General features: G+C 47.2%; 1 protein-coding gene across 1 annotated transcript; it reads right to left on the reverse strand.

The window, feature by feature from the left end:
- Positions 1-37,495: 37,495 nt before the first annotated feature.
- On the reverse strand, positions 37,496-113,607 carry dctd (dCMP deaminase). Its single transcript, XM_085979267.1, has 6 exons — positions 113,273-113,607; positions 105,154-105,262; positions 94,449-94,584; positions 70,574-70,690; positions 45,136-45,232; positions 37,496-40,471 (listed from the first exon to the last, which is right to left on the reverse strand). The coding sequence occupies exons 1-6, from the start codon at positions 113,356-113,358 to the stop codon at positions 40,366-40,368; spliced, it is 651 nt and encodes a 216-aa protein (XP_085835393.1). The 5' UTR covers positions 113,359-113,607; the 3' UTR covers positions 37,496-40,365.
- Positions 113,608-138,561: the final 24,954 nt, after the last annotated feature.

Raw genomic sequence — 138,561 nt, forward strand, 5'->3', positions numbered from 1 at the left:
GCAGGTGCGGTCATGTTTTGATTGACAGCAGACACCCTGGCGCCGGCCAGCTCTTAAAGGGGGAAGGGTCGACTTGGTCTGCTGCCACGCCCTGGATACTGCAGCCCTCCAGCTAGGCCTAAACACTGCTGCTGGAGAGAAATAGCGCCAGGAAGGATGCAGAGGGCCCGTGAGCGAGCGCAGCGCTTCTCTGCCCATGATTTAAAGGTGCTGGTTAGGGCTTTGGAGAAGAGAAGCCATATCTTGTTCCCGGACAGTGGCAAGAAGCCTCCCAAGAGGCTGTACAGGGGAGCCTGGAGGGAAATCGCCCAGAGGGTCACAGCCAACAGCGATGTCCCCAGGACTGGTGTCCAATGCCGGAAAAAGTTTAACGACCTCACTCGGATTGTCAGGGTGAGTACCCTTTCCAGTGTCCTCCTCATCCTTGCATGTGCACCTCACATTATGGGCAAAGGGACCTCAAAGGCCTAATGGCCAGCCCTCATCCAGCAGCTATGGCACTGGCATGAACATCAATTGCACTTTCTGCACTTTACACACTGGCCAAGCTATTCGACCATGGGAGGCAGTGCACACAACAACAGGGCACCACACTGTACTTAGAGGCCGTCCTTTCTCTTGCAGGCCAAGCTGGCCCAGAATCTGAAGAGCCGGACTGTCACCGGGGGAGGCCGTGCCCAGTTCCAGCAGCTCAGTGACCTGGAGGAGCGCGTGGGTCGAGTCATGGGTGCCCGGGTGATTGGCCCCGTTGCAATTGGAGATGCCGACCCTGTGCTGGGCCCCAATGGTAAGGACATGACCGTTTGGACCTCTCTCGTTCCCCTTGTGCTTCAGATCTACATCCTTTGCCACTGTCCGACCAATGCGCAGAATGCCACCACTCATGCCTCCCTCGCTGACGCCCTGTCCTCACTCTAAAGCTACTCTTGTGCCTTCCTGCTTTCAGCTGATGAGGAGGAGGTCCCTGAAGCTGCGAGTGTCAGTCCCTCGGAAGAGGAGGACGAGGAGGAGCAAGAGGAAGGCGGCACATCGAGGGAACCCTCATCCGCGCCAGGGGATGGCAATGGAGGGGACACGTCTTCCCTGGAGGAGAGCCAGGGGGAAGTGTTGCAGGGGGGTGTAGCTCCTGTGCCCAGTGGCGTCCAGCCACGCAGGAAGGGTCGGGCAGCTCGGCTGCCTTCTCCCCAGAGGGGGGAAGTGTTGCAGGGGAGTGTAGTTGCTGGGCCCAGTGGCGTGCAGCCACGCGGGAAGGGTCGGGCAGCTCGGCGGCCTTCTCCCCAGAGGGAGAGTCCGGCCTCCAGTCCGGAGACGGTCCTCGCCCAGGAGGTGCGCCCCTCCTTGATCAAATGTCCGCGGACTCGGATCGTCGGCACACCGAGTTCATGGGGGTTGTGGCACGGTTGCCTGAGGCCATTGAGTCCCTGGCTCATAGTGTGTCCGATTTCGGGGCCTCACAGGCCAGGGGTTTCGAACAACTCGCGGCAGCACAGGCCAGGGGTCTCGAACAATTCGGGGCATCACAGGACGCGAGTCGGGCACAATTCGGGGCATCACAGGACGCGAGTCGGGCCGAATTCGGGGCATCACAGGACACGAGTCGGGCCGAATTCAGGGCAGCACAGGACGCAAGTCGGGACAACTTCAGGGCAGCACAGGCAGCGAGTGGACAGTTGATCAGTGGTGCCGTGCAGTCACTGGCTGGTCTGATGCGGGCACACACCAGGGCAGTACGGGCACTCACTGCTGTCACACTCGCTGTGTCACGCATGCATCGCCAGGGCACCCGCCGCGCTGCTGCAGCACAGCGGTCTGGCCTTCACCAGATTGCTGCGCTTGCTGCAGTGCCAGCCCGGCCGAGTGCCAGTGTCTCTGGCGACCAGCGAGCGCCTGGCATCAGCCAGCTTGCCCCCATTGCTGCAGCCGCCACTGCCACTCCCCCAGCAAAGCTGCGACGAGCTGCTGGAGAGACTGATGCTGCCCAGCCACAGCTGCAGCAGTCAGCAGCCGGCCCCTCGAGGGCCAGAGCTCGTCTAGGCCGACCCCCAAGGGCATCTGCCGTCACGCATTGTGCCCCTCAGGAGCCTTCCCCCAGCCTTGCAACACCCACAGGGCCCAGGTTGAGGCGGAGCAGCAGGTCGGCCAGGGGCCGGAAAAGGCTGGACAAGGACTCGCCCTCTCGGCACACAAAGTAGAGTGTGTTGGCAAATGTTTTTTTATATGGGGGTGGTTGTGTTGTCTATGGGGGGGGCTCTTTTGGTAAGGCCGAGGATGAAGGCCATTTGGATGGACAAGTTTTGTTATTCCTCCCCAGGTTGTGGGAGTGAGATATGTTTTTGACTGTTTTTTGGGGGTGTTGTCTGTTTTTGGGTTTCATGTGGGAAGGGCCCTGAGTTTGTTCAATAAAGCTTTTTCTTTATTCAGCTTGTCCATGTGTGATGTTTCAAGTGGTTGTTGCGTTAACCGGCTGAGGGCTTGCGGAGCGACTGCATTCATATGCCTTCATTGCCACAAGCCATTCCCTGACAGGGGGCCTAGAAGTGTCGTTCAATAAGCCGCCGACGGACGGCCCTTGGACCTTGTGGCTCCCTCCTGGGCTGGTACTCCTCCTCCTCCTCCTCCTCCTCCTCATGGTCCTCCTGCTCGTCCTCCTGAGGTGGTGGTCCAACGTGAGGTGGCAGTGCCTGAGTCCTGCGGATAGCCAGGTTGTGCAGCATGCAGCAAACGACGACGAACTGGGAGACTCTATCCGGCGAATACTGCAGAGATCCGCCGGAGCGATCCAGGCAGCGGAACCGTTGCTTGAGGACGCCAATCGTTTGCTCTATGATGTTCCTTGTGGCTTGATGGCTTTCGTTGTATGCCTCCTCAGCAGGGGTCCTGGGCGCGCGGAGCGGGGTCATGAGCCATGTACACAAAGGATAGCCTTTGTCCCCGATAAGCCATCCTCTTGGGGGAGGCTGTGCCTGGAACATGTCAGCCACAGTAGTCTGGCGCAGGATAAATGCATCGTGGCTGCTGCCTGGAAAGCGGGCATTGACAGCTAGGATGCGCTGCCTGTGGTCACACACCAGCTGTACATTGAGGGAATGGTAGCCCTTCCGGTTGCGGTAATCCTCGGCATTGTCAATAGGTGCCCGCAAAGCCACATGCGTGCAGTCAATGGCGCCCTGCACCATGGGGAAGTCGGCGATCCTCGCAAATCCGACTGCACGCTGCTCCTGCCTCTCTAGGGTCATGGGGAAGGAGATGAATTGGTGTCTCCTTGTGAAAAGGGCATCGGTGACCTGCCGGATGCAGCGATGCACGGTGAACTGGGAGATGTTAGCTACGTCCCCAGCAGCGGCTTGGAAGGAGCCGCTTGCATAAAAGTTCAGAGCAACCGTGACCTTCACTTCCACCGACAGAGACGTCCTGCACATCAGCTGTGGACGCAGATCTCTGTGAAGCAGCTGGCAGATCTCTGCAACCACCTCCCTTCTGAAGCGCAGCCTCTTAACACACTGCGCGGCAGTCATGGTGAGATAGGACACCTGCTGGCGGTATTCCCTGAGTGGGTAAGGCCTACGTTGCCGATGCCTGATGGCCCCTCTGCGTCTAGACATGGCTGCCCCTCTCACACAGCGTCTGCGAGCCCTTCGCACATAATGCTGGAACTGAGGGTTGGAACCCCATGCCGCCCCCATAATATACTTGCAAACAGTGAAATCACAATGAGTCAAATTTCCAAGCTCTGGCCAGAAGCCAAAAATACCTCTCCTATGTTGGCCCAAATCAGTAAGGTCTCTTCCTTGGTCTCTGTCCAGAAATCCGTTGCACTAAAGTCATTGCAGCAAAATGGCTGGCCTTTATAGTTCAGTCTAAGTGCCCTTTAATTAGCACTCCCTGAGGCCCGCAGGGCCTCTGCTGCGTTCCACTTCACAGTTCTTAACAGCGCCACGCCCACATTGGGCGGGCACCACTGAAGTTCCAGTTTGGGGCGCACAAACGGCGTTGCACGACGAAATGATGTCATAAGTTGCTCACGCAGCTGAGCGCGCGCAAACACTTTGCGCCGGCGCTAAATGTCTACTGAAGTTGGGCGTAGGCGCAGATTGTTCTGCGCCCGGCCGCTAAGTGCCTAGCGCTCGAGATCTACTCCTCTTATGGCGCTAACGGCTGGCGAACGCAACTGAATTTCTAGGCCACTATCTGGTCATTAACACATTGCTGTTTGTGGGAGCTTGCTGTGCCCAAATTGGCTGCTGCGTTTCATACATTACAATGGTGACTACACTTCAAAAGTACTTCATTGGCTGTAAAGCACTTTGGGACGTCCTGAGATTTGAGAGAAATGCAAATCTTTTTTCTTTTTTTCTCATGCAAAGAAACCCAGTTTCCCCAGTCTCTCTTCATAACTAAAGCCTTTCATCCTTAGAATCTGGAGTAGTTAAATCTAAACTGTCTGTTCACCCTCCCTCTTCTGAGCTTCAGCCTGTGGTTATGTCAAAAAGCTTATTCAGTTCAGTTTATCTATGCTGCATATAATAGTGAACATTCTCAATAACGTGTCTCCTGAGCCACCATTCCTAGTTTCCTTAGTCTCTCCTTGTAGCTCAGCAACAGTTAACCACCCTCTGTACTCTCGCCATAGCTAGAATGTCACCACTGTACGACTGAGGCCACAATTGCACATAGTACTTCAGGTGGGGTAGAACTAGTGCTCTGTAAAAGTTTTTTTTAGTCGTTCGTGGGATGTGGGTGTCACTGGCAAGGCCAGCATTTATTGCCCATCCCTAATTGCCCTTGAGGAAGTGATGGTGAGTCGCCTTCTTGAACCGCTGCAGTCCGTGTGGTGAAGGTACTCCCACAGTGCTGTTAGGGAGAGAGTTCCAGGACTTTGACCCAGCGACGATGAAGGAACGGCGATATATTTCCAGGTCAGGATAGCATGTGTCTTACATAGAAGACAGGAGCAGGAGTAGGCCATTCGGCCCTTCGAGCCTGCTCCGCCATTCAATGAGATCATGGCTGATCATCCAAATTCAGTACCCTGTCCCTGCCTTCTCCCCATATCCCTTGATCCCTTTAGCCTTAAGAAATATATCCAACTCTTTTTTGAATATATTTAATGAACTGGCCTCCACTGCCCTCTGTGGCAGAGAATTCCACAGGTTCACCACTCTCTGGGTGAAGAAATTCCTCCTCATTTCAGTCCTAAATGGCTTACCCCTTATCCTTAGACTATGACCCCTGGTTCTGGACTCCCCGGCCATCATAAACATCCTTCCTGCATCTAGTCTGTCCAGGTCTGACAGAATTTTATAGGTTTCGATGAGATCCCCTCTCAATCTTCTAAACTCCAGTGAGTATAATCCCAATCGACACAATCTCTCCTCATACGTCATTCCTGCCATCCCAGGTATCAGCCTGGTGAATCTTCGCTGCACTCCTTCCATGGCAAGAACGTCCTTCCTCAGGTAAGGCGACCAAAACTGCACACAGTACTCAAGGTACGGTCTCACCAAGGCCCTGTACAACTGTAGCAAGACATCCTTGTTCCTGTACGCGAACCCTCTTGCTACGAAGGCCTTCTTAACCACCTGCTGCACCTGCATGCTTACCTTCAGCGACTGGTGCACAAGAACACCCAGGTCTCTTTGCACTTCCCCTTCTCCCAATCTATTGCCATTCAAATAATAATCTGCCTTCCTGTTTTTGCCACCAAAGTGGATAACCTCACACTTATCCACATTATAGTGCATTTGCCATGTTTCTGCCCAATCACCCAATCTGTCCAAATCGTACTGGAGTTTCACGACATCCTCCTCACAGCTTACCCTCCCACCCAGCTTTGTGTCGTCTGCAAATTTGGAGATATTACATCCAATTCCCTCGTCCAGATCATTAATATATATTGTGAACAGCTGGGGTCCTAGGACCGATCCTTGCGGTACCCCACTAGTCACTGCCTGCCACTCAGAAAACGACCCGTTTATTCCAACTCTTTGCTTTCTGTCTGCCAACCAGTTCTCTATCCAAGTCAATACCTTGCCCCCAATCCCATGTGCCTTAATTTTGCACGCTAATCTCTTATGTGGGACCTTATCGAAAGCCTTCTGAAAGTCCAAATACATCACATCCACTGGTTCTCCCTTATCTATTTTACCAGTTACATCCTCAAAAAATTCCAGTAGATTAGTCAAGCATGATTTACCTTTTGTAGATCCATGTTGACTTTGTCCGATCCTGTCACCGCTTACCAAGTGCTCTGCTATTACATCTTTTATAATAGATTCTAGCATTTTCCCCACCACCGATGTCAGTCTTACTGGTCGATAATTCCCCGCTTTTTCTCTACCACCTTTTTTGAATAGTGGGGTAACATTAGCTACCCTCCAATCCATGGGTACTGTTCCAGAGTCTATCGAGTTCTGGAAGATGACCAGCAATGCATCTACTATTTCTAGGGCCACTTCCTTAAGTACCCTGGGATGTAGGGGAACTTGGAGGGGAACTTGCAGGTGGTGGTGTTCCCATGCGCCTGCTGCCCTTGTCCTTCTAGGCGGTCGAAGTTGCGGGTTTGGGAGGTGCTGTCGAAGAAAGTTGGGATACAATGATTGACCTCAGTAACCCGAGAGCTGGAGAGTGGCAAAATAAGTGTGAGTTTCCACTCCAAGTTGCCATCCAGTGACCCGTGTATTGGACATCAAGTGAGGACGTTAGACTCAGCTGCGATATTCTTGATAGTCTGCCAACACTCAGGCCTAGAAATTGAGTGGGCTTAGCGCCCATTTTGCGGCGCTAGAGGGCATTGCGCTGGACTTACAGCCGGTTTTGAAATTGACTAGGGCCCAACATCGGCGTTACACCGGTAGCGCTGCGCCGGCACCGATGACGTCATCGGTGTGCGCAGCGTCCCGGTTGCCGTGGTGACGGGCCCCAGCGCCGAAATTCAGTTGTGGCCGCCTCGCCCGTGGCAGCCGCAACTAAGACTCTGGCAACAGAGTCTTGCACGACATTGCGCCGGCGCATAAAGGTGGAGCGGCGGCCGGCCGCTTTCCCGCCGGCCGCCTGCCTGCACCTCCCTTCCCGGACCCCCCCCCCCCCCGCGGAACAGATGCTTCTCGGCTGCGAGCCCGGCACTTCCCCGAGGTGCCGGGCTCATTTTTGTGAAGATTTTACCGGCCAGCAGGCGGGTGCAGGCAGCTCCTCCTTAACTGAAGGAGGAGGCCTGCACTTCCCGAGCCTGCCGCACCGCATCGGGCGCCGGAATAGCGCCGCAATGCGGCGTGTAGCGCCAGTTTTCAGGCGCAAACAGCCTTCAGTAGCGCCGGCAGCCGTTTGGGCACGGCGCTACTGAATTTTTGGCGCGCACAGCGCGACTTAGCACCGGCGCTAAATTTCCGGCGTTAAGCCCCGGCGCAGCGCAAACTCAATTTCTAGGCCTCACTGTCTTATCACACATGAAGAATGGCCACTTGGGCAACATAGTGGAGGGCTGCCAGCATCTATGGAAGCATACGTGATCCCCTGTTAGGGGAAGAAGGAGAACATTTGGAAAAAAAGGTTACTCTCATCACAGTTAGTATTAAAAAGGAAAAGTTTGTTGTCCCAAGATCAGTGACACAGAGTGCACTCATATATTACTGAAAATAAAAGCTGTGTAAAGCGTGGAACATGTTTTCTTTATTTCTTTCACGATTCTACCATGTGATGCCTCCAGCTTTAGTCCTTCATCTGTCAGCAATCTCAGCCTCACGATCTCCGTGACCTTATATCTCTAATGCAAAAGCTGGCTCCATAGAAGCTCAATTTCTCCTCTCATGCCAAATTCTTCTGTTTCATATGCCAACTCTTCAACTCTTTACAAAGAAAAAGTCAGCCCAAGACTGCTATGAGCTCTTTCAATGACATTTGAGTTATGTCAGGGTGGAAGTGCTGTGTGGGGAGGGCCCCAAGGCTCCATTCTGGGACTACTATTGCTTTTCATTTACATAAATGAGCTGGGATCAGAAACTTGGTGTAAAATGGTCAAATTTGTGGATGACATAAAACTGGGAAAGGCAGTGGAAACTGCAGCAGGATAATAACAGATGACATCTGATGCAGATAAATGCAAAGTGTTCATAGGGATGAAAAGTAAGTGACGCACATATATATATATATGGTGCAGGAACAGCTAAAGATGAAGCCAAAAAGAGATTTAGGAGTCTTAGTAGATTCGACGCTAAAGATGTCCGACCAATGAAGAGCAGGAATCAACAAAGTCAATAGAAAGTTGAACTACGTAACCAAAAACAGTCGGACACAAATCAGAGGAAGACATGATCAAACTGTACAGTGCTCTTCTCTGGACGAGGGAACTAGATGTAATATCTCCAAGTTTGCAGACAACACAAAGCTGGGTGGGCATGTGTGCTGTGCGGAGGATGCCAAGAAACTCCAGTATGATTTGGACAGGTTGGGTGATTGGGCAGAAGCATGGCAGATGCAATATAACGTGGATAAATGCGAGGTTATCCACTTTGATGTCAAAAACAGGAAGGCAGATTATCTGAATGGCAATAGATTGGGAGAAGGGGAAGTGCAACGAGACCTGGGTGTCCTTGTGCACTAGTCGCTGAAGGTAAGCATGCAGGTGCAGCAGGCGGTTAAGAAGGCAAATGGTATGTTGGCCTTCGTAGCGAGAGGGTTTGAGTACAGGAACAAGGATGTCTTGCTGCACTTGTACAGGGCCTTGGTGAGACCACATCTTGAGTATTGTGTGCAGTTTTGGCCGCCTTATCTGAGGAAGGATGTTCTTGCCATGGAGGGAGTGCAGCGAAGATTCACCAGGCTGATACCTGGGATAGCAGGAATGACGTATGAGGAGAGATTGGGTCAATTGGGCTTGTACTCGCTGGAGTTTAGAAGAATGAGAGGGGATCTCATTGAAACTTATAAAATTCTAACAGGACTAGACAGACTAGATGCAGGAAGGATGTTCCCGATGGTCGGTGAGTCCAGAACCAGGGGTCACAGTCTAAGGATAAGGGGTAAGCCATTTAGGGCTGAGATGAGGAGGAATTTCTTCACCCCGTGTTACATTGTTATAGTATAACATCGTTAAATGGAACTACTTTGGTATGGAACTACTTTGGTATGGTGTAGTTATATTGCTATGTGGCACACTGTGTACGGGCAGTGCACAGTGCAGCGTCGGACATCTTGTATCACTCCGCACCATGCAGCAGCACTGTAACAAAAGCAAGAATACAGCTTAGTAAAAGCACTAACTAAAATGAACTAAAAGTATCTGTAATATATAACATGGTGGCAGCGGTATAAGTGAGTACAAATTCTGCTATACGAACTACAAATAAGATGAAAAGTGATTTTATGAGCTGTTTGTGAGTGCCGGTGTCTGCGGTGATTGAAAGTGAATCTAAAATGGCGGCTGCCGCTGCACTGACTGTGCAAATGCAACCCCTCATGAACTGGGAAGCCGACGATATAGTAGAAGCATTCCGCAAGTTCAAACAGAAATGTGAGCTTACATTCAAAAGCTTCCTGAAGGGTACTACCAACGAGGAAAAGGTTAGTTACATTCTGTTGTGGACAGGAGAAAAAGGCCTAGATTTGTATAATAGCTGGAGTTTGACTGAAGAGGAAAAGGAAAACCCAGCGACAATTTTTGATAAATTCAGCAACCATCTAGAGCCTAAATCTAATCACCGTATACACAGATACAAATTCCAGAGTCTAAGACAGGAACCCGGTGAAACAGCTGACAATTTCCTGACAAGGCTGAGAAATGAAGCCAGCAAGTGTAAATTTAAGGAAATGGAGGAAAGGCTTGTGGACCAGCTAATATGGGGGTCAGCGCATGTAGAGGTACAAAAAGCCCTGATAGGAAAAGAAAAGCTCGGAATAACAGAGGCTATAGATACTGCGAGAGCTCATGAAGCCATGAAGCAGCAAATGAAAATGCTGATTTCTCAAACGGCTGACATGCGGACGGCTTCTGAGACGGACAACAGAGTGGATGCAGTGAGAGAAAAGTACAACACACAAAGACATGCACATGACAACGGGGGAAACATGTGCAGAAATTGTGGAAGACCGCACGATTACACAGACAAGAGGAAATGTCCAGCATATGGAACAAGCTGCAATGCATGTGGCAAACTAAACCACTGGGAAAAGAGGTGTAGAACGAAGAAAGGAGGAACATACATCAAAAACAAAGGCGGACAGCAGAACCAGAGAAAGAAACACAATATCCATGCCATGGATGAGCAGGATGATGATGATGATCACGACAATGCACTAAACATCGAAACCATAAAGATACAGCTTCACGAGATGTCCAGAGCGAAAAATACTCCGAGGAGAGAATTGCACACCATCATCCAAATAAAAAAAAAGGTCAAAGGTCGGCCTACAACCATCAACTTAAAGTTGAAGCTGGACACAGGGGCTCAGAGCAACATTCTCCCATTGAGACTGTACCAGCAGATCTTTCCCGAAAACCTGAGAGAAGATGGCTACCCGAAAAGCGGTTGTTTAAAGGCAAGTAATGTCACGCTGACAGCATACGGGGGGAGTGAGATTAAACAACTCGGAATAACCTTTATCAAAGGGACACATAAAAGAAAGAACATCAACTGCATGTTCTATGTCACCGACACTGAGGGGCCAGCGATCCTGGGATTAAACAGCTGCGAGAAGTTGAGATTGATCTCAGTGCATCACGAGCTGACGGAAACATCACTGAGGATAGACAGCAACATCCCGCTGGAGAATCGCCCACAAATCAAGAGTAAAAAAGACTTGATAGACATGTATCCGGAATGTTTCGATGATACAGTGGGATGTTTCGGAGATTTCCAATACCACATCACCATCAACCCAGAGGTAAAGCCCGTTATCCATGCTCCACGAAAAGTACCCATCGAGCTGAAGACAAAGCTTGAAAGAGAGCTAAAGGAGATGGAAGGAAAGGGAGTGATCGTAAAGGTCACTGAACCCACAGACTGGGTAAACTCAATTGTGGTACGAGAAAAGCCAAACGGGCGTCTCAGAATATGTTTGGACCCCAAAGATCTAAACCAGGCGATAAAGAGGGACCACTATCCCACCCCAATGCTAGAGGAGATTACGCCATCACTGGCAGGAGCCAAGGTTTTCTCAAAACTAGATGCCAGAAATGGATATTTGAACGTGAAGTTGGATGAGGAATCAACAACACTGACAACATTCAACACACCATTTGGGCGTTACAAATTCCTGAGGCTACCATTTGGGTTAAAGGTCAGTCAAGATATCTTTCAACAGAAAGTAGACGAGACATACAGAGGCTGTGAAGGAGCTATAGGAATAGCTGATGATATTCAGATCTATGGAGCAGATGAAAGCGACCATGACATGCACCTACATGAGGCCATGGAGCGTACCAGGAAGGCTGGCATCAAGTTAAATGCAGATAAGTGCATAGTTAAAGTCAAGGAATGCCAATTCTTCAGTATGATTTATACACCAGAGGGAGTCAAGCCAAATCCAGAGAAGATTGCGGCGATTGCTGAAATGAAACCACCCAAAGATAAGAAAAAGAGCTGAGGAGTTACCTCGGCTTGGTCCAATACATGAGTTCTTTCATCCCACACATGTTGGAACATACAACAAATCTCAGAGAGCTATTGAAAGAAGACGCTGAATACCAATGGTCTGAATCACACGAAAGGAATTTCAAACAACTTCAAGAACTATTGTGCAAGGAAACAAGTCTGTCATATTATGACAGAAGAAAACCAGTCACTCTGCAAGTAGACGCTTCTACCGGAGGACTAGGGGCAACTCTGGTGCAGGAAGGAAAGCCGATAGCTTTCGCATCAAAGGCCTTGACGTCAGCCGAGACAAGATACGCCAACCTAGAAAGAGAACTATTAGCAGTAGTGTACGGATGCGAGAAATTCCATACATACCTATATGGCAGGCGATTTACAATAGAGAGTGACCAGCGTCCACTAGAACAGATCTATAAGAAGAATCTGTGCAAAGCGCCTGCAAGACTGCAAAGACTACTTCTAAGGATCCAAAGCTATGACTTCACGCTTAAATATAAGCCAGGAAAAGAAATGGTGCCAGCAGATGCGTTGTCTCGATTGTCACCATATGAGAAACATGAGGTGGAGGGCCTAACAGTAAAACTCCACCACCTAGTGAGTGTTACCCCTACAAAGCTCAGTCAAATCAGAGATGAGACTAGCAAAGATGAGGAATTGCAACTACTCACACAAGTAATACAGGGGTGGCCGGAGAGAATCCAGCAGGTACAGGCGACAATTCGTCAATACTGGACGATTAAAGACGATATTGCAGTAGAAGACGGTATTCTCCTTGCTGGATCGAGGATCATCGTGCCAAAGACGATGCAGACACAACTTCTCCACCTCATACATGAAGGCCACATGGGAATGGAGAAATGCAAACTGAGAGCCAGATCAGCTGTATACTGGATAGGCATGTACAAAAATATCGAACAGATGGTCTCTGCATGTGGTATATGCCAGAAATACAGAAATGCACAACAGAAAGAGGAGATGATACCTAGTGAAATACCGTCAAGACCATGGCACACTGTTGGGGCAGATCTCTTCATGTGCAATCAAGAATGGTATCTCATAGTGGCAGATTACTATTCCAAGTTTCCTTTTGTGAGAAGGATGAAAGACTTGAGAGCCACAACTACCACCAGGATTGCAAAGAGCTTTTTTGCTGAACAAGGAATCCTGGAAAAGGTAATCTGTGACAATGGAACCCAGTTCACATCGAGTGAATTCAGAGCTCTGTCAGAAAAGTATGGGTTCAAAATAGTAACCTCATCCCCACATTTCCCAAGGGGACACAGGTTCATCAAAAGACAGATCCAGACTGTCAAGAGAACTCTCATCAAAAGTAGTGAGATGGGGGAAGACCAAGACCTTGCCCTCCTATCACTCAGATCAACACCACCAAAAGCAGACAGGAAATCACCTGCAGAATTGCTGAATGGGAGGAAGTTTAAGACTACACTACCAGCAAAAATACATCCTCCCCAGGACCAGGAGGACTTCAGACAAAAGCTGGCAGAAGCACAAATCGTGGGAAGCAAACATTACGATAAACATGCAACGACGCTACCAGAATTGCTGAATGGACAATCAGTGCATGTGCAAGACCCGGTGTTGAAAACCTGGAATCCAGCCAAGGTCATTGGAAAAGCTGATACTCCAAGATCCTACTTCGTAGAGACTGAACTTGGTAACCAATACAGATGGAACAGACTCCACATCAGACCTTCACCTGAACTGGATAAACAGCAGACAACATCAGCAACATCAGCTACCACAAGCAGTACAACACCAGAAACAAGCGCTACAAATCAAACAACCACGAGCATGCACACTCCAACTCCAAAGGCGACAGCAACAACAACAACAAGAGCGGAACACACCAAAACACCGCAGAGAGGAATGGTCACCACCAAATCCACAAGATGGAGGGACAACATCCAACCACCTGAGCGATATTGCGAATAAAAAAAAACTCACGGTTCTTTGTAGTTGATAATAATAGTTTAGATATAATATTTGTTAATTTAAATTGTTACATTTCATCTTTTCGTTTTTTTGAGAAAGAGGGATGTTACATTGTTATAGTATCACATCGTTAAATGGAACTACTTTGGTATGGAACTACTTTGGCATGGTGTAGATATATTGCTATGTGGCACACTGTGCACGGGCAGTATATCTACACGGGCAGTGCACAGTGCAGCGTCGGACATCTTGTATCACTCCGCACCATGCGGCAGCACTGTAACAAAAGCAAGAATACAGCTCAGTAAAAGCACTAACTAAAATGAACTAAAAGTGTCTGTAATATATATAGTATAAGAACACAAGGAGACACAACACCCAGAGAGTGGTGAACCTGTGGAATTCTCTACCAAAGAAGGCAGTAGAGGCCAATTCATTAAATATATTCAAGAAGGAGTTAGATATATTTCTTAAGGCTAAAGGGATCAAGGGATATGGAGAGAAGGCAGGAACAGGGTACTGAATTTGGATGATCAGCCATGATCGCATTGAATGGCGGAGCAGGCTCGAGGGGCCGAATGGCCTACTCCTGCTCCTATCTTCTATGTTTCTATGTAACACACCGAGTACTGTGCCCAGTTCTAGTCACCAAGTTACAAGGAAGACATTCCAGTGATGGAACCAATGCAGAGGTTAGCGATGAGGCCAATCCCAAGAGTTAGAAGTGAGGAAAGACTGGAGAAACTTGAGCTCTTCAGCCTGGAAAGGAGATATCTGAGGTGATCTTATAGAGATGTATAAGATTGTTAAGGGCATGACAAAGCTAAATCTGGAATATTACTTCAAATTAAGTTGCAAAAACTAGGACAAGGGTGCACTTGTATAAAACTAATATCAGGAAATTCTTCTTCCACAAAGACCAATCGTTACATGAATGGCCTCCCGGATATCGTAGTGGAGGAAAAAACCCTGGCATCGTTTAAGAAGCAAGTTAATGCTTCAATGGCAGAACTGGAAGATACTTTGGGATGATGAATTAAGATGGGTCAAATGGCCTTCCTCAGTTGTAATTATCTTATGATCTTTCTCACACTACTGGACAAGTTACAAGAGAAAGCCAGTCACTCTCTCACTATTGCAACCTTTCTTTATTTCTCTTTATTTTGCCGATACTTATGCCGTCAATAGTCCTTCATCAAGGCTGCACATACACTGTTCCACACTTTCCTTTTTCCTACATCCCTACTCTGCTGAAAGCAAGACTCATCACGCTGTCTCCTACTCTAAATCATTTTCCACTTCAGAACTGGGGCGTTCCTTTAGTGTCAGCTGTGGCTCAGTTGGTAGCATCTTTGCCTCTGAGTCAGATAGTTAAGGGTTCACAGTCCCACTCCAGGGACTTAAGCAAAAAAACTGGAAGTGCTGTCTTTCGGATGAGATGTTAAACCAAGGCCCTGTCTAGTCTCTCAGGTGAATGTAAAAGATCCCATGGTACTATTTTCGATGAAGAGCAGGGGAGTTATCCCCAGTGTACTGGCCAATATTTGTCCCTCAATCAACATCACTAAAATAGATTATCTGGTGATTAACACATTGCTGTTTGTGGGAGCTTGCTGTGTGCAAATTGGCTGCCACGTTTCCTACATTACAACAGTGAATGCACTTCAAAAATACTTCATTGGCTGTAAAGCGCATTGGGACGTCGTGAAAGGCATTGGCCCAGAAATTCGGGTCGGGGGCTTCCCGTGGGTGCAAGCCCCCGACTTGCACTTACCTAGTGCACCGGCCGTTGAGCTGTGGGCCCGCATGGGATTCCGATCCTGGGCCTGCTCCGACTGCCAGCGCGCAGTGCTTGCGTATCCCAGGGGCGCAGTTAGTTTGAAGCGTCCCCTGGGATCACGTGGGCCATGGAGAGCCAATGGTAGCAGGGAATGCTTCATTCATAAATTTGACAGGAAGAGCTGTCAAACCTATAAATACTATAAGCCCCAAAACATAACTAAAACTTCAAATAAATTTTTTAAAAATCACATTTTTAAAATAACTATAAATTACATTAAATAACTATTTTAAACAATAATTTAAATTTTTGAAAAAATTAATTACATTTTCTAACGGGGCTAAAAATAAACTTACCTTTCTTTAAAGTATTTAAAAATAATAAACCTGTGGAAAAAATGTTTTAATTTTAATTAATTCACCACTTACCTTGTTAAAAGGAGGCCTTGCGTAACTGCTGGAGACTTACCCTCCCGGAGAAACCTGCAAAAAAAACGTAAGTTCGATGCGCACGCGCTGCCTCTCCGGCGCACGCGTTCCACCTGTCAACCCCTTCTTTCAAGGGAACGGAAGTTCCGGTTTCCCGTGCAAGCACAAAACCGGCACTTTTGTTGGGTCTACGCGTGAGTACCCAGTGCGTACTCATGTGTTGGGACCCGAATTTCTGGGCCATTATCTATATATATATAAACGGATACTTCTGTCTGTCTGTCCTCACGTGTGCGTCTGTCCGGCTATGCGCTCGAAAGTTATAGAGCGTACCTACGCGCGTGTTACCTCCGAAGAAAGCTTACGGTTCCGGGACGGTCGTAAGCGTATTTACTTTTCGGTCGGATGAAAATTGTTCGCGCCTTATGCAAAAAACCTTCAAAATTAAACTCATTATCTGCTACTTAGCATTGATTGACTGACGTCAAGGTTCGACCAATCCTGTGCCGTCACGATTGACCAATCCTACAGTACAGTCCCCTGATGGTTGGCCAATCGGTGTGTGTGTGTGTGGGCGGGACTAATCGTTTTCATCTCAGGGATGTGGCAGCCATTGCCTCAAGCTAAAAACACCATTTACTTCCAGCTCAAAATCTGCTGATGCAGCTTCCAAAAAGTTAGTATCTCTTATGTTATTTTTAAAAGATTTACCAAAAACGTTTTATAAGTACTTCCACTTTCATCTTTGAAGGTATTAAAAAGTAGAAATGTTGCCCGGCAGCAGATTCACAAAGGGACAGAGAGACAGGGCCCAAAAGCCTGGGACTCGATTTAAAATGTTGCCCGGCAGCAGATTGAGAGAGGGACACAGAGACAGGGCCCAAAAGCCTGGGACTCCGTTTAAATATAAATATATAAGTCTTTCTTTCTTCCCTCCCATGTAGCCTCAGTCTTTCCTTCTTCCTGCAACATTCAGGCTTCAAAAGCTCAAGCCTGGCTTATCATTGGCTCTTGATCTGAATTCTGCTGATGTTATGAGCAACTTGAGATCGGCACTTACAACTTTTGATTTTAGCAGCATCTTTGTGCTTTTGACATGGTGCCCATTTAACTTTCATTTATCAGTTTGTGTGTTCCTACCCTCCCCACCTCACCAGAACAACTTTTAGAAATTGAGTTCAAAATACCATCTATACCTGTTGCCCTCTAGTAGCTAAGCGACATAGGGTGGAGTGCACATCCTCTGAGCAATCGCTTGGTTGAGGCCTTTTGTTGCACAGCGTACTCTGCTGGCTTTTCCAATCTCCATGCAGATCAATCCCTACTACTGTCCATTGGGCCCAATAGCAGCTCAGTAAAATGTTCTTCAAACCCCTCACTCGTCTTTTGAGGAGCGTTAGACTTATCAGTTAGTGGCACTACTTAGCAGGAACCTTTACAACTAAGATTGGCGACAGAGTACAGCTAACGGATAAATTACTTTGAATAATCTTTGCATAATTGGGAGTCCTCACAAATGTATGCAGTCTGCTATTCCTGCTTCATCTTCCTAATGTCCCTCTTAGCCTCACAAGGTGCTACATCACTGTAAGTAATTAAGTGAGTTTGTTAACAAATGAATTAGCTTCAGTTACAAACACAGAGTGATGCAGTCTCTGGCTGTTTGTTACCCATTATCCCAACTGCATGTCGCACATCTTTAGTAAAAGCACTCACAGCGAGAGGGATAAATTAACAATGGAAGATTTATTTCAGCAGAGAAGATAAACACAGTGTAAAATTTCACCAACTGAGAGTTCTTAACTAATTGTAAACAAACTCCAGACAAACCATTTTATAATTCTTCTTTCCAAAGCCGCCAACCTTACCTGTTTCTTGAGCCTTCACTTTCCACGTGTTGAAAAACAACTCTCTCCTCTGCCCATGTAGTTTAAGGGATTTTAAAACTGATTGATCAGCATGTACTATTTCAGAGGTCAAAGGTCACATTTGAACCAGAGATAGCAAAGTAATTGTGCATCTAAAGTTGGCCATTCACTGTAATTGTGGTTTTAGGATTGAATTCCATTTTAATTATTTTTTTCAATTTGTCTCCTCTCCTCTCCTGATTCGTTGAGGGTGTTGGTTCCACAAGGTCCAGCTGTCCTCCAGTACCTCACCTAAGTGACCACTCTTTATTTGTGAAACTGGGCGCTGAGGGTAAATCTGACCAATTCCCACTCCTTGTCAGTAATTCGGACACAGAGGTCAGGGTGTTCTCTCAGCATTGTCCTTCGACTAAAATGAATGGAGGGCAAATGCTGCGGGGCCCGCTGTCCTCTGAGCATGAATTCTCGATAAGTGCTCCCCGTGGTGATCTGTGCTAGGAGCATGAATACAAACAATTTACTCTTGCGGTCAACAGGCTACTTGATTGCGTGGTCATCAAAGCTGAGCCCAATCTTTTCCTCACCCAGTGTCCACATGTGTATGTTCCAACAGGGTCATCGTATAGCAATCAGCGTGACAAACCCTGGCTAATTTTTGTCCTCTCACCAACTCATGGGCACTGGGGCCAATTGAAGTGTCCTTTACCATTGTTCTGTTTGAGATTTTTTTTTTTTTTTTTATTCGCTTATGGGATCTGGGCATTGCTGGCAAGACCAGCATTTATTGCCCATCCCTATTTGCCCTTGAGAAGGTGGTGGTGAGCCGCCTTCTTGAACTGCTGCAGTCCGTGTGGTGAAGGTACTCCTACAGTGCTGTGAGGTAGGGAGTTCCAGGATTTTGACCCAGCGACGATGAAGGATCGGCGATATATTTCTAAGTCAGGATGGTGTGTGACTTGGAGGAGAACTTGGAGGTGGTGGTGTTCCCATGCGCCTGCTGCCCTTGTCCTTCTAGGTGGAAGAGGTCACGGGTTTGGATCAGCGAACTCAGTACAAACTGGGGATCAAACTGTAAGAGTCATTTCAACCTTTAGCGCCAGCCGAGAATATGGGTGATTGCACACCCGCATACCCGTTTTACACCTTGCTCGATTTTTCTTTTCCGCGGTTGCCGATCACGATCACCCGTTTTTTCCGCCTGTCGATTAAAGTTAAAATTGTCTCCATGAATCTTCCGGGTCCATACGGTCCAGTTCTATTCTGTTTGCAGCTGAGCCTTCAGGTAACTTCCAACATGATTCTAAATCTGGATTAAACTGAGTTGGGTGGTTCAGATTTCTTCCTCAATATTTGGTTCAATGCCAATGATTTGTGTGGGTTTTGTTCCTTTTTCTTAAGCAGGAAAGTTGTCACATAAGCAGTGGGCATTTCTCCAGTTACCCCATCTGCACATTAAAGACACCATGCAGCAATGTGACAAATGTTTCTGCGGCTCGATGTTTTGCAGGCTCCCAGTATCTTGATGGGTATGTGGGATTTTTGGTTTTTTTTCCTTTTCCTTTTTCACTTATGTTGATGTGTGCAACCAATCTGTCTGATTTACATAGTGGCCTACTGGCAATGCATCTGTTCCCATGATGGTCTTGTATGCATGTCTCTTCGGTCTATTTCATTAGATGTTGGAAGAGAGTAATTGTCTGAGGAGCCTGTTTCCCTTTTGTGGTCTATGAGAGCTATCTGTCTATCTCAGGCATCCATTTCCCTGACAGCCAAGGCTTTAGATCATCTATATTTCAGGAGGTGTATATATAAAATCCAAATCAGTCTGATAGACCACTTATACTAGAACAACAGGGTTAAGTGGCTCTGGAAGGGCAGGGGAGTAGTGGCTGAAAGATCAGCCACTGATGGGGAAGCGGAGGGGGTAGGAAACAAATGTAATCCAGATCCAGAAGCATGGAGGGTGCAGTCTGGGGGCGAATGGCTGGAGAAGATTTCTTCAGCTAGGGTGGAGTGATGCCAAGGCGAGATTTTAGGACGAGGACAAAGACCTTGAAATGAATCTGCTGGGGCACAGTGAGCAAGTGTGAGATCATGGGGAGAGGTGAACTTTTCCCCGAGAGAGGGGTGCTTACGATTCTCAGGCGTTGAGGGGAAATGAGAATCAGGCACAATGGGTGGCCGATCTGAAATGCCAGTTTTTACACCCAGGCAACAACTTGAAAATTTACCCCGTGAAGCCTTGACGAGGAGAGGCTAGGAAGGACAGTACCTGAGAAATTGGTCTTTGAGAAGACTTGATACGGGCTCCAGCAACCCTGTGGGTGAAGTAGGGGCCGAAGTGGGCACTTCTCTGGAGGTAGAAGAAAACAGTTCACAGAAATCACAGAAACCCCACAGTGCAGATAGAGGCCATTTTGGCCCATCGAGCCTGCACCGACACATATCCCACCCGATCCCTGTAACCCCACGTATTTAATCCCCCTAACACTAAGGGTCAATTTTTATCATAGCCAAATCAACCTAACCCGCACATCTTTGGACTGTGGGAGGAAACCGGAGCACCCGGAGGAAACCCACGCAAACACGGGGAGAATGTGCAAACTCCACACAGACAGTCACCCGAGGCCGGATTCAAACCCGGGTCCCTGGTGCTGTGAGGCAACAGTGCTAACCACTATGCCACCGTGCTTGGTGACAAATCAGATGTGGGGTTCAAAGTTCAACTCAGGCTCAAACAGGGCACCGAAGGAGTGTAGTATAATTTAGTAGACACTGTTCTGACGAAAGGTCATCAACTTGAAACGTTAACTCCTGTTTCTCTCCACAGATGCTGCCTGACCTGCTGAGTGTTGGCCGGCATTTTCTGTTTTTACCATTAGATTTCCAGCATCCACAGTATTTTCTTTTTGTTTTAGTGTGTAATTTGGGTGTGCAGTTGCACAAATTAAACTTGGGCAAGGGCTGTAAAACCACCTTAAGAAGGTAGTCATTGATTAACCTTCACTGCAGTTATACTGGAGCTGCTGCAAAGCCAAGGTTAAAAATGTCCTCGGTGACCCAGTGGACAACCTGGAAATATTTTTAGATTTTATTTTTAATCTTTCTAATTGTAACAATTAGATAGTGTACCGTTACTAATTCCAAATAAGTAATTAATTTTATGAGTTGGAGTGAATGATACACAGAGTAACTGAAGTGTTTTAAAAATAATTTCTACCAATTAAATGTAAATGTGGAAGGAGCTTTCACTTCAGTCTCCAGTGTTGTTGGAATTTTCCCAGTGCCGGATGCGCGGGTTTGGGGGGCGGATCAGCAGTAAATATCGCGGAAATTGCCAGCGCATTGGGAACCTGCCGTCATCCCACCGACTTCCGCATTTAACTCGGGCGCGTTTCCTAGCGCGCCACGGACCCGTGCAGGAGAGGTGTGCGACCTCACTGAAGTACTTAAATACTTGTTGAGGGACCCTTAAGAGGCTTTTTAACATCAGGTTTTGGATTTAGCTTCTTGAGCTTGGGATTCACGCACCTCGGGAACCTTGCCTGTGAAGGGGAGGTGGAAGTTCAGTGGCCACTGTGCGAGTTCATTAAGTGACAGGTGGAAAAAACACATAAATACTCAAAGATGGCTGTAGTTGTTGGAAGTCAATCATCTCAGCCCCAGGACATCACTGCAGGAGTTCGTCAGGGCAGTGTCCTAGGCCCAACTATCTTCAACTGCTTCATCAATGACCTTCCCTCCAACATAAGGTCAGAAGTGAGGATGTTTGCTGATGATTGCATGGTGTTCTGTTCCATTTACAACTCCTCAGATAATGAAGCAGTCCATGCCCGCATGTAACAAGACCTGGATGACATTCAGGCTTGGGCTGATAAGTGGCGGGTAACATTTGCACTACACAAGTGCCAGGCACTGACTATCTCCATCAAGCGAGAGTCTAACCATCGTCCCTTGACATTCAGCGGCATTACCATCGCTGAATCCACCACCATCAACATCCTGGGGGTCACCATTGACCAGAAACTTAACTGAACCAGCCATATAAATGCTGTGGCTACAAGAGCAGGTCAGAGGCTGGGTATTCTGCAGCGAGTGTCTCACCTCCTGACTCCCCAAAGCCTTTCCATCATCTACAAGGCACAAGTAAGGAGTGATGGAATACTCTCCACTTGCCTGGATGAGTGCAGCTCCAACATCACTCAAAAAGCTTGACATCATTTAGGACAAAGCAGCCTGCTTGATTGGCACCCCATCCACCACCTTAAATATTCACTCCCTCCACCACCAGCGCACCGTGGCTGCAGTGTGTACCATCTACAAGATGCACTGCAGCAACTCACCAAGGCTTCTTCGGCAGCAACTCCCAAACCCGCGACCTCTTCCACCTAGAAGGACAAGGGCAGCAGGTGCATGGGAACACCATCACCTGCAAGTTCCCCTCCAAGTCACACACCATCCTGACTTGGAAGTATATCGCCATTCCTTCATCATCGCTGGGTCAAAATCCTGGAACTCCCTCCCCAACAGCCTTCACCACATGGTCTGCAGCGGTTCAAGTAGGCGGCTCACCACCACCTTCTCAAAGGCATTTAGGGATGGGCAATAAATGCTGGCCTTGCCAGCGATGCCCACATCCCAGGAACGAATAAAAAAGAAATTACACTTGCTTCCTTGCCTACTGGAAAGTCTCTTGCTGCAGTGAGTCTTTTTGCAGAGATTTAGCTGTCAGGAGTTTGCAGGTCAATTCTGCAACCTCGGAAGCCACTCTCACCACATTGTAGTTACTATCAGAACATTGAGGGATTGGGCCTCTGCTCTCCACTTTACCTGCCATCTATTAGATCAGCATGGGTGCCGCTTATGCTGTCTCACCTTGGACCTCAGGATCAGAGCAAGGTGAGCCCCAGCACCAACAACACCAGCCACACCAACACCAGCAGCAGCCACAACAGCAGCCTTCTCCTCAACAACCTGATGCTCCACAGAGAGAGGGGGTCAGCACAGGGCTGCACCGTGCCGGAGGCGATACCCCCAACACAGGGTATAAGGCAGAGGATGAGCTTCCTGGACATGACTGAGTAGCAGTGCTTCAGGAGGCGCAGGCTATCGTGCCAGGTCATCGCAGACATTTGTAGCTTGCTGGAACAAGAGCTGCTGCCCAGAGGACCTGGTGTCAAAGTCACCACCGCCCTCAACTTCTTCACCTCAGGTTTCTTCCAGGGATCTGCCGCAGACATTTGCATGATCTCACAGTCGGCCCCTCACCCAGGTGACCGATGCCATGTTTTGCAAGTCAGCCACTTATGTAAACTTTGCCACTGACGCAGCCAGTGTTACTGTGCGGGCGCTCGGCTTTGCGGCTCTGGCTGGCATCCTGCAGGTCATCGGCTGCACACATGTGGCCATTAAGGCACCCTCACATCACCCAGGAGTGATTGAGGGAGTAGAAGCCCTTGTGGTTCACAATGTGCAGCTCGTCTGCAACAATAAAAAGATCATCATGCATGTGTGCGCCAGATGCCCTGGCAGCTGTCATGATGCTTGCATCCTGCGTCCTCCGGCGAGGAGTCGCCACTGCTGTCCCCGTCAACACCATCTGCTCTTTCTCACTTGTGATGTGTGCAACACTAGGTGACAACACTACTCTATCTCGCACAGGACCCACCGAGGTGTGAGTATCTGCGCTGGTGCTGGCTGCGCATGGGTCTACTGACAGTTCACCCTCAGAGAATGGAGCTTCCTCTGAGGAGTCATCTTCCTCCTGTGGTTGGGCAGGGGGGTGGGCGGGGGCAGGGGGTGGGGTGCAGGGGGTGGTACTTGATGGACCTGTGGGAGAGTATAGAGATGAATTAGAAGTGTTATGATAAGAAAGAATAATGTTACCAATATGCACATGATGACATTTCACTGGCTGTTGACATCAGTCACCATATGAGTGACTGGGGTTTGCCATGTGGCTGTATGAGATTTAATTCTGTCACCAGGCTGCTGGGATGTTCCCCTCGCTCCGTCTCCCACCGCCAGCAGCTCTGCAACTCCAGATAATTCGAGGGCATGCTCCTCTGCGGGTGTCAACTTACTGAAGACTGGAGAGCCACCTCTGGTTCTCTGCCTCTCCCTAATGTTGTGCGCTCTCCTCCTGCAAGAGGGAAAGAGGAGAACTTTGAGTGAGAGTGAGAGTGAGAGAATGAGTGTAAGGAATGGATGGGTTACATCTATAGAGGGTGACTAGGAGGGAGTGGGGTGACATTGCCAAATGGCCTCCTTCTGTGGTGCTCCTTGCTATGATTGTATTAGGATGAGGGTGAGTGTCAGGGGTGGTTAGTCAGATGGGGATGTACAGAGAGGGAGGAATGAGTGGACCCGCAAGGTAGGTTGGTGTGAGGAGTAATGTGCTGAAGTAGGCTTGGGAAAACAGAGTGCTGGGTGGTAGGCACATCAGGATGAGGGTGAGTGTGGCATTGCGCTCACCTTTCCTGACCTCATGAGATCAGTGAATCTTTTGTGGCACTTGATCCACGACATCCCTGCTACTGACCTCCTCTGCGATGTTGAGCCATGCCCTTTCTGTCTCTTTGGGTGGTTGTTTTCATCCATCCCCAGGGAAGAGGCCCTCCCTGCGTGCTCTTGCTGCCTGTACCAGCACTTCCAGCGAGGCATCTGTGAATCTTGGGGCTGCCCTCTGTTTTGCCTCCATGACCCACAGATTTGTCAGTTTTATTGTGTAATTTACAGCTCTTGAAACCACCTTCTAAACTCCTACATCAATCGTCATATCCACGTGATATCAAGAAACGGCTGAGCGCACTGGATGCAGCAAAGGCTATGGGCTCCGACAACATCCCGGCTATTGTGCTGAATACTTGTGCTCCAGAACTAATCGCGCCTCGAGCCAAGCTGTTCCAGTACAAGTACAACACAGGCATCTATCCGACAATGTGGAAAACTGCCCAGGTATGTCCTGTCCACAAAAAGCAGGACATATCCAACCCGGCCAATTACCGCCCCATCAGTCTACTCTCAATCATCAGCAAAGTGATGGAAGGGGTCATTGACAGTGCTATCAAGTGGCACTTAGTCACCAAAAACCTGCTCACTGATGCCCAGTTTGGGTTCTGCCAAGACCACTCGGCTCCTGACCTCATTACAGCCTTGGTCCAAACATGGACAAAGGAGCTAAATTCCAGAGGTGAGGTGAGAGTGACTGCCCTTGACATCAAGGCAGCATTTGACCGAGGGTTGCATCAAGGAGCCCTAGTAAAACTGAAGTCAATAGGAATTGGGAGGAAAACGCTCCACTGGCTGGAGTCACACCTATCACAAAGGAAGATGGTTGTGGTGGTTGAAGGTCAATCATCACAGCCCCAGGGCATCGCTGCAGGAGTTCCTCAGGGCAGTGTCCTCGGCCCAACCACCTTCAGCTGCTTCATCAATGACCTTCCCTCCAACATAAGGTCAGAAATGGGGATGTTCGCTGATGACTGCACAGTGTTCATCGCCATTCACAACTCCTCAGATAATGAAGCAGTCCATGCCCGCATGCAACAAGACCTGGACGATTTTCAGGCTTGGGCTGATAAGTGGCAGGTAACATTTGCGCAACAGAAGTGCCAGGCACTGACGTTCTCCAACAAGCGAGAGTCTAACCACCTCCCCTTGACATTCAATGGCATTACCAGAAACTTAACTGGACCAGCCACAAAAGTACTGTGGCACAAGAGCAAGTCAGAGGCTGGGTATTCTGTGGTGAGTGTCTCACCTCCTGACTCCCCAAAGCCTTTCTACCATCTACAAGGCACAAGTAAGGAATGTGATGGAATACTCTCCACTTGCCTGGATGAGTGCAGCTCCAACAACACTCAAGAAGCTCGACACCATCCAGGACAAAGCAGCCCGCTTGATTAGCACCCCATCCACCACCTTAAACATTCACTCCCTCCACCACCAGCGCACCGTGGCTGCAGTGTGTACCATCTACAAGATGCACTGCAGTAACTCACCAAGGCTTCTTCGGGAGCACCTCCCAAACCCGCGACCTCTTCCACCTTGAAGGACAAGGGCAGCAGGCGCATGGGAACACCACCACCTCCAAGTTCCCCTCCAAGTCACACACCATCCTGACTTAGAAGCTTAGAAGTATATCGCCGATCCTTCATCGTCGCTGGGTCCAAATCCAGGAATTCCCTCCCTAATAGCACTGTGGGAGTAGCTTCACCACACGGACTGCAGCGGTTCAAGAAGGCGGCTCACCACCACCTTCTCAAAGGCAATTAGGGATGAGCAATAAATGCTGGCCTTGACAGTGGCGCCCATATCCCAGGAATAAATAAAAACAAAATGAGGTGTGCAAGGCTGCTTTAAATATGCGCGCTGAAAACGAGTCATCAGTGATGTCATCAGACCCGCTCCATTTTATTGGGTCAGCAAACGTGCATGGCTGTTTTAATTGGGGCCATTAAGTTAACCACGTAGTGCAGAACGCACTGTTCAAATCTTCGGGTTCTTGACCCGCTAAGCGGCCTGCATACACCTGACCCAACTGCAAGGTGAAGAGTCTGGCCTAATTAGATGCAGACACTTAATTGAATCTTACACACAGGCCGTAGAACATTGAATGTCTGTGAGCAAAGGGAGAGAAACAGGGGGCTGGATATCATTTGTAATGTTATTGTATTGCGGATGAAATTGTCGAATTCAAAATGGCAACCACCAAAGCTGACATACATTGTTGACAATGGATATAAATAGTGCACTCCATTATGAACTGAAAAGATGTTAGCATAGCTGCAGCAAGAGAATTTTATTGCCCCATATGTATCTGTCATGATCTGAGTGTTTTTTGCAGCATATTTGTTCATAAATAGGAAATAACAGATGTGTTGTCTCAGACAATTATGTCACTCTTTCTGCGGGGTATCTTGCTGCTGGCGGAACTGAATATCAGGCATGTGAATTATCTGACAGCACAGGCTAATGAAGTGCGAGGGGCCGCAACATTATTTATATATTTTTACTGTTGATGGGATGATGCTCATGGAATCACACCAAGTGGGAAATTGACATTAGATGGCAATACGAACGCGGTTTACAAAGGACATGAAGTATCTCAGCTCTCTGCTCCGGTAATAATCAGGATATTTATTATCACCTTTCAAAGCTCCTTCTGAACTTGTGGCTTACTGTAATAACAGCCATTTGTCATACTTGAGTCTGTGTGTTCTGCCACGCTGGCACGCATTGTGTGCCTTGTGCATGTTTGTCCTATTCCATTATGCAGTGTTGAGAAGCACAGCTTCCTGCAGTCGCTGCAACTCTAGATGGGAAAGAAGATGTGACGCGAAAGATATTTTACTAGAAGCAGTATTGCACAGAAGGACATCTCACTGTCACACTCTCCAACCTGTCACAACCTCCGATAATGTTATGGCTGTTCCATGTGGCGAGATGAACCACCACCAAATGCTCCAAAGGCAGCCTTACAGAGAAGGGCCTCTGCAGCAACAGCAAGAACCAATTTGGGACACATTTCTGTTCGCTCATTTTTCCAAAACGGATCTTTTGGGTTAGATTGTTTCCAAATAATTATCGGGCCACAGTTCAAATCAAAGAACTTGAGGAGAGAGGATGGGGCGATCAGTGGAGTTGAAATTGTTCAATTTTAGAAACAAGCATTTTAATGAGGTTACATAAAATTCCTGTCCACTGATTTAACACATTTAAAATAACCCTGTTAAAATAATTGTCAAAAGAATTCCCTCCGAACGTTCCAATGTGTTTGCCACTAATATTACACAGAACAATTTCAATTTAGACTATATTATATTGTATGCTAGGTTTCCGCCCCTACCACAGCACTGAAATTGTCTTTATCAAAGTCATAAGTAATATCCTATGTGACTGCAACCATGTACAGCAGGCACCACAAAGCACTGGAGAGGTACCACCAACGCTGCCTCCACAAGATCCTGCAAATCCATTGGCAGGATAGGCGCACCAACGTCAGTGTTTTTGCTCAGGCCAACATCCCCAGCATCGAAGCTTTGACCACGCTCAATCAGCTCCGATGGACGGGTCACATTGTCCGCATGCCCGATACGAGGCTCCCAAAACAAGCGCTCTACTCGGAGCTCCGACACGGCAAGAGAGCCCCAGGTGGGCAGAGGAAACGCTTCAAGGACACCCTCAAAGCCTCCTTGAAAAAGTGTAACATCCCCATCGACACCTGGGAATCCCCGCACAAAGTGGAGGAGAAGCATCCGGGAAGGCGCCGAACACCTCGAGTCTCTTCACCGGGAGCAAGCGGAAGCCAAGCGCAGGCAGCGCAAGGAGTGCACGCCAACCCAAGCACCCCACCCACCCGCCCCTTCAACCACCGTCTGCCCCACCTGTGACAGAGACTGTAGGTCCCGCATTGGACTCATCAGTCACCTGAGAACTCAGTTTTAATGTGGAAGCAAGTCATCCTCGGTTCCAAGGGACTGCCTAAGAAGGAGAAGAAGTACTATCCCGCCTCAGCCTTCTCAACCTGTGCCGCTTTTGGGCACGGTGGACCACACCATCCTCCTCCAACGCCGATTATTATTTCGATTGGCTTCAATGGAAATGAAAATTGGGAGGGATGGAAAGCGGGCTGCCGACTCGCTATCTATTGCCTGTTTTATACTATTGCATCAAGTCAAAATTACCCCCGGTAGGCACAATGAAGGGGAAAATGTCTAACTCTTGCCATAGCAGTGAGAATGCAGGAATAGTACATAAGAACATAAGAAATAGGAGCAGGAGTAGGCCAATCGGCCCCTCGAGCCTGCTCCACCATTCAACAAGATCATGGCTGATCTGATCCTAACCTCAAATCTTCTATCACTCTCCATCCCACCTGAACCCATGTGATCTCCCGGGAGAGGCGAAAAACCAGATAAAAAACCCAATGGCCAATTTGGGAGAAAAAATCTGGGAAATTCCTCTCCGACCCATCTAGGCGATCGAAACTCTTCCAGGAGATCACTCTGTCCCTATATTTTCTACAGTACTTACCTTCTGTAAAGGCGATCTCCACCCCAGCCAGGAACAGGAATAAAACCATCTCCTGAAATCTAACACAGAATTAGAACACAAGAAGTAGGAACAGAACCAGGCTACACGGCCCCTGGGCCCGCTCCACTACCCACAGGGCCATGACCATTCCGAACCTAGACTCATGTCCAATTTCCTGCCCGCTCCCCGTAACCCTCAATTCCCTTTACTTCTAGGAAACTATCTATTTCTGTTTTAAATTTATTTAATGATGTAGCTTCCACAGCTTTCTGGGGCAGCAAATTCCACAAACCTACCACCCTCTGAGTGAAGAAATTTCTCCTCATCTCAGTTTTGAAAGAGCAGCCCCTTATTTTAAGATTATGCCCCCTAGTTCTAGTTTCACCCATCATTGGGAACATCCTCACCGCATCCACCCGATCAAGCCCCTTCACAATCTTATATGTTTCAATAAGATCGCCTCTCATTCTTCTGAACTCCAATGAGTAGAGTCCCAATCTACTCAACCTCTCCTCATATGTCCACCCCCTCATTCCCGGGATTAACCGAGTGAACCTTCTTTGTACTGACTCGAGAGCAAGTATGTCTTCTCTTAAGTACGGACACCAAAACTGTATGCAGTATTCCAGGTGCGGTCTCACCAATACCTTGTATAACTGCAGCAATACCTCCCTGTTTTTATATTCTATCCCCCTAGCAATAAAAGCCAACATTCCATTGGTCTTCTTGATCACTTGCTGCACCTGCATACTAACTTTTTGAGTTTCGTGCACCAGGACCCCCAGATCCCTTTGTACTACAGTACTTTCCAGTTTCTTGCCATTAAGATAATAACTTGCTCTATGATTTTTCCTGCCAAAGTGCATAACCTCACACTTTCCAGTACTGTATTCCATCTGCCAAATCTCTGCCCACTTACTTAGCCTGTCTTTGTCACTTTGCAGGTTTTTTATGTCCTCCTCACTCCCGACTTTCCCTCCCATCTTTGTATCATCTGCAAATTTTGATATGTTACACTCGGTCCCCTCCTCCAAATCGTTAATATAGATTGTAAAGAGTTGGGGACCCAGCACTGACCCCTGCGGAACACCACTAGTTACTGATTGCCAGTCTGAGAATGAACCATTTATCCCAACTTTCTGCTTTCTGTTAGAGAGCCAATTCTCCACCCACGCCAGAATATTACCCCCAATCCCGTGATTTTTTATCTTGAGCAATAATCTTTTGTGTGGCACCTTGTCAAATGCCTTTTGGAAGTCTAAATACACTACGTCCACTGGTTCTCCTTTATCCACCCTGTATGTTACTTCCTCAAAGAACTCAAGCAAATTTGTCAAACATGACTTCCCCTTCATGAAACCATGCTGAGTTTGTCCTATTAAATTATGTTTATCCAAATGTCCCGTTACTGTCTCCTTAATAATGGACTCTAACATTTTACCAACCACAGATGTTAGGCTAACAGGTCTATAGTTTCCAGCCTTCTGCCTACTACCCTTTTAAAATAAGGGTGTTACATTAGCAGTTTTCCAATCGGCCGGGACCTTTGCTGAGTCCAGGGAGTTTTGGAAAATTATTACCAATGCATCCACAATCCCTACCGCCACTTCCCTCAAGACCCTAGGATGTAAGCCATCAGGTCCAGGGGATTTATCCGGCTTAAGTCTCATTATTTTACCAAGTACCACTTCCTTAGTGATTTTAATCGTATTTAGCTCCTCTCCCCCTAGAGCCCCCTGTTTGTCCAGTGTTGGGATATTCTTAGTGTCCTCTACCATAAAGACTGATACAAAATATTTGTTCAGCGTTATTGCCATCTCCATGTTTCCCACCATTAATTTCCCAGTCTCATCCTCTAAGGGACCAACATTTACTTTAGCCACCCTTTTTCTTTTTATATAACTATAGAAACTTTTGCTATCCGTTTTTATATTTTTTGCTAATTTACTTTCATAATCTATCTTCCCTTTCTTAATCAATCTTTTAATTATTTTTTGCTGTCTTTTAAAGACTTCCAAATCTCCTATCTTCCCACTAGATTTGGCTACCTTATATGCCCTTGTTTTTAGTCGGATACTATCCTTAATTACTTTTCTTAGCCACGGATGGCTATCTTTTCTTTTACATCCTTTTTTCCTCAGTGGAATATATATTTTTTGGAAGTTGTAAAATAACTCCTTAAATGTACACCACTGATCATGTACCGTCTTACCCTTTAATCTATTTTCCCAGTCCACTCTAATCAATTCCGCTCTCATACCTTCATAGTCTCCTTTATTCAAGCTGAGCACGCTTGTTTGAGATCCAACCTTCTCACCCTCTACTTGAATATGGAACTCAACCATGTTATGGTCACTCATTCCAAGGGGATCCTTTACTAGGACATTTTTAATTAATCCTGTCTCATTACAGGTTGCTTGCCCCCTGGTCGGTTCAGTTACATACTGCTCAAGTGGCCAGGTATTTTCTGTATGAGAGGGTGGGTGGTCGGTGGGTATATCGCAGCAGGTCAGAAAAGGAGAGGGCAGTCTGGAAGTGCAAAGGGCACAGGAGGTGTAAAGCTTTCAGCAGGTGTGAACCCAACCTTCAGGTGCGCTGCAATAGAGTCAGCTACCTGGGCAAGGCGGAGAAACAGTATGTAAGGAGATTAGAATCAGAGAACAGCACAGAAGGAGGCCGCCATTCGGCCCATCGAGCAATCCAGTTAGTCCCACTCTCCCGCTTTTTCCCCATAGCCCTGCCATTTTTTTCTCCTTCAAGTATTTATCCAATTCCCTTTTGAAGGTTACTATTGAATCTGTAGCCACCATCCTATCAGGCAGCACATTCCAAATCCTAACCACTCGCTGCGTAAAAAAGTTTCGGCCTGAGCAGGGAGACTGTGACTTAGGTGTGCCAACTAGTCTCGAAGGAGCTGCATGGAATCAACTACTTGCCATTCAGGGTCAATGGCAGTGAAGCTCACCAAAGGCCCTCAGCTTTTATGCCACGGACATCGCAAGAGGCAGCTAATCTCCCCCTCTGGACTTTGGACAGCTGATGTTTCATCTTCTGCTGATATAATGAAAGGATAATAGAGTGCAAGACATCTTAAAAGTGAATTCATTCCATTTGGTTGTGTCGTCTCTGTGGTGTAGGCATGAGCTAGTGTTTATCCTTTTTAAATATTCATGACTGCTCTGATCCAACAAAATAGGAATTAGGGGAAAAAAATAGACGGCAGGCAAAAATTATAATTATTTCTTAAATCATGGAACAGGAGATTTTAAATATTTAAATTTTACAAAATATTTCATTATGCCTTGCATTTATTAGCAGTTTTTCTCTTATTCAGAATTGCTTTTACAGAAATTAGTTAAAATTATTCCATTATTGCTGAAATACATAAAGAGCCTAACATTCCAACTGACACACTTGTAAACTGTAATCTGCAGGCAAATTCGTTTTTTTTTTACAGAAAGTCATTTTCATCAACTGATAGAATTTGCATATTAAAACCAAAGGACGCGTTAAAGCGTGAGTTACTACATCTATGGGAAAGACTCTCATTACTTTGCCCACTCAAACCTTAACTACTTTCAGAAAACAAATGAACAAAACACATCAGAAAGAAAGAACTTGTATTTACATAGTGCTTTTTCACAACCTCACAATGCCTCGGCTTCACAGCAAAGTACTTTTCAAGTGTAGCCATGCTGTAATGTAGGCAAACCTGCCAATTTGTGTACAGCAAGGTCCCACATACAGCACTGAGGTAAACGACCAGATAATCTGTTTTTTAGTGGTGTTGGTTGAGGGATAGAAGTTAACCATAACCGGCAGAACTCCCCTGCTCTTCGAATAGTACCATGGGATCTTTTACATCCACCTTCACAAAACCCACCTCCTTGACCAAGCTTTAGGCCAGTCCACCTAATCCCTCCAGGCCCAAATTCCATGGCCCGGTACCGTAACTCCCATAGGAATGCGCTGGAAGGGTAGCACTCTCGCTTGAATCAGAAGGTCGTGGGTTCAAGTCCTGGTCCACAGACTTGAGCACAAAATCTAGGCTAGTACTGAGGGAGTTGTCCCGTTCACCCATCACCCCTGTGCTCGCTGACCTACACTGGCTCCTGGTTAAGCAACGCCTCGATTTTAACATTTTCATCCTTGTTTTATAACCCCTCCATGGCCTCACTTCTCCCTATCTCTGTAATCTCCTCTAGCCCCACAACCCTCCCCCTCCCCCCCGCCGAGATATCTGCGCTCCTCTAATTCTGCCCTTTGAGCATCCTTGATTTTAATCACTCAACCGTTGGTGGCTATGCCTTCAGCTGCCTAGGCCCTAAGCTCCCTGACTAAACCTCTCCGCCTTCCTTTAAGACGCTCCTTAAAACCTACCTCCTTGACCAAGCTTTTGGTCATCTGCCCTAATTTCTCCTTATGCGGCTTGGTGTCCATTTTTTTGTCTTATAACACTCCTGTGAAGTGCCTTGGGACGTTTTACTACATTACAGGCGCTATATAAATACAAGTTGTTGCTGTTGTTGAGTGCTGCCTTTCGGATGAGATGTTAAACTGATCTGGTCATTATACCATTGCTGTTGGTGGGACCTTGCTGTGCGCAAATTGGCTGCTGTGCTTCCTACATTACAACAGTGACTCCACTTCAAAAGTACTTCATTGGCTGTAAAGCACTGTGGGACGTTGTGAAAGGCGCCGTATAAATGCAAGTCTTTCTTTACATTATAACAGTGAAGATCTGTCATTACTAGCAGCACCCTATCCAACTTGAATCTGAAATCGGACAAAACTAAAACTCCTCAGTGGAAGCAAGGGAAGAATTCCTATAAAGGGTAAGTGCCATTTATCAATGTTTGCAAGAATCTTTGGGTGCAGAAAAGCCCACAAGACATTGCCAACGCTTCAAAAGCTTGCATGTACTTCAAAAAGTTAAATTCAGACTAATTACTACATGAAGAAAGGGCTTCACTGAACATTTGAGAACTGTACTATAATTATTGGAATTCTAAAGTTGAAAAGTGCGATTTTGCGAGTTAAAAAAAAAGCACCTTCCGTGCATTGAAGTATTGAAAAGCAAATGCACTTGGATTGCGCGAGCCCGCTCCTTGCTGGCATTTCAGCTGTGCCACTGGAGCACTTGCACATTAATAAGCTGACATTGGTCCAAAACAAATGCACTCGAGACCAAGACTGAAAAATGAATTGAAAGCTGTTTTCCAATCCGCAGATTAGATGGAATATGAAAGCTATTATCAACAGTTCATATGCCAATTGCCGTATATAATGAAAGCCCCCAATAGGCCAGAAGCCAATCTGAGTAGATTTGACAAAATATGCAAAGAGCTTCCATTTCGACTGCACTCGTTACGTTGAGAACAAAAAGGGAGATGATTATCCAGCGCTGTTAACAGATTGCTGAAGTTGCAAAGACTTGGCCCTGGTCGTGCATCACTCAGATTATAATGAAACGGTAAACAAAAGCTAAAACTGAAACATGTTTATTTCCCTCGAGAGCTCATTTCCTTCTTCAGGATCTTAATGGCTTGGCTTGATGGTGAGGATAAAATGATTATCATGTCATTTAGCCTTTCCGAGGGTGTCAGGTTATGACGTCTATCTGGATTGATGCATGCTATTTCAATGTATTAACTTTATTTATCAAGCTTTAAGAGGATTTTTTTTTAACTTCTCGGAAACAAAAGGGTTATTTAGAATTGATCTCCTCTCCAATAATTGCTCGTTTTGCCTTTGGAATATTTCTCGGAAACAAAAGGGTTATTTAGAATTGATCTCCCCTCCAATAATTGCTCATTTTGCCTTTGGAATATAGACCGGCCCTCTAAAATAGGAAGCAGCCATATTACTGAAGCACTGGTATCCTTAATCACGACCTCAAATGTTGTTGCTCTTCCACTCCGCAGTTTAAGAACCTTCTGGAGCAGTAAATTGACAAAACGCAAACGGGGGATGTAAACATTTGGCCCTCTTCGAGTCAGGCTCATTGAGGTAAATAAAGTACCGAGCACAGCACTTGCCCTTTTTTGGATTAAATGCAGAAGCACTGCAGATCACTTAGCCTGTTCTCTCATTGCACGGGCCACTGAAATTATGCTTTTTTAGACATGGAGAAAGGATTTTGAATTTCCCTATTCCTATACCTCACACTCAGACGATCTTGATTAAAAAAAAATTCATTCCTGGGATGTGGGCGCCGTTGGCAAGGCCAGCATTTATTGCCCATCTCTAGTTGCCCTTGAGAAGGTGGTGGTGAGCCGCCGCCTTGAACTGCTGCAGTCCTTGTGGTGAAGGTACTCCCACAGTGCTGTTAGGGAGGGAGTTCCAGGATTTTAACTCAGTGATGATGAAGGAAACAGCGATATACTTCCAAGTCAAGATGGTGTGGGATCAAAACAACAAAGTTTAGGAATCTACATCAAAATCAACAAGTCTAGGAACTAAAAATGTTTTAAACTGGAATTAGTTTGAAGAACAATCCACAGCAAAAGACCTGAAGTAAAAAGATGATGATTAACTGATAAATTGCTCAATTAATGCCAATTTTCCTGCCCAATGGTCACGGAATGCCCGTAAGCCCATCCTATGGGAAGAGGCTCATTCCCTCAGGTACAGGCACCTTCAGAGAACCCGAGAGAGAAAAAAACGGAAACAGAAGAGAAAACAAAATGAACAACCAGACAGAAGGGAGCTCAGCTAGATTCAGAATGATACAGTGGCTTAAAGGGTTAAATTATGAAGACAGGTTGCACAAACTCTATTTGGTATTCCCTTCAGTATAGAAGATTGAGGGGTGGAGGTGGGTATCTAGGCGAGGTGTTTAAAATGTTAAAAGAATTCGATAGGGTGGATAGAAACTATTTCCACTGGTGGGAGAATCCACAACAAGGGGGCATAATCTTAAAATTAGAGCCAGGTCATTCAGGAGTGAAATCAGGAAGCACTTCTTCACACAAAGGGTGGTGGAAATGTGGAACTCTCTCCCCCAAAAGGCTGTGGATGCTGGGATAATTGAAACTTTCAAGACTGAGGTCGATAGATTTTTTTATTTGGTAAGGGTTATCAAGGGATCGAGAGCAAAGGCAGGTAAATGGTGTTGAGGTTCAGGTCGGCCATTATCTCATTGAAAGGCCTACTCCTGTGTCTATGTTCCTATGATTTTAAGCAAGATAAGAAAGTTCAGAGCAAGAAATCGATCCAGAGTCCATGTCTGATTATTCTATAACTCTCAATAGCCCTTCTGAACATATTATCGATTCAGTCCCATTTTTAAAGGTGTTACTTAAACCCGACTCAAATATCTTCTTTGGCAGTCTGTTCCAAACATTATTTCCGGGAAGTGTTCACAATAGAACTAGTCTCTGTCTCAGTAGCGTGGTCAGCAAAATTGCTCAAAAGGATTTGTGTGAAACGATGCTCCCAGCAACACCTGTAGCCCTCGCTGCTCCATGGGCTGATAAAGAACTCGCAGACACAAAAAAAATGGCGCTTTTTAAATAAAAAGAACTTGCATTGATGAAGCACCTTGCTTGTCTTTAGGGTGTTCCAAAGCACTTCCTAAAACAATTACAGGAAACTCTCTTTTAACTGGCACCTAAATATCCAGAAATCTCTCTTAACCGGCAAAATTCAGGAGTATGTTCAGGTAAGTTTTACTGTATATTAGTGGCCGTGTAACCGGGGTTCCTGCACCTGTGGCCGTGTAACCGGGATTCCTGCACAAGTGCTGTGTAACCGGGGTTCCTGCACCTGTGGCCGTGTAACCGGGGTTCCTGCACCTGTGGCCGTGTAACCGGGACTCCTGCACAAGTGCTGTGTAACCGGGGTTCCTGCACCTGTGGCCGTGTAACCGGGACTCCTGCACAAGTGCTGTGTAACCGGGGTTCCTGCACCTGTGGCCGTGTAACCGGGGTTCCTGCACCTGTGGCCGTGTAACCGGGATTCCTGCACAAGTGCTGTGTAACCGGGGTTCCTGCACCTGTGGCCGTGTAACCGGGGTTCCTGCACCTGTGGCCGTGTAACCGGGACTCCTGCACAAGTGCCGTGTAACCGGGGTTCCTGCACCTGTGGCCGTGTAACTGGGGTTCCTGCACCTGTGGCCGTGTAACCGGGGTTCCTGGATCTGTGGCCGTGTAACCGGGACTCCTGCACAAGTGCCGTGTAACCGGGGTTCCTGCACCTGTGGCCGTGTAACTGGGGTTCCTGCACCTGTGGCTGTGTAACCGGGGTTCCTGGATCTGTGGCCGTGTAACCGGGACTCCTGCACAAGTGCCGTGTAACCGGGGTTCCTGCACCTGTGGCCATGTAACCGGGGTTCCTGCACCTGTGGCCGCGTAACCGGGGCTCCTGGATCTGTGGCCGTGTAACCGGGACTCCTGCACAAGTGCCGTGTAACCGGGGCTCCTGCACCTGTGGCCGTGTACGGGGCTCTCGTACCTTGGTAAGTATACCTCTCTGTAATCCGGACTTTTTGATCAACCGGCACCACGCCGGTCCCGTCGGTGCCGGATAAAAAAGAGTTTCCTGTAATGACTTTTGAAGCATAGTCACTGCTGAATTGTTGGTAGAAGGGATGAATATTGGCCAAGACACTGGGAGAACACCACTGCTCTTCGTTGCATAGTGTCACAGGGTCTTTCACATCCACCTTAATGGGCAGACTCTGTTTAACAGCTCATCTGAAAGACAGCACCTCTGACGATACAGCACGCCCTTCGTATTGCACTGAAGCATTAGCCCAGGTTTAAAGGTGCAAGAGCGCTGGAGTGTGGCTCGAATCCAATGCCCTCTGACTCAGAGGCAAGAATGCTACCGCTGAGCAGGAGCAACACAATTAAAAATTTTACTTTAAAACTGCAAGAAGAAACATTCAACAATAATAATATAAGCTGACATCCAGACCAATGTTCCCTCTAAGCTGCGCAGCCACGCAGCGCTCCGCAGCTGGCTCAACGGCTCGTAAACAGGAAAAACTGCGCATGCGCGGAATTTTGAATGGGCCAATTGAACGCATCCCAAAAAAATTTAAAGGGAACATTGATCCAGACATACATGCCTAACATCATAAACTGTGGTATATTAACAAACCTCAATACCCCTCTGAATGAAGGCAACTCCCTTGAATCCGGGGACAATGGGTGCCCCCACCCATCAATGCTTCTAAAACCTTCATACAGAAAATCCAGGATACAAGCCATGGAATGTGTAAAAGGTCCGAGTAAACCCATGGCACCGATTGTTGAAAGGTTTCCAAATTTAAAAACCACAGGTTCTGTAGAGAAGCTGGGATTGTTCTCCTTAGAGCAGAGAAGGTTGGTGGGGGGGGATTTGATAGAGGTGTTCAAAATTATGAAGGGTTTTGATAGAATAAATAAGGAGAATCTGTTTCCACTGGCAGGAGGGTCAGTAACCAGTGGACACAGATAATTGGAAAAAAAAATCCAGGGGGGAGATGAGGAGAAATTATTTTTACACAGCGAGTTGTGATGATCTGGAATGCACTGCCTAAAAGGGTGGTGGAAGCAGATTCAATAGTAACTTTCGAAAGGGAATTGGATAAATACTTGAAAAGGAGAAATTTACAAGGCTATGGGGAAAGCGCAGGGGAATGGGACTAATTAGATAGCTGCTAGCACCAGGACGATGGGCTGAATGGTCTCCCTCTGCGCTGTATCATTCTAAGCTAGAAGTAAAACTGTTGATATCTGATCTGGTTACTCAGAGGAGCACAGCAGCCTCTTTCGACAGTCAAGCTGATCTATGCAAATGGTGCAGGTTCTTGGGGAGCGGGCAGAGGTCAATCTTTTCCACCAACAATTTTGTTTTAAAGAGATGCTGTAGAATCACAAGCTCTTTAGACGGTCAGGGAAAAAAAAATCAAAATACGTCTGGTCACAATTTGTAATCCTATTCTTTTAAATTACTGTAACAGAAAGTTAAACTGTATCGTTAAATGCAAGATGGCCGCAAGCAAAAACCGTCTGGGATGGCTGACTTATCAGCCCTGAAATTCCACAGGGGATCTTCTGGTCTCCTGCCGCTACTTTGCCGGGAAGCCAGTGGGAAAACCCAGGGAAACAGCATAAAGAGCTCACCCGTGACCTCCGGCACTGACCCCCACCAAAGTTGGTTGGTTCGAGAGGGTGTGTGAGAGGGTCACAGTTTAAATGTTCCGGGTGGGTGCCCACACCACTAGTGGTACATCTGCCTGCCTCAGGAAACTACAAACTGCAGCAGAGTGTGCTAGTTACAGAAGGGATGAGATGGGATGGGATGGGGCAGGATGCAGTTCTCTTCTCCCTGGAAAGAGGTTGCGACTGCACCCATCAACCCTGTTTTTTAAAGGGGCAGAAAGAAATGTTTTAAGCGTTTAGGAGTCCAGGCCAAATCCCAAGACTGCACCCTCAGGTGGGCCTCACTTCCAGCATCGAGTGCACCAGTTAGCCGAAGTCCAGCCAGGGCAATTCGCGGCCTGGGGGTTCCCACTCTGGGCCACACCCTCTCAGACATCGTTGACCTCATTTAGTGCAGGTAGAGGCTCAGTCTTTTACCGGGAGGGTGGGGGGGGGGGGGGGCGCGTGACCAGACCTCCTAGGTAAGGCCAAGACTCGACCTGTCCAGGCCCCGGCCTTATTTGCTGCCGTTCCACCGCGCCCTGCCAGAAGTGCGCAGGAAGGGCACAAATCGTTGAAGGTGGCAGGGCAGGTTGAGAAAGCAGTTAAAAAGCTTACAGGATCCTGGGCTTCAGGAATAGAGGTATAGAGTAAAAAGCGTGGAAATTATGATGAACCTGTATAAAACACTGGTTCGAGCTCAACTGGAGTATTGTGTCCAATTCTGGGCACCATACTTTAGGACGGATGTGAAGGCCTTAGAGAAGGTGCAGAAAAGATTTACAAGAATGATTCCAGGAATGAGGGACTTCAGTTATGTTGATAGACTGGAGAGGCTGGTGTTTGTTCTCCTTGGAGCAGAGAAGATTGAGAGGAGATTTGAGGAGAGGTGTTCAAAATCATGAGGGGTGTGGACAGAGTAGGTAGAGGGAAACTGTTCCCATTGGCAGAAGGGTCGAGAACCAGAGGACACAGAATTAAGGTGATTGGCAAAAGAACCAAAGGTGACATGAGGAAAAGCTTTTTTATGTAGCGAGTGGTTAGGATCTGGAATGTACTGCCTGACAGGGTGGTGGAGGTTGATTCAATCACAGCTTTCAAAAGGGAGTTGGATAAGTACCTGAAGGAAAAAAAAAAGCAGGCTACAGGGAAAGGGCAGGGGAGTGGGACAAGCTGAAGTGCTCTTGCAGTGAGCCGGCACGGGCTCGATGGGCCGAATGGCCTTCTTCTGTGCTGTAACCATTCTATGATTCCACGGGCCATGGATCTTTGTTCCCAGTGACTAATGGCCTGTTTCTGTGCTATAACCTTCTATGATTCCTAATGAAAGATTTCTTTGTGTGCACACTTAACATACAAAATACATGCATATACAGAACAAGCTGAAGCACAATAGCAGCTCAGTGTTAACTGCAACAAAAATAACCTCTTGTACCATATTTGAAATATATTAACTGGTCCACCTGTACCGTTAGAATACAGGATATCAGCAGACTAGTGTTGGCAGAAAGGCTTGTTTTAAAGAAAGACTTGGAAAGTATGGAAGCAGCAAATGAGACTCTCCACGATGGGCGATTAGCAGCTTCATGGCAATGTGGTTGAGGCAGCTTGGCCAGTGTGTAGACAACTCCCACTTTTGTTTATCGAATCAAAATCAATGGTAATTGTTTTATTCTTTGGAGTAAATTGGCTGCAAAAAAAAGAAAGCAGTGTTTTAGTACACAGATGTTTTTAGATTTTTAAACCAACACATTCACATATTTCATATATACATACACATACACATAAAAGTCACTTACTAAACCCACTGTTTCTTCCATTTTGTTAACTAAGCGAACTCAAAACTGCCGACACACTGAACTGGTGTTCGATTCGTGGAAGGGATTTGCCACAGTCCAAAGGGAGCTCATTTGTACTGAAGCAGAAAACTCGTTTAATTCCCCGTCTTCGGATTCAAAGTGTGATTCAGTGAGGTAGCTAAATCAATGACGGCCCTTGCGGACCTACTGATACCCCATTTGCGTCGCGGGACTAATTCCAGCGGAAGCAGTATCGCAATACGACCCGGCTCCAGTTTTGTCAAATTCGCATCGACACTGCAGGTCGGATTCGCCAAGATGCAAGCGGTTGTCTAAAGCTGCGTGAGACTTTACCATTCTCTGATTATAATATGAAGGCCCCACACACCAACAACGTTAAAACGGTCTTCTCCGGCCAGTACAAGCAGACGAGGAGCTCAGCCCTCAGCCAGAATGAAAAGCCACCTCTGACAATAAAAGGCCACGATAGTAAGTCAGATGAAGTGCGGGCAGTTTGGCCTGTATCTTGGAAAAAATATCTGCAACGCTTCCGACGCAAAACAGCGGCAACTATCCAATGTTTTGACCACTTGTCTTCGTGCTTTTTCCCCCCCTCCCACTCAGGGAGGCGCCTTGTGAACAAATTGAAATGCCCACACTAGCTTACTGTGCAGTGCAGCTATTTATGTTACAGGCTTATCTTACAGCAGCACCTTAAAGTTGGGAACTGTGATCTGGCAAAAGCATCTTAGTCCCCGGCATTACTTACAAGTAGTTACCTTTTGTGTTTAATCTCATCAATGGGACCAGTGTCGTTGCTGGAGAAAAAAAATTCTCCATACACATCGGGGCACATTATCTTGCCACACGACCAAAAGCATTACGATGCAGCGCCGCTTATATAGCCCAACAAGCCGCACAGATTGAGCGTAGGACGCTTCAAAAAGGACGGGTTCCAGAGATTTGTGGAACCATCAAATGGGTGAGCCACCAATGGATAGATAGTTTCCCCAGAGACCAAGATGAATTTCCCAAGCACACGACTTGCTGTGGATGAGCAGTGTTGAGGAATTACACCTTTCCGTTGTCAGTGATTCCTAGCCAAAGCAGCAAGTTACTCAAATCCTGTACAAGCTCATCAAATCCCATTCATTTGGAATGGAACGCGCTCATTTTGATTTTAAAATGTCACCTAGTTTGATGTACGTCACCCTTAAGAAAATAAATCCATCTCCCTATGCTTGTCTGGGTCTGCAAACACTTGTCACTTTTTTCCGATCATTACTGCCATTTTCCTGATGTTGAGAGCTCTGCATCTGATTTAAAGACAACTGCAGGACACTATAGTTATGCACTGCTTTAAGAGTGAAAAGAAATATATGGATGCCGATGACTGAGTTACACACAAGAGACCAGATTACTTCTGATCATTGGCACATGCCCCAGATCAAAAGAACTCTACAACACTCGTAGCATCAGATAAATTAAAAATCCTACATGTAAAACAGCAGGTCACTGATGGAAATGTAGTTGATAAAGCCGAGGGCCATCATTGTCCTTTGAGGTTCAGATGCATCCTCCTGTGATCTGGCCAAAATTTTAAAACACTTTGATCGGCAGAAATTTGCTAACACATAGTGAGAGATAGCTGAGGCATCTGAGAATCCTTATTTATCAGGTAATTACAATAACCACTAGCATTTATACAGAGCTCTTCACTTAACACATCTGACAACATTTGGTGGAGAATGTAAATTGAGAGGGGTAACCTAAGGCAAGGTGGAAGAGAATGGGTCTTAGGCAAAGTGGTTTGGGAAGAGAATACCCTGAGAGCAGGGGCATAGTGACTGAAAGCTCAGCTTCTGATGATGGAGCAAAGAATGCAGACTAATTCAGAGTTATAGGACTGAAGGGTGTGGGGAGAAAGAATTGGCTCAGAGAGGCTACAGTCGGACCACAAAGAGATTTGAAGGCGAGGACAAGGTTTCTAAAATTACCTCGTCAAAGTGGGACGCACTGCAAGTTCCCCTGCCCACTGAAAAGGATGAAAGTGCAGAAGATATAAAATGATCATCTTGCTAAGGAAAGGTGGATTTTCTTCGCTCTGCTCATCTGGTGGCTAATTTTAAAACACTTTGATCGGCAGAAATTTTCTAACACATAGTGAGAGATAGCTGAGGCATCCGAGAATCTTATTTATCTGGTAATTACAATAATGACTCATCAGGATTATGTACTAGTTACTATCAAAGAATTTCTATTTTTTCCACATAAAGGCCTTGGAAACATATACGGTGTTCAGGCCACTTTTGACGTGTGCACATTTACCCTTGTTGGATTGCAGCTGAAGGAACAACACATGCTGATACGCTAATGCTTTGGGATTCCAAGGACATTGCTGGGAAGCCCCTCCTGTAGATCTATGGGAACAGGCCCTATTTTTATCCTGAAAATAAATCAGTTAAAGGAAAGGTACTAGGAACCAAATATGAATGGATTTAGGTCTAGCATCTATGTAGGATACTGATCTGTCACAGAATCATACAGTACAGAAGGAGGCCGTGCGGCCCATCGTGCCTGTATCGGCTCTTTGAAAGAGCTATCCAATTAGTCCCACTCCCCCGCTCTTTCCCCATAGTCCTGCAGTTTTCTCCCCTTCAAGTATTTATCCAAAATCTATTTTGAAAGTTGCTATTGAATCTTCTTCCACCATCTTTACAGGCAGTGCATTCCAGGTCATAACTCACTGTGCAAAAAAAAAAATCCACACCTCGTCAATCGACCTTCGGATATCAAAGCAGTAACAGGTTTCTAACCCTGAAGGGAATCTCTGCCCATTAGTTCTTCCCGTTCCACTGTAAATTATGCACGGGGTTACAAAAGACATAGGCCAAGAGGTAAAATAAGCATACTCGGCAGCGGAGGAAAAAGGACAACACACTGAAAGACTGAAGAGGCTGGGGCTCTTTTCTCTAGAAAAGAGAAGGCGGAGAGGTGACCTGATGGAGGTCTTTAAAATTATGACGGGGGTTGGACAGGGTAGATGTGGAGAGGATGTTTCCACTTGCGGGAGAATCCAAAATTAGGGGCCATAAATATAAGATAGTCACTAACAAATCCAAGAAGGAATGCAGGGGGAACTTCTTTACCCAGAGAGTGGCTAGAATGTGGAACTCGCTACCACAAGGAGTGGTTGAGGTGCATAGCATAGATGCATTTCAGGGGAAGCTAGATAGGTACATGAGGGAGAAAGGAATAGAATGATATGCCGATTGGGCTGGATGAAGAGGGGTGGGAGGCAATGTTCCCGCTAAGGTGCACACGTACGCAGCAATCTGAAAAGTTTCGCGCGGGCTTTTCCATTATAAATACCGCGCATGCGCAGAAATTTAAAGGGACCGCGCGTTAAAAGAAACAGGCCGCGCAGAACAAAGCGCAGCCTGCAGGGAACAATGGTGGGAGGAGGCTCGTGTGGAGCATAAACGCCAGCATAGACCCGTTGGGCCAAATGGCCTGTTCCCGTGTTGTAAAGACTATGTAAAGTAATACATGCAATACTAGCCAGAAGTGCAAGCTGACAGCGCAAACACGGGGAGGCTCAAAGGAAGCGCAAGGAGGCTCAGTTCAAGCAGAAGAGGGATGACGAGAAGAAACAGTGTAGATGTAAGGATAAAGAAAAGGAGCGTCAGTGGCAACATGAGGAAGCTGTGTGCAGTTTCAAAGCAGCAGCAACAGCGCACTTGAACTGACAGAGAACGGCTCATCTACGGTGAACACGGTGAGAGTATAATGATCCAGCCGGTGTGGAATAGTTTTACTAAATTTTAAAAAGAAGGGGACAAACGTAGATGGATTCTTGCGAGCTTTTGAATTTTTCGCAAGTGGGCCAAAGGCAGAAAGCTCGATGTCGTCACTGGGTGGTAAAGCACTGCATTTTCACACGGAGAGCTGCGGGCTGTACAATGTGCACTTCTCACCGCTCGTGACGGCACCGGGAGTGCACAGGCAAAAAAATTCAGAAGCTGCAGAAAGCTCCACAGAGAATTAGTTAAGACAGCTGGAAGATATTTGGAGATTGCGGTTTGATGGAGAAAATGCAACGGGTTAAAAAGGAACTAGGTCAAATTAACGTCGAGATAATTTGACAGAAACGGCCCCAGACACTTTTAAAGGATACGACTGCTTGGCCTGGAATGCATTGCCTCGAGTCAGTTACGTGAACGAGCCGATTTATTTTGTGGTCTCGGGAGTGCGGGGCAACCGTCCGGGGGGGGGGGGGGGGAGAGACAGATGGCCCACAGCAGCTGACAACTCAGCGAGTCAGGTGATTAGCCTGCACACTGCTAGCCTGTGTCAGTGAAATAGGGCATCACCACATCAAAATCACCAACGGCAACCAATATTATGACTGCAATAAGCCGGTCACTTGACACCGCTTCAGAAGGGTATGTCTATTAGCAGAGTGAGGCATTATTCTTGTGGATACTTCTTGTCTGACTTGGTTTTTAAGTCGTCTGGAGGGCTTCGATTATAATACTGCACACCATCTACTTACCAGCATTCTACACGAGCCATTTTCAACATAAGCTTGGAGGCCTGCATTTCGGGTGTGTCATGGTACTTGTCTGACATGTAAGTAACTTTAGTTATGCCTACAGACAAAAAAAAACAACACATTAAATACAGTGAGTAAACTTTCAAACTTGAGCAGAGAAGGTTAAGGGGATATTTAATAGAGTCGTAGCAAGAGGGTTCGAGTACAGGAACAAGGATGTCTTGCTACAGTTGTACAGGGCCTTGGTGAGACCGCACCTTGAGTATTGTGTGCAGTTTTGGTCGCCTTATCTGAGGAAGGACGTTCTTGCCATGGAAGGTGTGATGAAATATATTCCATTCATCACTGCCTGTTTTCTGTGTCTTCTAACTGCCTGCTTTCTGTGTCTTTTCCCTTCCCCCAGTCCTCATGTATTATGCATGGAATGTGCTGGAACTGGTTGTGTGCAGGGCTCCGCCCATACCTGGCTCCTTTGTAATCTAACTTCAGTCCGGCATCAGCCTCCTGAAGGTAGACATCTCTCTATTTTACGTGTTATGTTCTGAGTTAATAAAAGCCTTACTTTTGTTCTGCTAACTTCGAGTCTCGGAATAATTGAGGCACATCAATTTTATTAACTCAATTTTCAACACTATGGATCAACTCCTGAAACCCGAACGTTTGGATTTGGATCAACATGCTCCGGACGCATCAGCACGCTTCGGACACTGGTTTGACTGTATGGAATTCTTCCTGGACAATTCCGCAGCCGTCAAAGACGCTACGGACACTGCGAAGATGAGACTCGGAATGCTACGGAATTGGGTAAGCCACCGGGTTTACCCCCTCATCCAAGACGCCGATACGTACCTGGCCGCCTGCAACACCTTAAAGGCGCATTACCAGCAGCCTACGAATGAGGTGTATGCTAGGCATCTACTCGCTACTCGCGCACAGCGTCCTGGGGAATCGGTGGAGGAGTTCCTAAGCATCCTGAAAAAGCTTGGCAAGGACTGTAAGTGCCGAGATGTAAAAGCCGCAGTGTACACCGACGAGCTTGTTCGCGATGCCTTTATCACAGGCCTCAGCTCCACTCACATCCGGCAAAGACTGCTGGAAAAAACGGGGTTGGACCTGAAACAGGCTGCGGACACCGCGCGGTCTCTGGAGATGGCCCAGAGAAACTCGGACGCCTACTCTTCAGCCCGCGCCGCCCACGCCGCCACGTGTGCGCCGAGGGCGCCGCCATCTTGGAAGGCATCTTCCCCGCCCGGCAGCCTGACACCGGCGGGGCCCAGCTCTCCCCCCAGAAGCCCTACGACAGCCGCGACGCGTCAAGGACCCAACTGCTACTTCTGCGGGCAGCCAAAGCACACCAGAAACCTGTGCCCGGCGAAAGGCACCACCTGCTTTAAGTGCGGTAAGAAGGGGCACTTCGGGAAGGTGTGCAGAGGGAACCCCGCCGGAAAACCAACCGCCGGAAAACCCGCCACCGCCGCGTGTGCGCCGTGGGAGCGGCCATCTTGGACGCCATCTTGCCCGACCTCGTGGGGTCCGCCATCTTATGAGCAGACAGCGTGGACGCCATCTTGTCTCGATCAGGGCCCTACAGTGGCATCGGTCACAGTGGACCAGACCAGGCCGCATCCGCTATCCAAATCAATGGTGGACATCGAGGTAAACGGGTGCCGGGTTAAATGCTTAATTGACAGTGGAAGCACGGAGAGTTTTATCCACCCTGAACTGGCACAACAACTCTCCCTAAAGGTGGTCCCTGCTCAGGGTACCATCTCTATGGCCGATAAAACCCAGACATCGACCATTCTGGGTTACTGCACGGTACAATTGTGCGTTAACGGAACTGTGTATGATAATTTTAAAGTATTAATCATGAAGAATCTATGTGCGAGCGTGATCTTGGGTTTGGATTTCCAGTGCAACCACCAAAGCATCACGCTCAAGTACGGTGGGTCCCAGCCGCCCCTCACAGTGTGCGGTCTGGCTACCCTGAAGGTAAAGCCGCCTTCGCTATTCGCGAACCTTACCCCTAACTGCCGGCCAATAGCGACCAAAAGCAGGAGGTACAGCTGGGAGGACAGGCGGTTTATCGCGACCGAGGTAGACAGGCTCCTGAAAGAGCGCATTATTGAACACAGCAACAGCCCGTGGCGCGCCCAAGTGGTAGTGGTAAGGGGTAGCGAGAAGAAACGGATGGTGATCGACTATAGTCAAACGATCAACAGGTACACCCTACTAGACGCCTACCCGCTACCCCGCATATCAGAAATGGTGAACCAAATCGCTCAATACCGGGTGTTCTCCACCATCGACCTCAAGTCAGCGTACCACCAGCTCCCTATCAGACCAGAGGACCGCCCGTACACCGCCTTCGAGGCGAACGGACGCCTCTACCAATTCCTCAGAGTCCCCTTTGGGGTGACGAACGGGGTCTCGGTCTTTCAGAGGGAGATGGATCGCATGGTCGATGACCACCACTTGCAGGCAACCTTCCCCTACCTCGACAACGTCACCATCTGCGGTCACAACCAGCAGGATCACGACTCGAACCTCGAGAGGTTCCTGAAAACCGCACAAAAACTCAACCTCACCTATAACGAGGACAAGTGCGTTTTCAACACCACGCGCCTCTGCATACTGGGCAGCGTGGTGGAGAATGGGGAAATCGGACCAGACCCCGACCGATTGCGCCCCCTACGGGAGCTGCCCCTGCCCAACACTCCCAAAGCCCTGAAAAGGTGCCTGGGGTTATTTTCTTACTATTCCCAATGGGTCCCCAACTACTCCGACAAAGCCCGCCCCCTCTTGAAAGCATCCTCTTTTCCGCTCTCTGCTGAGGCCCACGCCGCCTTCAAAAGCATTAAGCAGGATATTGAGCGGGCCACGCTACAGGCAGTGGACGAGAACACTCCATTTCAAGTGGAAAGTGATGCGTCCGACTTCGCCTTGGCGGCCACCCTCAACCAGGCGGGGCGGCCCGTAGCTTTCTTCTCGAGGACCCTCCAAGGCCCCGAGATCAGACACTCCTCCGTGGAAAAGGAGGCCCAAGCCATCGTGGAGGCAGTGCGCCACTGGCGCCACTACCTAGCCGGCAAACGCTTCACCCTACTTACCGACCAGCGATCGGTAGCGTTTATGTTCAACAATAAACAGAGGGGGAAGATTAAAAATGATAAGATTCTTAGGTGGCGGATCGAGCTCTCCACTTTCGAGTACGACATCATTTACCGGCCAGGGGCCCTTAACGAATCCCCTGACGCCCTCTCACGAGGGATGTGTGCCAGCGCCACCGAGGATCGGCTACAGACCCTCCACAATGACCTCTGCCACCCAGGGGTCACGCGGCTGTTCCACTTCATAAAGTCCCGTAACTTACCCTACTCGATTGAGGAAGTTCGGTCTCTGACCAGGAACTGCCGCACTTGCGCTGAGTGCAAGCCTCGGTTCTACCGCCCAGATAGAGCCCACTTAATCAAAGCTACACGGCCCTTCGAGCGGCTCAGCTTAGATTTCAAGGGCCCCCTCCCGTCCGTCGACCGCAATGTTTACTTCCTGAACATTGTGGACGAATACTCCCGTTTCCCATTCGCCTTCCCCTGCCCAGACATGACCAGCGCCACGGTCATTAAATGCCTCAACAGCCTGTTCTGCCTGTTCGGTATGCCGAGCTATATCCACACGGATAGGGGGGCGTCCTTCATGAGTGAAGAGCTACGCCAGTACATGCTGTCCAAGGGGATCGCCACGAGCCGTACCACCAGCTACAACCCCCGGGGTAACGGCCAGGTGGAGCGAGAGAACGGGACAGTGTGGAAAGCAGTCACTCTAGCTCTAAGGACCAAGGGCCTCCCTATCTCCCGCTGGCAGGAAGTCCTCTCGGATGTGCTCCATTCGATACGGTCGCTATTGTGTACGGCCACTAATACCACGCCTCATGAACGAATGTTTGTCTTTCCCCGGAAATCCACCTCGGGCGTATCCATGCCGTCATGGCTCTCCACCCCAGGTCCGGTACTCGTGCGAAGGCATGTGAGGGGCCACAAGACGGACCCTCTCGTGGAGCCAGTACACCTACTCCACGCCAACCCCCAATACGCATATGTCCGGCACGCCGACGGAAGGGAGGACACCGTGTCCATAAAAGACGTCGCCCCAGCCGGCATCAACAACAACCACGGCAATAGCAGCGACGACGATCACAGCAACCCTTACCCACCCACTATTCTTTCATCACCCCCGGAAGAACATCGACCAACGGCACCCCCACCAACTACCCCTTCAACAACCCCGGCGGCACCCCCGGCAGAGACCCAGGAGGCTACCGGGGACACCCAGCCGACACCCGCGGCACCACAACAGCCACGTCGGTCGCAGAGGACTATCAAACCCCCGAACAGACTAAATCTATAGAAGGGGTGAATGTGATGAAATATATTCCATTCATCACTGCCTGTTTTCTGTGTCTTCTAACTGCCTGCTTTCTGTGTCTTTTCCCTTCCCCCAGTCCTCATGTATTATGCATGGAATGTGCTGGAACTGGTTGTGTGCAGGGCTCCGCCCATACCTGGCTCCTTTGTAATCTAACTTCAGTCCGGCATCAGCCTCCTGAAGGTAGACATCTCTCTATTTTACGTGTTATGTTCTGAGTTAATAAAAGCCTTACTTTTGTTCTGCTAACTTCGAGTCTCGGAATAATTGAGGCACATCAGAAGGAGTGCAGCGAAGATTCACCAGGCTGATACCTGGGATGGCAGGAATGACGTATGAGGAGAGATTGCGTCGATTGGGCTTATACTCACTGGAGTTTAGAAGATTGAGAGGGGATCTCATCGAAACCTATAAAATTCTGTCAGGCCTGGACAGACTAGGTGCTGGAAGGATGTTCCCGATGGTCGGGGAGTCCAGAACCAGGGGTCATAGTCTAAGGATAAGGGGTAAGACATTTAGGACTGAAATGAGGAGGAATTTCTTCACCCAGATAGTGGTGAACCTGTGGAATTCTCTGCCACAGAGGGCGGTGGAGGCCAGTTCATTAAATATATTCAAGAACGAGTTGGATATATTTCTTAAGGCTAAAGGGATCAAGGGATATGGGGAGAAGGCAGGGACAGGGTACTGAATTTCAATGATCAGCCATGATCTCATTGAATGGTGGAGCAGGCTCGAAGGGCCAAATGGCCTACTCCTGCTTCTATCTTCTATGTTTTGTGTTTAAAATAATGAGGGGTTTTGATAAGAGTAAATAGGAAGGAACTGTTTCCGCTGGCAGGAGGGTCGGTAACCAGAGGAGACAGATTTAAAAGGTAATTTGCAAAAGAACCGGGGTGGTGGAAAGGTTGAAGATGAGGAGAATTTGTTTTACCCAGCGAGTGGTTATGATCTTGAATGCACTGATTGAAAGCAGATTCAATAGTAACTTTCAAAAGGGAATTGGATAAATACTTGAAGGGGAAAAAATGTTGCAGGGCTATGGGGAAAGAACAAGGGAGTGGGACTAATTGGAGAGCTCTTTCAAAGAGCCGGCACAGGCACAATGGGCCAAAAGGCCTCCTTCTGTGCCACATGTTTTCAGAACATAGTGCAAACCTAATGGAATGCAAAGGAATTCTGGACTAAAGATGATGAAATCCTGGCCGTGAGATCGAGTTTTATTGTCAAGATGGTGCCATAGAGACGGCTGAACAATCCTGTGGGGCCCACAGCACCATCCATGATGCAGCTCACAGGAAACAGGGACAGCAACGCTACTTTGGGAAGTGACCATGCGTCACGGGGGTGTTGTCCAAATAAGGACTGCGTGACATACACAGCAAAATTTAATTAATTACACAGATATTAAGGCTGCTGGAAATGCCCAGTCAGCATTATGAAGAGAACAAACAGGTTAACACTTCGGGTAAAAGCTTCAATCAGGTGGGTATTTCAGGAGTCCGGCATTCGTAGTTTCCAGTTTTGAGTGTATACAGTTGGGTCAAATTTCTACCGGTTTGCAGTGTTCAAAGTTCTCTTTAGAATATGTGTCATGAAGTCAGATTTGTGTTTTTTTTAAAATAAACATTTAATTTCCCCATTTACAACTTTTCCCAGAATTTTTAGAGGAAGCTGAAATAGAGATCTGCTAAGGTAGAAATCAGGTAACCCAAGTTACCAAAAGAACATACTGTATAAAGAAAGATTTGCAATTCTATAGATCACATTGTATCTCAAAGCACTGGGAATACAATTTTTAATGTGTGCAGTAATTTTTATCACGTGGGCAAACATGGCCGCCATATCCCGCAAAGAGTTAATTAATTTGTCTTCCTATCTCTGCAATCTCCTCCAGCCCTACAACCCTCAGAGATCTCCGCCAGCACATCGGGCAGGCAGGGCCTAGGTTTAGTAGCTCAATGGAAGCTCATACTTTTGATAAAACAGTCCTCTCAGTGCTGCACTGAAGTGTCAGCCTAGATTCTGTGCTCTTGTAATGGGTTTTGAACCCACAGGCTTCTGAACTTAGTAACGAGTGTGCTCCTTACTTAACCATGCTAATTTAATATGGCACACTTTGAAACCCTTACAGTAGCTCAGCTACTTCAGAAGTAATGGCTAAAATCCGTAACAACCCAATCTAGACATTGCTAGATAAAATGTTCAAAAGGTGACATTACCCTCGTTTATTCATGTACAATATTCATTCCTGGGATTTGGCAAGGCCAGCATTTATTGCCGATCCCTAATTGCCCTCGAGAAGGGAGGGAGTTCCAGGATTTTGACCCAGTGGTGATGATGAAGGAACAGCGATATACTTCCAAGTCAGGATGGCGTGTGACTTGGAGGGGAACTTGTAGGTGATGGTGTACCCATGCGTCTGCTGCCTTTGTCCTTCTAGGTGGCAGAGGTCGCGGGTTTGGGAAGTGCTGCCGAAGAGGCCTTGACGAGTTGCTGCAGTGCATCTTGTAGATGGTACACACTGCAGCCACGGTACGCCGGTGGTGGAGGGAGTGAATGTTTAAAGTGGTGGATGGGGTGCATTTAATTTATATATATTTTTTATTAATACATTTCCTTGAGCTATGCAAGGCTGCAAAGGGGCGACACCTTACAGGGAAGTGTTGGTCATCTGCAGCTGGTGCTTTCAATTAGATAGTGGGAGATGGAGACCGTGGTCTGATCCGAAGCTAAAAAAGACAACATCAGACCAACGGTGTCGAGAGGCTCCAAGAGGTGCAATATCCGCAAGTGAATGATTCATGTCTAGTTTAGGTGGGGGGGAGGGAAAAGAGAGGGGGAAATGAAAAAATAATCTAATAAACAGAAATATAGACTCCACTGTTAGGTCAGATTGCAGTCCACTGTGCTGGACATAATCACTCCCCCCTCCCCCAGTGCAACAGTTGTGGTTTTATTTTGAAATTGTTAAAAGAACAAAGTGCTGGCAGTTTCTGAAGAGTGGTCTTGCGTTGTCAATACTGCGGAGAGCTCATCACTCACTTGAAAAACAGCGTGAATGATTTATGAGGTCCATCAGACAAGTAAAATAACTCCTTTAAATCAAACCAGCCCTGCCTCTGTAATATTCCATTCATATTAACTTTCTTGGTGTGTTGAGCTGCAAAAAGAAAACAATTATTGTCTTTTAACAGATGGCTTAAAACCTCAGCTTGAGGGGGAAGATATTCCTTTTATATATATGATGAAAAAAAAATAACACAGGAGAAGGTCTCTTTCTTCGTAACTAATGAGCGGGTAATGAAAGCTCACATTTCAAATCGCGCATTCCTAGTTTCATGAGTGTGGCATTCACTGCAGAGCAAAATAGGCATTCACACACTTTGTTCAGAGGCGGTTTTCTGGCTCCCGAGCTCAATTGTTACAGCTGCAAAGATTTCACAACAGGAGCGCCCGTATTGGCCACGTGTATTAAAGTAAGTCCGTCGGACATTTTATCCCCAGCATCAGCTTTGTCTGTCTATAAACAGCATTAACTGCTTTATCGGCAACAGATAGGTCAACGTACAGAGAATAAATACAACTGTATAAATTGCTGCCATGCTCGCAAGCGTCTTGGCTCAGTGTCAATTGAGACATCAGGCCAAATAGGCAGCGATTGGTATGCAGAGGAGTACGTAGACCAACCCGGCTCCACTTACAACAGACAGCACAGACCAGATGACAATGCTTCACAACATAAAAGAATTGTTCGGAGGGCCTGCTTTAGTGGCTGCGCTGCTGGATAGATGCTCTCCCAACTTCAGCCTGACTAGAGTTGCTGAAGCTGCACAGATTCATCAGCTATTCTACATTATTGACAATACAGGTAAACCGCAAAATACAGCACGTGCTGAAAAATCTAACAAAAGCACAGCAAGCTCCGACAAACAGCAATGTGATAATGACCAGGTAATCTGTTTTAGTGATGTTGATTAAGGGATAAATATTGGCCAGGACACCAGGGATAACTCCCCTGCTCTACTTCGAAAAAGTGCCATGGGATCTTTTACATCCACCTGAGGGGGCAGACGGGGGCCTCAGTTCAACATCTCATCCGAAAGACAGTGCAGCACTCCCTCAGCACTGCACTGGAGTGTCAGCCTAGATTTTACGCCCTTGGCTGGCACTCCCCACAAGTATAGAGGCAGAAACCCTCACCGTACTTGGATAGGCACTTGAGGTGTCATAGCCTACAAGACGACAGACAGACCAATAGCTGGAAAAGTGGGATTAGGCTGGATAGCTCTTTTTCGGCCGGCAGACACGATGAGCCGAACGGTGTCCTTGTGTGCCGTAAATGTCTATGATTCTAAGTAGCAAGGCGCATGGGTCTAGGGAAAGAATTCCAAAGGAATAGAAACATAGAAGATAGGAGCAGGAGTAGGCCACTCGGCCCCTCGAGCCTGCTCCGCCATTCAATGCGATCATGGCTGATCATCCAAATTCAGTACCCGGTCCCCGCTTTCTCCCCATACCCCTTGATCCCTTTAGCCTTGAGAAATATATCCAACTCCTTCTTGAATATATTTAATGAATTGGCTCCACTGCCTTCTGTGGTAGAGAATTCCACAGGTTCACCACTCTCTGGGTGAAGAAATTCCTCCTCATTTCTGTCCTAAATGGCCTACCCCTTATCCTTAGACTGTAATAGGGCTGCGATGGGCTTCTGAAAGAAATGCACGCCCGCTTCCCCAGATAGTTCAGTCGTTAAATGTACTGCGGAACTAAGCTACATGCACCAGAGAGGTTCGATCCCCAGACCGGCCCAAGTTAGCGGATCACAGCTGGGTCGACTGCAAGAGAGCTTTAATGGGGCCGAGTGTCAATGTTCCCTCTAAATTGTCTTTGTTGTGTGAGGTCTGTTTATTTCAGTGCTGAGGGAGTGCTGCACTGTCTTTCGGATGAGACGTTGAATCGAGGCCCCGTCTGCCCCCTCAGGTGGACGTAAAAGATCCCGTGGCACTATTTCAAAGTAGAGCAGGGGAGTTATCCCTGGTGTCCTAACCAATATTTATCCCTCAATCAACATCACTAAAACAGATTAGGAAGAAAATATTTAGCCGACAAATACAGTTATGCCGTGCAGTAATCTGCAAGGTACCGCGCAAGCTCAGCCATTTTGAAATACTGCGGCGAGCGCTGAAATTTAAAGGGACCGCGCATGCACGCAGCTTAGAGGGAACACTGCTCCGTGTCCCTGGGCTAGGGAGAAGGCGGGCAAAAAATCATCCAAGGTTTCCAATTCTAATTGCTATCTATCACCTCCTGCCGGAAAGTGCACGTGAGGATATTGTCAAGAGGACTGGGCGCGCCCCCCCCCCCCCCATGGCCAGACATTCACGTGTGGACAGTGTCCCCCCGCTGAATCAGCTACCAGAGGGTGGCATCTGTGGAACCAGTCGCAGTTCTCCACCCCCCCATTATTAGCCTGGTTTTCCTCTCCCAGCAGATTACACGGCTGCGGGAGGTAGGAAGTGCCCAGTCGTGATCAATGTCCCCCCCCCGCCCAAGGCGCCGCGGCCACGCACGATTCGGGAGGTCCCGCAAAGGCCGCTCACAAGCTGTTGCCGCTGGAGGACACCACACATGCGCGGCCGCTAAAACGGGACCACGCACACAAAAAAAAAGAGGGAACGTTGGTCATAATACTCCAGCAGTGTGGGGCAGGTTTGATGGGCCGGCTGGTCTTTTGCTGCATGTCATTTTGATATGTTCATGTACCAGCACGAAACAATATCTTCAGGAACGGCAAAGAAGAAAATTGGAAGGTGGCGGGAGGTGCACCAACCAGCATCCTTCTCATCCGATTTATGTAATATGTGCTATTCATGGCAACATTACATGAAAGGGCCAGTTAAAAAGAATTTATTTTTTTCATAAATGTAGTCATTTATTTTTGATCTTACAACTTTTAAGTTAGGAAGAAAATATTTAGCCGCCAAATACAGTTATGCCATACACAGCTTATGTGCAATTGCTTTTTAAGACTACATTTACTGTTCTTGGCATCCCTCCTCAAGAGACAACTGTGCTGATCACAGGCACAGTGGCAGAGCAGTGAAAATGCTGCTCACTTCACACTCGCCTGGAACCACAGGGGCACAGCCAGCATCTCGACTCCTGTGTTATTTATTCCGATTCCCATTCTATCTCCCGTCTTTCAGCAGCGTGCTTGCGATAATATCTGATGGTTTCCTCGTGTCCTTTCACTTCCCAAAGACAGTCTTCCATTTCCCGGCTTTTAAAAAAAAAAAGGCATATAGGAATAAAAAGGCACAAAACTCAATCCAAAAGAAGCTGGTAAATCATCAAATAATGTGGCTGCTCGACTTGGAAACAGCTGGGGTGAGTAGCAAAATTGCCAATAGTCCACAATAGTGCGTGTGTCCTGGTATAACTGTCCCACTGTAATCATTTGTTTGTTTTCCAATTGAAACTTACTCAGTTTAGAAAAAAAAAATTAATATATGGAATATCGCTTAGAACTCGGCTAACACCGGGAGCTGCAGCTGTGCAGTCACATTCCCAGCTGCCTAACCCACTTTTACTGGTAGCAGATTAGAAGTTTTCACCACACAAGGTTTCCCCCCACAAGACATACTAGAATACCAGAATCTACTCCAGTTAAACATGCTGCTTCTCTCTTCAATTAAATCCTTCCATTCCCCCACTCCAAAACACGCACACAGGCCTGAAAGGGCGGTGGAGGCAGATTCAATCACTTCTTTCAAAAGGGAGTTGGATAAGTATCTGAAGGAAAGAAATGGCCTTCTTCCATGCTGTAACTATTCTATGATTCTATAACCAGGGCTTTGTACAGCTTGCACTCTAGTCCAGGCCAGAGTTCCATGTACCAAAATGAACAAAAGGCCAGCATTCCATTTGCCTTTTTGATTATTTTCTGTACCTGTTCATGACATTTTAATGATCTATGTACCTGGACCCCCAAGTCTCTTTGGACATCCACTGTTTTTAGCTTTTCACCATTTAGAAAGTACCCTGTTCTATCCTTTTTAGGTCTAAACTGGATGACATCAGATTTGCCTACATTGAAATCCATTTGCCACAGTTTTGCCCATTCACTTAATCTATCAATATCCCTTTGTAATTTTATGCTTTCATCTACACTGCCTACAATGCCGCCTATCTTTGTGTCATTGGCAAATTTGGATATATGACTTGCGATGCCATCATCTAAGTCGTTAATAAATAGTGAATAGTTGAGGCCCCAACACAGATCCCTGTGGGACACCACTCGTCACCTCCTGCCAATTTGAGTACCTGCCCATTGTCCCTAATCTCTGTCTCCTGCCGCTCAGCCAATTTCCTCACCAGGTCAATAATTTGCCCCCAATTCCGTGGGCTTCTACCTTAGATAACAGTCTCTTATGAGGGACTTGATTAAATGCCTTCTGGAAGTCCTTAATTATAGACTCCAGCAATTTCCCCACAACAGATGTTAGGCTAACTGGTCTATAATTCCCTGGTTTCTCTCTCTCGTCATTCTTAAAGAGTGACATGCGCAATTTTCCAATCTAAAGGGACGGTTCCTGAACCTAGAGAACTAGATTATAGTTAAGGCATCTGCAATGTGCTCACCTACTTCCTTTAAAACCCTGGGATGGAAACCATCTGGTCCTGAGGATTTGTCACTCTTTAGTGCCATTATTTTCTTCATTACTGTTATTTCACTTACGTTAATTTTATCGAGTCCCTGTCCCCGATTTAATCGTAGTTTCTTTGGGATTTCCAGCATGCTAACCTCTTCTCCTGTAAATACTGATGCAAAGTAATTATTCAACATGTCCACCAGTTCCTCATTGTCATTGACAATATCACCACTTTCTAATTAATTTGAAATCAAACTAATCCATCAACTAATTAATACTATATCTCAAATGATTATATTAGCTCTAGAAGTAAATATGAATTAGAAATGACAGCACAGGCAGTGTGTCGGGACTGCAGAATGTGGGAGTTTGTGGTCAGCAGACTGTCCTGGCTTGCCATATCTGTCAGAAATGTCTCTACTTTGAGTCACTCCAGCTCAGTCATTGAGCTGAAGTGAGAGTTAGAGACACTCCTACACATAAGGGAGGGGGAGGAATATCTGGTTAGTTTTCTCCAGAGTACAGTCACACCCCAGAGGAAAACACAGGTCTAGGAAAGGGAGAGTGTGACTGTCAGTCAGCAGGGTAAGGGGAACCTAGGGGAGGTATAGAAGGAGGTACCGCAGACACTGGTCCTTTCCAACAGGTACAAGGTACTTGCTACCTGTGAAGGCAAGGATGTTGGCCAGAATGTTAACCATGGCATGGTGGAGCAGGAGGCAGTCCACGGGGGGCCGGAGCAGAATAGAAAGGTTGTAGTCATAGGGGATTTGATTATTCGGGAGATAGATAGCGTCCTCTGCAGTCGCGACAGAGAGTCCAGGAGAGTGTGTCGCCTACCTGGTGCAAGGGTAATGGATATCTTGGCGCAACTGGTGAGGAACTTGCAAAGGGACGGGGAAGATCCAGTTGTCGTGGTCCATGTCGGGACCAATGACATAGGGAAGAAAAAGGAAGAGGTCCTGCTAAGGGAATATCAGAAGCTAGGGACTAAATTAAAAAGAGAGGACGTCACGCGTGGTAATCTCGAGATTACTACCCGAGCCACGTGAAGGCATAGGAATAGACAGATCAGGGAGGTGAATGCGTGGCTGAAAGGCTAGTGTAGGAAAGAGGGGTTTCACTTCATGGGACACTGGCACCAGTACTAGGACAGGAAGGAGCTGTACTGCTGGGATGGTGTCCACCTGAACAGGAATGGAACCAGAGTTGTAGCGGAAAGGGTAAATAGGGCTGTGGATAAGACTTTAAACTAGTAAGACGCGGGGAGAGGAATCTGGTGAAAATAACATAATCCTGAAGATAAATGAAATAGGTGACGAGAGTAAAAGGTCAAATCAAGGTAAGGAATAATGGTAACAAACGGGCAGTGAACCATTATTATAGTTATAGAACGCAAGTGTAAAATGGCTGTTAAAAATAAAGAGAGAGGAAAAATTCATAAAAACGAATTAAATTGCCTGTACAGCAATGTGCCCAGCATCTGAAACAAAACGGGAAACTAAAGGCAGTAACTTGTAGAGAGGAGCCAGGTGTAGTAGGGATAACTGGAACGTGGCCGCATAAAGAACAGGACTGACAGTTAAATATTGCACGATATACTGTGTTTAGAAAGGAAAGGGAAGGAAAAAGAAGGGGTGGGGCAGCTGTACTAATTAGAGATAACATAATGGTAGTAGAAAAAAGGGACATAATTAACATTAACATAGAAACAGAATCCATATGGAATGAGAATAAAAGATAAGGGATCAATCATGCTAAAAGGAGCATTCAACAGACCACCTAACAGTGCAAGGGAAGTGGAGGAAGAAATATGTAAGCAAATCTATGAAATGAGTAAAAGACAGAAGAAGATTTCAACTACCCCCAAATGAACTGGCAAGAGTAGGTAAAGGGGAAAAAGGGAATGGAGGTTTTATAGTACGCTCAGGACTCCTTTCTTACCCAGTATGCAAGAAGCCCAACAAGAGAGGAATAACTGCTGGATCTAGTAATTGGAAATGAACCAGAGCAGATAAGAGACGCAAACATAGGGGAACATCTAGGCAATAGCAATCACAATATAATAAAGATTAAAGTAATGATTGAGAAAGACATATACTGTACAAAGAAATAGATTGGAAAAAAGCTAATTGAGGGCGAGAAGGGAACTAGGGAAGGTTAACTGGAAAAAAAATTGACAAAGAGATAGAACAGCAGTGGGAAATATTTTAAAAGATGATCAAGAGTTGAGGAGAAATATATCCCACTAAAAGCCAGAATAAACTAAACAATAATGACATACCATGGATGAATAAAGAAATAAGGGCAAACTTAAGACTAAATAAAAAGACATACACTAACTACACAGACAATAAAAGAGGATGGCAAAGGGGAATACAAAGTTAGGAAAGAAGTAAAAAAATACAATTAGGAAGGCAAAGAGGAACCACAAAATTAAATCATCAAGGAAGATGAAAGGAAATAGTAAAGTATTCTACAGACACATAAATAACAAAAGAAAAATCAGGATAGGGATTGTGGTAAACCACTGTTGTTGTTGTTGTTGTTGTTGATACACACTGTTGTACCTATGCATGTCTCAACATGTCTCAGCTGGCTCCACCCACACAGGCCCAGGTATAAAGGTGATTGACCTGCAGCCCCCTGCCTTCTTGGAACCCAGTCAACCACGAGAGGCATGCTCTGTTCTTTGCTAATAAAAGCCTTTAGTTACTCTCTTAACTCTCAGTCTTTTATGAGTAATTGATAGTGCATCAGGGATAAGGCCACTAGGAATGCACAAGATAACTCTGAGGTAATGACAGCAAAATAGCAGAAATACTGAATAATTACTTTGCCTCGGTATTTACCAGGGAATCTAACAGGGGTGGACATGATATTAGAAGAGATTAAAAATGATATATTGACATTTATAAGATAGAATGGGAGGAAATGATTGATAAACTAAATCAAACTTAGAGGATAAAACCCTTGGCCTGGTTGGATTGCATCTGTGCATATTAAAAGTTCAGGAAGCAATAACAGAGGCACTATTACATAAATTCAACAGATACAGAAATCAATAAAAGTAGCGATGCAGCTTAATAAGGCCATAAAAATAGCAAACCAAGTGCTTGGGTTCATTTCTAGAGGGGTAGAATTGAAAAGCAGAGAAGTTATATTAAACTAGTATAGAACCTTGGTTAGACCACACTTGTACTCTGCGCAGTTCTAGTCTCTATATTATAAAGGAGGATAGAGACACTGAAGAAGGTGCAAAAAGATTCACAAGGATGATAGCAGAACTGAGAGGGTATACTTATTGGGATAGGCAGAACAGGCTGGGGCTCTTTGCTCTAGAAAAGAGAAGGCTGAGGGGTGATCTATTAAGAGGTCTTTAAGATTATTAAAGGGTTTGATCGGGTAGACGTAGAGAAAATGTTTCCACTTACACAGGATTACATAGGATATACGGCAAAGAAACAGCAGAAACAGGCCATTCGGCCCAACCAGTCTATGCTGGCGTTTATGCTCCACACGAGCCTCCTCCCGTCTTTCCTCATCTAAAGAAAGACTTGCATTTTTATAGTGCCTTTCACGACCACCGGACGTCTCAAAGTGCTTTACAGTCAATGAAGTACTTCTGAAGTGGAGTCACTGCTTTAATGTGGGAAATCTATCAGCATAACCCTCTATTCCCTTTTCTCTCATAGGCTTGTCCAGCCTCCCTTTAAATGCATCTATACTATTCACTTCAACCACTCCCTGTGGTAGCGAGTTCCACATTCTCACCACTCTCAGAAGTTTCTTCTGAGTTCCCTATTGGATTTCTTGGTGACTATCTTATATTGATGGCCTCTAGTTGTGCTCTTCCCCACAAGTGGAAACATTCTCTCTGTATTCACTCTATCAAAATGTTTCATAATTTTAAAGACCACTATTAGGCCACCCCTCCGCCTTTTTTCAAGAGAAAAGAGACCCAGCCTGTTCATCCTTTCCTGATATGTATACCCTCGCATTTCTGGTATCATCCTTGTAAATCTTCTCTGCACCCTCTCCAGTGCCTCTATATCCTTTTTATAATATGGCGACCAGGTCTGCACTCAGTACTCTACGTGTGGTCTAACCAAGGTTCGATACAGGTTTAGCATAGCTTCCCTCCTTTACAATTCTATACCTCTAGAAATAAACCCTAGTGCTTGGTTTGCTTTTTTTATGGCCTCGCTAACCTGTGTCGCAACTTTTAGTGATTTGTGTATTTGTACTCAGAGATCCCTTTGCTCCTCTACCCTACCTAGACTCGCACCCTCCAAGTGATAAGTGACCTCCCTATTCTTCCTACCAAAATGTAATACCTCACATTTATGTGTTGAACTTCATTTGCCAATGATATGCCCATTCTGCAAGTTTATTATGTCCTCCTGTAATTTGTTGCAGTCCTCCTCAGTATTGACTATCCCCCCCCAATGTGGCATCATCCACAAATTTAGAAATTATGTTTTTGATACCGAAGTCTAAATCGTTAATGTAAATTGTAAACAGCAGTGGTCCCAGCACTGATCCTTGTGGACCACTACCCACCTTCTGCCACTGTGAATAGCTACCCTTTACTCCCACTCTCTGCTTTCTGTCCCGAAGCCAGCCAGCAATCCATTCTGCTACTTGCCCCGACTCCGTATTCTCTGACCTTGTTCATCAGTTTATTATGGGGTAGCTTATCGAAGGCCTTTTGAAAATCCAGATAGATTACATCTACTTCATTATCATTGTCTACTCTCTCCGTCACCTCTTCAAAAAATTCAATAAGGTTGGTCAAGCAAGACTTTCCCTTTTGAAATCCATGTTGGCTATTCATTATTATATTTTTGGTTTCTAGATGTTCTTCTATTTTCTCCTTTAGTAGGGATTCCATTATTTTTCCTACCACCGATGTTAAGCTGACAGGTCTAGAATTCGCTGGACATGTTCTATCCTCCTTCTTAAATATCGGTATTACATTAGCTATCCGCCAATCCACTTGGTGGGGGTGGGAGAGTCCAAAACTAGAGGCCATAAATATAAGGTAGTCACTAATCAATCCAATAGGGAATTCAGGAGAAACGTCTTTACTCAAAGAGTGGTAAGAATGTGGGACACGCTACCACAAGGATTAGTTGAGGCGAATAGCATAGATGGATTTAAAGGGAAGCTTGATAAGCACGAGGGAAAAAGGAATAGAAGGATATGCTGATTGGGCTGGATGAAGAGAGTTGAGAGAAGGCTCATGTGAAGCATAAATGGCAGCATAGGCCAGATGGGCCGAGTGGCCTCTTTCTGTGCTGTAGACTCTATGGGCTGGATTTTCATTGAGGAGTCGGGTAGGAGGCGGGACTACAACTTTCGGGGTTGTAGTCCCGCCTCCATCGAGTTGTGGCCAACCCACGCGATTTTCACTTGATTGACCTTGTTGAGCCCGCCCAGCGGGCTCAGCAGGCCAATTAAGGGCCACCCGGCAACAGGTGACGTAACAGACTGAAATTTCATCTGTCAAGACCTTTTGACAGATGAAATATCAGCGTTTGACAGCTCTTTGAAGCTGTCAAACACTGACAATCTGTACTCTAAGTTAATGCCTTCCTCTCAGGATGATTTAGAGATCTCCCCGGAACAGAAAGCTGAATGCCGCAACTTTTGACAGCTCACGGCCATTCTGCTTTCTGTGCCGGTGAGATGAGGGACTCCCGAGACCTGAAGGAAGGAAGGCTGTAAAGGTAAGTAAAGGTATGCAAAACTTATTTAAACACTTTACACACACCAAACATACTTACCTTTGCACTCATGCACCCATCACTCACCTGAATACCGGACATCTCGACCCCGCCAAGCCCTTCATCCCGACGGTCCGCCTCCTCTAACTTGGCGTGGTTTGGAGCCGTCGAGATCCCACACTTCAAGAATGAAAATAGGGATTAGGCTAAAAACTGCCTGTTAACTACCTGTTAACAGGTAGTTAATTAGCACGAATCCCCTTCCCGCCTCGGGGAGGCGGGTCCCAGTGTGGGCGGGTACCCGCCTCCTTTGAAACTGGCATGGAGGCGGGTTGGGGGCGTGCCTCCACGGTCCAATGAAAATCCTGCCCTATGTAACTACATCAGCCAAAGCAGCATTCCAGGTATTGATGTGAAGAAGTGATTTCTGACATCAGCCCTGAACTTGCCTCATTACTTTGTACCTGTGTCTCAGTGTCTTGCAGTTGTGATTTAATTTGAAATAGTATTCTGGATTAACTGTTTCTATTCCACTCAGTATCTGATATCAAAGTATTATGATAGCTCTCCCTTTTCCTGACAAAGATCAGAAAACCCTTAACATTGGCCCGCCCTCCTTTTGATTCCTTGTTGGGATATAGCTCTACAGGCAGCATACACCCCCATGTACCTTGTTCAAGAGGTCATCATTAGTACTTGAGCCAGGACAGTAAATGTCAGTGGACTATTCAACTGCAGGTATTATTATTGCGGAACCTAATCCTGTCTTAACCCAGAGTCCACATGCGCACTATCAGCAGGAGTAATTGCATAGCAAAATCGGGCAAGGTAATCCTGACCAATAGTTAGGGTTGCAAAATTCTGGGAATTTTTAAAAGAGGAAACTTTCCATGGGAATTTTTGGGAATTTTGAGTTTTTTTGCACACTGATGTTTTTTTTGTCTCTGACCCTTACAGTGGCCCGGAAATTCGGGTTGGAGGCTTCCCGCGGGTGCAAGTCCCCGACCTGCACTTACCTAGCATGCCGGCCGTTGTGCTGTGGGCCCGCGTGGGATTCCGATCCTGGGCCTCCTCCAACTGCTGGCGTGCAGTGCTTGCATATCCCAGGGGCGCAGTTAGTTCGAAGCATCCCCTGGGATCACGTGGGCCATGGAGAGCCAATGGTAGCAGGGAATGCCCATTCATAAATTTGACAGGAAGAGCTGTCAAAACTATAAGTACAAAATCAGCCCCAAAAAATAACTAAAACTTCAAATAAGTTAAAAAAAACACATTTTTAAAATAACTATAAATTACATAAAATAACTATTTTAAACAATAATTTAAATTTTTGAAAAAATTAATTACAGTCTCTAACGGGGCTAAAAATAAACTTACCTTTCTTTAAAGTATTTAAAAATAATAAACCTGTGGAAAAAATGTTTTAATTTTACTTAATTCACCACTTACCTTGTTAAAAGCAGGCCTTGCGACTGCTTTTTAAAAGTGTAACTCCTGGAGACTTACCCTCCCGGAGAAACCTGCAAAAAAAACGCAAGTTCCAGGCGTATGCGCTGCCTTCCCGGTGCACGCATTCGACCTGTGAACCCCTTCCTTTAAGGGAACGGAAGTTCCGGTTTCCCGCACATGCGCAGTGCATGCACGAAACCGGCACTTTCGTTGGGCCTACGGGCGAGTACACTGCGCGTACTCAACCGTGGAGACCCTAATTTCTGGGCCACTGACATACTGTTCCATACAAATAAAAAACAGGCTTTCAAAACTTTATTTAGGTTATAATTTTGAACTTTATTGAACCCCCACAAAAAAGACCCATCTAAAATAAAATAAAAAGAGCGTCAGCTTATTTAGCCTGTAATTTGTCCTTATTTTGTCCCTTTGAGTCTTCTACTCATGAGTCTCTACTCTACTCATCATTGCTCCTCCTGATTCTCTGACTCTGATGTGTCCATTTCCTCCTCTGTGTCACTGTCTAGCTGTGCGGTGGACACTTCTGTATCTGGCTCAATAAGTTGTAGGTTCGCCCGGATAGCCACCAGTTTCTCCACTCTCTTGTTAGTCAGCTTGTTGCGCACCTTTGTATGCGTATTCCCAAAAACTGACCAGTTTCGTTCAGAGGCCGCTGATGAAGGTGGGGTTTGGAGTATCACCGATGCAATGGGTGACAGGGCCTCAGATGCACAAAGTCCCTTCCACCAGGTATGTGCACTGATATGCTTGCATGATTCCCATATCCCGTCCCCATTCCAAAGATCTTGCTTGGTAGAGAACTTTGCCAGACTTCCCAGAACTTTGCCCACGTCCAGATTGAGGTGGTGTGAGAGGGTAGAAATCACACTGTAAGCGCTGTTGATCTGTTCTCCAGAAAGTATTGGTCTCCCAACATGCTTTGGGTCCATCATGTATGCTGCAGCATGAATCGGCTCGACTCAAAATTCTTGATGCGTCTGTATGAATTGAACAATTGCCTTCTCCTCTGCTTTGAGCAGCAGGGATGTGAGTAGGGCAATGCTGATTTGTTCTTTTAAATCAGCAAAAAGCCTGAGAACATCTGACAAGACAGCATCATCTCCTTCAACCTGAGCAATTGCAGATGCTACTGGTGAGAGTAGTTTAAGGCTGCTGACCACCACCTCCCAAAACACATCATCCAGCAGTATTTTCTTGATGGTGGCTTCCATATCCCCAGACTGGGATATTGCCATTTCTTGCAGCGACTCCTTACCCTCCAGAAGGCTGTTGTACATTATGACAACACCACCCCATCTAGTGTTGCTGGGTAGCTTCAGTGTGGTGTTCTTGTTCTTTGTCATTTGCTTGGAGTTGTAGGTTGCTGCAACTACCTGTTTTCCCCTGACATACTTAACAACTTGCTTGGCTCTCTTGTACATTGTTTCCATGGTTCTCAAACCCATGATGTCCTTGAGGAGCAGGTTGAGCCCATGAGCTGCGCATCCAATAGACGTAATATGAGGGTAGGCCTTCTCCACTTGAGCCCAAGCAGCCTTCATATTCGCAGCATTGTCAGTAACTACTGCAAAGACCTTTTGTGATCCAAGATCGTTGATGACCGCTTTCAGCTCATCAGCAATGTATGTGCCTGTGTGTCTATTCTTCGTGTCTGTGCTCTTGAAGAACACTGGGAGAGTGGAGACGATGTAGTTTATGATGCCCTCCCCTCGTACATTTGACCACCCATCTGAGATAACTGCAACACAGTCTGCCATCTCTATTGTTTCTTTGAGCTTTCCTTGGACTCTTGTTATACTCAGCCTCCAGCAAATAAGTAGACAAAGCATGTCTGGTGGGAGGACAGTATGCAGGGCGAATAACATTGAAAATTCTCTTCCAGTACACATTGGCTGTGAGCATGAGGGGTGAGCTTGTCGCCTATACAGCTCGAGCAAGGCACTCATCTGCATTCTTCTGGCTGTAGTTATCCATTGTATCAAAGAACCTTCCAAGTGGGCCAGGAGTTGCTGATGATAAGGAGCCTGATGCTGAATGTGAACCATCTTCTTGAATGGAAGCAGAGGAACTCTGGGCTGACTGCTGTGAGCTTTGAGTGAAGTTGTTGCATTTGGATAAATGCTGCTGCATCTTTGTGGCATTCTTTACATATGGCTTTGTACAGTGTTTGCACATGTACACAGTCTTTCCAGCTTTAATACCTGGGGTAAAATGCTTCCACACATCCGACGGTAAACGTGGCATTGTTCTATGCAGAGAAATAAAGGGCATTCGTCTCTGTGTCGAACTGCAGTCGATCAGCACGATTGCAACAGGGTGAGTAAATTTTTCCTGATGCTCCATGTGATGGAAGCATGACCTGTGCACGCACGACGCAACATCACCAATAGAGGGAGCTAATCGCTCATCCACTCATCCAACCAATTAGGACACATTTGTTCACAGTCACACACAAAACTTGTAATTATTAAAACAAGCCAAGTAAGAAGATGAACATATATTGATTAAGAAATTCCTTAATAATTAAGATTCTATGGGGGAGAAATTGGGTGAGTAGCGCCACCTGTTAGCGCCTAAAGAGGCAGTCAGTGGCTGTAGCGCCACTGGCTGCGTCTCCCGCGATATTCAATAGGGGCGCTAATGGTGGCGTTAGGCTTTTGCGCTGCACCGTCACCGATGACGTCATCGGTGTGCGCAGCGCCCCATTCGTGCCCCGTTCGCGATATTTGGTAGCGAATGCCGCAGTTGTGCCGCTCGCTACCCGCGCCCGGTTCACAGGGCCTTACTGTGCCGGCAGCGGCGCAAGTTAAGGTGGAGGTGCGGGGCAGATGCTTTTTCGGCGGCCGCCTGCCAGCACCTCCGTCCCCGGCCTCCTAACCCCCCCCCCCTCGCGGCATTGCCGGCTGTATCCCGAGAGCCCGGCACTTCTCCTTGGTGCCGGGCTCATTTGCCGGCACTCGCGATCGGGGATCGCGCTGTTGCAGGCACCTCCCCCTTAACAGTGGGAGGAAGGCCTGCAGTACCGCAGCGTGCCGTGCCGCAGCGTGTGGCGCTGCGGCACGTTGCGCTGCGATAATCAGTTTCAGCGCCCTAAGAGGGACGTGGAGCGCCTTGAGCCTCGCCCTGTGTCCCTCGAGCGTCACTGAAACTGAATTTCTGGCGATCGGAATTACTCCGATCGCTGCGCTAAATCCTGCGCTCAGGCGACTTTTGCGCCACTTTGGCGCCCCAACCCAATTTCTAGGCCCTTCTCTGTTAGTAATTTTAAGAGAGGACCTGTGAAAAAAAATGAAAGAAATACAAAAAAAAACAATATTATGCTAGCATGTGCTTTTTTGGACAAAATTCCCAAGCTAAACTTCCCGTGGAAAATTTCTGGAAATTTACCAGAACCTTTCCACCCCTTCGTAACCCTACCAATAGTCCTCTCCCTAACTCAGGGGCAGAGGTCAATTCAAGAGTCCCAGCCACCACCCCCGCAGAGATCTACTAACTCAGACAGCACAGACTGGGGATAGAGCATCATTGTTTTACGGCTCAGCTAGGTATTTCCTTTACCAGATAAGTTATCGCGAGAGTCTACAACATTTAAGCAAAAGATATTATCCATTCACTTTTATGGAAGCCTGTTTATTAGATGTAAATTGCTCTGAGACACTTGGACATATAGCTGAACAATGTGAATGTAGCAGCAGATTAATAACCTCAATCATTACCTCTGCAAATCCCTATCTAACATCTATTCACGACAGTCTACTTACTGTAAATGTCAAGAATTCTTCAAACTTTAACACAATTACACAGGAAGACATTCCGCAATAAATTAGCTTCTGAACTACAGCACACCCATCAGATTCACTGATTCCACACTCCCAGTGGACAGCAGTGCTTGAAGGGAGCACGGAATGGAGAGAAGGCTGCAAGGCCGGGGTGCCGATTCCTCATCCTGCATTCCCTCAGAGTGCAGGAGGCCAGAATTTACCAGTGAATTCTTTCAGTGAGTGAAAAATTGGGGAAAGTCAGACACACAGATTGCACTTTTTAATGCCATGGCTTAGTTCTCAAATGGTTCCCAATTCACATATGGACCGGGGTCAAGCAAGGCTGTGTCATCGCACCAATGCTCTTCTCGATCTTCCTTGCTGCAATGCTCCATCTCACCCTCAGTAAGCTCCCTGCTGGAGTGGAGCTAATTTACAGAACAAAAAGAAAACCTGTTCAACCTCCGTCGCCTCCAGTCCAGATCCAAGGTCGTCCCAGCCTCTGTCATCGAGTTACAGTATGCAGACGACGCTTGTGTCTGCGCACACTTGGAAGTCGAACTCCAAACCATCGTCAACACCTTCACGAAAGCGTACGAGAGCATGGGCCTTACACTAAACATCCGTAAGACAAAGGTCCTCTACCAACCTGCCCCCGCTACACAGTACTGCCCCCCCCCCCCCGCCGATTATCAAAATCCACGACAAGGCCTTGGACAACTTGGACCACTTTTCATACCTCGGAAGCCTACTGTCAACAAGGGCAGACGTCGATGACGAAGTCCAACACCGCCTTCAGTGTGCCAGTGCAGCCTTCGGTCGCCTGAGGAAGAGAGTGTTTGACGACCAGGACTTCAAACCCGGCACTAAGCTCACAGTAGTAGTAATACCCGCCCTGCTGTATCCCTCAGAGACATGGACCATGTACAGCAGGCACCCCAAAGCACTGGAGAGGTACCACCAACGCTGCCTCCGCAAGATCCTGCAAATCCATTGGCAGTGTTCTTGCTCAGGCCAACATCCCCAGCATCGAAGCTTTGACCATGCTCAATCAGCTCCGATGGACAGGTCACATCGTCCGCATGCCCGATACGAGACTCCCAAAACAAGCGCTCTACTCGGAGCTCCGGCACGGCAAGAGAGCCCCAGGTGGGCAGAGGAAACGCTTCAAGGACACCCTCAAAGCCTCCTTGAAAAAGTGCAACATCCCCACCGACACCTGGGAATCCCTGGCCCAAGACCGCACAAAGTGGAGGAGACGCATCCGGGAAGACGCCGAATACCTCGAGTCTCTTCGCCGGGAGCAAGCGGATGCCAAGCGCAGGCAGCGCAAGGAGTGCACGTCAACCCAAGCACCCCACCCACCCGCCCCTTCAACCACTGTCTGCCCCACCTGTGACAGAGACTGTAGGTCCCGCATTGGACTCATCAGTCACCTGCAAACTCGTTTTTAATGTGGAAGCAAGTCATCCTCGGCTCCGAGGGACTGCCTGAGAAGAAGACGACGACGACGACTTTTTAATGCCACGGCTTAGTTCTCAAATGGTTCAATGGTCAAATGCACCACCTGGCAAGGTGCAGAGTCATTTCAAATCAGGAAGGCTACTCCTTTGATGCCTAGACTGCAAACAAGTTAGCTGACCTCAGCCAGGCTGACATTCGGGGCAATATAATTAACCATGGTGCCCTTGGACCAGAGGGGAGTTTAAAAAAAAATGGAGCAGCCAAGGGTTTCCACTCCCCACTATCTGGTGACCATGTGCTGAAAAGTGTGTGTGCTGCGAGTACGGGATTAGGTTCAACTGTTGCTGCCCATCACAGTTTAATAACCTGTCAGCGATCATAAGTCAAGGCTCACATGTTGAGAACGGCCACTTGGGTGAGCTGCCAAAGGGAGGGCTACCCCAGCACCAGTCAGTACCTCCAGGAGGAGCGGGAAGATAATTGGGGGGTGGGGGGGGTGGTGGGGGGAAGTGACCGCATCTTGTCGGGTTTACCAACACCCTTAATGGAGCTGAAGATGGGACATCTACCAATGGAATCTCTTTCAGATGATAATTTCTCCACTAAGCTTTCGAATGCGCGCTTAGGATCTTTACAGCACGAGAACCGGACATTTATTATGCGCATGGTTTGTGTTCTTATTTGGCAGCCCAAGTGTTGGAAGGCAGCTGATTTAAATTAAAAACATGTAAAGAATCGCACACATAGCAATTAGTCACTGGGAAGCTGACACTGCTCAGTGACAGCAACGGATAATTTTTGCGCAACTGATAGTATGATTAATTTGGACCAACGGGTAGCAGTTTAAAAAATACTTGCTTTGTAATGAGATATTGAGCTACATGCTGGTACACAAACGCAGCAAATCGAAAGTGGAGCAATTGCATCTGCTTACCTGACTGGATGATGAGTTTAGCACATTCATTACAGGGGAACAAGGCCACATAGATCGTGCATCCCTTAACGTCAGCAGAGTTCTTGTTCAGAATCGCATTTAATTCTGCGTGACAAACTGGGGGAGAAAATAAAAAGGCATGAGAGAATTAAAAAGAAGATTCATAAGCAAAGCAGCTAGCACTCCAATTAATCCTCATCTGGTCACACTCGATCTTTAAAGGACAGGGCTCTCTGTCACAGCTGGAATTAAATAACCAGTTCCCTACGTTCTTGTTAGAGATCAAGGGGCTCAGAGGACACTATAAACTGCAAGAGGCGGCAACCTAAAAAAAACAAAATCACTCCCGTTTTCTATCCTGCTTTCTGGCAAGCAGAAGATTTGTTCCATCGTTTACATGTGATGGCATCCACTGGGAAATCATTCTGATGTAGTCACTACAATTTGATCAGCAAGTATTAGGACTATCGGTCAATATGTATTATAATGCTTTAACATCTCAGCCCACGTGCGTCAGCCAGTGGTTCAGTTGGTACCACCCTCGCCTCAGTCAGGAGGGTTGTGGGTTCAAGTCCCACTCCAGAGACTTGAGCACATAAAGTTAGGCCAACACTCCAGTGCAGGGCTGAGGGAATGCTGCACTGTCGGCGGTGCCGTCTTTCGGATGAGACGTTAAACCGAGGCCCCGTCTGCTCTCTCATGTGGACGTTAAAAGATCCCATGGCACTATTTCGAAAAAGAGCAGGGGAGTTATCCCCGGTGTCCTGCAAGTCCTTCGTTTTCTTTCATGTCTCAGACATATTTTCAGCAGGTTGTTTGTCCTTCTATATGATGGTAAAACACATAACCACACAAAAAACCAACAATAACGATCTCCAGCCAAAGCAATTTGAATCAAAGTTTTTTTTCCCCTTGGGTCTCCCCAAGCCATCCTTAGGGGGCTAAATTCAGTTGATTTGCGCCTCCCGTTAGCACCCTGGGCGCAAATCAACTAGCCCCTGGGCGCGGTGCCACTAACGCCTCCCGCGAAATTCAGTGGGAGGTTAGCGGCGGCGCTAACCGTTAGTGCCACGCGGCGCTGCGCCGCTGGCGATGACGTCATCGCTGTGCGCAGTGCCCCGCTCACGCCCCGGCTGTAATATTGGGTGACGCCCCCCCGACTTACTGCCAGACGCTATGTCCGCCGGGGTCAGGGGGCGCCTACCTGCGCCTGGGGCGGCGCTAGTTAAAGGGGAGGTGCCGGGCCGCCATTTTTGTTGCTGGCCGCCTGCCAGCACCTGCCCCCATTGCTGTCCCCGGCCCCCATGTGAAGCCCCCCCCCGCGGGGTGCCGGCTGCTCTCCGTGAGCCCGGCACTCTTCGAGTGCTGGACTCGTTTGCCGGCACTCCCGATCGCTGGTGGCCCAGCTGGGCGCCGGGACGCGCTGCACCAGGCCCCTCCCCTTTAAGAAGGGGAGGAAGGCCTGCAGTACCGCAGCGCGATGTGCCGCAGCGCATGGCGCCGCGATATTGGCTCGCAGCGTCCCAAGAGGGACACGGGGCGTTTCCAGTAGCGCCCCTCCTCCCTCTCGGGGCGCGACCTGGGAAAATCGGCCACGGGGGTGTGGCAAAGGTAGCGCCCCAAAGGGGGAGCGACTGAATTTTTACCCCTTAGACTTCAGAGGAGGTGGACAGATAACCAAAGTCTAGACACTAGGTGGTGGGCAAGAGCAGCCGAGGCCAACTCGCCCTCTCTTCTACTGCAAAAGGCCAGCCCTCAGCACCTCTTCAATAGCGCAGAGATCAGGAACTCCGTTCACCCAAGGAAGCTAGTTCTACTCACTCCAAAGTGCTGCACTAGGCAAAATATTTATGTACTGGTTCACACTTTTGACTGACAAGCCTTTGTGTTTTCTTGGTAAGCTCCTTCAGTACAGCACTGGAGTGTCAGCCTGGATTGTGTGCGCAAGTCTCTGAAGTGGGACTTGAACCCACAACTCAGAGGCGAAAGTGCTTCCACTGAGTCACAGCTAGCTGGGATGACTGGGAACACTGACGTTTGTGGTTCTGCTCAACACACCATTTACTTTCTGCCGTTAGTGGTGCGAGCTCCATTATGTAGCAGGAGTCAGGAACACCAAAGAGAGTCCAAGCGAGGGTTTCCACTGTGTTGTGCTGTAGACTGCTGCAGTCTGAACGCTAAAACACAAGACTAAGCTCAGACGAGTGCACTCTTTCCTCCCACTCCCCCTTACTTTCCCAGGTAAGCAGTTAACATTACGGTTGCCACCTGGATACAGAATTTCCCCTCCCCACCCACCCCCATCAAACATTGCCTTTGGCTGCCATTTTATTAACCAATATGGTGACCATTTTGTTTTTAACATATTGCATGTTGAAGCCTTCAATGCGCAGTATTAAAAAAGTCACTGTATTGCTGGTCAACACGGTCGACAGCGCTAATTTCAAAAGAACTAGCCAGGTGTCAACATTCTCAGCTTCTTAGAAACAGTCAACACACAATCGAGTGGCAGTAGAAGGGGACTTATCTTGTCTCTCTTTCCCCTCCTCCCCAACCTCACGAGTTTACCCAGCTTCCCACAGACGTGCCAATACTTGCTCTGTAGGGGAAGTCTTGAGTGTCAGCGCCGATAGATTCAGAAAGTCTGTCAGCAGTTCAATGCTGCAACCACTGAAAGCTCCCGAGGATTGTGGCTGTGAAGAAGGCAACAACAACAAAAAACACACACACAAATACACACACGCCCGCCTCAGAATATATGAAGGCACCGACTCTTTTTGTAAAAGCAACTACTAATGGCATTTTAAGACAGCCAAGAAAAAGTAGATATCATTTTTCAAAGTCTTGCAACATTTATACCAAGCCATTAACATTAATGCAGCTTTATCTCTTCACGGAAAAAAAAATCCCAAGTGATTTCCAACAGGGATGGTAGCTCCATCTATCTCTGCAGCTTTATTCTTCCAGCGCGGCTTGAAGAACTGTGTGAGGCTGCTAAATCTCATTGCACGGCGTGCCAGTTTTAAAAGAAAGCAATAGCAACTTTACAACTACATGTACTAGGCAAGCAGCTGGAAGAGATGGGGGAAAATGAAAACCACAGAGCAGCTGGAACTCAAAACATTTTATTCAAATGAGGCGTTAAGTAAGCACTTAAAATTAAGAGCACATTCCAGATTTTCTCCAATTACAGGAAACTCTCGATTTACCGGCACCTAAATAACCGGAAATCTGTTAAAATCTCGGCAAAATTCAGGAGTAGGTTCAGGTAAGTTTTACTTCATATTAGTGGTCGTTCCTGGCTCTGTGGCCGTGTAACTGGGGTTCCTGCACTTGTTGCTAAGCAACAGGGACGCCTGGATTTGTTGCTGTGTACGGAGCTCTCGTACCTTTTACTATACCTCTCTGTAATCCGGACTTTTTGATAAACCGGCACCACGCCGGTCCCGTTGGTGCCGGATAATAAAAGAGTTTCCTGTACCTTATGCGCAAATTTACTATTTAAAATTGTAACTGGGGACAAGGGGGAAAATTTAGCTGGCATTCACGGTTTTCCCCATTTCAAAAGCTGGGGGGGGGGAAACCGAGAGGTGGCAATGCAATGCCCAGCCAGGTACTCCCAGCTTCCACAGTTCAACAGGTCTAGTTACCCTACTCTCTCGCTAACAGGGGGGATAAATCGCAAATAAAAGTTATGTCTTAATCATTTGTAGATTAGATATAGAAAACAGAAACAAAACAGCCGCACCATGGCGGTCGATAGGTTATGGAACAAGATCTCATCGGAGTGGACCTAAAACCAATTTTGCCACACCCAAAGACATTGGCCCAGTATTTGTCGGAGCATGCCCAGTTAGTTAGTTTCCACAATTCAGCTTGAAAATATTTTGCCCCGCAAGTTGCTGGAATTACGAGCTGATAATTCAAAGTCTTGCAACATTTATACCAAGCCATTAACATTAATGCAGCTTTATCTCTTCACGGAAAAAAAAATCCCAAGTGATTTCCAACAGGGATGGTAGCTCCATCTATCTCTGCAGCTTTATTCTTCAGTCTCTGAAGTGGGACTTGAACCCACAACTCAGAAAGAGAAATAAAGAGAGGGAAAGAAAGATTGGATTGAGAGAGGGGGGAAAAGAGACAAAAAAGGAAAAGATAAAAATTAAAACTGTTAAATTTTTAAATCCCCAAGAACAACCTGTAGGAATGAGACTCCACAGTTTCAATTGTTCCCTTTCTGGGCCAGAGAGGTTGAGAAGCATTGCAGGAACATAAATCTCATCATTGAAAAGGAACATACACGGTTAAGTAGCAGCCCTAAATTTAATTGGCAATTAGCGTGCAAATGCAGCAATTCCTTGAAACTCACGGAGAGATTGAGGTCGCGCTCCCGTTTTCACAAGGCACAATTCGTCCAGCAATTTGTAGCGATCCGCAACTCACGGGGTAGCTCTTCCTCGCCACAAATTGCTGGACGATTTACACATCGATAATGGCGAACGCCGTTAAACTTGCCGTTATTTTGCCAGCAAAGTCTGGTCCATTGTTATCGGCCACATTTCGACGCAGCGGGTAGAGGGGAATTTGTCCTGCACCAATCATTTTACCGAGTTAGATAATAAACAAGTAAACTGAGAACTTACTCTTGGATTGACATCACTAAAACAGATTGGCCTAGAAATTCACTAGCCTTAGCGCCGCTTTTGAGGCGCTAGAGGGACTAGCGCCAGAGTTATGGCCAGTTAAAAAATTCCCTGGGGCCCTAAAGCGGCGTTGCACTGGTAGCGCTGCGCCGGCACCGATGACGTCATCGGTGTGCGCAGCGTCCCGGTTGCCATGCCGACGGGCCCCAGCGCCGAAATTCAGTTGCGGCCGCCTCGCCCGTGGCAGCCGCAACTAAGACTCTGGCAACAGAGTCCAACATGTGTTTGCGCTGGCGCATTAAAGGCCCCGCGGCGGCCGGCCGCTTTCCCGCCGGCCGCCTGCCCGCAGCTCCCTCCCCGGACTTCTCCCCCCCCCCCCCCCCCCCCCCGGAACAGATGCAAGCCCGGCACTTGTCCGAGGTGCCGGGCTCATTTTTAAACAGATTTGCGCGGGCCGCGGCCGGGTGCAGGCAGCTCCTCCTTAACGGAAGGAGGGGGCCTGCACTTCCCCAGCCTGCCGCACCGCATCGGGTGCCGCAGCGCCGGAATTGCGGCGCTAAACGGCAGTTAGCGCCCTTTTCCAGGCGCTAAGACCCTTCAGTAGCGCCGGCAGCCGTTTGGGCGCGGCGCTACTGAATTTTTGGCGCGCGCAGGGGGACTTAGCGCCGGCACTAACTTCCGGCGCTAAAGCCCTGGCTAAGCCAAAACCCAATTTCTCGGCCATTATCTAGCCATTATCATGCTGCTGTTCTGACGAACGGTCATCGACCTGAAACGTTAACTTTGTTTCTCTCTCCACAGATGCTTGACCTGACCTGCTGAGTATTTCCAATATTTTCTGTTTTTATTTCAGATTTTTTTTATCACATTGCTGTTTGTGGGAGCTTGCTGTGTGCATATTGGCTGCCGCGTTTCCTGCATCGCAACAGTGACTGCACTTCAAAAATACTTCATTGGCTGTAAAGCGCTTTGGGACGTCCTGAGGTTGTGAAAGTCTCTCTCTTATTTTTGACTGTAAAGCTTCCAATAGTATAAGCACTTCACTCATCAAAAAGGAGTTAGCCACACTTTGCGACTGCCCTGCTCCTTAATCTGGGTGACCTGCTGAGAAAAGTGGCAGTGATGGACAAGACTTCCAACCTGGCAACAACAACAAAGAAAAAGGTCACCCGATTTGCCATGTCTGCAGAAAGCTACGCTCCAGCCGCAGGCACTGACCTGAATTCCACCCTTCCAACACACCGCAGGTTGAGAGGTGTGCAGTTAGAAATCCAACTCGCCATAAAATCTGATGCGGCAGTGTCCTCTACTGGCGATAAGAATTAGGCAACGGGCAAGTGAGACAGAAGAAAAGCAGAATCAATGAAACAAGCAAAGGTGCCAGAGTGTGAGCACAGCAAAGATTAAAAGGGGAAAAATTGGGGAGATTTGCACCTCTCGTTAGCGCCCCGGCTAACGGGGCGCAAATCCCCACGCGCCCGGGCATGACACCGCTAATGCCGCCCGCGAAATTCAGCGGGAGGTTAGCAGCGGCAGCAGTAGCCGGTAGCACCCTGCGGTGCTGCGCCGCCGGTGATGACATCATCACCGTGCGCAGCGCCCCACCCGCAACCTTGGGTTGCGGCCCCTGATCTATCAACGGACGACATGTCAGACAGGGTCAGGGTGGCGTTTCTGCTGCCACGGCGGCGCTACTTAAAGGGCAGGTGTCGGCGATCATTTTTTTTTGGGCCGACTACCAGCACCTGCCCCCTTCCCCTTTTTTCTTCGGGGTGCCTGCCGCGATCATTCAGCCCGGCACTTCTCTTGAGTGACGGGCTGTTTTCCCGGCACCCTGCTCCTGGTGGTCCGGCAGGGCCCTGGTGCGTGCTGCGCTAGGCCCCTCCCCTTTAATCAGGGGAGGGAGGCCTGCAATGACGCGGCGCTACGTACCGACGTGCGTGGCGCTGTTGCACATAGTGCCGTGAAATTCACTGGTAGCGCCCCAAGGAGGGGGAGCGCTTCCAGTAGCGCCCTGCCTCCTGCTTGGGGCGCTACTACTGAATTTATGGCGCGGGGCACTAAATTTTTCGGCAACGTTAGCGCCCCCGGCTAACCAAAATTTTCCCCCAAAATCCTTCCAGATGCTGAAAAGTCACAGGTGAATTTTGCTATGGAGAGGAAGCAAAGCTAAAACACCTCCTCAAAACTGGTTGGAAAAGATAAGGACAAGCAGGAAAGACACTGGTCTTTCATCTCTGGGACATGGATTCAAATCCAGCTCAGACAAATGGGATCACAGTCTCCTCTGTCCGGTGGCCCCAAGGATCACATGTGGACAGGAGTTCGGTGGTCTCAATTCCAAATTGTCCCCAATTTGGCACCAGTAATCACTCACTCTGGGAGGCACACAAGAGGACTGATAAGGGGAAAAGGGACACGTGTCACACCGGTGGGGCATTCAACAACAACTTGCATTTATATAGCGCCATTAACGTAGCAAAGCGTCCCAAGGTGCTTCACAAGAGTGACAGCAATCAAAATTTGACACCGAGCCACAGAAGGAGATATCAGGACAGATGACCAAAAGCTTGGCCAAAGAGGCAGGTTTTAAGGAACGTCTTAAAGGAGGAGAAAGAGGCGGAGATTCTTCAGAGGTTGGGCCTGAGGCACATTCTCGCAATAAAAACAGCAATCATTTATATTTTCATTTCGATACAAGTGGCTGTTGAAGTGGTCAAAGGATTCAGATAGCGCAATAAAGTTGTAGCAAATGGTATAAAATAACCATTTGCATGTCCTGATTTAACAAGTCTTGTTCTTATTAGACTGCACCACCAAAGCAAATTAAAATGGCTTAATATTTAATTTTATGAAAGGTCAAAGCTGAATGGGAAGCCAATTTAATGGGCACATGGCACAGTTATGTTGGATATTATTCATTTTACAGCAAATCTCCATGGCTCTTCCACTGTATTCCTGAGTAAATGCAACATCTGTAAATATTGTTTCTGAAAGTGTCTTCAGACAGAAAGTGTAAATAATTTAGCTGTTTGGCTTTTCTTCACTAAAAGCCCTCTTTTCCCCTGAACCACTCACCACCTACAGGCAATCTAATTCCAGCCCTGTGCCGACCCAGAGGTAGAGAGTTCAAATCCCAAGGCAAGATGTGGTAAGAAAAAAAAAAGACTTGTATTTATATGTACTTGAAGAGGACTAATTTGCAGGGTTGTGGGGAAAAAGCTGGGGTGTGGGGCTAAATTGGACGACTCTTTCAAAGGGTCAACCCAGGCGGCACCGCGGGCTGAATGGTCTCTTTCTGTGCTGTAAGAGTCTACGATTCGAACGTTGCTCTGAGCCAGCAATAATTTTCATGGTGGCCATGTCTCTGGTCTTCAAATTTTTACTTTTATTTTATGCATTGTTATATCCAAAAGACATTTAATTCTACTTTCAGTCTAGTCTTTTGTACCCAAATTTTAGACACATTTTAATTTTAATCTTAGAAAAGACTTTAGTCAAATTTAGCTTTTGCTTTCCATAGATTCCTTCCAGTCTATTCAGGATTTTGTTTTTTCAAAATTTGCTTAGAAAAAAAAATGTTGGACTCTTGAGCAATGTAAAGTCTGTAGGTATTATGGCGAATTAATACACAGACTACAAGAGTAACTTTAACAGGACTTTACTATTCGAAGGTCAGGGCGAATCTGCCCAATAAATCCTGACACAGCACTTATATACCGGTGTGGTCACCGTCGGTATTACAGTATACAGCAGCCAAGATCAAATAGTGCCACACCTAAAATAGTTCTCTTAAAGGGGGACGGTTACATACAATAGTTCTCTTAAAGGTAGAACAGTTACATACACTACAAGCAACACGACTACCTTGGTCCCACCATTGGTGGCCGTGCTTTCAGCTGCCTAGGCCCGAAGTTCTGGAATTCCCTTCCTAAACCCCTCCGACTGTCCACCTCCCTCTCCTCCTCTTGACAGATCGGAGGCCTGCCCTGGAGAAGGGCCTCTGCGGGGGGAGAGTTCCGCTTTCTGCAGAACCTCCGCCCGCAGAAAACCCTTAGAATTCTTACGCCTGCTTTTACTAGGATAAGAGTTGAAAAAAAGTTTAAAAAAAAAGTTTTTTCACTCATTTTTCATTTTAAAATACTTTAAAAAAAGGTAAGTTTATTTTTAGCCCTGTAAAAAACATCATTTTTTTCAAAAAATGTAATTTTCGTTTAAAATATTTAATTTATCGTAATTTCAACTAATTTTAAAAATGTGATTTAAAAAAAAAACTTATTTAATGTTTTAAAGTGTTTTTGGGGTGATCTCCATTCATATATTTGACAGGTCTATCTGTCAAGTGTATGAAGGGAGATTCCCTTCTTTGATTGGCTCCCCATGGCCCACGTGATCCCAGGGAAGCTTGCGAATCGCATGCGCCCCTGGGATACGCAGGCCCAGCGCACTTGGAGTTGGAGAGTCCCAGGAGCAGAACTATACGCACCTCGGGAGCCCTCAGGTAAGTACGTAGATTTTTTCCAGATCGGAGGTCTCTGCACGAGGGAAGCCTCCGATCAGAAAATACGGCCCGTTATATTTATATTTAGACAGAAAAATATTCTTAAATGCATATACTTGGCTATACAGCTCCCAACGCTATCTAAACCCGTCGTGATTTTTAACACCTCTATCAAATCTCCTCATAGCCTTCTCTGCTCCAAGGGGGATGGGATACAGAGTGGAGCTATAATAGGGGGTGATGTACAGCCAAATATAGAGGAAAAAACAAGTCAGCTTGGAAGGCAGAGCAAATATGTAACGGCACAAGGGAGTAGGGCAAGGCTGGATGGCATTTATTTTAATGCAAGGAGTCTTGCGAATAAGGTGGATGAACTGAAGGTGTTGATGAACACATGGGAGTATGATATTGTTGCTATTATGGAGACATGGTTGAGAGAGGGGCAAGACTGGCAGCTCAATATTCCGGGGTATAGAATCTTCAGGCGAGACAGAGGGGGGGGGGGTAAAAGAGGAGGGGGTGTCGCAATATTAATTAAGGAGTCAATTACTGCTGTAAGGAGGGATGATATATTAACAGGTTCATCTAATGAGCCATATGGGTAGAACTTAAAAACAAAAAGGGGGCAAGCACTTTGCTGGGAGTGTACTATAGGCCCCCAAACAGTCAGGGGGAGATAGAGGAACAGATATGTAGGCAAATCTCAGAGAATTGTGCAAATAATAGGGTAATAATAGTGGGGGATTTCAACTTCCCCAATATTAACTGGGATAGTCAGAGTGTGAAAGGCTTAGAGGGTGCAGAATTCTTAAAGTGCATCCAGGAGAACTTTTTGAGCCAGCATGTAGAAAGTCCTACAAGAGAGGGGGCGGTACTGGACCTAATTCTAGGGAATGTGGCCGGGCAAGTGGTAGAAGTGTTAGTAGGTGAGCACTTTGGTGACAGTGACCATAATTCGGTGAGATTTAAGGTAGTCATGGAAAAGGACAGAGATGGACCGGAAATAAGGGTTCTAAATTGGGGGAAGGCCGATTTTAATATGATAAAGCAAGATCTGGCCAAAGTGGACTGGGATCAGCTACTTGTAGGAAAATCCACATCGGAGCAATGGGAGTCTTTCAGAAAGGCAATTGAGAGAGTACAACGCCAACATGTTCCCATAAAGGTCAAGGGTGGGAGCAACAAGCCCAGGGAACCTTGGATGTCAAGGGATATACGAGAATGGATTAGGAAGAAAAGGGGGCTTTTGGCAGATACAAAGGACTAAAGACAGAGGAAGCCCTAGAGGAATATAAAAAGTGCAGGGGGATACTTAAAAAAGAAATTAGGAGAGCGAGGAGGGGCCATGAAATAACACTGGCGAGCAAAATAAAGGAAAATCCTAAGGTGTTTTATATGTATATTAAGGGCAAGAGGATAACTAGGGAAAGAGTAGGGCCCATTAGGGACCAAAGTGGCAATCTGTGTGTGGAGCCAGAAGATGTAGGTGGGGTTTTAAAATGAATTTTTTGCATCTGTGTTCACTATGGAGAAGGACGATGTAGACATAGAAATTGGGCAGGGGGACTGTGATATACTTGAACATATTAGCATCGAGAGGGAGGAGGTACTAGCGGTTTTAGCAGGCTTAAAAGTGGATAAATCCCCAGGCCCGGGCGAGATGTATCCCAGGCTGCTGTGTGAGGCAAAGGAGGAGATTGCAGGGGCTCTGACACAAATTTTCAAAACCTCTCTGGCCACAGGGGATGTGCCAGAGGACTGGAGAACAGCTAACGTAGTACCATTATTCAAGAAGGGTAGTAGGGATAAACCAGGGAATTACAGGCCAGTGAGCCTAACATCAGTGGTAGGGAAATTATTGGAAAAAATTCTGAGGGACAGAATTAGTCTCCACTTGGAGAGGCAAGGATTAATCAGGGATAGTCAGCATGGCTTTGTCAAGGGAAGATCATGTCTGACCAATTTGATTGAATTTTTCGAGGGGGTGACTAGGTGTGTGGATGAGGGTAGTGCAGTGGATGTGGTATACATGGATTTCAGTAAGGCTTTCGATAAAGTCCCGCACAGGAGACTGGTCAAGAAGGTAAGAGCCCATGGGATCCAGGGTGCCTTGGCACATTGGATCCAAAACTGGCTTAGTGGCAGAAGGCAGAGGGTGATGGTGGAAGGTTGTTTTTGTGACTGGAAGCCTGTGTCCAGTGGGGTACCGCAGGGATCGGTGCTGGGTCCCTTGCTGTTTGTGGTCTACATTAATGATTTGGATGTGAATGTAAAAGGTATGATCAGTAAGTTCGCAGATGACACGAAAATTGGTGGGGTGGTAAATAGCGAGGAGGGTAGCCTCAGTCTGCAGGACGATATAGATGGGTTGGTCAGATGGGCGGAACAGTGGCTAATGGAATTTAACCCTGAAAAGTGTGAGGTGATGCATTTTGGAGGGACTAACAAGGCAAGGGAATACACAATGAATGGTAAGACCCTAGGAAAGACAGAGGATCAGAGGGACCTTGGTGTGCATGTACATAGATCCCTGAAGGCAGCAGAACAGGTGGATAAGGTGGTTAAAAAGGCATATGGGATACTTGCCTTCATTAGCCAAGGCATAGAATATAAGAGCAGGGAGGCTATGATGGAGCTGTACAAAACGCTGGTTAGGCCACAGCTGGAATACTGTGTGCAGTTCTGGTCGCCACACTATAGGAAGGATGTGATTGCTTTGGAGAGGGTGCAGAGGAGATTCACCAGGATGTTACCTGGGCTGGAGCGCTTCAGCTATGAAGAAAGACTGGACAGGCTGGGGTTGTTTTCCTTGGAGCAGAGAAGGCCGAGGGGGGACCTGATTGAGGTGTACAAAATTATGAGGGGCATAGATAGGGTAGATAGAAAGGAACTTTTTCCCTTAGTAGAGGGGTCAATAACAAGGGGGCATAGATTCAAGGTAAGGGGCAGGAGGTTTAGAGGGGATTTGAGGAAGAACTTTTTCACCCAGAGGGTGGTTGGAATCTGGAACTCACTGCCTGAAAGGGTGGTAGATGCAGGAACCCTCACAACATTCAAGAAGCATTTGGATGAGCACTTGAAATGCCATAGCATACAAGGCTATGGACCAAATGCTGGAAAATGGGATTAGATTAGACAGGGCTTGATGGTCGGCGCGGACGCGATGGGCCGAAGGGCCTCTTTCCGTGCTGTATAACTCTATGACTCTATGAGAGTGCATTTAAAAATGTTTTACTTCACAGCTGGTTTTCCTTTGCTTCTCCGTGTACTTCTGAAAATATGATAAGTGCATCAGTCCACTTGCTTTTACATGATGTACCATTATCATCTTTCAGACACGGACATCTGTGATTAATAAAAGAAAATCCTCCTGAAACACACTTTTTAAATGACAATCTTCAGAGAGAGGAGACTGTCACTTGGGATAACATCAGAGTTCAAAGGCAAAAATAACACTCTCATGTGCATTTCTCTGAAGCATAAAGCCATTTTCGAAGAGATGAGCTTTGTATTACATCAGGAAGATAGCCGACACACCAATTAATCCTGTAATGCATTATTCCATATGTTAAGCTCCATTTACTGGCATTAAATCTACAAAAGACTAACTGTGTCGGTGCAATGCAATGAGTTACGCCTGTTGCAGGAAACTTTCGATTTACCGGCACCTAAATAACCGGAAATCTCGGTTAACCGGCAAAATTCAGGAGTAGGTTCAGGTAAGTTTTATTACTTGCCTTCCTCGATCTGTTGCTGTGCAAGGGTGTGGCTGCAGCTGTTGCTAAGCTACAGAGATGCTTGGAACTTGTGGCCATTGTTCTGAACCTGTTGCTAAGCAACAGGGTTTGTTGCTTTATACAGAGCTCTCAGCTCCGTATCTTTTACTATAGCTTTCGGTTATCCGGAATTTTTGATGAACTGGCACCACATCGGTCCTGTCGGTGCCGGATAAAAATGTTTTTCCTGTAAATTGGCCCTGGCTTCACATAAGCCTACCTCTATAGTCGGTTTCATGCTGGGACCAATGGAGTCAAAGCAGGCAAAGGGATCTTGGCCACATCCAAAGCAGACAACCCACTGAGATTCAATGCTATAATTTTTATTTATTATTCATTCACAAGATACCGGCAAGGCCAGCATTTATTGCCCATCCCTAATTGCCCTCGAGAAGGTGGTGGTGATCAGCCTTCTTAAATACAATTGAGTGGCTTGCTAGGCCATTTCAGAGGCAGTTAAGGGTCAACCACATTGCTGTGGGTCTGAAGTCACATATAGGCCAGACGTGTAAGGGCGGCAGATTTCCTTCCCTAAAGGACATTAGTGAACCAAATGGGTTTTTATGACAATCCGATAGTTTCATGGTCACCATTACCAATACTAGCTTTTTATTCCAGATTTATTGAATTGAATTTAAATTCCGCAGCTGATGAGATTTGAACTCATGTCTCCAGATCATTCCAGGCCTCTGGATTACTAGTACTACTTCTTCTCAGGCAGTCCCTCGGAACCGAGGATGACTTGCTTCCACATTAAAAATGAGTTCGCAGGTGACTGATGAGTCCAATGCGGGACCTACAGTCTCTGTCACAGGTGGGGCAGACAGTGGTTGAAGGGGCGGGCGGGTGGGGTGCTTGGGTTGACGTGCGTTCCTTCCGCTGTTTGCGCTTGGCTTCCGCTTGCTCCCGGCGAAGAGACTCGAGGTGTTCGGCGCCTTCACGGATGCTTCTCCTCCACTTTGTGCGGTCTTGGGCCAGGGATTCCCAGGTGTCAGTGGGGATGTTGCACTTTTTCAAGGAGGCTTTGAAGGTGTCCTTGAAGCGTTTCCTCTGCCCACCTGGGGCTCTCTTGCCGTGCCGGAGCTCCGAGCAGAGCGCTTGTTTTGGGAGTCTCTGCATTTCTCTTGTAATTGACGTGCGGTGAAGATCGTGTCCATTGTGCCCCTTAGTGGGTGGAATTTGCATTGCAACTCTGGGAGGAGCTCTTCGGCCACTGAGAGAAGGTGATTGAGGAGGATTCTTGCGATGACTTTCACTGCGGCAGACAGCAGGGAAACTCCTCTAATTACCGCAATCGGACGTGTCACCTTTCTTGAAGACAGTAACATAACCGCTATGGTACCGTACCCTATATAATGGCACTGGCCAGCTCCACTCAACCTAAAATGTGGTTTTGAGTACTAAATTCAGAAGCACATCTCAATATCAACACATCACCATCCTGGATATACTCAAAACATTCCTCCATTTAAAAAAAATAGGCTAAAAAAAAAACAAGCATTGGACAAATAAAACCAATTGTGATATCAGCTTTCAAATTGAAAGAAACGTATTCTATCTCAGGACGTGGGCGTCACTGGCAAGGCCTGTATTTATGGCCCAACCCTAGCTGCCCCAAGAAAGCCGCCTTCTCAAACTGCTGCAGTCACAGAATCACAGAAACCCCACAGTGCAGATAGAGGCCATTTCGGCCCATCGAGCCTGCACCGACACATATCCCACCCGATCCCTGTAACCCCTACACCAACACATATCCCACCCTATCCCCGTAACCCCACGTATTTAATCCCCCTAACACTAAGGGTCAATTTATCATAGCCAATCAACATAACCCGCACATCTTTGGACTGTGGGAGGAAACCGGAGCACCCGGAGGAAACCCACGCAAACACGGGGAGAATGTGCAAACTCCACACAGACAGTCACCCGAGGCCGGATTCAAACCCGGGTCCCTGGCGCTGTGAGGCAACAGTGCTAACCACTATGCCACCGTGCTGCCGATGACATTCTTTGTAGCAATTGATGCAACTGTGAGGCCACTTCAGAGGGCAGTTAAGAAAAGGAAAGAATTGCATTCACGACCTCAGGATGTCCCAAAGCGCTTAAAAAAAAAAACTTTTTGACGTGTAGTCACTGTTGTAATGAGGGAAATGTGGCAGCCAATTTGCGCACAGCAAGCTCCCACAAACAGCGATATGATAATGATCAGATAATCTGTTTTAGTGAAGGATAGATATTAGCCAGGACGTCGTGGAGAATTCCCCTGCTCTTCTTCGAAAATAGTGCCATGGGATATTTTTACATCCACCTTAGAGGATAGACGGGGTCTCCAAATTGGAGTCAACCACATTCGTGTGGGACTGGAGTCACATATAGGCCAGACCAGGTAAGGACAGGAAGTTTCTGTCCCTAAAGGACATTATTGAACCAGTTGGGTTTTTACAGCACTTTAACTGATGACAGCTATTTATTTCCAGATTTTTGAAACTAAATTCAAATTCTTAAATTGCCACTGTGTGATTTGAATTCATGCTCATTGGATTATTAATGTGAGGACAATGTGCAACTAAACACTGCAATTAGAATTTTTTGTTTCATGTTTTCATTATTGAAATAGACCAGTTTTAGGAACCAATATCCAACCATTTTCAGCAACACAGAGTGCCGTGAACATATTAGGGACACCCCGTTAGTAATTTGCCACAGTACTGGACTTAGCATTATCCAGCATCGTTATAGATTGGTCAGGCACAAGGTGAGATTTTTGCATTAATATAATGGCCCAGAAATTCAGGTCGGAGGCTTCCCGCGGGTGCAAGCCTCCGACCTGCACTTAACCTAGCGCGCCGGCCGTTGAGCTGTGGGCCTGCGTGGGATTCCGATCCTGGGCCTGCTCCAACTGCCGGCACGCAGTGCTTGCGTATCCCAGGGGCGCAGTTAGTTCGAAGCGTCCCCTGGGATCACGTGGGCCATGGAGAGCCAATGGTAGCAGGGAATCTGTATTCATAGATTTGACAGGATCACACAATGAGAGGCGCCCTCTGCATTGTCATACACCTACACCCAGCCGCCTAAAGTCAAGGAAGAGCTTCATGAACAGTGTTGTTCCATTACAATCAACCTCATCTGAAGCCCGCATCGCCTTGTGGAAAGACCGGCTCGCCAGTCTTGAACAACCCCCAGCGATGGAAATTTTACCTGATGAAAGCCTTCCCCCAGGAGCTAATTGCAACTGAGCAACCTGGAAGTGCCTTAACAGACTTAGGACCGGTGTAGGTTGCTCAAAGGTGTCACTAAGCAAATGGGGATATTCAACCAGCCCGACAACTTGTGAATGTGGAACTGAGGCACAGACTATGCAACATCTCCTGCAATGCCCACTGTTGCAGATCTTGCCGAATCCAACAACAAGGTGCAAAAATGTGTCCAGTTCTGGCTGGGCTATGTATAGACTGTCCGTGGACACGATAAGAAGAAGCAGCCCCAAAACATCACTAAAACTTCAAATAATTTTTTTTTTTAGTCACATTTTTAAAATAACTATAAATTACATAAAATAACTATTTTAAACAATAATTTACATTTTTGAAAAAATTAATTAGTTTCAAACAGGGCTAAAAATAAACTTACCTTTCTACAAAGTATTTAAAAATAATAAACCTGTGGAAAGAATGTTTTAATTTAACTTAATTCACCACTTACCTTGTTAAAAGCAGGCCTTGCGACTGCTTTTTACAAGCGTAGCTCCAGGAGACTTACCCTCCCGGAGAAACCTGCAAAAAAAACGGAAGTTCCAGGCGTATGCGCTGCCTCTCCGGCGCACGCGTTCGACCTGTGAACCCCTTCCCTTAAGGGAACGGAAATTCCGGTTTCCCGCGAATGCGCAGTGCATTACAGCCTTGGTCCAAACATGGACAAAGGAGCTGAATTCCAGGAGTGAGGTGAGAGTGACTGTCCTTGACATCAAGGCAGCATTTGACCGAGGGTTGCATCAAGGGGCCCTAGTAAAACTGAAGTCAAAGGGAATCGTGAGGAAAACGCTTCACTGGCTGGAGTCTTACCTAGCACAAAGGAAGATGGTTATGGTGGTTGAAGGTCAATCATCACAGCCCCAGGACATCGCTGCAGGAGTTCCTCAGGGCAGTGTCCCAGGCCCAACTATCTTCAGCTACTTCATCAATGACCTTCCCTCCAACATAAGGTCAGAAATGGGGATGTTCGCTGATGACACACAGCGTTCAGTGCTATTCACAACTCCTCAGATAATGAAGCAGTCCGTGCCTGCATGCAACAAGACCTGAACGGCGTTCAGGCTTGGGCTGATAAGTGGCAGGTAACATTCACGCCACAGAAGTGCCAGGCAATGACTATCTCCAACAAGCGAGACTCTAACCACCACCCCTTGACATTCAATGGCATTACTATTGCCGAATCCCCACCATCAACATCCTGGGGGTCACCACTGACCAGAAACTTAACTGGACCAGCCACATAAATACTGTGGCAACAAGAGCAGGTCAGAGGCTAGCTATTCTGCGGCGAGTGTCTCACCTCCTGACTCCCAAAGCCTTTCCACCATCTACAAGGCACAAGTAAGGAGTGTGATGGAATACTCTCCACTTGCCTGGATGAGTGCAGCTCCAACAACACTCAAGAAGCTTGACACCATCCAAGACAAAGCAGCCCACTTGATTGGCACCCCATCCACCACCTTAAACATTCACTTCCTCCACCACCGGTGTACCATGGCTGCAGTGTGTACCATCTACAAGATGCACTGCAGCAACTCGCCAAGGCTTCTTCGGCAGAACTTCCCAAACCCGCGACCTCTTCCACCCTACGTAAACCTGAGGTCATCCAAAACTCGGCTGCCCGTGTCCTAACTCGCACCAAGTCCCGTTTGCCCATCACCCCTGTGCTCACTGACCTACATTGGCTCCCGGTTAAGCAGCATCTCGATTTCAAAATTCTCATCCTCGTTCTCAAATGCCTCCATGGCCTCACCCCTTCCTATCTCTGTAATCTCCTTCAGCCCAACAACGCACCCCCATCCCTCCCCCACCAGATAACTGTGCTCCTCTAATTCTGCCCTAATCATAATCGCTCAACCTTTGGTGGCTGTGCCTTCTACTGCCTAGGCCCTAAGCTCTGGAATTCCCTCCCTTAACCTCTCCGCCTCGCTCCCTCTCTTTCCTCCTTTAAGATGCTCCTTTAAACCTACCTCTCTGACCAAGCTTTTGGTCATCTGCCCTAATTTATCCTGGTGTGTATCGGTGTCAAATATTTTGTCTTAAAATACTCCTGTGCAGTGCCTTGGGCTCATGGGAACACCACCACCTCCAAGTTCCCCTCCAAGTCACACACCATCCTGACTTGGAAATATATCGCCGATCGGTCAAAATCTTGGAACTCCCCCCCTAACAGCACTGTGGGAGTACCTTCACCACACGGACTGCAGCGGTTCAAGAAGGCGGCTCACCACCACCTTCTCAAGAGCAATTAGGGATGGGCAATAAATTCTGGCCTTGCCAGCGACGCTCACATCCCAGGAACAAATTAAAAGAAAACATTGTGGAGGCAGAGGGCATGGCTGAAGTACTGAATGAGTACTTGTCTTCACAAAATAAGAGGATGATGTTAATGTCGCAATCGAGATGGGGGGGGGGGGGCGGGGAAGCGAAAGGAGTAGAGGCATTGGATAAGATAAAAATAGACAGCAAGGAGGTGCTAAATAGGTTGGCATCATTCAAAGTTAACAAGTCACCTGGTCCAGATCCTAGGTTGCCGAGAGAAGCTGGGGTGGAGATAGCAAAATTTCTGACTGCAATCTTTCAAGACTCCTTGGATATGGGAGTGGTGTCAGAGGACTGGAGGATTGCAAATGTTACACCCGTAGATTAACAGGTATGGTGGTAGATAAGCAGTGGCTAGCATGTAAAGAAATGTTTCATAATGCTCAACAAAAATACATTCCATTGAGAAACAAACGGCTGAAGATTCAGTAGCCTTAGCGCCTCATTTGAGGCGCTAGAGGGCCTTGCGCCGGAGTTATGGCCAGTAGTGAAATTCCCTGGGGCCCTAAATCGGCGTTGCTCCGGTAGCGCTGCGCCGGCACCGATGACGTCATCGGTGTGCGCAGCGTCCCGGTTGCCGTGGTAACCCGCCCGAACTCCGAAATTGAGTTGCGGCCGCCTCGCCCGTGGCAGCCGCAACCAGCGTTTTGTCAGAGGTGCCTTACTGCAGTTAGCGCCGGCGCATTAAAGGCCCCGCGGCGGCCGGCCGCTTTCCCGCCGGCCGCCTGCCCGCCGCTCCCTCCCCGGACTTCTCTCCCTCCCCCCCCCCCCCCCCCCCCCCCGGAACAGATGCAAGCCCGGCACTTGTCCGAGGTGCCGGGCTCATTTTTAAGCAGATTTGCGCGGGGCCGCGGCCGGGTGCAGGCAGCTCCTCCTTAACGGAAGGAGGAGGCCTGCACTTCCCCAGCCTGCCGCACCGCATCGGGTGCCGCAGCGCCGGAATTGCGGCGCGAAACGGCAGTTAGCGCCCTTTTCCAGGCGCTAAGACCCTTCAGTAGCGCCGGCAGCCGTTTGGGCGCGGCGCCACTGAATTTTTGGCGCGCGCAGGGGACTTAGCGCCGGCACTAATTTCCGGCGCTAAAGCCCTGGCTAAGCCAAAACCCAATTTCTAGGCCAAAAACTCTATGGGAAAAGTGATCCATCCGTGGCTAACTAAAGAAGTTAAGGATAGCAATAGATTGAAAGAAGCTATAGTAGTAAGCTTAAGGATTGGGAGAGTTTCAGAAACCAGCAAAGGATGACCAAAAAATTGATAGAAAGGGGAAAAATAGAATAGGAAAGAAAACTAGCAGGAAATATTAAAAAAATTGTAAAAGCTTCCACAAGTATGTAAAAAGGAAGAGAGTAGCAAAAGTAAACGTTGGTCCCTTGGCGGCTGAGACAGGAGACATTATTATGGGGAATAAGGAAATGGCAGAAACGTTAAACAAATATTTTGTATCTGTCTTCACAGTAGAAGACACAAAAAGCATTCCAAAAATGGTGGGGAACCAAGGGTCTAATGAGGGTGAGGAACTTAACATAATTAATATAAGTAGAGAAAAAGTACAAGAGAAACGAATGGGATTAAAAACCGACAAAATCCCCTGGACCTGACGGCCTGCATCCGAGGGTTCTAAAAGTGGTGGCTGCAGAGATAGTGGATTTATTGGTTTTGATCTTCCAAAATTCTCTAGATTCTAGAATGGTCCCAGCGGATTGGAAGGTAGCAAATCTAACACCGCTATTTAAGAAAGAAGGGAGAGAGAAAACATAGAACTACAGACCAGTTAGCCTGACATCAGTCGTAAGGAAAATGCTGGAACCCATTGTTAAGGAAGTGGTATCAGGGCACTTAGAAAATCATAACATGATTAGGCAGAGTCAACATGGTTTTATGAAAGGGAAATCGTGTTTGACAAATTTATTAAAGTTTTTTTTGAGGACGTAACTAGCAGGGTAGTTAAAGGGGAACCAGTGGATGTAGTATATTTGGATTTCCAAAAGGCATTCGATAAGGTGCCACATAAAAGGTTATTATACAAGATAAGGGCTCCGGGGTTGGGGTAATATAGTAACATGCATAGAAGATTGGTTAACGGACAGAAAACAGAGAGTAGGGATAAACGGGTCTTTTTCAGGTTGGCAGGCTGTAACTAGTGGGGTGCCACAAGGATCAGTGCTGGGCCTCAGCTATTTACAATCTATATTAATGACCTAGATGAAGGGGCCGAATGTAATGTATCCAAGTTTGCTGACGATACAAAGCTAGTTGGGACAGTCAGCCATGAGGAGAACACAAAGGGGGCAAAATTGGGTCGCGCCCCCTTTAGGGCGCTGACTTTGCCGGGACGCTACTTTTAGTGCCCCGTGCCCGAAATTCACAGGTAGCGCCCCAAGAGGGAGGCGGGGTGCTACTGGAAGCGCTCCTCCCTCCCTCTTGGGGTGCTGCGAGTGAATATCGCGGTGCTGCGTGCCGCAACGCCACGCTCTGTGACACGTCGCGCCGCGGTACAGCAGGCCTTACTCCCCTGATTAAAGGGGAGGGGCCTTGCGCAGTTCGACCCGGGGCCCAGCTGGGATCGGGAGTGCCGGCAAAAGAGCCCGGCACTGAAGAAGATTGCCGGGCTCACGGAGCGCAGCCGGCACCTCACGGGGGGGTGGGGGGCTTCACGGGAGCCAGGTGCTGGCAGGCGGCCAGCAACAAAAATGGCCAGCCAGCACCTCCCCTTTAATTTGCGCCGCCACGGCCGGACGTACGCCCCTGACCCTGTCGGACATAGCACTAACGGGAAGCGCAAATCAACCGAATTTTTCCCCCAAAAGAGTCTGCAAAGGGATATAGATAGACTAAGTGAGTGGGCAGTAAGGAGTATAATGTAGGGAAATGTGAGGTTATTCACTTTGGTAGGAAGAATAGAAAAACAGAGTATTTTTTAAATGGTGAGAGACTTTCAAATGTTGGTGTTGAGAGAGATTTGGGTGTCCTCGTGCAAGAAACACAGAAAGCTAGCATGCAGGTACAGCAAGCAATAAGGAAGGCAAATGATATGTTGGCCTTTATTGCAAGGGGTTGGAGTATAGGAGTAAGGAAGTCTTGCTACAATTGTACAGGGCCTTGGTGAGACCACACCTGGAGTACTGTGCACAGTTTTGGTCTCCTTATCTAAGGGAGGATATACTTGCCTTGGAGGCGGTGCAATAAAGGTTCACTAGATTGATTCGTGGGATGAGAGGGCTGTCCTATGATGAGAGATTGTGTAGAATGGGCCTATACTCTGTGGAGTTTAGAAGAATGAGAGGTGATCTCTTTGAAACATACAAGATTTTGAAGGGGATTAACAGGGTAGATGCTGAGAGGTTGTTTTCCCCTGGCTGGAGTGTCTAGAACTAGAGGCCATAGTCTCAGGATAAGGGGTAGGCCATTTAAGACCGAGATGAGGAGGAATTTCTTCACTCAGAGGGTTGTGAATCTTTGGAATTCTCTGCCCCAGAGGGCTGTGAATGCAGAGTCTATGAGTCTATTCAAGGCTGAGATAGATAGATTTTTGGACTCTAGGGGAATCAAGGGATATGGAGGTCGGGTGGGAAAGTGGAGTTGAGGTCGATGATCAGCCATGATCTTATTGAATGGTGGAGCAGGCTCGAGGGGCGGCATGGCCTACTCCTGCTCCTATTTCTTATGTTCTTCTGAGGTCTGGAGCTGAGTGGTCCTGACGGAACCCAAACTGAGCATCGGTGAGCAGGTTATTGGTGAGTATTGGCTAAGGGATAGGAGGCAGAGAGTAGTGGAGAATGGATGTTTTTCAGACTGGGGAGAAGTATACAGTGGGGTCTCCCAGGCGTCAGTATTAGGCTTTTCTTGTTATATATTTGCTATGATTCTATAAAAGGGGCGGGGTGTGGGACTAAGCATGACTGCTCGAAGAGCCAGCACTGGCACGACAGGCCGAATGGCCTCCTTCTGTGCTGTAAGTTTCTATGATTCTAAATGACCTGGACTTGGGTGTAGGAGTACAATTTTAAAGTTTGCGGATGATACAAAACTTGTCAACGGAGTAAATAATGAGCAGGATTGTAGCAGACTTCAGGAGGACATAGACAGACTGGTGAAATGGGCAGACATATGGCAGATGCAATTTAATGCAGTTAAGTGTGAAGCGATGCACTTTGGGAGAAACAATATGGAGAGGCAGTGTAATCTAAATGGTACTATTTTGAGGGGCGTGCAAAAGCAGATGGACCTGGGGGTGCATATTCCAGGTGGCAGGACAAGTTGATAAGGCAGTTAGGAAAGCGAATAGGATACAAAAATAAGGAAGGCATGCTAAATCGTTACAAATCTCTGGATAGGCCTCAGCTGGAGTATGGTGTACAATTCGGAGCTCCACACTTTAGGAAGGATGTCAAGGCCTTGGAGAGGGTACAGAGAAGGTTTACTAGGATGATATCAGGGATGAGAGACTTCAGTTAAGTGGAGAGATTGGAGAAGCTGGGATTGTTCTCCTTAGAGCAAGGTTACCTGTAAACATCTGACATTATTCTCTGACTATATAAGCTGTGTTTTTATGCATCTCTCCACTTCACCTGATGAAGGAGCAGCGCTCCGAAAGCTTGTGATTTCAAATAAAGCTGTTGGACTATAACCTGGTGTTGTGTGATTTCTTACATTAGAGCAGGGAAGGTTAAAGTAGGCCTAATAGAGGTGTTCAAAATAATGAGGGGTTTTGATAGAGCAAGCAGGGAGAAACTACTTCCTCTGACAAGTGGGACAGTAACCAGAGATCATAGAATGAAAATAATCGGTAAAAGAACTAAAGGGGAAATGAAGAGACATTTTTTTCCACACAAAGGGTTATTAAGATCGGGAACGCACTACCTGAAAGGGTGGTGGAATCGAATTCCATACGAACTTTCAAAAGGCAATTAGACATGTACTTGAAGAGGACTAATTTGCAAGGTTATGGGGAAAAAGCTGGGGTGTGGGACTAAATTAGACAGCTCTTTCAAAGAGCCGGCACAGGCACGACAGGCCGGATGGCCCCCTTCTGTGCTGTAAGATTCTAACATGGCTTGTCCCACAGGGACTCTACACATGGAACATGTCCTGTCCCACTATGGGCCTCATACATACAGTACTATAATTTTACCTATATTTCAAGTTGAATCCTGAACCCTACGCATAAAGTGCTGCAACATGGCCTTTTCCACTATGGACCCTTAACCATGATTTGGCCTCGGGACAACAGGATCAGATAAGGATTAGTCATAACCCACCAGTATTTTACCAGCCCCAATTCGTCACCATCTTCCTTCAGCTTGTCATTATTTTGAATTATTCAATGGCACTATACTATGAAAATATAGGCTCCACATAATTTCTTTGGTCTTTACAATTCTTACCATACATGTATTTTGTGTCCAGTTTATTTGAGGCAGTTCTTGCCCAAGGTAAAAGATCATCGCTGCATCCATTTGGCATCCCATTGTACCCTATGCCGACGATCTTGTTTTCAGGGTTCACGATGCAAGCGCCAACCTATATTCAGATTAAATATTGGTTACTATCAATTCACAGTAGAACAGAGTTTGGTCAATATAATGTGGCCTCAGATTTCACACGCACTATAATCCCACCATGGGTTTCATTAACGCAGTCTACTTACACAATGACGCACATTTATAGTGCTATAGTAAATCGAGTATCATAATCCATTAGCATTCAGTAAAACAACCTTTTTCTTTGCATAGCAAGAACACACATTTTATTTCCTAGTAAAATAGCTCTGTCTGATGCCATCACTTTCCGGGCACAATAAAACAGTCGCCATTATAGCACCACTAATGGAAGACATCGGTTCCAAATTAGGAAAGAATTGAGGAGGAAATGAACCCTGACGCGATAATGCATAAGAGTATTTTCCCTATTCGATAAAGCAGGTAATGCGTGTTATGAGAAAGCAGTACAGAGCAATTATGACAACATCATAAACCAAGAGAATGAAGCATCTCGAATCACCTGGCCACCTCAAAACACTCTACAAATCATGTTATGCAATCATACAGCACAGAAGGAAGCCATTCGGCCCATCGTGCCTGTTCTTTGAAAGAGCCAGCCCATTAGTCCCACTCCCCTGCAAAATTTCCCTCCTGCAAGTATTTATCCAATTTCCTTTGAAAGTTACTGTTGAATCTGCTTCCACCTTACAGGCAGTGCATTCCAGATCAGAACAACTCATAGTGTAAAAAGATGTCTCTTCATCTCGCCTCTGGATCTATTGTTACTCTACAGAATGCTCCACTGTGGCTTGTAAAAAGGACCTTATTACAATCTTGTGAGGTTTGGTGGACCAGGTGTCAGGGCTGAAAATGCCAGGCTTTTGCAATTGAATCTTGTGATTTGAACTGAAATGCTGTATCTCTTGATCGGGGATGTTCAAACTTATTTTTGACTACTTGGGTACCATGGAGCCATGGTGGTGGCGAAGTGGTTATGTCACTAGACTAGTAAGCCAGAGGCTCAGTCAAATGCTCGGAGGATATGGGTTCAAATCCCACCATGGCAGCTGGTGGAATTTAAATTCAATTCAATTTAATTCTGGAATTAAATGTTAGTCTTACTAATGGTGACCATGATTCGATTGTTGCAAAAACCCATCTGGTTCATTAATGTCCTTTAGGGAAGGAAATCTGCTGTCCTTACCTGGTCTGGCCTACATGTGACTCCAGACCCACAGCAATGTGGTTGACTCTTAATGGCCTAGCAAGCCACTCAGTTGTAAACAACCGCTACGAAAAACAATCATTGTGGGTGTACCTACACCATATGGACTGCAGCGGTTCAAGAAGGTGGCTCACCACCATCTTCTCAAGGGTAATTAGGGATGGGCACTAAATGCAGGCCTAGCCAGCGACGCCCACATCCCATCAATGAATTAAAAAAAAAAATAATAATATAAATTACAGAAGGAACAAAATTAAGTGATATACAAAGGCCTCATTCTCCCTCCTGCTAAATTGTAAACTGTCTGAACTTGATTTGAATGTTTATTTCTTTTTAATGGTAGGTCTGGGATGACCTGTCCACAGCTCTACTCCTTCACTGGTGGACTCAACGAGGGAGCACTGAAAATGGAGCTTTCCAAATTGCCAAATTCAAATGGCCAAAGCCAGCAGCATAAAATTAAAACTGGAAATGCAAACAGAGTCAGTACAACAGAACAAACCCACGTGTTTGCGTGGGTTTCCTCCGGGTGCTCCGGTTTCCTCCCACAGTCCAAAGATGTGCGGGTTAGGTTGATTGGCTATGATAAATTGACCCTTAGTGTTAGGGGGGATTAAATACGTGGGGATAGGGTGGGATATATGTTGGTGTAGGGGTTACGGGGATCGGGTGGGATATGTGTCGGTGCAGGCTCGATGGGCCGAAATGGCCTCTATCTGCACTGTGGGGTTTCTGTGATTCTGTGAACAGTGAGTCACAGGCAATGTTCCCTTTCATTTTTTGGGGGCGTGCGGCCCATTCAAAATACCGTGCATGCGTGGTTTTTCCTATTTAAAAGCCAGTGAGCCGGCTGCGTGGGAGGTCTAGAGTGCTGCACAGCTTAAAAGGGAACATTGGTCACAATGCCTTTGGAGGGGGGAGGGGGGATGGGGGGGGGGCTAGTAGCCAGAGCTCCCAGGCAACTGTTTGGACACCTCTCTGCACTATACAATTAAAATGGAACAATAACCTATTCTGTTACAGGGAGAATATACTATGTAAGGCTGTAGTGCACATTAAAACAACATACAACAACAATTAGAATTTCTACAGCACTCCTCACATGCAGGCAACTTGTTCATTGGCATGGAATGCAAACATCTCCTCTACCCATTCTGAGTTTGATTGACTGACATCTCTTTAACCAGAGGCCCTTTGGTCTGGAATAGGCACTGCAGGCTTTCCTCTATATCTTTAGTTCAGTTTCTGGAACTGACTCTTGGATTTAGTCAAACTACACAGCCATCACATTGCACACAGAGAGCTTTGCATTGTTGACTAAAAGCCGTGTCACTTCAAACGGTTTAAGAAATATGTTCTAGAAAAGGGCACTTAACCTCTCCTGCATGAATACTATCTTTTCCAAGTATCATTGGTATCTTCCTGTTTGCTGCTCCTGTTTTACATAGAAACATAGAAGATAGGAGCAGGAGTAGGCCATTCGGCCCCTCGAGCCTGCTCCGCCATTCAATGAGATCATGGCTGATCATCCAAATTCAGTACCCTGTCCCTGCCTTCTCCCCATATCCTTTGATCCCTTTAGCCTTAAGAAATATATCGAACTCCTTCTTGAATATATTTAGTGAATTGGCCTCAACTGCCTTCTGTGGTAGAGAATTCCACAGGTTCACCACTCTCTGGGTGAAGAAATTCCTCCTCATCTCTGTCCTAAATGGCTTACCCCTTATCCTTAGACTGTGACTCCTGGTTCTGGACTCCCCCGCCATCGGGAACATCCTTCCTGCATCTAGTCTGTCTAGTCCTGTTAGAATTTTATAAGTTTCAATGAGATCCCCGCTCATTCTTCTAAACTCCAGTGAGTATAAGCCCAATCGACCCACTCTCTCCTCATACGTCATTCCTGCCATCTCAGGTATCAGCCTGGTGAATCTTCGCTGCACTCCCTCCATGGCAAGAACATTCTTCCTCAGATAAGGCGACCAAAACTGCACACAATACTCAAGGTGTGATCTCACCAAGGCCCTGTGCAGGTATAGGTCTTTTATTCTTTCATGGGATGTGGGCACCCCAGCATTTATTGCCCATCCCTAACTGCCCTCGGGAAGGTGGTGGTGAGCCACCTTCTTGAACCGCTGCAGTCCGTGTGGCGAAGGTACTCCCACAGTGCTGTTAGGGAGGGAGTTTCAGGATTTTGACCCATGACGATGCAGGATCGGCGATATATTTCCAAGTCAGGATGGTGTGTGACTTGGAGGGGAACTTGGAGCTGGTGGTGTTCCCATGTACCTGCTGCCCTTGTCCTTCTAGGTGGTAGAGGTGAAATTACTTTTCTTGTAAAGAAATCTGACTTAGTTCTAACCTTAATGTAATGGCCTGACAGTGTGGTATTTATTTGTTTTAAGAATGGAGAAGAGAATCATAGAATCTTACAGCACAGGAGACCATTCGGCCCATCGTGCCTGTGCCGGCTCTTTGAAAGAGCTACCCAGTTACTCCCACTCCCCTGCTCTCTCCCCATAGCCCTGCAATTTTTTTTCCTTTTCAAGTATATATCCAATTCCCTTTTGAAACTTACTACTGAATCAGCTTCCACCACCCTTTCAGGCAGTGCATTCCAGATCATAACAACTCACTGCGTAACTAAAATGTCTCCTCATCCCCCATGGTAATTTTGCCAATTATCTTAAAGGTGGTGGACATCCCACATGATCTCTGGTGTGGTTTACTATAATTCAAGGGTAATGTTTAGTCCTGTGGCACGCTATCCCATTCACGGCCCACGTAAGGGTCCACGTTTCGGTTTACAGGAGACTCTGTCTGCTTAAGGAAACGGCCTCTTACTTTATGGCCATGGCAATGAGGCAAAAGTGTTGGGAGAATTACAAATCATAACAGGGATGCAAAGAGACAGAACAGCATGGAGAACAGCACATTTGGTGTGTAGAAGGAACAAGAAACAAAAGTTCAGAGGAGCAATGATCAGAATAGTAGGGCTAAATCAGAGATGAGAGAGAGCATGCTTGCGCGCCGCAGAGAGAGGGGGAGCGTGCGCCGCACGAGAAAGAGAGAGAGAGAGAGAGGGGGGGGGGGAGCACGCGCGCCGCAGAAAGAGAGAGTGAGTGGGCCGCGCGAGAGAGGGAGAGCGCGAGAGAAGACTAGGCCTATATTCTCCAGAGTTTAGAAGAATGAGAGGTGATTTAATTGAAATATACAAAATTCTTACAGGGCTTGACAGGGTAGATGCAGGGAGGATGTTTCCCCCTGGCTGGGGAGTCTAGAACCAGGGGTCACAGTCTCCGAATAAGGGGTTGGCCATTTAGGACTGAGATGAGGAGAAATTTCTTCACTCAGAGGGTGGTAAATCTTTGGAATTCTCTACCCCAGAGGGCTGTGGAGGCTCAGTCGTTGAGTATATTCAAGACAGAGATACAGTGGATAGATTTTTGAGTATTAAGGGTATCAAGGGATATAGGGATAGTGCAGGAAAGTGGAGATGAAGATCAGCCATGATCTTATTGAATGGTGGAGCAGGCTCAAAGGGCCAAATGGCCTCCTCCTGCTCCTATTCCTTATGTTCTTATGAGAGAAAGAGAGAGCACAAGTGAAAGAGAGAGCACAGAGTAATACGGCACAGAAGGAGGCCATTCGGCCCATCGAGTCCGTGCCGGCTCTCTTTAGAGCGATCCATTCAGTCCCATTCCCCCGCTCTATCCCCGTAGCCCTGCAAGTTTACTTTCCTCAAGTGCCTATTCAGTCTCTCCTTGAAAAGATTTGAGTGTCTCCGCTTCCACCACTTCTGTTGGCAGCGAGTTCCAGGTCCTCACCACTCGCTGTGCAAAAAAGTTTTTCCTCACATCCCCCCTGTATCTCTTGCCCAAAACCTTAAATCTGTGTCCCCTAGTCCTTGTACCATCAACTAGTGGGAACAGCCTTTCCCCGTCTAGCCTATCCAAACCCGTCATAATCTTGTACACCTCTATCAAATCACCCCTCAACCTCCTTTGCTCTAATGAAAACAAATCCAGCTTCTCCAACCTGTCCTTGTAGCCAAGATTCCCCCATTCCTGGAACCATTCTGGTAAATCTCCTCTGCACCCTCTCAAGTGCCTTCACATCCTTCCTAAAGTGTGGTGACCAGAACTGGATGCAATACTCCAGTTGTGGCCTAACCAAATGCTTCAGCATAACTCCTCTACTTTTGTACTTAATACCTTTATTTATGAAACCCAAGATCCCATATGCTTTGCTAACCACTCTCAATATGTCCTGCCACCTTCAGGGACCTATGCACATTAACTCCCAGGTCCCTCTGTCCCTGCACACTCTTTAAAACTGTGCCATTAAGTGTATATTACCTCTCCCAGTTCCTTCTGCCAAAATGCATCACCTCACACTTCTCTGTATTAAATTCAATCTGCCACTTGTCTGTCCATTCTGCCAGCCTTTCTATGTCCTGTTGCAGTCGATTGGTATCATCATCACTGTTTGCCACACCTCCAGGTTTGGTGTCATCGGCAAATTTAGAAATTCTACTCTGTATTCCAATATCCAGGTCATTCATATACAGGAAACTCTTTTTTATCCTGCACCGATGGGACCGGCGTGGTGCCGGTTGATCAAAAAAGTCCAGATTACAGAGAGGTATACTTACCAAGGTACAAGAGCCCCGTACACGGCCACAGGTGCAGGAGTCCCGGTTACACGGCCACAGATCCAGGAGTCCCTGTTGCACGGCCACAGGTGCAGGAACCCCGGTTACACGGCCACAGATCCAGGAATCCCAGTTACACGGCCACTAATATATAATAAAACTTACCTGAACCTACTCCTGAATTTTGCCGGTTAAGAAAGATTTCCGGATATTTAGGTGCCGGGTAAAAGAGAGTTTCCTGTATATCAAAAAAGCAGTGGCTCCAGCACTGACCCTTGGGGAACACCACTGTCTACCATCCTCCAGTCTATGTGGTACTTTGTCAAACGCCTCCCGAAAATCCATGTAGACAACATTCATTGCATTCCCTTCATCAATCATCTGTTACTTCATCGAAAAATTAAATTAGATGAGTCAAACACGATCTGCCTTTTACAAATCAGTGTTGACTCTCCTTAATTAGCTTAAACCTCTCCAAGTGCCGGTTAATTTTTTCCTTGATTATTGTTTCTAAAACTTTACCCACCACTGATGTTAAACTGACTGGCCTGTAGTTACTAGGATTGTTCTTACACCCTTTCTTGAACAATGGTGTCACATTTGCCACTTTCCAATCCTCAGGCACCTCCCCCGCATCTAGGGAAGATTGGAAAATTATGGCAAGCCCTTTCGCTATCTCCTCCCCTAATTCCCTTAGCAACCTGGGATGTAAGCCATCTGGACCAGGCGACCTGTCCAGTCTAAGCATACCCAGCCTTTCTAGTACATCCTGTCCATCAATTTTCACCCCTTCCATTGCTTCTACCTTTTCCACTTCTACCGATATTTTGTCAGCATCTACCTCCTTAGTAAACACCGATACAAAGTACTCATTGAGTATTCTAACCTTGCCCTGCGCCTCTGAGCATATATCACCTTCTTTGTCGCTAATAGGCCCCACCCTGCCTCTTACTACCCGCTTACTGTTTACATGCCGGTAGAAGATTTTTGGGTTCCCCTTTATGTTAACCGCCATTCTACTCTCATATTCTCTCTTTGCCAATCTTATTTTCATCTTCACATCCCCTCTCAACTTATTCTATTTGGTCTGGTTCTCCCTTGAAGAATTCACCTGACATGCATCATACATCCTCTATCATCTTCTCTCTCTCCTTCGTCATCCAAGGAGCCCTTGCTTTGGTTCCCTTACCCTTCCCTCTTGTTGGAATGTACCTAGCCTGTACTTGGAACATCTCCTCCTTAAAGATCACCCATTGTTCCCTTACAGTTTTTCCTGTCAGTTTTTGATTCCATTTTACCCTAGCTAGATCCTTTCGCATCCCATTGAAGTTAACCCTATTCCAGTTTAGAAGTTCCATTCTAGATTGTTCCTTGCTCTTCTCCATTGCTAATCTAAATCTTATGATACGATGATCACTCGGACCCAAGTGTTCTCCCACAGACACTTGGTCGACCTGGCCCACCTCATTCCCTGGCACCAGATCCAGCACTGCCTCCTTCCTAGTTGGGCCAAGAACATACTGGTCAAGGTAATTCTCCTAGCATTATACCAATCAATATTTGGGTAATTAAAGTCCCAAAATATCACCACTCTATAGCTCTTGCATATCTGCGATTTCCCTGCAGATTTGCTCCTCTGGCTCCCTCTCACTATTTGGAGGCCTATGGAATACCCCCAATAGCGTGATCATACCCTTCTTGCTCCTCAACTCTAACCAAATGGATTTTGCCCTTGTCCCCTCAAGAACATGATCCTTTTCCAACACTACAATGTCTTCCTTAATCAGCACTGCCACCCCACCTCCCTTTTCTCCTTCCCTATCTTTTCTGAACACCTTGTACCCTTGAATATTAAGTGCCCAGTCCTCACCATTTTTAAGCCACGTTTCCGTTATTGCCACAACATCATATTGCCACACAGCTAATTGTGCCTGTAGCTCACCAACCTTATTCACCACTTTGTGCGTTTACGTACATGCATTCTAAACCCATTTTTACATTTTTCGTAGTCTTTCTTAGTCTGCTCCTATCTAATATGGTACTACTTCCACCTCTGGTACTACTTTCTACTCTAGTTACATGGTCTGAGCTCTCCATAGTTACCAGTTATCTCAGCAGCTGTTTACTGTACGGGTTCTAGCTCACTGCTGCTTTCTCCCGGCTTTAAGTGCTGTCAACAGCACGAGAGAAAGAAAGAGAGAGCGCGAGAGAAAGAAAGAGAGCGCGCGAGAGGCCAGTGTCGGGAGGAGCAGAGAGCGGCGTTACAGTGAGTACTTAAACTCACTTTCGCAGGCTTTCTTTTAGAGGCTTACCAATCTCAGACCGGCGGCGGCGTTCCGGATCCACATCACGATTCAAAAAGTGACGCGGGCAAAAGGAAGCAGCTGATTGGGTGAGTACGGCCAGGTGAGTATTTATACTACTCTATAGCTTGACATTAAGATTAATAGTTTATAAAATTTAGAAGGTCTTAATTTTTGTGGTTATAGTTTCTAAGATCTCTGTTGTGTATCAGGGAGTGCTAGTAACCAAGGGCCCTTGAATATATCATTTAATTGTAGTGTAATTAGTGGTATTGATTTGATTTAATTTAAATTAATTAAAGGGCAAGTCATGGCAGGACAGCTCGGCCCCGTGGCATGCTCCTCCTGCGCTATGTGGGAAATCGGGGACACTTCCTGTGTCCCTGACGACCATGTGTGTGGGAAGTGTATCTAGCTGCAGCTACTGACAAACCGCATTGCGGCACTGGAGCTGCGAATGGATACATACTGGAGCATTCACGATGCTGAGGACATCGTCAATAGCACATTCAGGGAGTTGGTCACACCGCAGGTAAAGGCTGCACAGGCAGGAAGGGAATGGGTGACCACCAGGCAGAGTAGTAGGCGCAGGCAGGTAGTGCAGGGGTCCCCTGTGGCCATCCCCCTCTCAAACAGATATACCACTTTGGATATTGTTGAGGGAGATGGCTTATCAGGGGAAGGCAGCAGCAGCCAACTTCCTGGCACCATGGGTGGTTCTGCTGCACAGGACGGGAGGAAAAAGAGTGGGAGAGCTATAGTGATAGGGGATTCTATTGTAAGGGGAATAGATAGGCGTTTCTGCGGCCGCAAACGAGACTCCAGGATGGTATGTTGCCTCTCTGGTGCAAGGGTCAAGGATGTCTCGGGGCGGCTGCAGGGCATTCTGGAGGGGGAGGGTGAACAACCAGTTGTCGTGATGCATATAGGTACCAACGATATAGGTAAAAAATGGGATGAGGTCCTAAAAGCTGAATATAGGGAGTTAGGAGGTAAATTAAAAAATAGGACCTCAAAGGTAGTAATCTCAGGATTGCTACCAGTACCACATGCTAGTCAGAGTAGAAATAGAAGGATATTTCAGCTGAATACGTGGCTAGAGGAATGGTGCAATAGGGAGGGATTTAAATTCCTGGGACATTGGTTCTGGGGGAGGTGGGACCACTACAAACTGGACGGTTTGCACCTGGGTGGGACCGGGACCGATGTCCTAGGGGGAGTGTTTACTAGTGCTGTTGGGGAGGGTTTAAACTAAAATGGCAGGGGGTTGGGAACCTGTGCAGGGAAACAGTGGAAAGGGAAGCAAGGATAGAAACAAAAGACAGGAAAGAGAAAAGCAAAAGTGGAAGGCAAAGAAATCAAGGGTGTAAATCAAACAGGGCTACAGTAAATAATAATTCTAAAAGGACTAAGAGTGTTAAAAAAAACAAGCCTGAAGGCTTTGTGTCTTAATGCGAGGAGCATTCATAATAAGGTGGATGAATTAGCTGCGCAAATAGATGTACAGGAAACTTTGTGATATCTGGCACCGACGGGACCAGCGTGTTGCCGATCGATCAAAACTGCCGGACATACAAAGTTAATGTTGAAGCATACTGAGGTTTTCAACTCCGTATCTGACAACAAACACTGTTGCTTAGCAACAGCTTCTAAAGAGTCGTCTGCAGCTGCAAGCGTCTCTAGCTGAAGCTGTTGCTACAGCTACAGACCTTGTAGTGCCTGACTGGGGAAAAAAAAAAGAACGAGAACAAAAAAAACTTATAGAAAACGGCTCCTGATTTTTGCCGTTAGATCGAGTATTCCGGACATACAACCTCCGGATAAACCAAAGTTTCCTGTAATTGGAATTACGGAGACATGGCTCCAGGGTGACCAAGGCTGGGAATTCAACATCCAGGGTATTCAATATTCAGGAAGGACAGGCAAAAAGGAAAAGGAGGTGGGGTAGCATTGCTGGTTAAAGAGGAGATTAACACAATAGTAAGGAAGGATATTAGCTCTGCTGATGTAGAATCTGTATGGGTAGAGCTGAGAAATACCAAGGGGCAGAAAACGTTAGTGGGAGTTGTATACAGACCCCCAAACAGTAATGCTGAGGTTGGGGATGGCATTAAACGGGAAATTAGAGACACGTGCAATAAGGGCACGAGAGAAAGAGAACGCGCGAGAGAGAGCGCGCGAGAGAAAGAGAGAGCGCGCGAGAGAGCCGGGGAGCGCACGAGAGAGCCGGGGAGCGAGAGAGGTGGGTGGCTAGAGATGAGAGAGGAAATGCCCAGACAACAATCGTCGAGAGGAAAATCATTTTCAGAAATAGTAATTGCTGACAGCTTGCCCAAGGGCAATGAAACGAGCAAGTAACTGAATTCCACAGTGTACGAGTTGAGCACCTCAATTTGTCAGCTGTAAATCCTCATTCCCATCCTCTTTTACCTGGGAGTTTGGGTCCTTGCTCCTCTGCGCTGATAGAAAGGCAACTGCCATAAAATATTCCGACCACTCAAGATAGTCGTCTCGCTTTTTGCACGGTGCCGCATCACCCCTGTAGTGAAATTAAACAGAATCTCATCACACGGGCTTTGTTTGCACCACTGTTCTACTTAGATTTTACATTACTCAATACAAGAGCTGATTGACGAATGCGCACTAATCGCAGAAAGAGAAAGAAATACTTGCATTTCTATAGTGCCTTTCACGACCTCAGGGCGTCCCAAAGCGCTTTACAGCCAATTAAGTACTTTTTGAAGTGTAGTCACTGTTGTAATGTAGGAAACACAGCAGCCAATTTGCACACAGCATAGTCCCACAAACAGCAATGTGACAATGAGCGGGTAATTTGTTTTTGTTATGTTGGTTGAGGGATAAATATTGGCAGGACACTGCAGAGAACACCCCAACTCTTCTTCAAAATGGTGCCATGGGACCTTTTACATCCACCTGAGAGAGCAGGCGGGGCCTCAGTTTAACATCTCATCCGAAAGACGGCACCTCCAACAGTGCAGCACTCCCTCAGCACTGCAGTGAATTGTTAGCCTAGATTTTTGTGCTCAAGTTTCTTGGAGTGGGACTTGAACCCACAACCTTCTGACTCAGAGGTGAGTGTGCTACCCACTGAGCCACGGATGACACCTCACACCGCAGGGTGCCTCACACGGAATTCCTTCTACACAGGTGAGCACCAGCCCCTAAAGTTTTGCATTCGCTGTATAAACAGCTGTGAAAATATAAATTACTCAACTCCGATAAAACACAAATAAAAACTACAAACGCTGGAAATCGGAAATAAAAACAGAAAATGCTGGAAATTCACTGCACATCTGAAGAGAGAATAAAAATGTAGCCTAAAGTTTCAGGTAGGAATTCATTCATGTGATGTGGGAGTCACTGACAAAGCTGGCATTTATTGCCCATCCCTATAGAGACCTGCACTGTATTTTTGGTTTCTAGGAATGTATTTTTTATGGCATCAGTATGAACCACGTTCAAAATTGAAAAGCTTCCACGATTGCATGTTCTTAAACATGCTCTGCCTAATGTGCATGAAGGCTAGTTAGACAGCTTGGAACTTTACATTTGTAAGAACACACTATTTGCTGTAAATTTTGCTGTAACTTGAAAAGTTGACCAAATTTTATGTACCATCATGCCTCGTGAGGCCAAGAGACTGGTTGTGGAGATGCTACGGCTGTAAGCTGTGAAAGCTGACAATTGTCTTTCAACAGATAAGAACATAAGAAATAGGAGCAGGAGTAGGCCAATCGGCCCCTCGAGCCTGCTCCGCCATTCAATACGATCATGGCTGATCTGATCCTAACCGCCAATCCACTATCACAGAACCATCTCCTGAATCTAACAGAATTAGACACACGAAATAGGAGCAGGATCAGGCTACACGGCCCCTGGGCCCGCTCCGCTACCCACAGGGCCATGACCGATCCGAACCTAGACTCATGTCCAAATTCCTGCCCGCTCCCCGTAACCCTTAATTCCCTTTACTTCTAGGAAACTGTCTATTTCTGTTTTAAATTTATGTAATGATGTAGCTTCTACAGCTTTTTGGGGCAGTATATTCCATGGACCTACCACCCTCTGAGTGAAGTAGTTCCTCCTCATCTCAGTTTTGAAAGAGCAGCCCCTTATTCTAAGACTATGCCCCCTAGTTCTAGTTTCACCCATCATCGGGAACATCTTCCCCACATCCACCCGGTCCAACCCCTTCACAATCTTATATGTTTCAATAAGATCGCCTCTCATTCTTCTGAACTCCAATGAGTAGAGTCCCAATCTACTCAACCTCTCCTCATATGTCCATCCCCTCATCCTCGGGATTAACCGAGTGAACCTTCTTTGTACTGACTCGAGAGCAAGTATGTCCTTTCTTAAGTATGGACACCAAAACTGTATGCAGTATTCCAGGTGCGGTCTCACCAATACCTTGTACAACTGAAGCAATACCTCCCTATTTTTATATTCTATCCCCCTAGCAATGAAAGCCAACATTCCATTGGCCTTCTTAATCACTTGCTGCACCTGCATACTAACCTTTTGAGTTTCGTGCACCAGGATCCCCAGATCCCTTTGTACTTCAGTACTTTCCAGTTTCTTGCCATTAAGATAATAACTTGCTCTACGATTTTTCCTGCCAAAGTGCATAACCTCACACTTTCCAGTATTGTATTCCATCTGCCAAATCTCTGCCCACTTACTTAGCCTGTCGATGTCCCCTTGCAGGTTTTTTATGTCCTCCTCACTCACTACTTTCCCTCCCATCTTGGTATCATCTGCAAACTTTGATATGTTACACTCGGTCCCCTCCTCCAAATTGTTAATATAGATTGTAAAGAGTTGGGGACCCAGCACTGACCCCTGCGGAACACCACTAGTTACTGATTGCCAGTCTGAGAATGAACCATTTATCCCAACTCTCTGCCTTCTGTTAGATAGCCAATCCTCTATCCATGCCAGAATATTACCCCCAATCCCGTGATTTTTTATCTTAAGCAATAATCTTTTGTGTGGCACCTTGTCAAATGCCTTTTGGAAGTCTAAATACACTACGTCCACTGGTTCCCCTTTATCCACCCTATACGTTACTTCCTCAAAGAACTCCAGCAAATTTGTCAAACATGACTTCCCCTTCATAAAAAGATATGGAAAACAAACTTTTAAAGTTCTGTGGGAACAGTCTATTGAGCTGTGGCATCAGTGCAAAGACAAAAACATCTTCAAACTATGGAATGTAACTAGTCTTGAAACACATGGAGGCTCAACAAACTATTGATAAGAAGAACTGAAAAACAACTGACGACCATTATGCCATATTAGTTAGGGATACGTACACAGTGGGAGGGTTGCCAAGTTTAAAGGTATAAAAGATGCTGTAAAAAAAACATTCAAGGCTGCAGCCGGGCGACTTGGGTCAGTTGCCGAATTGACCACTCGCTGGTGTTAGTATGCATGCGGATTTCTTTTGCTTGAGCTTAAAGCAGAGGGATAGCTCTGTGTATGCTGAGGTAATAGTAACTGGGAATTATTATACGCTACATAACTATCGGATGCTTGCTTGTAATCTCTTGCTGACTTTTAAGTAAAAGAAGTTTCACAGATTCATTGGGTTTTGTGTTGTCTGTTCGACGGGTCTGAGCTTTGGAAACTGTTTGACGGGGCGAGGGGCGATTTCCACGAGTCTTACACATTTCATCATGCTTTAAAAAGGAATATAGGCGAGGGATCAGCACTTTCCCCAGGCTCCGATTGTTTACACTGGTTTCCATTTGTTTACGCCATATTTACGTTCCAGCTTATGTTAATGAGATTGGCAGGAAATTTGGGCGTAGACATCGTCAAAATAGGAGCACGAATGGGCATCACTTCAGGTGTAATTTCCTGATTATGCCCCACAGGAAATTCCACCTCAGGTCTCGGTCCCTGGGGGGTCCCGTGGCAGTCCATGCTGCTGATGGACTTGCCACTTCCCAGGATAGTTTTACTGTTATTGAAGTTATATTGCCTGTAATTTAATGTCCTTATAGTTATATATTCTCGCTTAGGCCAACATCCCCAGCATCGAAGCTTTGACCACGCTCGATCAGCTCCGATGGACGGGCCACATCGTCCGGATGCCCGATACGAGACTCCCAAAACAAGCGCTCTACTCGGAGCTCCGGCACGGCAGGAGAGCCCCAGGTGGGCAGAGGAAATGCTTCAAGGACACCCTCAAAGCCTCCTTGAAAAAGTGCAACATCTCCACCGACACGTGGGAATCCCTGGCCCAAGACCACACAAAGTGGCGGAGAAGCATCCGGGAAGGCGCTGAACACCTCGAGTCTCTTCGCCGGGAGCAAGCGGAAGGAGTGCACGTCAACCCACGCACCCCACCCACCCGCCCCTTCAACCACCGTCTGCCCCACCTGTGACAGAGACTGTAGGTCCCGCATTGGACTCAACAGTCACCCGAGAACTCATTTTTAATGTGGAAGCAAGTCATCCTCGGTTCCAAGGGACTGCCTGAGAAGAAGAGTTATACAGAAATTGTTATGGATTTCAAATGTAAGCAAAGAGGTCATCCATTTTGGACTTAAAAATGGATAGAACAGGTTATTTTCTAAATGGTGAAAAGCTAAAAACAGTGGATGTCCAAAGAGATTGGCGGTCCAGGTACATAGATCAGTAAAATGTCATCAACAGGTACAGAAAATAATCAAAAAGGCTAATGGGTTGCTAGCCTTTATATCTAGAGGACTAGAATACAAGGGGGTAGAAGTTATGCTGCAGCTGTACAAAACCCTGGTTAGACCACACCTGGAGCACTGTGAGCAGTTCTGGGCACCACACCTTAGGAAGGATATATTGGCCTTGGAGGGAGTGCAGCGTAGGTTTACCAGAATGATACCCGGACTTCAAGGGTTAAGTTATGAGGAGATTTTACACAAATTAGGGTTGCATTCCCTAAAATTTAGATGGTTAAGGGGTGATCTGAATGAAGTTTTCAAGATATTAAGGGGAACAGATAGGGCAGATTGAGAGAAATTATTTCCACTGGTTGGGGATTCGAGGACTTTTTTAAAAATTTGTTTTTATGGGATGTGGGCGTCGCTGGCGAGGCCAGAATTTATTGCCCATCCCTAATTACCCTTGAGAAGGTGGTGGTGAGCCGCCTTCTTGAACCGCTGCAGTCCGTGTGGTGAATATTCTCCCACAGTGCTGTGAGGGAGGGAGTTCCAGGATTTTGACCCAGTGACGATGAAGGATCGGCGATATACTTTTAAGTCAGGATGGTGTGTGACTTGGAGGGGAACTTGGCGGTGGTGGTGTTCCCATGCGCCTGCTGCCCTTGTCTTTCTAGTTGGAAGTGGTCGCGGGTTTGGGAGCTGCTGCCAAAGAAGCCTTGGCGAGTTGCTGCAGTGCATCTTGTAGATGGTACACACTGCAGCCACGGTACGCCGGTGGTGGAATGAGTGCATGTTTAAGGTGGTGGATGGGGTGCCAATCAAGCAGGCTGCTTTGTCCTGGATGGTGTCGAGCTTCTTGAGTGTTGTTGGAGCTGCACTCATCCAGGCAAGTGGAGAGTATTCCATCACCTTCCTTACTTGTGCCTTGTAGATGGTGGAAAGGCTTTGGGGAGTCAGGAGGTGAGACACTCGCCACAGAATACCTAGCCTCTGACCTGCTCTTGTTGCCACAGTATTTATGTGGCTGGTCCAGTTAAGTTTCTGGTCAATGGTTAACCCCAGGATGTTGATGGTGGGGGATTCGGCGATGATAATGCCGTTGAATGTCAAGGGGCGGTGGTTAGACTCTCGCTTGTTGAAGATAGTCATTGCCTGGCACTTCTGTGGCGCGAATGTTACCTGCCACTTATCAGCCCAAGCCTGAACGTCGTCCAGGTCTTGTTGTATGCGGGCATGGACTGCTTCAAAGATTGGTGAAGTCAAGCGTAGGTCCCTTGCAGTCAGAATCAGGGGAATTTATCATGGGGAACAAAGAAATGGCAGACCAATTAAATACATACTTTGGTTCTGTCTTCACAAAGGAGGACACAAATAACCTCCCAGAGATGTCGGGGAACATTGGGTTAATGTGAGGGAGGAACTGAAAGAAATCAGTATTTGTAGGGAAATGGTGATAGGGAGATTGACGGGATTGAAGGCCACTAAATCCCCAGGGCCTGATAATCTACATCCTAGGGTACTTAAGGAAGTGGCCCTAGAAATAGTAGATGCATTGCTGGTCATCTTCCAAAATTCTATAGACTCTGGAACAGTTCCCATGGATTGGAGGGTAGCTAATGTTACCCCACTACTCAAAAAAGGTGGTAGAGTGAAAACGGGGAATTATAGACCGGTAAGCCTGACATCGGTAGTGGGGAAAATGCTAGAGTCCATTATAAAAGATGTAATAGCAGAGCACTTGGAAAACAGTGACAGGATCGGACAAAGTCAACATGGATTTACAAAAGTTAAATCGTGCTTCGCTAATCTACTGGAATTTTTTGAGGATGCAACTGGTAAACTAGATAAGGGAGAACCAGTGGATGTGGTGTATTTGGACTTTCAGAAGGTTTTCGATAAAGTCCCGCATAAGAGATTAGCGTGTAAAGTTAAGGCACATGGGATTGGGGGCAAGGTACTGACTTGGATAGAGAGCTGGTTGGCAGACAGGAAGCAAAGAGTTGGAATAAACAGGTCTTTTTCCGAGTGGCAGGCAGTGACTAGTGGGGTACCGCAGGGATTGGTCCTAGGACCCCAGCTATTCACAATATATATTAATGATCTAGACGAGGGAACTAGATGCAATATCTCCAAGTTTGCAGATGACACAAAGCTGGGTGGGCGTGTGTGCTGTGAGGAGGATGCCGAGAAACTCCAGTATGATTTGGACAAGTTGGGTGATTGGGCAGATGCATGATAATGTGGATAAATGCGAGGTTATCCACTTTGGTGGCAAAAACAGGAAGGCAATAGATTGGGAGAAGGGGAAGTGCAACGAGACCTGGGTGTCCTTGTGCACCAGTCGCTGAAGGTAAGCATGCAGGTGCAGCAGGCGGTTAAGAAGGCAAATGGTATGTTGGCCTTCGTAGCGAGAGGGTTTGAGTACAGGAACAAGGATGTCTTGCTGCAGTTGTACAGGGCCTTGGTGAGACCACACCTTGAGTATTGTGTGCAGTTCTGGTCGCCTTATCTGAGGAAAGATGTTCTTGCCATGGAGGGAGTGCAGCGAAGATTCACCAGACTGATACCTGGGATGGCAGGAATGACGTATGAGGAGAGATTGGGTCGATTGGGCTTATACTCGCTGGAGTTTAGAAGAATGAGAGGGGATCTCATTGAAACTTATAAAATTCTAACAGGACTAGACAGACTAAATGCAGGAAGGATGTTCCCGATGGCCGGGGAGTCCAGAACCAGGGGTCACAGTCTAAGGTTAAGGGGTAAGCCATTTAGGACAGAGATGAGGAGGAATTTCTTCACCCAGAGTGGTGAATCTGTGGAATTCTCTACCACAGAAGGCAGTTGAGGCCAATTCATTAAATATATTCAAGAAGGAGTTAGATATATTTCTTAAGGCTAAAGGGATCAAGGGATATGGGGAGAAGGCAGGGCCAGGGTACTGAACTTGGATGATCAGCCATGATCTCATTGAATGGCGGAGCAGGCTCAAGGGGCCGAATGGCCTACTCCTACTCCTATCTTCTATGTTTCATTATCTGAGGAGTTGTGAATGGCGCTGAACACTGCAGTCATCAGCGAACATTCCCATTTATGACTTTATGTTGGAGGGAAGGTCATTGATGAAGCAGCTGAAGATGGTTGGGCCGAGGACATTGCCCTGAGAAACTCCTGCAGCAATGTCCTGGGGCTGTGATGATTGACCTTCAATCACCACAACCATCTTCCTTTGTGCTAGGTGTAACTCCAACCAGTGGAGAGTTTGTCCCCCCGCCGATTTCCATTGACTTCAGTTTTACTAGGGCTCCTTGATGCCACACTCGGTCAAATACTGCCTTGATGTGAAAGGCAGTCACTCTCACCTCACCTCTGGAATCCCCTAGGGGGGGGTATCATCTAAAAATTAGAGCCAGACTTTTCAGGAGTGAATTTAGGAAACACCTCTACACACAAAGGGTGGTAGAAATTTGGAACTCTCTTCCACAAACAACAGTTGATGCTAGGTCAATTGTTAATTTTAAATCTGAGATTGATAGCTTTTTGTTATTAAGGGATATGGGCCAAAGACAGGTACATGGAGTTAGGTTGCAGATCAGCCTTGATCTCATTGAATGGCAGAGCAGGCACGAGGGACTCAATGGCCTACTCCTGTTCCTATACTACCTGTAGTTTACTGTCCTTATAAGAAGCATCACCTATAGCTTATTATAGTTGTATTACCTGTAATTTAGTGTAGTTATAAGCATTGCCTGTAGGTTAATATATTTATAACTATTACCTCATGTCAATTTTATTTTGTCTTATAATACTTCTGTGCAGCGCCTTGAGACGTTTTACTACGTTAAAGACGCTATATAAATACAAGTAGTTGTTGTTGTTATTACCTGTGCTGTGTGTGCAGACTGGGATCCTTATCTATGTGGATTTCACTGGTCGTTCCCTTCTCTGCAGCAGCGACACCAAGCATCATCTAGTCTTCGGTTTCCTCCTCTCTGGCTTTGCTCAGTCTCTCTCTAAGTATGCCCACTTGTTTCTCGCTCGCTCTCTGTGAATTGAATCAGTTTCTATCTTTAGGCCTCTCGACTTGCTCGGTCTCGGTATTTCACTCAGTTTCTTTTTCTCTTCCTGGATTGAATCAATTTCACTTTCTCCCTGGGATCATTCAGTTCCTTTTCCCAATTCCTTGTGTTTTTTGGCGCTCTTCCACTTTCCCGCGCGGGCTCAGGGGGCGGAGTCTAGAGCCGCTCAGGGGGCGGAGTCTAGATCCGCTCAGGGGGCGGAGCTTAGAGCCGCTCAGGGGGCGGAGCCTAGAGCCACTCAGGGGGCGAGGCCTGGAGCCGCTCAGGGGGCGGGGCCTAGAGCCGCTCAGGGGGCGGAGCCTAGAGCCGCTCGGGGGGCGGGGCCTAGAGCCACTCAGGGGGCGAGGCCTAGAGCCGCTCAGGGGGCGGAGTCTAGAGCCGCTCAGGGGGCGGGGCCTAGAGCCGCTCAGGGGGCGGAGTCTAGAATAATTACAGAAAATGCTGGAAAAACTCAGCAGGTCAGGCAACATCCCTGGAGAGAAATTTGAGTTGACGTTTCAGGTCGAACCCTTCTTCAAAACTGGAAAGAAAAGAAGATAGATCGGAGGCAGGGCTGCGATCGGACAAAAGAATAAAAGAAACAAAAGAAGTAACAGAGACAATAAAAGCTATTAGAAGCTAGACGAGATGGTAATAGGCTGAGATTAGGTGTAAAGTGTAAAGACCCGAAACGTCAACTCAAATTTCTCTCCACGGATGTTGCCTGACCTGCTGAGTTTTTCCAGCATTTTCTGTTGTTATTTCGGATTTCCAACATCCGCAGTATTTTGCTATCGTACTAGTGTTTGGTTCACTGCCACACCTCTTCTAGGAATGCCTACCTTGAAGAAGCTCTGCTTTTCTCTTCGACGGGATCTCCGTTTGGCTCTTCAACCTTGCTCATCTCCATTACTTTCAGTTTCCCTTCTCGTGTTTGATCAGGTATCTGCCAAGACTTGGTTTCACAGCCACATCATTTTCCTCAGCAACTGTCTCCGGTTCCGACTTATTCCACGTGGATTCCAACTAAACTTCCACCCTTCGTGCTTCGGATCCACCCAGGATTACAAATATCTCCAAGATATTCATCGTTCCTCGAACTACTGCTCTCGCCGCATCCTGAGATCCACGCTCAACGCCACGCGGCGCCACATGAACGCTCTCGACTTCTCTCTTCAGCAGCACCGGCGCACTCTATCTCAAAGCTGTCCGGGTCCACAGTTCCATTTCATCCTTCGACTCGTCTGACGCTTCAACAAAAAACTTTTCTTCTTCCTTTCCGATGTCAAGGATCGCAAGCTTCATCAACTCTTGGACACCAACACCCCTCCGGAACCTTCTTCCCCTTCACTTTCCTCTGACCCCCCTTCTCCCAATCTCACCCCCTGCCGCGTTTTCACTATCCCCTCTGACCTTCCACTCTCTGACCCTGAACGATCAGTCCTCAGCAAAGGCCTGAGCTTCAAACCCTTACGCCCCCACCTCAATGAATTTTGAGCTCGGCACAATGTTGACCTCTTTTCCCGCCGCCTTCGTCTCCGTGCCCACTTCTCTGGCCAGGAGTCTTCCCCCCCGCACAACTGACCCTTTCTCCCACTTGCAGAATTCCCGTTCTACCTGGACCCCTCCCCCTGGCCTCTTACCCTCTCTAGATCTTTTCATCGCTAACTGCCGCCGTGACATCGGCTGTCTCCATTTCTCTGCTCCCCTCACTCACTCCAACCTACCTCCCTCTGAACTTGCAGCACTCCATTCTCTTAGATCCAACCCTGACATTGTCATTAAACCCGCTGACAAGGGTGGTGCTGTTGTTGTTTGGCGCACTGACCTCTACCTAGCGGAAGCTGAACGCCAACTCTCCGACACCTCCTCCTACCTCCACCTGGACCATGACCCCACTACCGAACATCAAACCACCATTTCCAAGACTGTCACTGACCTCATCCCCTCTGGAGATCTTCCCCCCGCTGCCACCAACCTCATAGTTCCCCAACCCCACACAGCCCGCTTCTACCTCCTTCCCAAGATCCACAAACAGGACTGCCCTGGTAGACCCATCGTTTCAGCCTGTTCGATTTGGACAGGTTGGGTGATTGGGCAGAAACATGGCAAATGCACTATAATGTGGATAAATGTGAGGTTATCCACTTTGGTGGCAAAAACAGGAAGGCAGATCATTATTTGAATGGCAATAGATTGGGAGAAGGGGAAGTGCAAAGAGACCTAGGTGTTCTTGTGCACCAGTCGCTGAAGGTAAGCATGCAGGTGCAGCAGGCGGTTAAGAAGGCAAATGGTATGTTGGCCTTTGTAGCAAGAGGGTTCGAGTACAAGAACAAGGATGTCTTGCTGCAGTTGTACAGGGCCTTGGTGAGACCGCACCTTGAGTATTGTGTGCAGTTTTGGTCACCTTACCTGAGGAAGGACGTTCTTGCCATGGAGGGAGTGCAGCGAAGATTCACCAGGCTGATACCTGGGATGGCAGGAATGACGTATGAGGAGAGATTGTGTCAATTGGGCTTATACACACTGGAGTTTAGAAGATTGAGAGGGGATCTCATCGAAACCTATAAAATGCTGTCAGGTCTGGACAGACTAGATGCAGAAAGGATGTTTCTGATGGCCGGGGAGTCCAGAACCAGGGGTCATAGTCTAAGGATAAGGGGTAAGCCATTTAGGACTGAAATGAGGAGGAATTTCTTCACCCAGAGAGTGGTGAACCTGTGGAATTCTCTGCCACAGAGGGCGGTGGAGGCCAGTTCATTAAATATATTCAAGAAAGAGTTGGATATATTTCTTGTGGCTAAAGGGATCAAGGGATATGGGGAGAAGGCAGGGACAGGGTACTGAATTTGGATGATCAGCCATGATCTCATTGAATGGCGGAGCAGGCTCGAAGGGCCGAATGGCCTACTCCTGCTCCTATCTTCTATGTTTCTATGTTGCCCCACGGAACTTATCTCTTCCTATCTTGACTCTATCTTTTCTCCCCTTGTCCAGTCTCTTCCCACCTACATCCACGACTCTTCGGACGCCCTCCGCCACTTTAACAGTTTCCAGTTTCCTGGCCCCAACCGCTTCCTTTTCACCATGGACGTACAATCCCTCTACACCTCCATCCCCCACCCGGATGGCCTGAGGGCACTCCGCTTCTTCCTTGAACAGAGGCCCGACCAGTCCCCATCCACCACCACCCTCCTGGCTGAACTTGTTCTCACATTGAACAACTTCTCCTTTAACTCCACTCATTTCCTCCAAATGAAAGGTGTTGCCATGGGTACCCGCATGGGTCCTAGCTATGCCTGCCTTTTCGTGGGCTATGTGGAACAATCTTTGTTCCAGTCCTACTCGGGTCCCCTCCCTCACCTCTTTTTCCGGTGCATTGATGACTGTATCGGTGCCGTTTCCTGCTCTCGTCCCGAACTTGACAATTTCATTCACTTTGCCTCCAATTTCCACCCTTCCCTCACCTTCACATGGTCCATCTCTGACTCTTCCCTTCCCTTCCTCGACTTCTCCGTCTCCATCTCTGGGGATAGGTTATCGACCAATATTCACTACAAGCCCACTGACTCCCACAGCTACCTGGACTACACTTCCTCCCACCCCGCTTCCTGTAAGGACTCTATTCCATTCTCCCAGTTTCTCCGTCTCCGCCGTATCTGCTCCGACGATGCCACCTTCCACACCAGTGCTTCAGACATGTCTTCCTTTTTCCGCAACCGAGGATTCCCCTCTACCGTGGTTGACACTGCCCTTGACCGTGTCAGTTCTATCTCCCGCACTTCTGCCCTCACCCCTGCCCCTCCCTCCCGGAACCACGATAGGGTTCCCCTTGTCCTCACCTTTCACCCCACCAGCCTCCACATTCAACGGATCATCCTCCGGCATTTCCGCTACCTCCAAAGTGATCCCACCACCAAACGTATCTTCCCCTCCCCTCCCCTTTCAGCATTCCGCAGGGACTGCTCCCTCCGAGACACCCTAGTCCACTCCTCTATCACCCCAAACAGCCCTTCCCCTTTGCCTGGCACCTTCCCGTGCAAGCGGAGGAGATGTAACACCTGCCCCTAAACCTCCCCCCTTCCCACTGTCCAGGGCCCCAAACACCCCTTCCAGGTGAAACAGCGATTTACTTGTACTTCTCGCAATCTAGTATACTGTATTCGCTGCTCACGATGCGGTCTCCTCTACATTGGGGAGACCAAACGCAGATTGGGTGACCGCTTTGCGGAACACCTCCGTTCAGTCTGTAAGGGTGACCACGAGCTTCCGGTCGCCTGTCATTTTAATTCACCGCTCCATTCCCACTCGGACCTCACCGTCCTTGGCCTCTTGTATTGTTCCACGGAAGCTCAATGTAAACTCGAGGAACAGCACCTCATCTTCCAATTAGGCACTCTGCAGCCTTCCGGACTCAATATCGAGTTCAACAATTTCAGATCATAACCTCAGCCCCTATTTCATTTTTTCTTGTTATTTTTCCACTCCTTTCCCCCCCTTTCCTTTTGTTTCTCTCTCACACCTGGCAGCTATCTCTTGCCCTGCCAGTACACTTTACACCTAATCTCAGCCTATTACCATCTCCTCTAGCTTCTAATACCTTTTATTGTCTCTTTTACTTCTTTTGTTTCTTTTATTCTTTTGTCCGATCGCAGCCCTGCCTCCGATCTATCTTTTCTTTCCAGTTTTGAAGAAGGGTTCGACCCGAAACGTCAACTCAAATTTCTCTCCACGGATGTTGCCTGACCTGCTGAGTTTTTCCAGCATTTTCTGTTGTTGGGCGGAGTCTGGAGCCGCTCAGGGGGTGGGGCCTAGAGCCGCTCAGGGGGCGGAGCCTAGAGCCGCTCAGGGGGCGGGGTCTAGAGCCGCTCAGGGGGCGGGGCCTAGAGCCGCTCAGGGGGCGGAGTCTAGAGCCGCTCAGGGGCGGGGCCTAGAGCCGCTCAGGGGGCGGTGTCGAGAGCCGCTCAGGGGGCGGGGCCTAGAGCCGCTCAGGGGGCGGAGTCTAGAGCCGCTCAGGGGCGGGGCCTAGAGCCGCTCAGGGGGCGGAGTCTAGAGCCGCTCAGGGGGCGGGGCCTAGAGCCTCTCAGGGGGCGGAGTCTAGAGCTGCTCAGGGGGCGGAGTCTAGAGCCGCTCAGGGGGCGGAGTCTAGAGCTCCTCAGGGGGCGGAGTCGAGAGCCGCTCAGGGGGCGGGGCCTAGAGCCGCTCAGGGGGCGGAGTCTAGAGCCGCTCAGGGGCGGGGCCTAGAGCCGCTCAGGGGGCGGAGTCTAGAGCCGCTCAGGGGGCGGGGCCTAGAGCCGCTCAGGGGGCGGAGTCTAGAGCTCCTCAGGGGGCGGGGTCTAGAGCCGCTCAGGGGGCGGTGTCTAGAGCCGCTCAGGGGGCGGGGCCTAGAGCCGCTCAGGGGGCGGAGTCTAGAGCCGCTCCGGGGGCGGAGCCTAGAGCCGCTCAGGGGGCGGAGTCGAGAGCCGCTCAGGGGGCGGGGCCTAGAGCCGCTCAGGGGGCGGAGTCTAGAGCCGCTCAGGGGCGGGGCCTAGTGCCGCTCAGGGGGCGGAGTCTAGAGCCGCTCAGGGGGCGGGGCCTAGAGCCTCTCAGGGGGCGGAGTCTAGAGCTGCTCAGGGGGCGGAGTCTAGAGCCGCTCAGGGGGCGGAGTCTAGAGCTCCTCAGGGGGCGGGGTCTAGAGCCGCTCAGGGGATGGGGCGTAGAGCCGCTCAGGGGGCGGAGTCTAGAGCCGCTCAGGGGGCGGAGCCTAGAGCCACTCAGGGGTGGGGCATAGAGACGCTCAGGGGGCGGAGTCTAGAGCCGCTCAGGGGGGAGGAGCTGAGCTGTGGCTGTGCCCCCTAGAAACATAGAAACATGGAAGATAGGAGCAGGAGTAGGCCATTCGGCCCCTCGAGTCTGCTCCGCCATTCAATGCGATCATTGCTGATCATCCAAACTCAGTACCCTGTCCCTGCTTTCTCCCCATATCCCTTGATCCCTTTAGCCTTAAGAACTATATCTAACTCCTTCTTGAATATATTCAATGACTTGGCCTCCACTGCCTTGTCTGGTAGAGAATTCCACAGGTTCACCACTCTCTGGGTGAAGAAATTCCTCCTCATCTCAGTCCTAAATGGCTTACCCCTTATCCTTAGACTGTGACCCCTGGTTCTGGACTACTCCGCCGTCGGGAACATCCTTCCTGCATCTAGTCTGTCTAGTCCTGTTAGAATTTTATAAGTTTCAATGAGATCCCCTCTCATTCTTCGAAACTCCAGCGAATATAAGCCCAATCGACACAATCTCTCCTCATACGTCATTCCTGCCATCCCAGGTATCAGTCTGGTGAATCTTCAAGATTCAAGATTCAAGATCATTTTATTGCCATATGTAACTAGTACAATGGAATGCTTACTCCCCACTCACTCCCACAATACAAACATATAAATATAAAAGCAAAAAAATAAAAACAAGTATAAATAAAAACAATAAGCAAATAAGCAAAAAGTATAGCAATAACAGTCCAAGTTGCAGGATATGATGAATAGTGCAAAAAAGCCTCAATTACCACTGGAAATAATAGTAATGTAATATGATAAATATATGGTAATATAAGCATAATATATATATTTATATAAACATATAACTATAATATATGGGGCAGTGCGATTAGCAGTTCAGTAGGCGCACTGCTTGTGGATAGAAACTGTTCTTAAACCTGCTGGTCCTGGTTCGTATGCTGCGGTACCGATGTCCGGACCGCAGGAGGGAGAACAGTTTGTGCCCAGTGTGATTGGGGTCCTGGATGATGGAGCGGGCCTTGTTCCGGCACCTGGTCTGGAAGATCTCCTCGATGGACGGAAGTGCACACCCGATGATCTTTTCTGCTGTATTCACAACTCTCTGGATGGCTTTCTTGTTCTGTGCAGTGGTGTTACCATACCACACATTGACACCACTCGTCAAGACACTCTCTATGGTGTTGCAGTAAAAGTTCACAAGCCACTGTGTGCTTATGCCGCACTTCCTCAGGCACCGCAGAGGGTAAAGGCGCTGGTGTGCCTTCTTCAGCATAGCCTCAGTATTATGGTTCCAGGCCAGGTCATCAGAGATCTACAGTCCCAGGAATCGGAAGCAACTGACGACTTCCGCTGGTGTCCCGTCTATGCTGATGGGGCGATGGTTCCCTCGGTGGCTTCTGAAGTCCACGATGAGCTCCTTAGTCTTGCCAACGTTCAGGGCAAGGTTGTTGTCATTACACCATCTCATCAGCTGGACTATCTCATCTCTGTACTCCGTCTCGTCATCGTTGCTTATCAGGCCAATTACTGTGGTGTCGTCGGCAAACTTGATAATCCGGTTATTGCTGTGTATGGCTGTACAGTCATGTATAAACAGAGAGTACAGCCAAGGACTGAGGCAGCAGCCTTGTGGCGCTCCGGTGTTGAGGACCAGAGTGGATGAGGTGTTGTTCCCTATTTTCACCACTTGAGGCCTACCAGTCAGGAAATCCAGAATCCAATTGCAGATGGGGGTGCCCAGGCCTAGGTCCCTCAGTTTCAGGACCAGCTTGGAGGGAATAATAGTATTAAATGCAGAACTGTAGTCAATGAACAACAGTCTGACGTAAGTGTCCCTCCTGTCTTGGTGTTCCAGGGCAGTGTGTAGTGTTAGGGAGATGGCATCGTCTACAGACCTGTTCGCCCTATATGCGAACTCCCTCCATGGCAAGAACATCCTTCCTCAGGTAAGGCGACCAAAGCTGCACACAGTGCTCAAGGTGTGGTCTCACCAAGGCCCTGTACAACTGCAGCAAGACATCCTTGCTCCTGTACTCGAATTCTCTCGCTATGAAGGCCAACATACCATTTGCTTTCTTAACCGCCTGCTGCACCTGCATGCTTACCTTCAGCGACTGGTGCACAAGGACACCCAGGTCTCGTTGCACTTCTGCTTCTCCCAATCTATTGCCATTCAGATAATAATCTGCCTTCCTGTTTTTGCCACCAAAGTGGATAACCTCGCATTTATCCACGTTATATTGCTTCTGCCATGCTTCTGCCCAATCACCCAACCTGTCCAAATCATACTGGAGTTTCTCGGCATCCCCCTCACAGCACACATGCCCACCCAGTTTTGTGTCGTCTGCAAACTTGGAGATATTACATCTAGTTCTCTTTATCCAGGTGTTGGGTGGAACCAGGTGGGGCTTTTGCCCATTTACATTTACAATAGGAAAACATTCATTTATAGAAATGCGTGTTAAATGACCTGCTATATTCCCAATATTTCACAAGCTATTGTGCAGATCTCTCGACATTATAAATAAAAATGAGTGATTGGACAAAAGTAACTGGGATCCAAAGGCATTTAAATGCATGGAGCTGGGTTTAATTTTAAGTGACATTCATCAAATGGTTTGAGGCAATGTGGATGAGTGTGAGCTTGGCCTCATTCAGCACAGGAGCAACATCCTGAAGCACTGCAGCTAAAAATATATATTTTATGTTTTTAAACCCACATTCCAAAGCTCACTCATGCCACGTGTCACCTTCACAATAACTACAAGCAACAACAATCGAGTTCAGTCGTTCCCTAAACTTTTAGAAACTGGCTCCTTTTTTTGCGGCATGGATGAGTCCGTGTTTTATGTTTAAACAGAGTGTGAGAGGTTGCGGTAACTTCCATTCTTTGAGGGGGCTGCTCCTCTATTGCTGGCTGCACCTCAGTCCCACGCTCCCAATCTGTGGCCATCCGTTGCTGGGGGGGGTGGGGGGGTGGTGCGGAGGGCAGGCCGGAGGACCTCCTCGTGGGTCTGCTCCTGGGCCTGGCCAAGGTGACCATTAACAGGTCCAGGCAAAACGTGATCGATGGGGGTCTTTGCTCCGGCTGCCTGCCTCTCTTCCGCGGCTATGTCTGAGCCCGGGTGCCCCGGAGAGGGAGCATGCGGTGTCCGCCAGTGCACGTGAGATTTTCCGTGACCGGTGGGCCCCGCCAGAGGGACTGGAGCGCATCGTGGACACGGGGCAAAATTATAATTTGAAATGTTTTTATGTTAGTTTTGTCATAATTTGGAACTTATTGTTTGTGCCCCTTTAGAAAGGAGGCAGTTATGGTTCAAGTGTTTCCGATTGATGATTTAATCATCCGAATTGATGAGCCAAAAGAGTAGAAACTGGCTCCACGAAAATGCTCAGCCTCTCTCCGAGCTCTACTAAAGGTACTGGTTAAGTCCAAGAAACAGATTGACTTAAAACAGAATCGACAACGACAGTTGTCAATCAATCCATCCTATTTTTAAAGACCCCTCACTATGTTGCACATTCATTTTTCGAAGAGGCAAATTTGCAAAACAAAAACATGGAAGTTGGGGATAGGATGCCCACTCCTGTACTGTTGTCCGAAGCAGAAAGCCGTGGGTTCAACTCCCGCACTCCAGATGTAAAGAATTCTCCCAGTGTCCTGGCGAACATTTAGGCCCTCAACCGATATCACAAAGATAGATTATCTGGTCATTCATTCATCTGCTGTTTGTGCACCTTGCTGTGTGCAGATTGGCTGCCCTGATTGACTTGTTTTTTTTATGATAGGGAACGTGCAGATAGCATCTACTGTCTCATAAAAGGACAGTAATATAAGGGATGCAAATTTTTAAACCCTGCTTCATGTGGAACTGGAATTAAAATCCACCTAACGTGAAACTCAGGCTGTGTGAGACTGCCTTCTAGAAGGGGTCTGAGTTATATTGTCACTTTTGCATTAACATACACCCCAAACTGCTTTGCATTGATGTGCAAGTGGCAGTATAACTTCAGCTTCAGGTTCCATCCCTGACGATTTTATTTCCATTCCTCTGCGGAGAAGTCTTAAAGGGACACTGCACTTGGATGGGAGGTAAAAGAGCAATAATTTTTCTTTGACAATTTCATGTGTAAGTCCTGTAGCGGTGCATTATTGTGCAAGTTGCAACTTCACATTGTGTTTGTAAACCAATGCAATAATGTTAAAATAACATGTTCTCATGAAGATTATGCTCCTCTAAATGGCCACTGTTACTTCTCTAAAGTTGTTTGGAAATCGCTGTAAGATGGATGAACGCTACAAAATATGTAAGAGATATTATTCAAAATCCTATTGGTAATCAATATTAGTTTCTTTCTACTTCCTTTTTGTAAGTAAATGTTTGGTTTACTCAGTGCTCTACAGTATCTGTATCACTTTCTTGGACTTATATTCCATGCACATCGTTGCTTCTGGTGTCCCCCAAGGATCTATCCTTGGCCCCCTCCTATTTCTCATCTACATGCTGCCCCTTGGCAACATCATCTGAAAACACAGCGTCACTTTCCACATGTACGCGGACGACACCCAGCTCTACCTCACCACCACTTCTCTCGACACCTCCACAGTCTCTAAATTGTCAGATTGCTTGTCCGACATCCAATTCTGGAGGAGCAGAAATTTCCTCCAACTAAATATTGGGAAGAACGAAGCCATTGTCTTTGGTCCCCGCCACAAACTCTGTTCCCTAGCCACCAACTCCACCCCCCCCCCCCCAACCATAGCATCTGTCTGAAGCTGAACCAGACTGTTTGCAACCTTAGTGTCATATTTGACCCTGAAATGAACTTCTGACCACATATCCGCGCCATAATTAGGACCGCCTATTTTCACCTCTGTAACATTGCCCGTCTCCCCCCTTGCCTCAGCTCATCTGCTGCTGAAACCCTCATCCATGCCTTTGTTACCTCTAGACTTGACTATTCCAACGCACTCCTGGCTGGCCTCCCACGTTCTACCCTACATAAACTTGAGGTCATCCAAAACTCTGTTGCCTGTGTCCTAACTCGCACCAAGTCCCATTACATAGGATTACATAGGATATACCGCACAGAAACAGGCCATTTGGCCCAACCAGTCTATGCCAGTGTTTATGCTCCACTTGAGACTCCTCCCGTCTTTCCTCATCTAACTCTATCAGCATAACCCTCTATTCCCTTCTCCCTCATACGCTTATCTAACCTCCCCTTAAATGCATCTATACTATTCACCTCAACCACTCCCTGTGGTAGCGAATTCCACATTCTCACCACTCTCTGGGTAAAGAAGTTTCTTCTGAATTCCCTATTGGGTGTCTTGGTGATTATCTGCCCGTAGGCAGCAGGTGGGAGAATTTTTGGATACTTATTTACAAGCACTTCGGTGCCTTAGTGTTGACTGTAATTATAAGGCTGTGACGGCTGCTGGCTCCATCCCGCTCTGTGAAAAGAATTTTACGCTGATTGGGCTTGTTAAGCCCGCCCAGCGCGTTTGCCGGCCAATTGAAGGAAGCAGGTCTGATGACATCACTTGATGATGAGTCATCAGCCAGTTTCCTTATAGGGGCCATGTCCAAATTGATCTTGACAGTTCTGCTGTCAGTGTTCAACAGCATTGAGGTGCTGCAAACACTGACAAGCACTGCACAGAGGTGCACGGCTGCACTCCCTCCATATGCTTATGGAGCGAGTCACAGCACACAGGAAGGTTCTCTTCCCTTCCAATGGGCGGAGGAGACCGCCCCAGGAAACCAATGCAGTCTGGTTGCACATTGCACAGGAGGTCACAAGCAGGGATGTCATTAGGAGTACCTGGCTGCAGTGGCACAAACCTTTGAATGATCTGAGTAGATCACGAAACATTACTGCAAAGCCACACTCAACCTCATCCTGCTGTGCCACTTATCACATCCCCATCACATAGAAACATAGAAACATAGAAGATAGGAGCAGGAGTAGGCCATTCAGCCCTTCGAGCCTGCTCCGCCATTCAATGTGATCATGGCTGATCATCCAAATTCAGTACCCTGTCCCTGCCTTTTCCCCATATCCCTTGATCCCTTTAGCCTCAAGAAATATATCCAACTCCTTCTTGAATACATTTAATGAACTGGCCTCCACCGCCCTCTGTGGCAGAGAATTCCACAGGTTCACCACTCTCTGGGTGAAGAAATTCCTCCTCATTTCAGTCCTAAATGGCTTACCCCTTATCCTTAGACTATGACCCCTGGTTCTGGACTCCCCGGCCATCAGAAACATCCTTCCTGACCTGACAGAATTTTATAGGTTTCGATGAGATCCCCTCTCAATCTTCTAGACTCCAGTGAGTATAAGCCCAATCGACACAATCTCTCCTCATACGTCATTCCTGCCATCCCAGGTATCAGCCTGGTGAATCTTCGCTGCACTCCCTCCATGGCAAGAACGTCCTTCCTCAGGTAAGGTGACCAGAACTGCACACAATACTCAAGGTGCGGTCTCACCAAGGCCCTGTACAACTGTAGCAAGACATCCTTGTTCCTGTACTCGAACCCTCTTGCTACGAAGGCCAACATACCATTTGCCTTCTTAACCACCTGCTGCACCTGCATGCTTACCTTCAGCGACTGGTGCACAAGGACGCCCAGGTCTCTTTGCACTTCCCCTTCTCCCAATCTATTGCCATTCAAATAATAATCTGCCTTCCTGTTTTTGCCACCAAAGTGGATAACCTCACATTTATCCACATTATAGTGCATTTGCCATGTTTCTGCCCAATCACCCAACCTGTCCAAATCGTACTGGAGTTTCCTGACATCCTCCTCGCAGCTTACCCTCCCGCCCAGCTTTGTGTCGTCTGCAAATTTGGAGATATTACATCCAATTCCCTCGTCCAGATCATTAATATATATTGTGAACAGCTGGGGTCCTAGGACCGATCCTTGCGGTACCCCACTAGTCACTGCCTGCCACTCGGAAAACGACCCATTTATTCCAACTCTTTGCCTTCTGTCCACCAACCAGTTCTCTATCCAAGTCAATACCTTGCCCCCAATCCCATGTGCCTTAATTTTGCACGCTAATCTCTTGTGTGGGACCTTATCGAAAGCCTTCTGAAAGTCCAAATACACCACATCCACTGGTTCTCCCCTATCTATTTTACCAGTTACATCCTCAAAAAATTCCAGTAGATTAGTCAAGCATGATTTACCTTTTGTAAATCCATGTTGACTTTGTCCGATCCTGTCACTGCTTTCCAAGTGCTCTGCTATTACATCTTTTATAATAGACTCTAGCATTTTCCCCACTACCGATGTCAGGCTTACTGGTCTATAATTCCCCGCTTTTTCTCTACCACCTTTTTTGAATAGTGGGGTAACATTAGCTACCCTCCAATCCATGGGTACCGTTCCAGAGTCTATCGAGTTCTGGAAGATGACCAGTAATGCATCTACTATCTCTAGGGCCACTTCCTTAAGTACCCTGGGATGTAGACCATCAGGCCCTGGGGATTTATCGGCCTTTAGTCCCATCAATTTTCCTAACACCATTTTCCTACAAATACTGATTTCTTTCAGTTCCTCTCTTTCATCAGACCCTATGTTCCCCGACATCTCTGGGAGGTTATTTGTGTCCTCCTTTGTGAAGACAGAACCAAAGTATGTATTTAGTTGGTCTGCCATTTCCTTGTTTCCCATTATAAATTCCCCTGATTCTGACTGTAAGGGACCTACGCTTGACTTCACTAATCTTTTTCTCTTCACATATCTATAAAAGCTTTTACAGTCAGTTTTTATGTTCCCTGAAGGTTACTCTCATATCCTATTTTCCCTTTCTTAATTAATCCCTTTGTCCTCCTTTGTTGACTCCTAAACTGCTCCCAATCCTCAGGATTATTGCTTTTTCTAGCCAATTTATATGTCCTCTCCTTGGATCTTATGCTATCCCTAATTTCCCTTGTTAGCCACGGTTGAGTCACCTTTTTTGTTTTATTTTTATGCCAAACTGGGATGAACAAATTCTGTAGCTCATCCATTCGGTCTTTGAATGTTTGCCATTGCCTATCCACCGTCAACCCTTTGAGCGCCATTCCCCACTCAATCCTACCCAACTCGCTCCTCAGACCATCGTAGTTTCCTTTATTTAGATTGAGGACCCTTGTCTCTGAGTCAACTACTTCATTCTCCATCGTAATGAAGAATTCGATCATATTATGATCGCTCCGACCCAAGGGGCCTCGTACAACCAGATTGCTAATTAATCCTTTCTCGTTACATAATACCCAGTCTAAGATGGCCTGATCTCTGGTTGGTTCCTCAACATATTGGTCCAGGAAACCATCCCGTAAACACTCCAGGAATTCCTCCTCCACAGTATTGTTACTAATTTGGTTGGCCCAATCTATATGTAGATTAAAGTCACCCATGATGACTGCTGTGCCCCTATTGCACGCTTCTTTAATTTCCCTTTTAATGCCATCCCCAACCTCCACCTTACTGTTTGGAGGTCTATATACCACTCCCACTAATGCTTTTTTCCCCTTAGTATTTCTCAATTCTACCCATACAGATTCCACATCATCAGAGCTAATATCCTTCATTACAATTGTATTAATCCCTTCTTTAACCAGTAATGCTACCCCACCTCCCTTTCCTTTTTGCCTATCTTTCCTGAATATCGAATACCCCTGGATGTTGAGTTCCCAGTCTTGGCCATCCTTGAGCCACGTTTCTGTAATCCCAACCAAATCGTATTCGTTTACCTCTATTTGCGCAGCCAATTCATCCACCTTATTACAAATGCTCCTCGCATTAAGACACAAAGCCTTCAGGCTTGTTTTTTTAACGTTCTTAGACCTATTAGAATTATTATTTACTGTGGCCACGTTTGATTCAAACCGTTGATTTCTCTGACTGCCACTTTTGTTTTTCTCCTTCCTATCTTTTGCTTTTATCCCTGTTTTCCTTTCCTCTGTCTCCCTGCTCAGGTTCCCAACCCCCTGCCATTTTAGTTTAAACCCCCCGAACAGTGCTAGCAAACCTCCCCGCAAGGATATTTGTCCCGCTCTGGTTCAGGTGCAACCCGTCCGACTTGTACAAGTCCCACCTTTCCCAGAAGCAGGCCCAGTGATCCAGGAAACTAAAGCCCTCCCTCCTGCACCAACTCTTTAGCCACGCATTCATCTGCTCTATCCTTCTATTCCTATACTCACTAGCACGTGGCACCGGGAGTAATCCAGAGATTACAACCTTTGAGGTCCTGCTCTTTAATCTGCTACCTAGCTCCTTAAATTCTTGTTGCAGGACCTCATCCCTCTTCCTACCTATGTCGTTGGTCCCAATGTGAACCACGACCTCTGCCTGTTCACCCTCCCCTTTCAGAATGCCCTGCAGCCGTTCAGTGACATCCTTGACTCTGGCACCAGGGAGGCAACAAACCATCCTGGAGTCACGTCTACGGCCACAGAACCGTCTATCTGTTCCCCTTACGATAGAATCCCCTACCACTATTGCTCTCCCACTCTTTTTCCTCCCTTCCTGAGCAGCAGCAACACCCCCGGTGCCAGGAAGTTGGCTGCTGCTGCTTTCCCCTGGTGAGTCATCCCCCTCAACAGTATCCAAATTGGTATACCTGTTTGAAAGGGGGATGGCCACTGGGGTCTTCTGCACTACCTGCCTGCTTCTACTGCTCCGCCTGGTGGTCACCCATTTCCCTTCTGCCTTCCCTGCCCTATTCCTGCACATCCTTACTCAAACCAATTTACCTTGCACCTCCACCCATCCCTCTCTATCTACATTATCACTTCCCATTCTCACTAGCCACTCCTCACACTCACCCTCATCCTAGTCCAATCATATCAACTAAGGGTAGGAGGCACTTGTGTGTTTTAGCCAATGTTCATGTAAGGTTTCTGTTAATGTGGTATCAAACATTGAAATCTTTATTTTCAATACTTTGTGTTCTTGGACAGATTTGTGTGCACCTTTGGAAGTGGCTTAGTGAGTTGCAGTGAACGGTGAGACATAACGGTACCCCCTACAAAGGTGATGAGTGTGAAAGGAATGGCGTCGGCACTGTAGGGATGCTTTATGGTGTTGGTGTGGGATGGTGCCAACCTGGTGCATCATGTGGCAGCCAGGGTGTACAGCGCCAAGTGAAGTAAATGTGGCCATGGTGAGGCCATCCCTGGCATCCCGGGCAGCAATGTGCTTGAGTGCTGATGCCCTGTGCAGCACCAGCTGATTGCGGAGAAGGTTTGTGTTGTTGTTGGTGCTGCTGGTGTGCCTGGTACTGCTGGTGTTGGGGCTGATCGTGGTGGGATTCTGAGGACCAAGGTGAGATTTTTTTCAAGGGCAACGATGCTGATGTAATAGATGGCAGGTGCGGTTGAGATAACAGAAGTGATCGGTCAATGGTGAAAGAGGTTGTTCCAATGAGGTGACACTGGTTAGAGAATTTGCTCCAAATACTTGCAAGCGGCATAAAGCTCAATCTGTCTTCCAAATGCAGCAACAGCTTCTAACCTTGGAAAGTGAAGACCTATAAAATGGGAGCTTTTATAGACCATTTGCAGCTGCCGGGTTTAGAAATCATCACATGCTGACACAACATCTGACCTCCTTACCTGATGTGATCCCCGAGCAGCGGGCAGAATGATCGACAGCAGCCATGTGAGAGAGAGAGGAAAAAAATGATAGGGGCAGAGGTTATGGTCTGAAATTGTTGAACTCAATGTTGAGTCCAGAAGGCTGTAAAGTGCCTAATCGAAAGAGGAGGTGCTGTTCCTCGAGCTTACGTTGAGCTTCATTGGAACAGTGTAAGAGGCTGAGGACGGTGTGGTCCGAGTGGGAATGGAGCGGGGAATTAAAGTGACAGGCGACCGGAAGCTCGGGGTCACCCTTACGGACTGAACAGAGGTATTCCACAAAGCAGTCACCCAATCTGCGTTTCGTCTCCCCGATGTAGAGGAGACCACATCGTGAGCAGCGAATACAGTATACTAAATTGCAAGAAGTACAAGTAAAACGCTGTTTCACCTGGAAGGAGTGTTTGGGGCCCTGGACAGTGGGAAGGGAGGAGGTAAAAGGGCAGGTGTTGCATCTCCTGTGCTTGCACAGGAAGGTGCTGGGCAAAGGAGAAGGGGTGCTGGGGGTGATAGAGGAGTGGACCAGGTTGTCGATTATAGTGATCTGGGTTGTTATGGTTGGGGTTGTCCGCCGGGTGGTGCTGTAGCCAATGCTGCTGCTAAGGTCAGGGGTTTTACTTCCTGTTAAGGTCAGCAAAGGTCGTATGCCAGGATGCAGGCCTGATGTATGTGTTTCCCAGTTGTTAATAAAGTACTCGTGTTAATTCTACGATATCGCCTCTTCGAGTCCTTGTTCCACTTAATGGATTTATCACATTTGGCGACGAGGTAACTAAAGGACCCTGAATAATGAAGCAAAGTCTGCCGGGACATTTAAACAACAAAATTATGAGCTACGGTTAGCTACCAGTTGGAAGAGAGCATGGCTGCCACGGTAGGAACGGTTTCCGCTTTCTATATTCAAGCACAAGCCTGGGAGGAATACTGTGAAGTGTTGGGTTATTTTTTCGAAGCAAATGAAATAAATGATGCCGGAAAAAGGAAAGCCATTCTGCTTAGTTCAGTGGGAAGCCAAACCTACAGTTTGATGAAGAATCTGCTCAGTCCTGAAAAGCCTGGAGACAAATCATTTGTTGAATTAGTGGCCTTGCTAAAAGAACATTTCAACCCTAAGCCTAGTGAGATTGTACAGTGGTTCAAGCTTAATTCAAGGAACAGAAAAGATGAAGAGAGCGTAATGGACTATGTAGCGGTGTTGCGTAAATTAGCACAAGATTGCAATTATGGGAACAACCTGAAGGAAATGCTGCGAGATAGGCTAGTTTGCGGAATTATGGATGACTGAATGCAACGTAGATTATTATCCGAGACTGGGCTTACTTATGAAAAAGCATTGGAACTTGCTCAAGCCATAGAGACAGCGAACCAAGATGTAAAAGAAATACAGGGTTCAGACAGGGCTAATGCTATGCAAGTTGCAGGTCAGGTTGTTGTGCACAAGTTGAACAGGCATCAGAAACCACAACGTGAGCATGTGAAGGCATGTTATAGATGCAAGGGCGATCACCTGGCAAGTGAATGCCGGTCTCTAGAGGAAAAGTGCTACAAGTGTGGGAAACAAGGACACATAAAACGAGCTTGCAGGGCGAAATCACCTGTGGAGGAACCCAAACCAAAAGGGGGAGGACAGCAAAACCAAGGGAGAGAAGTGAAAAAACATGGAGCACACCACATCAGCGGGGAAGCTGAGGAAGAAGAGGACATGTTCATAATGTATAGCATGTTAGAGAACATTCCAAAAGTGGCTCCTATCACATTGCAACTGACAGTAAATGACTCTAAGGTGAACTTTGAACTGGATACAGGGTGCGGCGTGACCATAATGAACAAGGCAGATTACTCAAAATTGTGGAACCGTGCAAAAGTTCCAGCGTTAAAGCCTTGCTCCCTGCATCTTAAAACATATACAGGTGAACGAGTAGCGACATTAGGTACAGCTAAGGTAACTGTGCAACACAGGGACACAGTGGAACAGCTACCTGTAGTTATAGTATTGGGTACCGGACCAAACCTGTTAGGTCGGGGCCGGATAAAAGAACTTAAATTAGACTGGGGAGCAGTACATCAAATAGATGCGGGCAAACAGTTGACTTTGCAAGAAGTGTTGAGTGACCATGAGAATGTGTTCAAGGAGGAACTTGGCACATTTAATGGCCCCCCAGCTAAGATTTATGTAGACAAGGAGGCACCGCCAAGGTTTTTTAAACAACGACCTGTGCCTTATGCCATGAAGCCAAAGGTAGAGGCTGAGCTTGACCATCTATTGAGAGAGAACATACTGGAGCCAGTGAAATGTTCGGAATGGGCAGCTCCCATAGTACCTGTTTTAAAACCGGACAATTCGGTAAGACTCTGTGGAGACTATAAATTGACTGTCAATTGGGTGTCCAAACTAGAGTTGTATCCTATTCCCAAAACAGAGGATCTCTTTGCAAACCTGGCTGGAGGAAAGAAATTCACAAAGTTGGATATGAGTCATGCCTACTTGCAGATTACACTGGATGACGAATCAAAGAAGTATGTCACCATAAATACACAAAGGGCTTGTTTACATATAACCGCTTACCGTTTGGTGTCTCGTCTAGTCCAGCTATCTCCCAGAGGACAATCGAAGGTGTACTGCAAGGGATTCCACATGTTTCCATCTATCTGGATGACATTCTGGTGACGGGAAGAACCGACCAGGAGCATCTGAGCACTCTGAGGGAGGTACTACAGAGATTGGAGAGGGCAGGGTTCTGGCTCAAGAGGAGTAAGTGCACTTTCCTGGGGAATGAGGCAGTGTTCCTGGGACACAGAGTGGACGCCACCGGGCTCCATCCACTCAAGAAGGTACAAGCACCTGCTCCTACAAATGTGGCTGAGTTATAAGCTTACCTGGGACTGCTGAACTATTATAACAGGTTTTTACCAAACTTGTCAACTGTGTTAGCACCTCTTCTCAAACTACTGCGCAAGGAGACACAGTGGCAGTGGGGAGAGGAGCAGGGGGTTTCACTTGAACAGCCCAAGAAACTGATGCTGTCGTCAGATGTGCTGGTTCACTACAATGCAGAGAAAGACATCATTCTCTCTTGTGACGCTTCACCTTACGGGGTGGGGGCAGTTCTTTCACACTGCATGGAAGATGGAGCTGAAAGACCAATAGGGTTTATGTCCCAAACTCTAACACCAGCGGAAAGAAACTATTCCCAGTTAGACAAAGAGGGGTTAGCAGTAATATTTGGGTTACAGAGGTTCCACAAGTACATATATGGCAGGAAGTTCACCATATGCACTGATCATAAACCTCTTCTCTCTCTTTTCAATGAAATGAAAGCAGTTCCACAGATGGTGTCACCCCGGATCCAGAGGTGGGCCGTGACATTGAGGGCATATGAGTATGTCATCGTCTACAAGGCGGGCAAATACCATGGGAACGCAGATGCCTTGAGCCGTCTTCCCCTGCCAGGCACACCTATCTGCAGCTCCAGAGGACAGAGTGTTGATGTTGGAGGACACTGACATGGCACTTGTGACTGCAGAGCAAGTAAGAACATGGACAGGTAAAGATCCAGTACTGTCTAGAGTTCGAGAATATGTGGTGAGGGGATGGCCACAGCATCCGGAAGGGGCTGACTTTACACCCTACAGTGTCAGGAAAACAGAGCTGAGTGTGCAGGATGGTTGCGTGTTGTGGGGAGCACGAGTGATTATTCCACAGCCAGCACGACAGTCTATCCTAGGGCAACTATATCAGTGTCATCCTGGGGTCTCGCGAATGAAAGCCTTGGCTAGGAGTTACTTGTGGTGGCCAAAGCTAGATGAGGAGATAGAAAATCTGGTCAAGACATGCAGCACTTGTCAGGAACACTGGAAGGCACCAGCAGCGGCTCCTCTCCACCCCTGGGAGTGGCCGGATAAACCATGGAGAAGATTGCACTTAGATTATGCGGGTCCATTCATGGGGAAGATGTTCCTCATAATCATTGATGCACATTCCAAATGGATGGATGTTTACCCTCTAAATTCTGCTTCCGCCACTACTACTATAGACTGCCTGCATCGGAGCTTCAGTAATCAAGGGCTACCGGAGATCGTGGTAAGCGACAATGCCACTTGTTTTGTGAGTACAGAGACAAAAGAGTTCTTGAGGAAAAATGGCATAGTGCAAGTGACCTCGGCACCATATCATCCGTTCTCAAATGGACTTGCGGAGAGAGCCGTACAAACATTTAAAGATATGATGAAAAAAAGTGCAGAAGGGAGTTTAGCAGCCAAAGTGTCACGGGTTCTGTTCAGCTACAGAATAACACCTCAATCCACCACAGGACTCTCTCCTGCTGAGATGTTATTAGGTCGTAGACTACGCTCCACTCTTGACCTTGTCCACCCAGACCTAAAAAGGAAAATGGAAAACAGACAAAACAAACAAAAAGAGAACGATGACAAAAGAACAAAGAGCCGAAGTTTTGGAGAAGGAGATGCGGTCCTTACCAGGAATTTCAGTTATGGACCAAAGTGGATTCCTGGCTTCATAGACTCAATGACTGGTCCAGTATCATACAAGGTCATGTTGGGAGATGGTAGGGTAGTATGCAGACATGTAGATCAGATACTTCCCAGACATGGGGAAATTGAAATGAAGGTTCCAGATGCAATGACTGAGGATAGGTTTACCCCCAGTTATCCAAGTGCATCTGTGGTGCCACCACCGGGGACAGAGAAAATTCCACAGAAACCCATTCGTCAAGAGGGAACCATCATTGCAGAGTCAGATACTCCGAGCACTGCTCAGGAGCAGCTGGTGGCTTCACCACAAACAAGCAGGGACTTTACTGTTAGATGTTCACAAAGGACTCGCAAGCCACCAGAGAGACTGATACTGACCTGTTAGATTCGTCAAGTATGGAACATAGTGAATGGAGACTTCTTATGTGACCCTTAGGAATGGTTGTTTGTTAAGAAATTCATACTGAAATCTTACGGGGGGAGGGATATAGTGATCTGGGTTGTTATGGTTGGGGTTGTCCACCGGGTGGTGCTGTAACCAATGCTGCTGCTAAGGTCAGGGGTTTTACTTCCTGTTAAGGTCAGCAAAGGTCATATGCCAGGATGCAGGCCTGATGTATGTGTTTCCCAGTTGTTAATAAAGTACTCGTGTTAATTCTACGATATCGCCTCTTCAAGTCCTTGTTCCACTTAATGGATTTATCACATCGATCATTCTGCCATTGCCATTTACACTTCATCTAGAGCCATCTTTTGTTTCTTAACTTGTCCCATTACCATCTCCTTTTGCCTTGCACCATCATCCCTTTTGTACCTTAATCTCTCCCGCCTTCTACCCTATCACAAACCTTCCCTTTTGTTCTTTCCTCCCTCCCCACCCTCCCTGCCCCTACACTTGCTTAAAAACATTTTTCCAGTTCTGACGAAGGGTCATCGACCTGAAACGTTAACTCTGTTTCTCTCTCTACAAATGCTGCCTGACCTGCTGAGTATCTCCAGCATTTTTAGTTTTTATTTTATCTTTGACCAAGCTTTGTGCCCTAATATCCCCTTATGTGGCTCGGTGTCAAATTTAGTTTGATAACGCTCCTGTGATGCGCTTGGGATGTTTAACTACGTTAAAGGTGCTATATAAATGTAAGTCTGTTCTCACTTTTTTTAAATTGAGAAACGAGGTGAAAGTTCAAAGCCCATGGTGTAGGATGGATATGGTAGCATAGTGGTAATGTACTGGACTAATAATCCAGAGGCCTGATCTGGAGACATGAGTCCAAATCCCAGCTGTGGAATTTATAATGCAATTAAATAAATCTGGAATAATAAAACTTGTAATAGGAGCAGAAGTAGGCCATTCGGCCCCTTGAGTCTATTCTGTCATTTAATGAGATCATGGCTGATCATCCAAATTCAGTACCCTGTCCCTGCTTTCTCCCCATATCCCTTTAGCCTTAAGAAATATATCTAACTCCTTCTTGAATATATTTAATAAGTTGGCCTCAACTGCCTTCTGTGGTAGAGAATTCCACAGGTTCACCACTCTCTGGGTGAAGAAATTCCTCCTCATCTCAGTCCTAAATGGCTTACCCCTTATCCTTAGACTGTGGCCCCTGGTTCTGGACTCCCCCGTCATCGGGAACATCCTTTCTGCATCTAGTCTTTCTAGTCCTGTTAGAATTTTATAAGTTTCAATGAGATCCCCTCTCATTCTTCTAAACTCTAGCGAATATAAGCCTAATCGACCCAATCTCTCTTCATACGTCATTCCTGCCATCCCAGGCATTAGTCTGGTGAATCTTCGCTGCACTCCCTCCATGGCAAGAACATCCTTCCTCAGATAATAGTATCAGTAATGGTGACCATGAAACCCATGTGGTTCACTAATGCCCTTTAGGGAAGGAAATCTGCCATCCTTACCCGGTCTGGCCTATAGGTGACTCCAGACCCACAGCAATGTGGTTGACTCTTAACTGCCTCTCTGAAATGGCCTAGCAATCCATTCAAGCAGGCAGCTCACCACCACCTTCTTAAGGGCAATTAGGGATGGGCAATAAATGCTGGCCTTGCCAGTGATGCCCACATCCTGTGAATGAATTTTAAAAAAGGACACCATCAAGGATAGGAATAGAGGCAAGGTAGAGCAGGATGTGTTGATTAAGTGATGCCATGCTTGGGTTTTAAATGGATTGTAGGAGGGAGAAAATACTGTGTTAGCAAGTTCCACATCTTTGAGATCCAGAGAATAGGTTAGAGTGGGACAGCCAGAAGAGCAGATCCAAGCCTAGAAGCGCAAGTTCAAAGATTCACAGATGATAAAATAGAGGGAGTTGGAATGGAGCGTGAAAGAGGGCAAAACTTAGAGGTCGTCGTCATACGTGTCTTCACACTGTTCCCTTTGGGGAACTGTATGAAGTGGTGGAAGGATTTCTGGCCGCGATTAACGCTCCTTCTGTGACCGTAACCATCTTTGTACCAGCCATTAGGGTGGTTAGTCCTATGGCGGGAGAGTTTTACGGGCTCCCACAACCCATACGAGGGGGGGGGGCCACCCACACCCACGGACGCAAGTATCCCGCTGGATGTCAACCCAGAATTTAGAGCCGGAGCTCTTATTATGTCCGTGAATGATTGAGACACGGACAGCAGGAGTTGAACAAAACAAGTCTTTACTGATGGAAGTCAATAGTGAAACTGAAAACAACAGAGGCTCACTAGCGCCTTTTTATACAGGGGTGGTCACTGCCGGTACTGCAGTCTGAGACCAGTTATTCTCTTAAAGGTACATACACAACAATTCCTCCCCTTTTAGATAAACAGTACATAACATTCATTGAACAACTAAATGATAACTAATTACAATCACAATTACGGTTGCTAGATACATTGGTTAAGTTTAAGAAATTATAAGTTCAGTCTTTGAGGAGGCTTCCTGATTCTGCCTGGAGAACGCCTCTTTGGGGTATCAGGTTCTTCTGGCAATGTTGAGTCGGGATCAATGTCGTTGTTTGGTTCATCTGCTTCCAATATTACCGGTTCTGCGGTAGCTGCAATTGGTACGTCGATTTCATTACCAGGTGTATCAGATCGTGGTGTGTAGTTGACGTTTTCCAGTGACTCTAGAATCTGGTCAGCATGGCGTCTTACAATGCTCTCTCCAACGTCCACGGTATACATGAGAGGTCCTTGCCGTGTACAAATCGTTCCTGGCTGCCATTTCTCAGTGCGGTAGTCCCGGGCCAAAACTGGTTGACCTATCTTAAAACTCCTGGTCGGCCTTTCATTCATATTCTGAAACTGCTGTTCTCCACATCTCTTCGAACGTTTGGCTTAACCAAATCCAAGCGGCATCGTAGTCTTCGATTGAAGAACATCATGGCTGGAGTTTGGTTGGTAACCGCATGTGTCGCATTCCGGTAGGCAAACAAGAAGTTGTCCACCTTGTGTTGTAGGGGTATATCTTCATTACACATTGCCTTGATAGCCTTCTTGAATGTTTGGACAAACCTCTCGGCCAATCCATTAGTGGCTGGATGATATGGGGCAGATGTGTAATGCTTAACACCATTGTTCTTTAAGAACCTCCGGAACTCTTCAGACACAAACTGTGGTCCATTGTCAGAGCAAATCTGTTCAGGCAGCCCATTCCTGGCGAATATGGTTCGTAAAACTGTGATCGTTTTTTCCGTGGTGGTTGAGGACATTTTTATTACCTCTGGCCACTTTGAATGTGCATCCACCGCAATTAAAAACATCGAGTCCATGAAGGGACCAGCAAAATCAATGTGCACCCTTTGCCATGGAGATGAGGGCCACTCCCATGGATGCAGAGGAGCTTGTGGTGGGGCGTTTTGGACCTTCTGGCATCCTGCACAGCTCTTGGTCATCTCTTCGATTTCTCTATCGATTCCCGGCCATCACACAAACGATCTGGCTAAGTTCTTCATTTTTACCCTACCCAGATGACCCTCATGAAGCTCATTGAGCACTCTATCCGTCAACTTAGGTGGAATTACTACTCTGGATCCACACATCAAGGTTCCTCTGCACACTGACAGCTGTTCTCTTCTCGGCGAGAATGCTGGCAGCAGTGGTTCGCCATGTGCTGGCCATCCCTTCACCGTTAAATCATAGACCCGTGATAGTGTCGGGTCATTCCGTGTTTCCTTTTCTATGTTTGCATTCATCACAGGGAGACATTCGACTATGGT

This window comes from Somniosus microcephalus, chromosome 1 (assembly GCF_052327205.1).
Source record: "Somniosus microcephalus isolate GS21.2 chromosome 1, FLI_Smic_1.0, whole genome shotgun sequence".
NCBI lineage: Eukaryota > Metazoa > Chordata > Chondrichthyes > Squaliformes > Somniosidae > Somniosus > Somniosus microcephalus.

Bases quoted from the DNA above. Each gene is read 5' to 3' on its own strand.
- dctd (XM_085979267.1), bottom strand. From the start codon at position 113,358: ATGATGCTTGGTGTCGCTGCTGCAGAGAAGGGAACGACCAGTGAAATC. The intron at 94,585-105,153 runs GTAAAAGAGGAT...ATCTGAATATAG, and splicing joins GCAAGGACCCAAACTCCCAG to GTTGGCGCTTGCATCGTGAA. The intron at 45,233-70,573 runs GTAAGCAGATGC...TTTTGTCTGTAG, and splicing joins TAAACTCATCATCCAGTCAG to GCATAACTAAAGTTACTTAC.